The sequence below is a fragment of the Cheilinus undulatus genome, linkage group 19, assembly GCF_018320785.1.
Source record: "Cheilinus undulatus linkage group 19, ASM1832078v1, whole genome shotgun sequence".
Classification (NCBI taxonomy): domain Eukaryota; kingdom Metazoa; phylum Chordata; class Actinopteri; order Labriformes; family Labridae; genus Cheilinus; species Cheilinus undulatus.
This window is the reverse complement of record NC_054883.1, coordinates 34,233,645-34,377,823: the sequence shown is the minus strand read 5'-3', so window position 1 is coordinate 34,377,823 and position 144,179 is coordinate 34,233,645. Positions and strand designations below refer to the sequence as shown.

At 40.2% G+C, this 144,179-nt stretch overlaps 1 protein-coding gene and 6 non-coding genes across 7 annotated transcripts; 4 read left to right on the top strand and 3 right to left on the bottom strand.

Annotated features, from left to right (window-relative positions):
• The first annotated feature begins 77,666 nt into the window (after positions 1–77,666).
• Positions 77,667–121,270, top strand: LOC121527303 (cadherin-20-like). Its single transcript, XM_041814211.1, has 11 exons — positions 77,667–77,876; positions 83,648–83,942; positions 88,092–88,211; positions 92,560–92,727; positions 94,159–94,346; positions 96,225–96,478; positions 103,306–103,442; positions 106,118–106,239; positions 106,646–106,763; positions 113,213–113,464; positions 120,165–121,270. Exons 1-11 carry the CDS (start codon positions 77,667–77,669, stop codon positions 120,683–120,685), a joined length of 2,385 nt encoding a protein of 794 aa, XP_041670145.1. The 3' UTR covers positions 120,686–121,270.
• On the top strand, positions 108,886–108,957 carry trnae-uuc. Its single transcript has one exon. It is a non-coding gene; the product is annotated as a tRNA-Glu (tRNA).
• Positions 109,404–109,475, top strand: trnae-uuc. The gene has a single exon. It is a non-coding gene; the product is annotated as a tRNA-Glu (tRNA).
• On the top strand, positions 110,967–111,038 carry trnae-uuc. The gene has a single exon. It is a non-coding gene; the product is annotated as a tRNA-Glu (tRNA).
• On the bottom strand, positions 111,523–111,594 carry trnae-uuc. The gene has a single exon. It is a non-coding gene; the product is annotated as a tRNA-Glu (tRNA).
• Positions 114,843–114,914, bottom strand: trnae-uuc. The gene has a single exon. It is a non-coding gene; the product is annotated as a tRNA-Glu (tRNA).
• On the bottom strand, positions 116,729–116,800 carry trnae-uuc. The gene has a single exon. It is a non-coding gene; the product is annotated as a tRNA-Glu (tRNA).
• Positions 121,271–144,179: the final 22,909 nt, after the last annotated feature.

Genomic DNA, 144,179 nt, shown 5'->3' with positions numbered 1-144,179 from the left:
ACACAACAGCTTGGGTGAACATAAAGGTCCATAAATGTTGTTGAACTCAGGGGAAAACAGCAACATAACAAGCTTTACTTCTTCACTCCAGATGTAAAAAGTTCAATTTTTGTCTCATCAGTCCACAGAGTAGTTTCCCAAAAGTCTCTGGGATCATCAGGATGTTTTTAGTCCATTGTGAGATGAGGCTTTGTGTTGTTTTTGGTCAGCAGTGATTTTGGCCTTGAAACTCTCCCATGATGCCATTTTCACCAAGTCTCTTCCTTATTGTTGAATAATGAACACTGACCTTAACTGAGTCTAGTGAGGCCTGCAGGTCTTTAGATGTTGTCCTGGGTTCTTTTGGGACCTCCTGGATGAGCCTCTTGGAGTCATTTTTGTAGGCTGGTCATTCCTGGAAGGGTTCACTACTGTTCCAAGTTTTCCCCATTTGTGGAAAATGGCTCTCACTGTGGTTCGCTGGATTCCCAAAGCCTTAGAAATGCCTCATCTATTCTTTTGGACAGTTGTTAACTGCATCCGTCACTGGATGCAGTTAAAAAGACTAAGAACAGTTTTTAAATTATTTCAGACTAAATATTTTACCAATTTTATTGAAAATCCATGCATAAAATTAGTTAAATGTGTACAAGAAACATGGTCATTTGCTGAAATCAAAATAATCTTTTTTTTTTTTTTATATGTGTAAAATGTAAGTCTGCCCACAGGCTCCACCCACAGATTTGGCTTGGCCCCTACAAACCCAGAGAATGGCCCCTTGTGGGGCACATGGTGATGCATGTGTGTTGGATCAGTAGCATTGGTGCTAACATCCAGGCTAACAGTTACTTCATTTGGAGCTTAAAAGTATTTCTAACTATTATGGGGTTCTAATAATGGAAGTATTTATTCATGATACTTTCTAACCACTTTTCTCGCCCAGTTTGCTACTATCATTTGCTATTTACTATCATTATATTTTTGCACAATTTGTGCCATTTTTGCCCCTTTTTTGACCAGTTTTTGAAACTTCACACCATATTTGCCTTTTTTTAAACAGTTGTCATGACATTTTCCCACAGATTTTGCCCCTTTTGCCATATTTTTGCTTCTGTAAACCCATGCCCATTTCTGTCACTTGTGAACACTTTCCACCCCCTTTTTTGCCCATTTTTGCCACTTCTAAACAAATTTTTGCCACTTTCTGCCTATTATTGCCTCTCTTTACTCATTATTGCCTCTAAAACCCATTTTCACCACTTTTTTCACCCATTTGCACTATTAGTTATGCCCATTTCTGCCACTTCTTGCCTATTTTTTGTCTCGGTGAACCCATTTTTGCCAGTTTAAATTATATTTTCCCAGTGTTTAGAACAATTTATCCCCATTTCTGCCACTTTTAACCCATTTCTGCCCCTTTTTAATTTTGTTGCACCACCTTTCTTCCAATTTATGACTCTTCTTGAATGTGCATGGCTGTGTTCAACCACCTTCAGGTACAGTGGGGGTCCTTGGTCTCTGGCACCTCTAAAATGCAACTTATAATGACTTCTCCCATCTAAAATATTCACCCGCTTCATGACAAGCATCTTTAGTACTTAGCAGAGCACCCTTTTGCTTCTGTGACCTGCTGCAAATTAAATGCATAGCCAGACAACAGCTTCTGGCATCAGGAATCTTAGCCCATTCCTCATGTGCAACTGTCTCCAGTTCAGAAATATTCTCTGGTCTGCATGCTGAAACCGTCTTTGTCAAATCCCATCAGAGATTTTCTATGGGATGGCAGTTGTAGAATCTTCCTGGACTTCTTCTGCAACCAAGCCTTGTTGAAATTTGAGGTATGCTTGAGATCATTGTCCTGTTGGAAGGTCCAGTAACACCCAAGCTTCCTCCCAAATGGCACTATGTTTCCTTCTAGGATTTCCTGATACTTCAATGAATCCATCTTGCCTTCTACATGCTGCAGGTTTCCAGTGCCAGAGGATGCAAAGCAGCCCCAGAGCATCACCGAGCCTCCACCATGCTTACCGTGGGCACAGTGGTTTTTTCAGCATATGCTTCATTCTTCTTCCACTAGACATACTGCTGATCCATCGTGCCAAAAAGGTTTCATCTCTCCACAGAACAGAACCCCCAGACATATGTGGCTTGTTTATATGATTTGAGCATATTGAAGCAAACTTTTCGGAGGGTTTTGGGTCAGTAGTGGTGGACGTCATGGAGTTCTGGCATGATTAGTTGTATCAGGTGTGCTTGAAACAACACTGGTTTTACATATTTGAGCTGTTGAGAAGTCATTAGACGTTCTATTCCTTGTGATGAACTATTTCAATTCCCTTTGTTTGACTTATTCAGTGCAAACAGCTTAAAGTCTATAAATGTTCACAGTAAACCTGATTTTTAAAAATAATGTTGATCGCCATCATAACTTTACTGTTGCCACTAAAATAAACCCTTGTAAGGCACTTTTTGATATAGATAGTGAAAATGTTGATGGATCTTTCTTTACCTGTTATTTATATAAAAAGATGTAGGCAGGTAAATCTAGGGTTTCAGGGTCTCTACCAGAGGAATATGAAAAACAACGACAGTTTATAGTATAAGGTGAAGCCAGAATTGTTCCCCTCCCATTCATAAATACCAGGACCTTGAAAAAAGTCCAACACAATATGTTTTTCCTCTTTTTCAGCCCAAAACCCTTGAATGAGCAGGATAAATAAGAGCTTAGCACAAGGAAAAACACAGCTTAAGAATCATAAATTCATGCACGCAGCCACAAACAAATGTGTACAAACAGAGGAGCGCCTGCTCAGCGTGATCTGTATACAGGCGTCTGTTACCTCGCCTCAGGGTGGGCAACCCTTATTGTCATGTTGAACAAATGTGCCGTCAAAGCTGCACTTTAAAGATGGGACGTGTCACAGGGGGCACGAAAGAAACCCACTCGCCTGCAGGCAACACGGACGAACGGTCTGAGACAGAAGGGGAGGGAGGAGGAAGTAAACACAACAGGCTGCAGCAACAATCCTTGACATTTCGCTATGAGCGCTCGTCTTAACGGCTGCTGAATGCATCGTCTGAGGAGAGGAATGATAAATATCTCCACGGGTGAGGAGGGAAAGCTTGAGCCAGCCCTCCGCAGGGAAGAGTTATTGGGTTTGAGGTGAGAAGTCTGAGACATGGGGAGTCCATTTGACTTTCATCCAAACAGAGACAAATCAGACGTGGCTATGTGCTCAAGGCAAAAACTCCTGAGTCACAAAAAAGTCTTTCTGAGCATAGAGAACATCGGTAATTTAGTAGTTTTTTAAGTCTTTAGATGAAAAATCTTATTTGGTTTTGTCACATGTTAGTCATTTTTTGATCCTCAAAACAAAACAAAAGTCAAGATTGACCTAATGGAAGTCAACAGTTTAGTCCTTCACATTTCCCATGTGAGCAGGTGTCTGCATGAGGTTTGCAATATGCCTGCATAAGAGAGAAAACTATGTGCTGTATGTACAGTGGAGTCCATCCTGCAGATTACTATGGTCCTGTGCTTGAGCACAGTACACTTGTGTTCATGCTGAACCAATGACCTGGACTGTAGGGTCTTGTGTAATCTGATCCAGACCTTGGTCCATAATCTGAGACCACCCTCAGGCAAGTTTCATGTTTACTCAACAGAATGCAGGAGATGTGAAATCATGCTCAGGCACAGTATGAAACAACTATACCTACCCTGAAAACACACTAACTGGGCACAGGGCCACATTATGAAACCTCCACTTATACAATATGGGGATTTTTGCTTGTACTCAAGCATGCTCTGCAGGAAACATGAACGCAACTGTGCTCAAGTACAGAGTAGTCATGAGTGAGTGGGGTTACCAAAGCAATTCTAATCGACCCCACTCTCTTCTAGGACCATTATACCCAAACATCATGGACCCCTTTCATTCTCTGAGCTGCAGTGTAGATGTGGAAGTAGGAAGAGTGTTGTCACTGGTGTCTCAAATTAATTAAAACATTCGTAGTAGCACGGTGAACCCCATCAAATATCAGACAAAGCTGCCCATAAGGGGGGATCTGGGCTCAGGCCTGGTAATATCACAGTGGGGGTTTATTTCCCCCGTCCTCCAGTTTGGTTAGCAAACGAGCTTTTATCAACACTTGTTTTGAATTCTGGATAACTATTTTTAAATAACGAGATTCAACACAAAGTTTGGGAGTGTTTACCATGTCTGATTGGAGCGAATGAAGAGGATGGCTGTTCTGCAGCTGCAGCTAATGTAGCTGCATGCTACTGACAGCAGCAGCTGTAGTTTATGGGGGTTTTCAGCCTAAAGACTGTTAAAGGCCATGCATTTTTGTTTAATCTGATGCATTGTTTAGAAATGTGCTTGTTGGCTGGGAATTCTTTTGTTTGTTTGTTTTTTAATCAATCTGCAGCCTATATCCACCATCTTTTCTAGCAGCATTAGTGAAAACTAAACAAACATTTTGTCAGAGTCCTCAGAATTAAAGTTATATTTTTTGGTAAATTTTATGTTTATTTTTTTTTGTTTATCATATTTTCATTAACAAATATAATCATGTGCAATAACTTCCACTTAATGGTTAAGCTGCATCTAGAATAAGTAAATACAGTGTGTTCTGTGAAAAGCAAAAGAATAAAAATGGTTTAAAAAGAGTCAGAATCAGACCTCAAAGTCCTCTAAACAAAATAAAACCTCAGTTATTTGGCCATTATCTAATCCAGCACTCATATCAGCAGCATTTTTTTCCACCACCTTCCCAAATTATTATGTTTAGTCTTCCTTTCACCCCGACCGCCTCCCTACAGGTGATGTTTTCAGACAGAACACAAAAACAAAATGTGTTATTTGCACAAATTTGCGCCGGTGGGTTGTTTGTGCAGACCTTGTTTATTCGCCACAAACATCCAATGTACCGACCTCAGATCTCACCAGGAACTCTTCTTATTTTTCTCTGTTCTCTTTTGTCTCTCACCTTGAGGAAGAAGATTTTTAAAACTGTGCTATAATCCTTAAAGTTGTTTTTTTTTTTTTTTTTTTTGTAAAAACATTTTTTGTCTTTTCTAAACTCACACATACCCACAGCAATCTGCAGTCTCCCTGTCTGCACATTTTGATTTGATTTGTTTGCAATCATGTCACTCCAGAGATAGCTTTGCTCTTATTTCAAACAATACTAGATAGTAAAACTTGGGCTTTCTCACAGTTAAGTATTTATTGCTTTAAAGGAAAAATATAAAGGCAAAAGATCAATGTTTGGGGTTTTTCTTTGCAGGTATTTTGTATGACTTTTACAACAGTCTCTTGCCAAAAATGATGGGCACATTTTTAACCCTTTTTTGTACTACAGTAGTGCTTCTATATTTTTGATAAGGCCTGTTTTTAGAAAGTGTGTTTTTCTTTATTAACATATATATTTGATCATGTTTCAGTGCATTATTGTGTCAGTACTGGTCTATTTCCTTTCTTGTACTATCTTTCCTATATTTAAAGGTCTGTTTTAACCTCCTGAGACCTGAGCTGTGAAACTTTAGCATAAAGCCTAACCAGTCAGATAAAAGAATCCCCAAAAATTCCATGTCAATTCCGTAAAATTTTCAAGCAAATTCCCTGTAATTTTTCAAATGAAGTTCCCCCAAAAAGTTATGAACACATGTCCCAAAATTCCATGAAAATTGAAGAAAATTTCCCCCAACAACCAAATTCCATAAAATTTCAGTTTTTTTGACACAAAACCCCAAATTCCTACCAAAACACTCATGAATATATTTCCCACATTTCTATAAACACACCTAAATATTTCTTATGAAACCCTTCTTCCTGATTCTTAATTTTCTTAAATTCCAAACAAATAAAATAAAAATAAGTTTCCCACATTTCTCTTAAAAATACCTAAAGATTTCAAAGCAAGCTCTCTATACATTCAAACTAATTCCCCAAATCCCCATTAAATGCAACCAAATTTCAAAGAGAATTTCCCAAAATCTTCCAATGAAAGCCTCCAAAATACACAAATTCATTTCCAATTTTTACTGATATTTTCAAATTACCCAGAATGTAAAAAAAAAAATCCCCAAAATTCCAAGTCAATTCTGCAAAATTTTCAAGCAAATTCCCTATAATTTTTCAAATAAAATCCCCCCAAAAAGTAATAAACACATGACCTAGAATTTCATGAAAATTGAAGAAAAACTTCCCCTAACAACCAAACTAATTCCATAAAATTTCAGTTATTTTTATTGAAATGACACCAAACCCCAATTTCCTACCAAAACACTCATGAATACATTTCCCAAATTTCTATGAACACACCTAAAAAAATTTCTTATTTAACCCTTCTAAACATCCTCAAAAATTCCTTGGACTTTGTATATTAACATTCCTGATTCCTATTTCCCTTATTCCCAATCAAATAAAAATACAAATAAGTTTCCCACATTTCTTGTGAAAATACCTAAAAATGTCAAAGCGAGGTCCCTATACATTCACACTAAGTCCCCAAATCCCCATTAAAATGTAACTTAATTTAAAGAAAATTTCCCCAAATCTTCTAATGAAACCCTACAAAATATACAAAATCATTTCCAAATTTTTACTTGATAATATTTGCAAATTACCCAAAATAATAATAAAGAAAACCTAAAATTTCCATGAAAATGTCAATGCAAATTCTCCCAACATTCCAAGCAAACTACTTCAATGGACATTCTGAAAAATTATCTAAAAAAAATCCTCACAGCAGAAACTATAACTATATTTCAATCAGGAGAGACACACTGAATAGAAAAGAATTGTTTAATAATGAGTGACATGGAAATGAAATTAACTTGACAGAATTTCTCTGGCCCGTGGACTCTATGGGGAGCTTCTGAGATCGAGGACTGACTGGTCCGAGCGACAGCGGAATAAATCCCCCCATGGAGTCCGGATACTGGTGGTGGTAGCTTGAGGGGTTACAGATGTTTAGGACTTGATGGCTCATGATTCTGCAGACAATAAGTGATGGCAAGAGAGTGTAATAACTAGAGAGGACTAAGACTGAAAACGTGAACCCATAGTCTTCCTGACTTAACTTATGCTGCTTTGTAGCATTGTAGAAAAGCCAAAATGATGTCCTCATATGTGCATACAGGGTCTTAAGAGGTTAATTATCTAAAGGTGTCCTTTTAAAAGCATGTTTTCTGCTCCCTCTTACGTAGCTAATTATGTTTAAAGGCCTCCATAAGCATTTGTTCTAAGACGTGTTTTTATAGGTCTGTTTTGAGGTACCCAAAAGGTGCCAATTTTTTGTTTAAGCTTCCCAATCAGTAGTTAGGCTTGCATTTTAAGGGCATTATTCAGCATCCTTTTTGGGTGTGTTTGTTCTTTTCCAACATACGGGTACATTAAGGTACCCTATACTGTCATGTTAGTGGCCTTTTCCTTATCTCTCTTCTATCCAGTAGTCTGTTTATTCCAGGATTGATCAAACTTGGGAATGTCAAGGAACCACATCATGGGAAGGTCATAACCAGTTTTGAATATTTATTTCACAGGTTAACCTCTTCTTGGTCTTGATCCTTGGTGAAAGACTCAGCCATCACCCCCACCACCATCGGACTACATCGACTTTTCTTCAGCATCTTCCACCTTGTCCCCAGGTAGGACGTCTAGTTTGGCTCAAATTTACAGACTCAGAGGTTATTCAAATGTAGCTTTCTGGCATTAATAGGAATTAATATAAGGGAGCCATTACTCTGAGAAGTACTTGATAAATTTAGACTATTTTTCTTAGTGTTAGTGGCGGAGTGTCAAACTAGTAAAACCCATTTCTCACAATCATTCCATCTCCTTGAGCAGATCATCAAATCAGTCTGTAATTAAAGCAGAAATGCAACAGATTTTGATTAATTGCCTTTAATACTTAAAGAGACAGCCTTGGTTTTATTAGCTTGTTTGGCTTCAAAATAAAATATCTAACATCTGTTGCCTCTAATGAGGAACTCCTGAGAATACGAGTTGGCTGGCGGGGAGTCACAAATCTCAGCAACTGGCAGAGTACCTGTTGCTTTATTGGAGAGCCATTTTGGATTTAATAATTTAAAAATTATAGTCAGTTTTCCTTGTAAGAGGGATTTTAGCTTCACCGTGGCATCCAGATCTAGTTCTTTTTTACTAGTTGCTGCATTTGTTTGAAGAAAAGTTTGATTTCTTCCCACTTCTCCATCTTTCCGTCTCCTCCTGCTATCCGAATTTCCCCTTTACACCTCTCGTTGTCTAACACGCTGCCTCGGAGGACTTTCACGCTCCAGTAGGTGAACATGCACCTCGCTGGAGCTTCTTAAATGGGCAGATAGGTCAAACACTTACAGAGGCAGGAGTGGAGCCGACGCTGGGCTTAGACCTGGACATACAAGCAGTACAGCCAATTATTTTCCTCCTCTCTCCATGCGCGCTTCATCTTCACTTGTACATCTACGCTGATGAGTCGAACATCAAAGTGGAAGGCTCCTCTCTCTTGTTAAAAATGTGGTAAAGTCACAATGAAAGGTGTAGATGGACAGATTTCTGTGTCTCCTTATCAGTTTGATCCATTCTGACACATTTCCCGGCTGTTTCCTGAAGTGCTTTGGCACCGTCAGAGGAAACAAACTCATCCTGGCCTCGGAAAGAGCGCGTAAAAATCAATGATGTGTAGATAAGCTTGCTATCAGTCCTGACATCTGCTCGGCCTCCTCTTCATCTCTCGTCTCTATGATGAAAAACAACAAAAACACACAAGCATCAGAAACATTGTGCTCTGCGAGCAGGCGTCAGATCAGGGCAAAGGGGGAGGAGAGGGTTCGGGTAACCGAAGAAGTTGAATTTTGAAGAAGTTTGTGGGTGAAGTTGCAGTCAGAGCACTCATTTTGAATTATGATAATTTCTTTGAAATCGTGAGTCTCAGAGCAGCAGGGGGGCGAGGAGGAGCTCTGAGAGGTTTGAGGTTCAGTGATGGAAAGTTTACAGATCTAGATATTGGAGGGATCAAATAAAGGGATTGTCTATCAAGGTATTTAAGATATAAGAACAGGAAAACATGTATAAATCCACTTTATATTTTGGATTTTTTTGTAGGTCTTATGATGACTCATATGCAGACCAAAAATCATAAACCTGAGCTGAATGGTGTGCATGGGCTGAATATTTAAAGGGAAAATTCCAATAATTAGAGGCCGAAATGTTCAATTGCCAAAAGGGGGCACTGTGACAAGTAATGATTTTGATGCATGAATGTACTAGTATTCAGGCTCAACATGTGATCATCCGTATGAAGTTTGGTCATGATTGCAATAAACACTAAAAAGTTACAAGGCATTATAGGTTTATTTTCACCGCAAAAAATCTAGAAATAAAGTAGTTTAGGTGTTGGCTCCTGTCATGGCCCCGCCCTATGATGAAAACTCACAGTTCGCCCAACTTTACTTCTCCAGGTTGTCTAGTATGCGCGAAAAAATTCTGGAGTCAAGCAGAGCAAGTCCTTAAGACTAGTTCGTTGAAATATGAAACTTGTGAATTGTCCAGAAATGCCAAAAATCGGCCTTCAGCTGTTTGTATTGGGGTTACTGAACATTTTAGAAGATGGCCCCAATGTTTTTTTTTTTTTTTTCTTGTCTAATCATGATACATACATGTACCAGTTTTCATGCCTGTAGCTCTAACCCACCCCTATCTCACGTTTGGGCCTCCTGTGAGGCCCCTGCTTGATGATTTTGCACAATTCCACCAAAATACAAAAACCTCCACTTGGAGACAGTTTTCTGTAAGGTTTGGGGAGTTTTTGAGCATGTTAAAGCCCCCAAATTAGCGATACTTCCATCAGAAAAATTATGCATACAGATACAATAGGGTCATCACCGATCGGAGGTTGGTGCTCGGTCTCTAAATATGTCAAATATGCTTACATTACCAGAGGGCTGGAGGATTGTCAGCCTGGAGACTACCGTGCCAGTATTGTTTTTTTGTAAACATTGTATTTTGGGTGCCGTGTGGCTCAGTAGGTGGAGATAGGCAGAGATGTGGTTCTCGGCACACTGGGCATAGAATTGATTCCCTCTTCAGCTGTCCAGTCAAATAAAGGTAAAAAGCACCAAAAATAATCTTTACAAAAAAAAAAAGAAAGTCAGGGCTTTCAGGCTGCCAGCATGAATACTCAAAATCTGGAGAATAGAGGGCTCGTCTATTTTCTCTGCAAGCTGTGTGCATCTCTCAGCAAAAATAGGGAGGAACATTGTGGACAGTCATGTTTACCTTATTTTAGCAGTGTCAACATTGGTATTTTGGTTGCAGTGTTGTACTTGATGATGCAGATGAAGGCAACAAGCTGACATGTATCAGTCATTATTGCCTTCAAATATAGGCACGAATGCCTTCCTAAAGAGGAAGAATCCTTGACTTGAAGAAGTGCCTCTCTAAAAGGCTCCTTTTATACCAGTCATGTTACTGATCTGTTGCCAATTAACCCAGTTAGTTGATTAGAAATGCTAAAATTTCTCAGTTGTGTTATGTTGTTTATGCTTTATTATGAATGAAAAATAAAGGGTTCATGAGATTTGCAAAATCATTGCATTCTGTTTTTATGTACATTTTACAAAGCGCCCCAACTTTTTTGGAACTGAGTTTGTAGATTAGAGGAACACAAAATTTCTGCTTATTGTAGAGTTAATAAAATCCACTTTTAATGACACTTGAAATGTGATTATTGGTTTGCAAACTCAATAAACACTATCAAGAACATTAAGATTTTTACTCATTTAGTAGCTGCGCTTCTATTTTCATCCACTTTAATCTTGCACCTCCTTCATAGGTAAATAGTGCAATTATGCTGCAAGCTTTATGATTAACTCGGTATTATTTGTGTCGCTTCAAATGACTTTTGTCTCGATGATTGGTTTGGGTTTCTATGGAAAACTATCAGCTTTTTCTTGTCTGATATAGTTTATTTTCTTTGCTCGAAAGGGATTTTCACCTGTTTTCTTGTTGTATTTCTCTCTTTACATGCTATATATGTCCCTGTACCTTTAGTGGCGTGCCACTAGGGACCTCACTAGTAGAGCAGAATGACAGAAAAGTCACATCTCCTGTCAGTTATATGTCAGAAATGGATCATTGACCCCATCACAGCACTCCGATCCAGGGCTTTCTTTCTATCCCTTAGCTCTCTTTAAAGCCTTGCTTGATTTCAGACGTGCTGAGAGGGGGGTAGGACCTAATATTCCCTCCCCCGCCTCCCTCCTCCTCTTACAGAGGCTAACATGAGACATGACAGGAGGCAGGAGATGGAAGATTCGCCTCCTCGGCCGCAGAGTAAGCCTCAAATTACAGGCTAGATTAGAGGCAGCATCAGAGGCTCACATCAGGCCTCTCAGAGCTCAGAAATACCTGGCGTGAAGAGGTGCAGGTCAACATCAGAGCGCATCCTAGAGCCACGGCTGCATACGGGCCCTGTCGCCGGCAGCAGATGGTTGGTGGAATTGCACATAATGAGGAAGAGGAGCGGGCTGTGGGGTTAGAGTGAAGGATGGGAGAGCTAGGCAGCGTACTCATGTCTAATTCAGGAAGTTCACAGAAACAGTGAGGTAAGTTTGAGGGTGGGAGATGGTGTCTTTTCTCTACTGTGTGGAGGATGGAGTTATTATATGGCTGAGTGGAGGAGAGGGGGGCGGATGGAGAGACTGAATGAGGTGTGAAGATGTAATCATGCTAGGACAGCAGAGGAGGATGTGAAAAGGGGCACTGCAGTTGGACTGTTTGGACTCACAATGTTTGCTGTTTTACAACTTCTTCACACTCTGATCATTTCAAAAGTTTCCAGAATAACAAAGTCTTAAGTATCAGAGGAGCAGCGATCCTGGAGCTTCAGAGAAAGTTCCTGACAGTGCAGGGGAGAGCAGAGCTGCAACATGATTGGGCTGATTTATTTATAGTTTAAATAAACAGTATGAATAATTTGGTTATGATGTGTGGTAAAAAGCATGCAAACGAGCAATCTAGCATGGGTGCTTTAAGGGTTGTACGTGCAAGACTGCAAGAGTGCATTAAGCATGGGTTGACGTTTTTATTGTGCTCAGAAGCACCACCATGTGCACTCTTTGTGCTCAAAATGTCTGCTTACTCTCAAATCTTTAGTTGCTTGCTCATATATCCTACACTTCAGCCATTCTCCCTGTGTTCAGGTTATTCTACCTGCTTCTGAGACTGGCATTCTTCTCAGTTTTACCTGCTGCCATTATTCTCTTTGCTCACTTATGGCTGCTTCTGCTCTTGGTTTTGTGATGTCTCAACCAATAGGAAACACGTTATCTCTGCTTGCTGTCGCCGCGCCACTTAAAGCATCCCATACGGGTAGTTACCCATATCTGAAATTCTTGAAGGAGGCAAAGAGGTGGATTTAAGGCAGGTCTTGAGTCTCCTGGCAAACGGCCACAATATGCCGACCAGTCTATTCAGCAATTAACCTAACTGTGCCAATTCATGCATCACTCAGTATCATCAGACTCATGTGAACACTTAAAGTTCTGTAGTGTTTTGCATTTAAGCACAGAATGGTTTTCAGCATTGGCCGTTGCTTCTTGAAGAAAACATCCTTTGTTGCAAGCAAAACAGCTGAACATTATTGCTCTACTGCCAGGATGTAAACAAGTGAATGGAGAGCATCTTATAGAAGTTTTGATAAAAATTTGAGATTGTTTGATTTGTTTGTTTGATGCTAAACTGGCAACCAGAGCCATAACAACTTTAAACTCAGGAGTAAGGCAGTTAGCCTGCCAAGGACTGAAGGCCGGTGATGCTAGCACTGCTAACAATACAGAAATCGCGCTGATACTTTCAAAAGAGTGTCAGAATAAACTACCTTTAGGGCTGAGGTTAGGGTTAAGGTAAGGGTTAGAATACCCAAAACCGAAAGTCAAAAACCTGACCTGCAAAACCTGATTACAAAACAATAAATAAAGCTAAGTAAACAGTCTACTTACAGGAAAAAAATCTGGTCCTACATTAAAACATCCTATTGCAGCTGATGTAGCTAAGTCTAAAACTAACAAAGTTTTGTTAGCTACATGGATTATGTTTCTACATCCAAAGCTAACAAAACTATGTTAGCTACATAGGTTACATTACTAAATCTAAAGCTAACAAAGCCACATTAGCTACATACAGTGCTTAACAAATTTATTAGACCACCTGTCATATTTGTCTCAGAGACCATCCAGCATCATGAAGTGCTTTAATGCCGACTCTTTCATTTTCAGTGAGCTCTCCACATTCTACCATTTTGAACAGGAATGAGGAATTTCAAACTGAATTCACCCAAATTTGAGCCGGCTCACTGGGCTTCTCTGAGAAGTCAGAAACTAATCAAGCATAACATTCAAGCACTAAAACTCATTTTTCTGTTCAGGAATGCAAGTAAATAACTATAATTTGACATATTAATCAAGAAATCTTAATGTGCTTCACTATTCTTTTTTTTTTCAGTTTTTTTGTAAATCAGTAATGTGACAATTCATGGATAACAATAATAATTATATTTTAGCATTAAAATATCATTTGGTTTAAAGAGCTTCTACATATTGGTGTATTAACCATTGCAGAAACATAAAAATGATTTTGGTAATTACCAATGCTGTTAATTTAGGGCAGCTGTGGCATAAACCTTACTTTGGTTAGGGTTAGGGTGGTCTAATACATTTGTTAAGCGCTGTAGGTAAAGTAGCGTAGCTACAAAGTTTAATCTAAAGCTTGCAAAGCTATGTTAGCTATGTGGATATCCTAGCAACATAGCAAATGTAGCTCAATCTTAAGCTAACAAAGATATCACTATGTAGGTAAAGTAGCAGCATAGCTAAACCCACAGCAAAGAAGCTACGTTAGTTACATAGGTAGAGTAGCTACATAGCTAAATCTATAGCTACATAGATAATCTAGCTACATAGCTTACATAGATAGCTCAAAGCTTACAAAGCTATGTAAGCTATGTAGGGTTTGTATCGAAAACTAAAGCTAATATATATATATATGTATATATATATATTAGCTACGCAAGTAAAGTAGCTACGTAGCTAAATACTGCCTTTACAGTGTTAGGTTAGGCAGGCCATTGAGTCAATCTCATGCAAGCTCTCAGCTGAGAAGCACGCTATTGGCTAATTGTTTGGAAGCTGCCTTATTTAAACTGCTCTTGCCTGGCCGTGCTCTTGCAATCCTCCACCCCAGCTCCTCCTTCATTTTGCTTCTAACTCAGTCTGTTGTCATTGATGCCTGCTCTGCTCTGGGGAAGGGCAGGGGGGTCCCAGAACAGCTACACCACTTCATATCAGCGAAAGCAATAGATGCTAAATAATAACTGCTAATTAAGAAATATTTATAGCCCCAAATCATATGTGTTTCTTGATAAAGTGGCTCTGACTGAATTAAAGCTAAAGCAATCACTTTAGCTATGTAGATAGACTTGAAACTAAGCTATTGCAGCTAGATCTAAAGCTCACCAAGCTATAGCTACATAAGTGAAGTAGCAACATAGCTAAAGCAAACAAAGCCACATTAGCTACATAAGATGATGCTACATTTGCGGAAGCTTGTTACATTTTAGAAGTAATTGTGTTGATGACGGCTCACTTCAGGTTTGTTAGCATTAGCTAAAGCTAACGCAGTTTTCAGGCCTAAGATTGTGAATAAGCTGTGTGTTTCTTGAAAAGAGGTTGCTATTTTACGATCTTTTGTCTTTCATAGGAACATATACTATTGCTTCATACTCAGGAAAGTCTACCTATGAAATCATGGCTCAAATAAAATCCACTTAGGAGAAAATAAATGGGATTTGAAGTTTTGGGACCTCACTGTTGAGCTCTATTAGTCGCCTAGGAACATCTCTATTTTATAGAGAGCTGTTTCTGCTGTTTTATGTCTTTTGAGCTTGCTGTGTAGCAGATATCTCGTGCTCCTCTCCATAATAAACAGAGTATGTGTGCCTCCTTAAAGTAGAGCATGAGAGCACATTATTTTATGTATTTGAAAGGGAATGACCTTATTTTACAAACTAAAAAGCTTCTCCAGAGAGTGTTGAATCAAGTTAGCTGCTTGGCATTCAGCATCTGTTGCCTGGTTTCCCTCTAAGTTAGAGTACCATTAAACTTGTGACCTCTCAGGTTTGGACAACATGAAATGAGGGTTTTAAAGCTGATAAAAGAGAAGTTTGAATGAGACAGAGCTGGAGCAGAAATAAGAAGCAGAGAGACGATGACACCCTTGGGTCTGTGGTCGTGTCATTTTGTTCTTCTCTGCGCCAGTCCCTGTTCCCTCTGGGCTTTATTACAGCCTCAACAACTCTCTCTGCCTGGCCAGATACAAACATAATCCCTCTGTGGTTTGGTGAAGCCAGGAGCTCGGGGCGGGGAGCATGTTTAACATCTCGATTCTTCTTATTCCACCGCGGGGGGAGCGCTCTTTGGCATGATCATGCTCCAAGATCAACACGAGGTTGACGGCCATCTGGTCTACAGCGCTGAAAATCCTCACATGGCAAATACCACCCACGGCCCGGCCTCTGTCTCCCCGCAAACACAGCAACAACAGAACCGCAGCAGAGTCCAACAATCAGTCAGGCAGGCAGGCCAGAGCAGCGGCCCCCGACCGGACCGGGGAGATCAGATCAAACAAACGAGCCGGCGTGTGGAAAGGTGGCACGTCTCTTTAAACAGTGAGGTGACTGGCTTTGTTCTCCTTTTTTATTTATAGCAGCGTTTATCTCAGGGAGAAATAGACTCTGCGAAGGCCAGGAGGCTCAGTCATCCGAGGGGAGCCGAGTTTGTGAGGCAGTCAAGGCTCCAGGAGGATGGAGAGGAGGACGTGCACAGGGGTGCTATTATCCTCCTTCGCTAACATGACCCCTCCTCATCATCGTTTCTACCAGAGCTGCTCTAAATCATTTTTACTGCCATGGAAACATCTATTGTGATTGCCTGCCCTTCTATTGGCAAATGTCATTGTCATAATAATACCTGGGAGGGTTCGCTTTACTGAGATTATGAGTGCCACGCTGATGCTGCCAGGTGGGCTGCACAAAGAGCTGATGTGAGTGAAGAACATCCTCAGGGGGAGGACGACTTTTACACTGCAGTTACCACTTCCTGTGTGCATGAAAAGTTCTGTTTGAAAAGTTTGAACTGGAGTACCAACATTTAACTCTGCGTTTACAGCTGTAAAAGCACAGTGGTGCATTTTCTCAGTCAGCTTCTTACTGTACATCGGGCCTTCATGATAACTTTTAAATACATGGTTAAAAAAAGTGTAAAGCAGACAGAGATTACGTATAGTTCTTTCAGTTATAAAGTCTGATTTTTCGACATTTCCGTGCAAAAATGGTTCATTGTGTCTTAAAATGATACATCCAACACAGCCCACATACTCACGTACGTCTGTTAGGTTGGGGATGGATGTTAAAAAATGAGTCTGTGCCCACGTTGTTCGTATTTTCTCATGACTCACACAATACACAGAGATATTCCCTTACAGCGCGACACTGGACACAAACGACTTTAACCTTAAAAGCCAGATTTATTACACAGTTTCCTGTAGTATCCTAAAAGCAAGTTTCCCACCATCATCTAATTTTCTTCTCTTTTGCTGAGGCAAGGAATGAGATGACAAGGCATCCGAAATTTTCTTTGACTTTCCCCGCTCAGCAATTTTTGGCTAATTTTAAAAAAGTAGAGATAGTTGTGCATTAGTGATGTCCATATCAGTGTTTGAAATGTGCTCTGACTTGTGGCATAAAGGCAAAACTATTTGGCTTACAGCTGTCAAAGGATTGTTTATACAAAGCGGCACACTTCCAACAATTTTTTCACTTTCTAAACAAATTTTGAAAATCTGAATTTTGGGGTTTATTTAATCATGAATTTGCAAGATTTTTTTTTCTCATTTCACAAGTTGAAAATGCACAACCAAACTTTTTTGAGATTTTTTGAAATTATAGTCAAAAATAACCTTTTGTGAGGAGGAAATTCCTACCAGAGGAAGCCAATTTTGGCCTAGAACAGTGGTTCTCAACTGATTGAACCACGGGACCCACCATCAACTCCTCAACAAGAACTGCGACCCACATTTGGAGACTTTTTTTTGGTCAATCAGACATATTTGATAAAAAAAAATTATATATATAGTTCAATTAGCTTTTCTTAGAGAGTAAGGGTGGGGACCTTAGGAAAAAAGGTTGGGAACCACAGTTGTAGACTCATCTCATTTTCATTAGAATCTGTACTGCGTATAGACGTTGTAGACTGGGGCTTTGCAAAAAAAAGCCAGAGTAAAATAACTTATTACTTCACAAAAGTATAAAATGTCAAGTTTACAACTTTTAAACTCTCAAATTTGGGGATTTTGTCCTATTTAATTTATTACTTTTTCATTTAAAAAATTCATCTTTTGACTCATTTATTTAAGACTTCATATTCTTAAAATTTATGAATTTATAACCTTAAAAAACAGCATTTTTGAAACATTTACACCTTTGCAGGAGCTTCAAGTTCACATGGCATGAAGTTAAATTTTTAACAGACAGCTTTTTAGCAGACAGCTAGTACGTCATAATGTGTGATGCAATGCAATTTCAGATGCAGACAGGACTCAGTGTAAGAAATTTTGCCAGTTTGGCTCGGTGGGTAGAGCAGGCACACACTAGTTACACTCAACATTACGTGTCTGTGATGCAACAGAACAATGACACAACTGAAGTTATAACTTAACTAGTTTCAACGTAGGGTTTAGTGTGGACTATACCAGAACTTAAGGCAGAGCTTATGTATAGCTGCTGGAACAGGCTACAGCTGTTCTGCTTTCCTTACATGCTGCTATGGTAGCTGGAACATGTGCAGTGTTTGTAAGATGGATGAGCTGCAAGTAGACCAACAGGAATATTTGTAACATGAATAAATTAGGGTGCTTTTATTAAGTGCCTTTCTTCAAGTCAGTGTGGTTTTTAGTGAAAAACCCACAACACAAACATGAGGACCTTTCAGGGAACATTTTAAGACCTCAGATCTGTTTGGCCATAAAGTGAATGAACTCTCACTGAAAATAACCAGTATGTTTGGGATCCCATATTAATATCTGCTGACAGGAGCTGGCAGACTAGCAGACGTTTTGTACACATTATCTAATGACTTTATGTTTGACTTGCTTGGGTAAACTTTAGTGTCTCAGTGTTTGGAGAGAATGACACCCAACGCTCCCATTATAAAATATTCCACCATTAACCAGCTGGTGAACAGGCCCGTCATCTCTCTAAAGTTCTAATGTTTCGTGCTATTTAAAGTTCCTGTCTCTCCTTACAAACTTTGATTTAAATCATCATGTTTCAACAGGTTTTCATACCAAAAGAACTTTGAATAAAGCATTTAATAAGTGTTCATTGTAACTTCAGTTAATATGTGTGAATCCAGCTTTGACCATTTCACAGCAAAAAACACCTCATGCCCCTTGGCCACCTCCCAGGGGGTCTCAGACCCCAGGTTGGGAACCAGTGGTCTAGTAAATATGTTTATACCTTTTACTTAATTTGTTATTTCTTACGACATTTTTTGATGTTTATTTACTGTGTATTTATTCTTCTGCTGCTCTACATGTAGATAAGTAGCTGCTGTAACACTTAAATTTCCCAGTTTGGGATCATTGAAGTACATCAATCTATTTATCTATCTATCCATACAAATCTGAAGACAGAAAGAGTAAAATAATTAGAAAAAAAGTCAAAATGTGCGAAAGAAAATAATTTGTGTTTTCATTTCATATATTCACTTTTGCTTCTCACAATTATGACTCAAATTTGTGATTATGTTTCATATTTTGCGCTTTTCATTTCAAACTTAAAACAAAAATATATATTTTGACCTTTCAAACTTGTGGTTTCAAAATTGATCTCATATTTTGACCTTTTCATTTCATAAGTTTGAATTTTAACCCCATATTTTGAACTTTTATACTCACAATCTAAAATTTTAACATATATTTTGTCCCTCAACACATGAATTTTGAGTTGTATCTCACGTTTTGACCTTGTAAATTCAAAACTTCTCTTTTTAATCCTATATTTTGAACTTTTTGTATCACAATTTAAAGTTTAAACTTCTATTTTGACCTTTTAAAGTCATGGTTTTGTATTCTATCTGATATTTTGACCTTTTGAAGTCATAATTTTGACTTTTATCCCATATTTTGACTTTTTAAAATTGTTCTTTTGACTTTCATTTTATATTTTGACCTTTTCAATTCATAATTTTTTCCGTTTTTCTAATATTTTGAACTTGTAGAATTACAATTTAAAATTTAAACTCATATTTTTACCTTGTAAACTAATTATTTTGATTTTAATTTTATATTTGGACCTTTTCAATTCATAATTTTTACTGTTCTTCTAATATTTTGAACTTGTAGAATTACAATTTAAAATTTAAACTCATATTTTGACTTTGTAAACTCATGATTTTGACTGTCCATCTCATGTTTTTGCCTCTTAAAAAAATTATTTAATTTTTTTTCTTCTTTTTTGTCCTTTTAAACGTATAATCATCTCACAACCATTTATCATCCATGCTTTTTTTTTTTTTTCCTCCAAAATTCATTACTGGTGAAAATGAGATTGACGGTTTATGGTTTGTTGTCGACCCTGTTAGGCTCACAGGTTAGACCTAAATTCCATGGCTGAGTTTGACACCCTTGGTCTAGTTTGACCAGCTTTATTCTGTATCTTAGTGTACTCCGCTCTGTCACATTTCCAGAGTGAATCGTCCTCATTCAGCTAACCTGCTTTGTATTCAAATAGAGCAGAGAACAAGGCCAGAGCACATACAGAAGGTGTATAAGGTAATTACCGAGAGCTTTATTTGCTTAAGTGCATTGAGACACATGAAACAGGCAAATCAAATGAGCTGTATGCAAACCTAGGAACATCCACAGCTTGGATTCTGCAGCATGCAGGAACAACCTCCCAGCAGCTTTCTGTAAACAGAGTTTTTCCAGGAACCTATATGTCAAACATTAGCATGCAGAGCGTCTGCCTCGCTCACTGAAGAATCCTGTTGTTTGGGACCTGGGATGTGTCATCCCCAGTTAAGGATATGTCAGCTACGAGGGTGGCTTCCTGCTTTCCCATCACCCTTCAGTGCACCCAATACATCCATGTAACAGCTTTTTTAACTAACTTCTCCTCTCCCGTCTATTCTGTGGAATCAGGTTTACTCTGTTTGCACTGAGGATCCTCCCCACCTCTCTGCTTAGCTGTTCATAGATCAATCCTCTCCCCGTTTAGCTAATTGTAGTCTATTGTGAGTGGTGTGTAATTTATCCCGCAGCTGATCGATCGTATCGATGTGCAGAAGTCTCCGCGTCTCGACATGTGTTTATCACAGTGCTGCAGAGAACACATGCAGAGAGAGGCTGATGTTTGTCATGTTGATGAATGGTGAACAATGCATTCAAGTGAGGAAGAGTAGTGTCATTATGAGGTGTGCTCTGGGTTTTAATGCTTTAAAGGTACAAATATGGAGAATTTTGGCACTAAAATACCCAATACTTCAGACATGAGAGACTCAATTTGTTTATCATTTTGTAATGGAAAAAGTGTCAGAGATTCCCCAGCTGTGATTCATTGATGACATCAGTGCACGTGTTTTAGATCAGTAGAGTTGGTGCTAGCGTCCTGGCTAACAGTTCCCTCATTTTGGAGAAAAAAGGTGTATCAAGCTATTATTGGGTTATGCCGGAATGATTTATTTTATCTACTTGCCATTTTTAACCCATTTCAGCTGCTCTTCAACCAGTTTTGTCACTTCTTTTTGCCCCTTTTTGCTCAGTTTTTTGATTGTTTCTACCTTCTATCCCATTTATGCATTTTTTTTTCACTTTTTACCAATTTCTTGCCCATTATTACAATAGAGGAAAAAGGTAACATTTTTGTTACTTCTTACCCTTTTTGCACATTTTTTTTGGCCCTTCTTCCCCATATTTGCCACTTTTTTGTATCAATTTACCACTAATCTCCCATTTCTACAATATGTTTTGGGCATTTTTGCCATTTTTTGTGATTTCTATCCATTTTTACCCTTTTTATGCACTTTCTATCCTTTTTCTTCCACTTTTGTGACTTTTTCGCCCTTTTTTGTCAGGATTTGCCTTTTTTGCTTCATTTTTTCATACTTTTTGCCCATATTTTCAATGTTTTGCCCCTTTTGACCCACATTTACCAACTTCTTGCCCATTTTGGCCCATTCTGCAATAGAGGAAAAGGGGAACATTTTTGTCCATTGTCGATTCTTGCAAGTTATTTTCCACTTTTTGCTCATTTTTTGCTCCTTTCCCTCATATTTGCCATTTTAACACCCATTTTTGTATGCATTTACCATTTATCTCCCATTTCTTCCATATGTTTTTTACCATTTTGTCAATTTTTGTGATTTCTAGACATTTTCTTATCTTTTGTACTTTCTGCCCTTTCTCTCACATTTTTGCGACTTTTTTGTCTTTTTTGTCAACATTTTCCTTTCTCACTACTTTTTCATACTTTTTGCCCATATTTTCAATTTTTTGCCCCTTTTGACCTGCTTTTACCAATTTCTTGCCCATTTTTGCCCATTCTGCTAAATCATTTTGCAAGTTTAGCATATTTTAGCCATTTTAACAATTTTTTGCCCACTTCCTGCCCCTTTTTCTTCTGTTTCTGCCACTTCCTTTTATAAATCTTAACCCTTTTTTGCCACTTTTTGCCTATTTTATGACTTTTGCCATTTTTCCTACTTTTGGCCACTTTTTACACATTTTTACCACGTTCTTGCCCATGTTTGCAAGATCCTTTTGCAAGTTTTTTCACATTTGAGCCATTTTATCTTTCCCCCCAACTTCTTTGCCACTTGTTCACCCATTTTTGTAATGTATTTACCACTTTTTGCTATTTTTCGTCCATTTTTGTAATGTTCAACGCACTTTTCGCCCATTTCTGTGTCTTCTTTTTGTCCATATTTGCTTTTTGCCCCCTCCTTTATTTTGACAATCTCCTCTTTTCACACAATTTTTTGCCTCAGGAGTTGTCAGGAAACCCAATTTGTGGCCAAATATCAATGACAAAAAGTGGAAGACACAGCATGGATCTCTTCTCAATCCAAATTCCCCTCATTTAAGCAGATATTAGTGGGTTTTTCTCCCGTATTTGCCCACTCCTCATTGAGCTGACAGCTGTGTTTTGCAGCCCAGCTGATCATGTCATCAGTGCAAACCCTCTACTGTGTGTAGCTCCACCTTTATGGGACAGATAGGTAAACTTACAGGTCAGTTATGGAAACACACCAAACCAAACTGGACCGCTTGGTGGAAACCACCTATACTAAACCAGCATAGTACACTAATTTCAGCTCTCGACCTCCTGAGTGCAGAAATACTTTTGGCATTAGCTCTTTATACTCACCTCAGTTAAAGCCCTCTTTGTTAAAAACAGCTCTCCTTCTGGCTCATCCATGTTACATCTCTTCCTCTTTTACCAATCAAAATCAAGAGAAGGCGGGACTTCTGCAGCTGCTGCCCATGTCAGGACAGGATTCCTTTAAATTGTCTCCATGTTCTCTGGGTCATGTTTCCTTGAAATACAGAAACATGAGGCACATTTTTAAAACACCATTATGGATTCTACTGACAGTGGGAGTCATTTTTTTGTACATGGCAGTAAACACAGAGCCTTTAAAAAGACTATTGGGCTCTATAGTGCAGTGGATCCCAACCTAACCTGGCCTGTCCCAATGCCAGGGTTCATAATATCACAGTGATACAATGCTGTCATTATGTAAACAAGTGTGGCTTTTAAACATAAAAAACTGAGTGAGGAAATTTACACTGATGAATAAACCATCCAGCAGGTGTTTTTTGTTTGTTCTAGCTGATCGGTAGAATCTGATATTGACAACCTCAGAGCAGATGGAGCCTTAAACCCTCCTTCTGAGGTCTTTGGCATCCTGTTTGATACATACAGACTAAAAATGCCTAAAAGTTGCACTTTCAAATGTCAAGTGTAATTATATGCTGTCTTTTTATCATTAGAAATTCTGCATAATTGAGTTTTAATTGGTTGCTAGACTTAAAGAGCAATATAAAGGTGTTAAATTAGTATTTTAAAATGAAAATAATAAGTTGCAGCAGTATTTTCAGGCAGTGTTTCTAGTTTTATGCAGAAGCCAGGTTATGCAAACAACACCAGATGCAGTTCACCTTTCCTGATAAAAAAAAGCCTGGGCTTCAGAAACCTTGAAATTCTTCCCAAAGGAATTGTTTGCAAAGGGAACAGAAGGGCCAAGGACTTGTGTTTTGATAAAGATAAATAACTGAGAGAAAAAGAAAGAAGTGCAGCTGGGACACCGGCACAGCCTCAGCGCTCAGATCCAAAGAGTCCAAGTCTCCAAGTGCAGCGATGGCAGCGCTCGCGCTGGGTGACAGGCCCGATCCATTTGGCGCCGGCGAAGACACAAACACAGACTGTCTGGAGGGAGTAAGGTAGACTTCAATCAGCTAAAAGGTGATAAAACATAATTAATTCAATCACCCACTCACTCCCGCTCACTCTCTCTCCCCTAGTCTTCTCCCTTGTCCTCTGAGAGGAAAGCAAAAAACAGTGGTACATTCACGGTTTCTTTCAAAAAGCCCCCATGTTCTTTCTTTATCAAGTACACTATAACAAGGTTGCATCTGATGTGCAGGGTGGCTCACGATACAGCCCCTGCCATTAAAAACACATGGAAAAATATTCACACAATGCATGTCGAGACCCTCTTTACACCTCAGTTATTAACTGTAAGACCTGGAAAATGGTGAATCACAAGCAGTTGAGAGATAAAAGACTAGTAGAGAGAGAGGGGGAGCCATTAGTGCTTTCAGTGCCCTTACACCGTCTGATAGACCATTAACACCCAAACCAACCTGGCTCTGCGTCCGTCAGGTTCAAGTGGGCTGCGATTTCTCCATCGTTTCACGCTCCGAGTATTTAGAAAAAAGAGAGATGGAGAAACAAGCATGTGGGGGAGGAAAAGGGGAAAACATGGTGTGGGTGCAGCCTCCAAAAGGTAAATCTCATGTCAAACGGTTGTGAAATATTTGGCAGGAAATTAGTTGAAGATCACAAAAACCCAGAGGAAGAAGAACGACATCAGAGGCTTTATTTTTCCGGTTAAATTCATAAGTGAGCAGGTGAAGTGTTTGAGTGAACCTGAGTGGGAGAGTGGATGTTCACTAAGCCATACAGGCGGCGTATATATATCACTGAGAACTAGTGCACCAGCTAAAGTAGAACCCACTTCCCCGAGGCGCTCATCTCCCACAAGAGCAAGGTGTGAGGAATGAGAACAATAGCTGTTGAAGGCAGAGTCATGTTTCAGCACAATCACTGGCCGCTGTAACACCAGGCCGCTACATCCTGTCTCCCTTGACAACAGAGCCCCATGCTCGAGGGATTGGTTGGTGTCACAGGAGAAGGTTTGTCCTCTCCTGAGTTAGACTGACCGCACAGCAGAGTTGTTAGGAACTCAGAGGAAAACAACAGCCTCATCTCATGTTAACTGGACAAAAAAAGCTGCAGAAGATGACTGTACATCAGTGGACTGGTGGACTAAGAAAAGGAAGCCAAAGGGGATGATTACGCTCCCTTTAGATTGCCCTCTATGTGGGTAAAATTTAATGAAGTTCCCTCTAGATGACCCTTTAAGTGGGAACATTTGATCAAATGCCCTTTAGGCTGCATGCTAAGTGGACAGCATTTGACAAAGAACCCTCTCTTCATGCCTCAAAGATGGCAAAATATAATAAAGTGCCCTTGAGTTTGTACTCTAAAAGGACAAATTTGACAAAGTGCCCTTTGGATCACCCTCTAAGTGTAAAGAAATGTGATAAAGTGCCCTCTATATTGTTTTCTGAGGGGCAAATTTTGATAAGGTGCCCTCTAGTTTACACTGAGTGGACAAAATTGGTTCAAATGCCCTTTTTGGTTCTCCTTGTAGACCAAATTTGACAAAGTCCTTCAAAATGCCTTGTAAGTGGATACATTAAAACAAAATGTAAAACATGTGATTAAGTGCCCTCTATACTACCTTTTGAGAGGACAAAATTGGATTAAGTGCCCTTTTTAATTCACTTTGTAGACTAAATCTGACTTAGTGCCACCTAAATTGCCCTTTAAGTAGACAAAATCTGACCGGCTATAATTTTAAGTCTGCAATTTCTGATAAAGTCCCCTCCAATTTGCATTCTGAGTGGATTTAATTTGATAAAGTTCCCTATTCAGTCCCCTTAGAACACAACATCTGACAAAGAGCCCTCTAGATTACCCTCTTAGTGGACACAATGTGATAAAATGACCTTTAGATTTCCCTGTGAGTGGACAACATTTGATAAAGTACCCCCTCCATTGCCGTCTTAGTGGACAAAATATGACAAAGTGCCCTATTAGGTCCTCATTTTTATAAAGTGCACCCTAGATTTCCCTCTGAGTGGACAAAGTGATAAAATGTCTGTCATAGATCACTCTGTAAGTGGACAAAATTTGATTAAGTGTCCTTTTTGGTTGTCTTTGAGGACAAATTTTGACAAAGTGCCCTCTAGATTACCCTCTAAGGCAACAAAATATGATAAAGTGCTGTCTATATCGCCCTCTGAGGGGCCAACATTTTTTAAAATGCCCTCTTTGATAATCTGAGTGGACAAAAATGTGCCTTCTTTGGTCCCCTTAGTGGTGAAAATATTCTAAAATGTCCTTAGTCTACAATATTTGAAAAACTGCCCTCAAAATTCTCCTCAAAGTGGACGAAGATTGACAAGGTCTCTTTTTATTCCCCTCTAAGTAGACAAAATTTGACAATGTTCCCTCTCTGGTCCTCTTAAGGCTCATTTATGCTCACACTCATGAAAATACATCTATTCATTTTGAGCTTTACAACTGTCAGCACCCGCGTATTTACCTGCATCTATTATGTTGGCTAGGACATTGAAAAACGAATCCACTAGAGGTCGCCATTTCTCACAGAGCTTCTTTGATGCGGCTCCGTCCATCCCATAGAGTGAAGAAAGAACGGTCCGTCTCGTAGCTGGCTGTCTGTTGTGTCCAGCTGAGCTAAATCACTGATATGTCTGTATTTTCCAATAAGTAACTGTTGGCCGCATTGCTCAACATTGCCCCACGACTGGCGAAGGTATTGCAACATGTGGTTTGTGTCTGTAAGCGTCGAGAGAATGCAGGAAAAACAGACGAAATGAATGCAGATATGACAAAGTTTCCTTTACGGGACACAACCCACCACATGCAGTAGGCGCCCTTTTATTTTTGGCTCTGCCCCTCAAATCTCCCAAACCACTGCATCAGTGAGTGCTAATTTGAAAAGGTGCTAATGTGAGCTTTTCACCCTCAAGACTTTGATCAGATGGCTTTCATCAGCCTGATGACTTACAAAAAGTCTCTGTAGAGGACCTGTCATACACACCCCTGTTCTCTCACTGCCTTTTGATCCATTTTTAAAGCTCCACTGATCAATATTGATGCATCAAATCTTTATAAAGACTAAAGAAATGTCTAATGACTGAGGGTTTTTCCAGCTGACAAATCTAAAGAGGAAAATAGGATCCTCCAACAGGTGGATAAGTGCCTCCTCTCAGACAGTGAAAGTACAGAGGTGGGAAAAGATGAAGGCCTGTGGTGGTGTTTGAGGTAGTGTTATTAGTAGAAATTGTATTTTTTGCTGTTTATGGTGCATTTTTTATTTTGAATAACGGAACTTAAGCAATATCAGAAATTAGTCTCTAAACAGGCTATTGATATGTTGGAATATAATTGCTGTAAATGTGAAAAAGCTGAGAGTGATACTGAAAATGGAATTAGACATAGGTAGTTTCACCATTATGCTGTGGCGGGGAATCGCCTTGAGGCTTGTGCACCAAAGGCCTCAATTCATAGGCAACAGTGTGCATTGAGTGGAGGCATACCTTACAACACTTTCAGAGTCAAGTCTACACTTGTCACTTGATGGCATCTCTTTTGTCCAGGCCTTTTGACCCCTGGTGGTTGGCCTGGAGACCATTTGTTGTTTATGGGCCTTTGGATATCTACAGCATGACCAGAGGCTTGTGCCAACCCTACTACCTGCCTGGACAGTACCCTAGGCTGTGCTTCTCAACACATCCACCCCTCACTCCGCCCTAAAGGTGTAGACTTTATTTTTTCGCAACAGAATATTTTCCCATGACCCTGGTAATATGCAAGGACATCCAGAGCACGACCGGGGTCGTGTCAATCCTCCTTTCAGTCTGATGTTGTCCACAGGCAGTTACTCACCACATCTATGCTTTAGTTGGCCTCCATTTTTGGCCAAAACATGCCTAAAAGTTCTGCACAGTTCTGTATATCATCAAAGATTTTAAAGTAAATACAGTTAACAGAAGAGGGAAGAGCTTCAATCTGATACAGCTGACATTAACAGTCACCTTCTGAGGAAAGTTGCTTTCAAAATAAGTTAGTGTCCAGGCAAAGGTAGTGAGAGGTAACTTTAGATCAGTGGTTCCACACCGTAGGAACACCCCTACACATGAAGAAAAGCTAAGCCACCCCCATGATCCACTTGAAAAATTAAAAATCACTTATAATTGTTTTCATTGACAAAATCCCATCATTACAGGCCTACAAACGTGTTCTTGACAAAAGATCTATGCATAAACTGTCCATTGAGACGACGGTGTATTAGGGCCATTTTTGAAAAAATAAAGACAATCAGTTTTTTTTTTTTAAAGAAAAAACTCAGAATTCTCAAGTTTTGAGAGTCGTTAATGGAAAAGTTGCAAATGTTTCTTGTCATTTTTATTTATTTTACCGTTGTAAACTTATGATTTAAAAAATTTGACATTTTTAAGTTTCTACTTTCAAAATTTAAGACTTTTTAACCTTGGAAATTTCAACAAAATTGTAGAATTTTTGAGACTATGAAGTTGGAAATCCAGCCACTTTTTCAGCTTGGTTTCTTTTTTTCTTTTTTCTTTTTTTAAAGTTACAGTGTTATAAATTTAAGATTATAAAAAGGACATTTTTGAGTTTCTTGTGTCAAAATGTAAGACTTTTTAACCTTGGGAATTTCAGGTGTTTCTAGTATATTTCCAACTTTTTAAACTCTGAAATTCCAAGTTTGATATCTTGAGAATATATGACTTTATGATTTCAAAAGTTGTTTTTTTTTTTTTGCTTTTTTCTTTTTTTTTTTCAAAAATGTTAGCTTTTTTGGGACAACAAATTCAAATTCTCTTCATTTTTCCTCTTTAGGTCAGCCCTCATAGATTATGTTTCTAATTATGGGTTCAAAAAGTATACATATTTATACATCTTATTTTGCCAACGTCAGAGCAGGCAGGGTCCCGTGCCCTCCTGAGATCTTGATGGGGTCCAACCTGGGCCCCAGGTTGGGAACCACTGGCTCAGATGACAACAATACTAAGAGGAGCTCATTTGGGAGACACTTAATCAAAGAAAGCTGAACATCCTACAGCTTAGCCGTCTAATGGCCTACTACAAAGTAAAGATTGAGCTTTAGTCATAAAATAAGGTTTCTTTGTGGGAGTATTTTGTGAAATTCTGTCTAAAACATCAAGAGAGACAGTCTAACTTTCAGAGTACTTTGATTTATGGGTTTTCTGCTATTTTGAGCTAATGCCTTGGCATAACCCGGCATTTATTGCCTTAATAAGGCAGGATTGGCAACAAGCAGTAAATGAGCAATTAGATTAAAAAGAAAATGTGTAATTAAAAGCCAAACAGATTGACTTTATGTCACAAATGATAAATACTTAATATCAGAAAACTCAATATCATTCCAAATGAGTTTGACAGAGATTCATTTGGTCCAGAAAACTTTGTTGACTTCCTCAAGAAGACGTGCAAACTCACTTCAAATGGCTCTATTCCCAACCTGATAACATATGACTGCACCTTAGTGTAATGTACCATAGGAAGCATGCAGGACAGCACATTATAATCCCATTATGGACAAGTCATTTAGTTTCAATTGAGTTTTACAATCTTGTTTTCCTGAAACCAGGTCAAAAATATCTGCAAGTAGGGTGAAATCATTATGAATTCAATCATATCTCTGTTTTTAAGCTGCTTCACCTGATATTGGATATTCTAAACTGTAAAATAATGGACTAGAGCCAGGTTGCACAAAATCCCTGAAATGAGGTTCATGAAACAGTAAAACCATGAGATGTTGGTGTTCATAAGCCAAAATAACAGCTCTTGTGTTGTTGTTTTTTTGCAGCAGTGGGTGACTCTGCACATCAAAAGGAGCTATTGAGCAAGAAAGAAAGGGAGCATAATAGTTAGACAGACACACAATGAGACAGCAAGCAGAGGGAATCACGGTCTCACTGTGGATAATTACATTTCTACCTTTCTCTGGCAGTTGCATAGCCTTAATGCTCGTAATTAATTTCATTATTTTTGGCCCTGGCTGTTGAGTGCAGATTAGTTCTCTCTGAGTTGTGGGGATAAACACACGGTAATTGCTTATTACTCTCAGAGCCCACATTAGATTATACTAAAGCCAACGAATTAGAAAATATCCAATCACCTTTAGCTAAAATTCAAAAACCTGCTGTTGTTGTCGCTGCTTGTTTTCATTTGGACACAAACGTCTTTTACTGCTCGCTGGACGAGAAAACGGCTCATAACAATGCTGCTGCCCCCAGAGCTTTGCTGGATTAGCTCTAACTTTGTAGTTTTGAGGTGATTTTGACATTTTTCTCTATTTATGATGAGACTGTCAGTACGTTTACATGCACAGCTAAGCTAAGCATCAATCAGGTTATTTAACTGGGCTGCTAAACTTGTCCCACTATCAATATCCATTGGGTACTTCGCCCAAACAGTGCCAGTCCTGTCCCTTTCTGGGTGAAAGCATTCTGTTAAAATGAATGGAGGTAAATGGGGAAGATTGGGTTTTGGGGGATTTAGAAGCATAAAATACATAAAGCTCGAGTCAAACGGCCAGTGGGTTAAACAGAAAAATGGACCCTTTTCAGACAAATAATTGGCATTAGTGCTGCACAATTACAGTCATGATGTCAGGCTGTGCAATTACATAATCTCATGTAAGGCTGCTTTTATTTTTGCATTAATTAGTACTTGAATGGTTTATAAAGATGCCCACGGACAGATCTTTAAGTTTACAATAGTACCTCTATTACACTTATATTTATTTTAAAAAGTGAAACTGTTATTTTTTGAAAGAGATTTAGTTTTTAAAAGCAGTTCTGCAAAAACCTCAGGTGTTGTGTTATTTTATTCTACTTAGTATTTGTATAACCTGGCACGCCAGATGGATGTGTGAAATACATCCATCTGGTAAACTACTCATAGACAGCGTTTGGGAAAGAGCAGAGCCTTTGAAAAAAAAAAAACTTGGAGGGTGATTGGATGAACGTTCTGTCTGTCACATCTTTACGGGCCAATCAGAGCAACTGAACAAGAGACGTAGCCCCTACCGAGGAGTAAACTCCATATAGAACTGTATAACACAAACCACGGCAACTGTAGACATGTCAGTACACAACTTTTGTCATTTTTGAAAAGAAAACAACTCAATGCTGTTCTTTTTTCTTCTTTTAACAAAGAAATGTCATCAAGTTCTGATAAAACTGACGCTTTAGCAGCATCCACACTAATGTCTTCTGCAATAATTGCATCAGCCTCTGGTTGCAACTCCACTGTGCCGGGAGGTACTGTCATGTACTCCTCAAACCACACTGATTGGTCCTGTCACTTTCTAACTGGGCCCAATCTGTTCAGATGGGAGCTTTTCCAAAATGGATTCGCCAGTGAGAAACACTGCTATGCAAAGTTAGTATTTGTATGTTTTGAGTTGAGATTTACACTCTTCAAAACTCTCACTATTCTCTGCATTTTACTTGATAACCAAGCAAGTAGACTCAAGATACTATTTATGGTATCAACTGACTAGCAGGAATCTTAGTCAGATGAGAGTGTATCAACCAGGTGTCCGCCCTCCTTAAATTGTTGATTTTTGGTTGGTTAAGCAATGCAATAGCATGTTGGTGTCACTATTTTTTTAATCCATCACCATTAAGTCTTGTCCTCACCCAAATGGTGAACGATGCAAAATAAAAAAGCAACACAAAAATTAGTAGCCTAATTCGTCTTCTTTTAAAATTTAAAAGGTAAATACAAAATGCACATTAAACAGGTATGCATTTTATGAAGTGTGCCGTGACATCTCATTAGCCCTGCAAAGCAGAGGGATTTGCCAGATGTTTATCGTCATGCAAATCCATCGTGAAAAGCTCCAGTGCACAATGACTGAACATTGTTTGAGCCAATCAGCCTCAACTAAAGAGAGTGGGCTTTACTTGTACTCAAAGCTGTTTGCAATGGCTGCCTCCAGTGCAGTCATTAGCTGGGATGTAGCTTTAGCATAGCGTCAGTTTATGATTATTATGGGTGGTGTTTGCCGGTGTATCCAGTGGCTGCTGCCACTGCAGCCATTAACTAGGACGTAGATATAGGAAAGTGGGAGTTTAATCAAAAATCGACATTTCTTTTTAAAACAAGAGCAAAGAGGCACACTGAAAGTTTGTCTTGGCAGAGAAGACATTTTTGGACCGGCCTTGGCATCAATTTTATTCACAGAGAAGCTCAACAATCTACAGCAGCGGCAGCCTTCTATGCATACGTCATGTTGTCTTGTTGCTCTGATTGGCCCGTCATGAATGTGACAGACAGAACGTTCCTCAAATTACCTTCTGAGTATTTTTTTAAGTCCTGCCCTTTAAAATCTGGCATGTCAGGTTATTAGAAACAGGAAGGTCAGCACTTAAAATGTCCTTTTAAAACGTTTCTTAGGCTAACAGGCAACAACGGACGCGTTTCGACTCATAGGTCTTCTTTAGCGTTGTAGACAAAGACTAGGTGTTAGGTTTCAATGAGTGGTTGTGTCTTACCCAGCTAACACTAAGTCTTATTTTGAAGGATGCACCTGTACTGTTTTGAGTTACTTCCTGTATTTAAGGTGCCCTTCCGCTCTTTGTCTACAACGCTGAAGAAGACCTACAAGTCGAAACGTGTATGTTGTTGCCTGTTAGCCTAATAAACGTTTCAAAAGGACATTTTGAGTGCTGACCTTTCTGTTTCTAGTTTACCTTTTTGGTTGTGCACCTACCTTATAGTTTAGTGTTGGGAGGGTGCTCCTTTTTTTGCTTTTTTATGTCAGGTTATTGTCTCATAGCTATTAGTAAATAGTCAGTGCCAAGGTTATTTGTGTAAAATGTAAAGCTATATAGAATGGGATGTTGTAATGGAGCCTAAACAGAGCACTTAAAAACAAAACTGTAGCTGATTGGGGTGCATACATGCAAGAACTGATCCACAACTACCTTATCTGGGTTTGTTCATATGACATCAAGCCATTTTGATTTAGTATAGTTTTTGATGGACATGCACTTCAAAAGTACACTTTCAGTCTTAACACATTCATTCAATCCTGTGTGACTGCATTTAGACATAGTGACTCTCCAGGTATGACCTTCCAAATGAATAATACTACACTGAGTACATTTTAATGCTGTAAACATGTTTTCATTCAGAGAAGTATTTGAAAAGCTCTCAGCAACAAGGTTTTCTTCCATTTAATCAAAATCTACCAAGTCCTTGAGTCCTTCTTTCGAATCTGCTATTTTGGTGAAGGTTATCGCAGCATCACTGCCCTTTTTTCAGTCCACGTTACACAGTTGTGTTTGTAACCGGGGGCCAGTCACAGCCGACACAGTCTTCTCTCTCTGACTGCTGACCAGCAACAGGCGCAGGATTAAGTGCCATGCTGAAGGGGACCTCGGTGGGTTTTGTTTATGTTCAGCGCCCAGCTGAGAATTTACCAGCTGGACTCAAACCGGCAGCCCTGTGGCCACAACAATGGATTTAAAAAAGACTATTGTGACTCTGTTAACCTGAAAATAAACACAGTCACTCATTCTTTATTGATACTGCATGGATGGGTGTTTCTATCATACGGAAGAGAATTAGGGCCAAAAAAGACACAAAAAAGAGACACTTTTTTTTTTCATTACTTGTGAGGAAAAAGAATTCTGAGAAAAAGTTAGAACTCTGACTTTTTTTCTCAGAATTCTTACTTAAAAAAAAAAAAAAAAAAATCAGTGCTCCTAATCTTCTTCCATAGTATCATACTGATTAAGCATGGAAAGAATCATCTGTGAGAGGGTTTTTGCTTTGACGAATGTAAACCTGGCTCAACTGGTTGGTTGGGAGCCAAAAATGGGTCAAAGAGCCGTTTTCAGTGGGTTACATACGTGTGCCTGGAAAAAAGCACCATTATGGTCTCATCTGACCAAAGAACTTTCTCCCACTTGACCATGGAGTCTCCCACATGCCTTTTGGTGAACTCTAGTCCAGATTGTATCTGAGTTTTCTTCAACAGTGGCTTTCTCTTTGCCACTCTCCCATAAAGCTTTGACTGGTGAAGAACCCGGCCAACGGTTGTTGTCTGCAGAGTCTCTCCCATCTCAGCTGCTGAAGCTTGTAACTCCTTCAGAGTAGTCATAGGTGTCTTGGCGGCCTCTCTCACTAGTATCCTTCTTGTACGGTCACTCAGTTTGTGAGGATGGCTTGATCTAGGCAGATTCACATGTGCCATATTACTTACATTTCACGATGATGGATTTAACTGAACTCTGAGGGATGTTCAGTGCCTTGGAAATGTTTTTGTATCCATCCCCTGACTTTCACTTTTCAATAAGCTTTTCTGAGTTTCTTGGAGCGTTATTTTGCTTTTGCTCATGGTGTAATGGTAGCCAGGAATACTGATCAATCAGTGACTGGACTTTCCAGACACAGGTGTCTTCATACTACAATCACTTCGTATACATTTGCTTGACATTATGATTGCAATTACTTTGAAATCTGCTTCTTGTAATTTTTTAGTTCAAAAAAAGCATAATGATATTAACCATGATTGATTTATAAAATCAATAAAAGGATAAAACAAATAAGAAGGGGTGAACCATTTTTTTAAAGGCAGTGTATGTGGGTTTTAAATATTTGCAGAGATGGAGAAATGACTCCAATCTGTTTTTTTTTCAGTGTAATTTTTCTGGTATTTGCCACATTGAGTGAGAGAAGTACCCTTATTGTATTATACTGTGCAAAAGCAGCAGACATTTTAAGTTCTCCTGTACAGTAGCAGCTTATCCATTGTGTCATAGAGAAATCTGAGAGTCAGCTTCATTTCTACTCCTTCTGACAGCGCTCTCAGCTCTGATTTACAGTCCAGTACTGACACACATATGTAAAGGAAAGAAGAGCTGAAACCTGAGAGTACGCTCCAGGGTAGAGTTACATGAATGAGGTGTGCAGAAGTGATGTAGATAAATGTAGGTGTCATTCAAAACATGTTGAAATGGATGAGACCATGTTAAGGTTTCAGTGAAGAAAAGATCAGATTTAGATGAACACTGTGTTAGAAAAAAAGAAGGGGGGAAACCACCAAATCCAGCCAAGGGCTGCACATTTGAACCTGTAGTAACTTTATACTTTTGTTGTGTTATTGTTGAGTATCAGTGTGTGGCTCAAGGCTCAATATGTTGTTACATCTCAAAGGCAGAAACCAGCTTATCTGCCTCCACTAGAACAGAATCTACCTGAGAAGTGCAGGCTGTTGTGAATAGATCATAACTGCCGTAACAGGATCTGGACCCAGACGCCTCGTGTTCCATCAGGCAGGATGAGAATCTGAGAGAGACTGCGGGTAGGACCTCAGACAATACGTCTTTGTGTTTGGCCAGTTTTCAATGTGGATCAGTCAAACGGCAACGAAACGAGATCCAAGAGTCAGCAGAGGAGACAAAAGGAGACCGGAGGGAAAGAAAGACAAAAGGAGAGAAGGCATTGTGGTTACATACTTCTAAAAAAATGTCTGCAGATGTAGTCTTCACTTATAACTTTCACCTGCTCTGACCTTAGCATTTACACATCTTAACCCTTTAGATTTGCTTTAATCAGGCATGAGCTAACAAGATCAAAAATAGCATAAACCTGAGACACAATATTTTCATTATTTACCTTTGATTATCTCCAATCATGCAAATACAGGATGCAGGATAACCAACAAAAGATTGTGTTTCTGGCTGGATAAGCACAGATAACAAAAGATCTCCTTAAAACCGTTTGAAAAGTCTTGGGGACATTTTTTTTTAAATTTCCCAAGCATTGGTTCATTCTTCTCTGAAAACATAAAAAGCTGCACAACACCCACCAATCGGCAAAACCAAGGTTTACAGTCTCAGTTTTGATTTTATGTTCCATTTATGATATTCAGAGGTGGCAAAAGCACTCACATTGCTTTTTACTAAGTTGAAGTTCAGATACTCTGATTAAAGTCGAAGTACTGATTCAACTCCTTCACTCAAATTCAAGAGAAAAGTACAGGTTCTGAAATTTGCTTCAGCACAACTATAAAAATGTTTCTTTTTTTTTTCTTTTTTTTTTACCATGAATGATACACAGCACCTCCTCTGCTTATTCTGCAAAATAAAGAAAGTAAAATTTAATACCTTCGGTACTCTGTTTCAAACACTTGTGCTGTCCTTCACTGACAAACATGACTCACGACACTTTAGCCCATACTCTCTACCTTTACAAATCAGGTTTAGCCGTTAATATGCTGTTTAAAAACACCGATCTGACTCTGTCACGGCACACCACATAAATCACAGATGTGATACTTCAAAGGCTCTAAAAGGTATCATGACGTATTTTATTTGTCTAAGGAGATATTCGACTATTCATTTAAGTGTTGCTCATATTTTGTATCTTATTTTAATGTTTCTATCTCTTTTTTCATGTTTAATGGACCAAAGGCTGTTCCAACTATCACAGGTGTTTTTCACACCTGAGGGGGGAAAATTTAAGCTTTCTAGTAATAAATCAGGGAAATTTTTGTTCATGTATACAGTGCTTAACAAATTTATTAGACCACCTGTCATATTTGTCTCAGAGACCATGCAGCATCATGAAGTGCTTTAATGCGGACTCTTTCATTTTCAGTCAGCTCTTTACGTTTTACCATTTTGAACAGGAATGAGGAATTTCAAACTGAATTCACCTTTTTATACCCGAATTTGAGCTGGCTCACTGGGCTTCTCTGAGAAGTCAGAAATTAATCAAGCATAACATTCAAGCACTAAAACTAATTTTTCTATTCAGGAATGCAAGTAAATAACTATAATTTGACATATTAATCAAGAAATATTAATGTGCTTTACTATTTTTTCAGTTTTTTGTAAATCAGTACATTTGAAAATTCATGGATAACAATAATAATTATATTTCAGCATTAAAAATATAATTTGGTGAAAGAGTTTCTACATATTGGTGTATTAATCATTGCAGAAACATAAAAAATTATTTTGGTAATTACCAATGCTGTTAATTTCTTTACTGCTCTATGGTAAAATAACAAATGGAAAAGTCAGGAAGCAAAATTTAACCATTATTTCAAAGTTTGTTTCCTCGTATTACGGCTTTAATTCAAAAACCAAAAAAAAAACAAAATTTATGGTTTCTGGTCAAATACCAAAAATACATGAAGCTGGCCATTATCTTCAAACGCCCTTTCAAAATAAATTATCCTTTGGTACTCTTAATGACATGCATGGCTTGTTTTCATCCAGTTTGCATTGCTACCATGGAAAAATGTAGAAACAGTCACATACGACGTCAGTGAAATTAGTTTGCTTTAAAATAATGTATTATGTTTGTGATTAATTAATATATTATAAACATATTATATGTGATAAACACCCAAAATGTTCCTCATTTTTAATTTTACGGGCTGTTAGTCTCCTCAGTACAGAGGTGGTTTCAGTCTTACAGGATTCATGAGTTCAGTTTTTATAAAAGGATCTATTTTAAATGAAAATGAATGCTTAACTTTCACGTAGGGGAGCAGAAGTTATGTTGCATGAAAAGAAATGGTAGGGATGAGTATTGCAAAGAAATGAACATTTCTGATAATCTGATGTGTATTTATCGTTCACAGAGTAGAAAGGAAAGTTAAGCACTTACGCAGACAACAAACTGAAGCAACTTTGCAAGTTACTGCAAACATGGAAACAATAGAATAAAAGCATCATGGGAAAATGCAGGTAGTCTCATCACAGAAAGAAAATAATTGGGATTTTAGTTTGAAAAACACATTACAAGAGCACTGCATCCTTCATGTCAGCATGAAATGAACTGATAGAATTTACTCAGTGATGCAGACGGACCTGACTGAAAACTACAGAAAACTTTCTGCATCTTTTTGAACAGACGATCATCAGCTTCAGGCTGAGCTACGTTCATGCTTTTGTTCATCCGTTTAGGTTGAAACAAGTAGCACGCCTGTTTTGACCATGCAAGGTGCATTAAGTGCAGATATTTGTGTTCAAATATAGGAAGCAAAAGTTTTCATTAAAATAGATACTCATGTAAAATGATAGATCTACTTGAGTACAGTAACAAAGTATTGGTACTCTGTTACTTCACCTCTGATGGTTTAAAAAACTTAAAGTTCCAGAAAAGCTAATATAAGATCTGGTGGTACTCCAGCTCATAAAGTCATTTAAGCTGCAAACTGAGTGAGACAAATATGGAGCTTCATTTTGGCCCAGAAGCAGAGTTTAGCCCAGGGGTTGCTGGAGGTGGAGCTGAAGGGATCATCAGGGACAGTTTTCATGTGGTTTTTAACTCTGCGAGTAAACCCTTTCAATCAAATGTATGGGCATAAGTTTCTCAGTAACTCTTACCTTAATTTGCAGTCCACCTGTTTCTCCTGCAGCTCTCTCTCCTCTCCATGCTAATCAGAAGAGGGATTTCCCTCTAATTGCTTACAAGCTAAGGATGCTAACGAACATAGCAGTCGATCCCTTTGACTTGTGGAGAAGCCCGGTCTTTAAATGGAGGTTGACGTACTGAGGGCCCAATCACACACCCACATCAGCTTATTACTGACTCAACTCGTGGATCAAACACTCGCTCATAATTTCTGGCTGTCAGCTTCATACGCTAGTGGAAAAGTGTGCAGAGTTCAGCGTGCGCCGGTGGAGGTGCAGTGCGCCTCAGAAGCCTGACTACATTTCTTGTGAAGAAGTGGAGAAGCTCTCCCTGGAGGCAGGAGCCTAGCCCTGCCACTAAAGGTAATAGGGTCAGACAGGCACACATTAGCTGTGGATCATCCCCTTTGACACAGCCAGTGATCTGACTGGCGGCAGCAGTACAGAGCCCATACCTGTACCTGCCAGGCATCTTCGTGCTCTGCAGAGAGGGCAAGGGGAGGATGGGGAAGAAGCACCGGGTGATGGGGGAGCTTTTTTGACTCTGAGCATCCCAGGTACACTTCACGCCTCGCTGATTCTCCGTGAAGTACTACTGGCCCCAAAAGACTTCAGCATGCCCCGTGATGACATGATTGTATGGAGTCCGAGGACTGCCATGGGAAAGAAAAAGTGTCAATAAAAAACATAAAATTGGAACTTTATTGATATATATATATATATATAAAAGAAAATAATATGGTAATTAATCATTAAAAAATGTTGCAAAAAATACGGATGAAATTACTGTGATATTAAAGGAATAAAAGATGTGAAAAATTGGTGAATTTAAGTAAATACTTAAGAATAAAAACAAATTTAAAAAACAAAAAAGTTACTTAATTTAATAACAAAAATAAAATAATTCAAACATAAAATAACTGAAACATGAAGATAAAGAAATTTTAAAGCTCAAAAATATATATTAAATAAATTAACTATAACTTCTAATCTATTGTCTGCATGTTTCATTGAATATACTGATAGATATTTAGCTTTAGTTATTTAATACTGTGGTATATTTTAATTCAAGCATATAAGAAAATAGCCAGGCTGTCAAATTATTAACTTTAAATTGTTATTAAAAGCTCAATTTCAATATTCACATTCTTGTCATTTCACTGGGTATTTGCAGACACATAAAGAAACAAAATAAAGTTTCTCTTCAGCTTTCTTGCACTGTATTGAAGACACAAAAATAAATATTTAACATGTAATATCAAAACAGTTAAAAACAATACGGCTAAAAAGTGCATAAAGTATTTTATCAATAGTGCAAACAGTCTCACAATAGAGCTAGGAAAATATAAATCACATTCAGACCCAAGCTCACAGTCCAATTTTCTGTTTTCCTTCTGCCACATTTTGGTGGTAAATCAGAATCAATCAAATAACGCAACTGCAGGCTCCTAGGCAGCTGTTTCAGGATCGTAGATTCAGGACCATAGATCTAGGGCCCTTGTTTTTCCACAACAGCACCACGCAACGAAGTGGAGGAGTAGTGCAGTTAAACAAGTTAAGGCAGTTTGTGTGTGTGTCTATGTAAATTCATGTACATGTATGTTTAGCTGTGTAAGCCATATTTTTTCCACTAACAGCCCGACTACTTGCTAAGCACAGGCTAAACACAAATCTTTTAGGGTACAGACTCTCAAATTTATTTGCTATTTAATTGAACCTGTTTTAGTTTAATTGCAAGACCTCATTATGAAGGACGTAAGCATGCTCTGATTGCCGTCCATTGCTGTCATGAATAGTAGCAATAGCAGTAGTTAGCAATAGCTCCCTGGACTGGTTGCCAGTCAATCGCAGGGCTGACACATAGAGATAGACAATCAGGCACACTTACAGCGACGGCCAGTTTAGAGACACCCACTGCAAATTTGAAACTGCAAATTTAACACCCTCAGAGTTAAAATTAACACTCCACCAGGGTTTTATGGGGACCACTGATAGAGTGTTAAATTAACACTTTGTAAAGTGTTAAAATTTTAACACTAGCAATGTGTTAACAACTCTTACAGTGTACAATATTAACACTATCATAGCAAATCATCAGTGTTGATTTAACCCCTATAGGTGTTAAATTTGACACTTTTCCAGAGTTTACATAAGTCCCCTGGATTCTGAGTCAAATTGATACTTTGGAGAGAGTTAAATTATTATCTCTCATAGTGTTAATTTTTAACACCCACAGTGTTGTTTTTTACACAGTGCAAAGTACTTTATATTAGTTATTAACTGCCAGCTCACATCAGCTTGCTCAGGTAATGAGCAGTATCATATGGCAGCTACAGAGCAATAAGACAGACACAACATCTGTGTTTGCCCTGAGTTTAACATTTGCACTGTCCCTTTATCAGTTAGCCATCCATCACCACAGTCAGGATGTGACTAACTGAATAGACAGCTACACTGATGGTGCAGAAATGTCTAACATAAAAAATAACAATAATTAACCAGAAACATGAGCAAAGGAATTCCAACAGTGATCGCTGTACAACAGGCAACATCTAAACACAACTAAATACATCTAAAACACATCTAAACCCTCTGCCAAAGGCATGTTGGGAAAACTCTGCCTCTGATTTGAAATGGCAATAGGCAGGGCTTAAATCAATTAACTCTCTTCAGAGTTAAATTACCACTGCATGGATCAGCACTGTCAAATAACCAACACTGAAGGCCATATAACTCTGAATGGAGTTAAAATTACACTTTGAGTGTGAAAATCAACACTGAAATTTTTAACACAGAGAATTCAACACTCCAGTTTTTGCTGTGCCAGTTCACCTCACGAGTATGTTTTTGGTCTGTGGGAGGAAGCCAGAGTACCCAGAGAGAGCACATGCATGCACCAGGAAACCATGCAAACTCTGCAAAGAAAGGCCCTTCTGTGGTAACCTGTGCGATTTCAGGCCAACTGACAGTCAGCTCATTGTACTGTATGACTGAATCGCTTATGAAGCAAGACCATCGAGTTTGATGTATGTGCTCACAATGTATGAAAAATGAAAAAATACTCCAAAGTTGAGGATTCTGCTCGTCGTTCTGCTCCCCCTGTGGGAGTGTCTGGAGGTGTACAACCAAAATATCAAACATGACTGAAATCCATCGGACCAGTGAGGAGCAGCTGATTGGGTCATTGTTGGGTCATTGTTGGCCGTTGAACTCCTTTATACACAGCATGACAAACGACAACAACCCAACTTACCTGTGAGATGTGGAAAACAAAATTTATGTCTGAATCCGATGAAATCCACAAAGTGTACACCTGACTTTTCTCACCACGTCCACCCCTTACTGTGCCCTAAAGGTCTGGACTTTGTAACCTTTTCAACAGATTTTTCTTCCATCCATCTTCTTCTGCTTATTCTGGGCCGGGTCATGACCTTTGGGGAGAGTTGGGAGGTAGATCGACCTGTAAACTAAAAGCTTTGCCTCTCAGCTCAAAAAGCCCGCAGCACTGCTGATGCTACGCCAATCCGCCTGTCAATCTCATGCTCCCTTTTACCCTCACTCGAGGACAGGACCCCAATTTACTTGAACTCCTTCACTCAGGGTAAAGATTCACTCCCCACTCGGTGGGAGCAATCCATCGTCACCTGGTAATATGTAAGCATATCCAGAGTACTTGCGGGGTTGTGTCAATCCTCCTTCCCACCTGATGGTGCCCTGAGGTGGGCTTACTTGCCACATCTACACCTTACTTCAGCCTTAGTTTTTGGCCCAAATATGCCCAAAAGTTCTGCACAGTTCTGTAATCTTGACCGCCTTTGTTAAAAACCTTTATTCTTTGTTGTTGATTTCAATTTTTTTATTCCATTTTATGTGATTCAACATAATTTGTCTATTTGTATCCCTTTATTTTCCTTTTATCCTCTACTTTTGTCCGTTCCCTGGGTGGTCAAGACTTCAATGAGCATTCTAGTGCTTCACAAATGCACAATTTCTTTCACAAACATTTATTTTCTTATTTTTTTGGTGATTTATTCTTTTGAATGGCCCTCCTGGGTCTCTGCATAATCATAGGTTTGTATTTTTGGCAATCAAACTGAAACAGGTGAGGACAAACTCTTCAAGGCTCGCTGTTTTATCCTCCATCCAAACATTGTGTTAGAGAAGGATGAGTCCCTGATACACGGTGGTCAGACCATTTCATCTCACAGAAACAAGAACAGATCCGACTTAGAGAGCTACCTCTCCCCAAGGCCCCTCATTGGAACAAGACAAACACGCGGCCTGTAATTAAAGATGTAACAAAAGCTCTGTCAATTGTCTCTCCTCTCATCTCTGCCTGCGAGTCGGCTGGAATTATTGCACAAAGCTTAGTCTGGCGTGCTCCGTACACAAGGCTCTGAGCGAAGGTTCTGCTGTCCTCACATCCACCCGGCTAAAAAAACTCCTCCGAGAGGGAACAGCACTCCGGCGTCGGTGTCGTGCTTTTGTTTTAAGCTTCATAATATCAGTGGCGGACATAATGAAATCCTTCAAGCTCGTGGTGATTCATATTGCATGAGTGAGCAGGTTGGGATTTGGAGTCTCGCTCAAGGACACTTTGACGTTGATGGACTTATGCCGGCTGTAAGGGGAATTGAACCTGTGAGCAGATTTGAGTTTTAGCTACAAAAGAGACGGGGCTGCTCTGGAGGTGGAAATAATCTCATTGATTAAGTTAAACCTCAGTGGGCAGAGCCAAAAAGACTCTGTCTCACAGCATGTTGGGGCAAAAGACGGCGCTCAGAATCTGATATTTTGATGGATACCTCACGTATTTTCACGGTTGGTAGGAGAGCACTCGAGTTTACTTCAGCATCATCTTCTCTGTCTTTGAGTCAGTCACTTTCTAAAGTGCCAACATGGGAAATAAGGACATCTGATAGTCTCTGACGACAACTGCGCCATGTTAAATGGAGCCAGAAGTGACCAAATAAAATCATGTAGGTGGTGGATGGGCAACACTGTACATTTTTTCTGAGAGTTTGGTGGCTGCTGAAGAAGCATACTCTGCTTTTATTTTCTATTTTTTCTCATCAAAAGCATTAATTGAAACCTAAAAATATGGGCTAACGTCAGAATAGTGATGCTCTGGCTGTTTCAGGTAAAATTTATTGAAGTCATGATTAAGTAAAGAGCTTTAGGGACATTTTTCCACAGACTTTAATGAATCTGTAGGTGGTGGTTGATCAGTCTGTTAGGATTTGGAAATGGAGGTTTGCTCACTCACGTCCTGGTGCTGATCCAGTATGGCATTAGGACTTGTTGCCTTACAATAACAAAGTGTTTAACAGAAGTTTATTTCCCATGGGATTAAGAGTAAGTAAAGGCCTGTGCACTCTAAGTCACTTTATGTCTTCCTGAACTGCTGCACATTAAAAATCAGTGCAATTTTAGGTTGTTTCAATCATCTTTGCACAATGACTGAAACTTTCACCTGTCATAATCTTTTAATCTTTTGTGGGCTTTTTGCAGTCATCTTTGGACAGTTTTTCACTATGTATCATGAGGATTCTATCCAAGGGAGTTAATAAAGGCCAACATTTATCTTCCCAGCCCTGCAACAAAGAGACTGAAATGAAAAGTTGCACCCCGATCTTCAGAGTCCCTTTCTACATTCAGGAGAAAGTTAAAGACCCAGCTCTTTAGGGAACATTATCCACTTAGCTAGACTTTTCTCTGCTGTTGGTCCCAGCAAGGCTGCCCATAAGGAGGGATAAAAGGGAGATCTTCCTGGGGCCCAGCCAAACTGGGGGCCAATGGAAGTCAGGAAAATCATGGTCCATTGTAAAGTTAAGCTTTGATTAACCATATTTTATTTTTAAGCTGAATAATAATCACTCTTACAAAAGCAACAAAGATGAACCTCACTGTTCCTGTAGTACAAAGTGTAAACCCCAATTCTTACACCAAAAATTCCTTTTTTTTCTCCATGTTAACAATGTGGGCTCAGGGGAAAATTGACTAAAATATTAGGAAAGTAACATCAGACTTTGTGGCTAAGCCATAATGTGCACAAATCCAAAGATTCCATAGAAAAAGTACAAGAAAACTTAGAAAAATTTGAGGGGAAAACAATAAAATAGCTGGAGAAAGGGCAAAAATTTCTTGAAAGACACAAAAAGGGTCAAGAAAGGCAAGGTGGGGGGGGGGAGTCATGGTGAAAAGTGGGTAAAAAGTGGCAAAACTGGGTCAAAAGAGACAAAATGGGTCAAGTAAGGCAAAAGGGGACAAAGATGGGAGGGAACATGATGAAAGATGGTTGGAAAGTGGCACAAGTGTAAAAATAGGCAAAAGCAGTTCAAGAGAGGCATGAAACGGGTAGGGAATGTGGTGAAAAGTGGATAAACAGTGGTTTAACGGTGGCAAACATTGGTTAAAAGTGACAAAAATGGGTCAAGTAAGGCAAAAAAAGGGAAGAAAGGGAAGGAGCATGGTGAGAAATGGTGAAAAAGTGGCAAAAATTGGTTATAAGAGACAAGAAAGGGCAAACGTGGATGGGAAAATGGCGAATAGCTGTTGAAAATAGCCACAATTGGATAAAAGCGGAAAAATGTGTGAAAGAAAAAGTTGGAAAAATGGGCGGTAACAGAGATGAAAAGGGGTTAAAGAGTATCGGGGCAGGGGGGGGGTTCACAGAGAAACGACAACAGACATGGATTAACAGTCTGTGTGTAAAGTCTGGAAGAGCACATGGTCCATTTCCAGTGTTCCTGCAGCCAGCCTCAAGTGGACACTCAGGGTATTGCAATTTTTTGCACTTCTGCATTGGCTTCATTTTTCAGGAGGTTGCCACTTTGGCTGAACATGTAGTCTGAGGTGTGCAGGACGAAGACATTTAAGATATCAAGCAACTTCACACCAGGAAAATTGGGCACCTCCTGGAAAAAAAAAATCCCTTTTTTTTTTTAATTAAAGGGGTCGTATCCAAGGTATGTAGAAATATTCCAATGATTACTGCAATGTGCAGGTCCACCTTAAGCTTTAACTCCTAACTCTCCCTCATTACCTCCGCCAAGGAGGTTATGTGATTGGGTGGGTTTGTTCGTTTGTAAGTTTGTTTGTTAGTTTGTTAGCAACATAACTCAAAAAGTCAAGGATGGATTTTCATTAAATTTTCAGGAAATGTCAGAAATGGCATAAGGAAGAACTGATTAGATTTTGGGAGTGATCCGGATCACCATCTGGATCCAGGAATATTTAAAAAATTGTTTACTATTGGGAGATAGGGCTAATGGCGGAGGTCTGCGCTATTACCACTTATACCAGGAGATGGCTGACATGAGAAACTTCACTCCCAGCAGCATTTTTGGGTGTGTTTCTATTCAAAGTTTTGGAGTTTATAGAGTTGAAAGACGCACGCCCGGTCGAGGAGACGAGTTGGAGCATAACAGAGAGAAAAACAGTGAATTGTAGTGAGAATACTCATAATGCTGGGAGGAATAGAGGAATATTCACCCTCTGCCATGACTTTCAGTCATGTGGTTAGACCATGGGTGAAACTGTCAGTGCATGTGTTTGAACCGGCCTCACTGTGTCTCCACCCCACTGGGGAGGGAGTAATTGGCGAATTTGATTATGGGAGTGATCTGGATAACTGTCTGGATCCAGGAATGTTTTTAAAAGGATTCTTCACTATTGGGAGATAGGGCTAATGGCAGAGGTCTGCGCTCTCTGAATGCTTTTCTAGGTTTTAGTGATTCCTAACTGTTGTTCTTCATGACAGGCCCCCATCTGAATTTTGCCAACATCTGGATCATGTGACTGCAAACAGCCTAATGCAATACATGTTCTGTATTCCAGAGTATGCGCAGAAAACAGAAAAAAGATCATACATGTGTCAGACATAGATCACAATTGAGCATTAACATCTGAAGAAGGAAAGAAATGCTGACGAATCTTATTTTTAACTGTGATGCTGCACTTTATTACAGGTCTATGTGTGCTTTTGTGTTATTTAGCGACAAAATTGCTTGATCCAGAAATAGGAAAAAAATAGGTAGAAATAGGGTTATTTTCACCGAGCAATATAACTTAGCCTCAGTCTCTTTTTTGCAGCCATGAACATTGAAATACTGTGACACTTTTCTGATATTCTGCCCCTAATATTACATGTCACTCTGACTTTCTGGCTACAGCATCTCCACTAAATTTGCAGACGTCCATTCGGTAAATGTGGAGGTGTCACATTATCCCCGTTTTGTGCTGGAGGGAATGAATCCTGGTTTAATTTTCCTGCAGATAATGCCCAGATCAGTCCCAGAAGTGTCACATCTTCAAAAACTCATTCATCGCCGCAGCAGCTCTCACGACAATTAATTCTGACTGTAGAAGCTCTGGCCTTCTTTCTTCTCCTTTCGTCAATAATTTTTCCACATTCCTGGGATAGTTTTTGTCAGCTCTGTAAATGAGGTATTAAAATTCTCCTTTGCTTTCTGAGGCTGTCTATCCTGCACATAAATGGCTCTCTTTTAGAAATAACTGATAGCGACGTTCCTCAGACGCCTCCGGATCCTGCTTCACCGTGGGGTTGAGCACAGCGGCAGTCATTAGAGCAGTCAGAGAGAGATGATTTCAGATCAGTCTGTCACCAACCCCTGGGCTGGAACCTCAGCGTAGCGTTAATGGGAACATTATTAAATCAGCCGGAAAAACAGGTGCCAGATTTGAGTCTGAATCACGGAGCCTCTTAGAGCTTTTTCTCATTCTGTTCAACTGTTTTCTCTTCTATCTCTTTTCTTTTTGATGTGTCTCCATTAGTGGTGGAACAAAACAATCAGCTCATGACTATAAAATACAAGATAAGAACTTCTCCGTTCGATAGACTAAAGAAGGAGTGAAAGCACACTGTGACTGAGGGAAATGCTTTAAAAGTTTCTTCCCAGGTAAAATGTCTGCAAGAAAACTCTGTTTTGAACTTTTATAATCCTAACTTTTTGAGGTCTAAGTTCAAAATGTAAGAGCAAGCTTTTATGAGATCTGTCTTTGTAAACCTAACCATAGTCTGAAGATGTGTATGAATATAAAGGTAAAACATTTGAGTCTGAAAGGCTCATTTTAAGCACACTCTTTAAGGTAAGGGTAATACATCATGTACCAACATATTGCACTGCAGCTGTCTTGTGCTCTTTTGCACATCCATTTCTTTTTGTGGCTTTATTGATCTGCATTTACACCTGCTATACTCTGAGGGCTGGAGGGCTTTTTTGTTTTTGTGCATCCACACGCTTAGGCCATTTTTTGGAATCTACTGGCTCAACAATGCTTTGAAAGGAACCCTGCATGATCAGAAAAAAATCACCTTATTGGATAGACATTTGTATCTCTAAGATGTTTATTGAACGAAATAACTCACTACATAACTGCCTTTTAAGTAAATTTGAACTGATAAACTCACCAGGAGGCTGCCACGTTTGGTCTGCACTGAAAGTGTGATGTCATCAAGAAACAGACTGATAACATGTTCTGCTAATGTGGACATGCATACTGTAGATCAAATAATTGCTCACATCAGTGATGGGAAGTATGGACCATCATGGTCCTTTTTTTTTTTTTTGGCAAATTTTCACAATTTTTTCCCTCTTTAAATTGAGTTTTCTTAATTTTACTAAGTAATAGATGCTGTGTTATATGAAAAAATTACAATAATTCCCTCCAAAAATAACTGGAAAAAATCAGTGATTTTCAAAACACTCAAAAAGTACTAGCAGACCTACAAAAAAGCCACTTAGTTATAGTTCAAAGTCTAGTAATTGTAGATATGGTAGCAAGGATCCCATTCTTCTGGCTAGTGGTGGCTGTGGCTCTGAGGAGCATAGAGCGTTTATTTTTATGCACAAAAGGATGCAAGTCGTGATGGGCCAGAGACCAGATATTCTACACTTGTGACTTCCTTTTTGGAGCTTTCTGATCAACAGGAATCGATGCGGTTTGGCAGCGGCCAGTGCTGAAAATAAACCTGCAGTGTATCTCAAATGAAGCAGAACGGAGTGGCGCTCCAGGGATGTGCCACTGCCGGACTGGAGCACTGACTGTGGAAATGCTCTGATAGACTAGAGAGGGAGCGATGTGCTCCGAAGTACGATTCACTGGCAGATAGCGGTGCGGTCTAACCTTGCAGATGGATACGCCCTTTTCTGTGTTTCTCACTGGCGAATCCATCTTGCAAAGCTTCCCGTCTGCCCGGTTAGAAAGTGACAGGACCAATCAGCGTCGAGGGGCAGTACTTTAAGGAGCGGCAGAGTTGTGACGTAAGCAAGCAGCAACAAAAAGACATTGCAATTATGGCAGAAGAGATTAGCGTGGATGCTGCTAAAGGGCCAGTTTTATCGGAACTTGACGAAATTTCTTTATTAAAAGAAGAACAAAGAACAGCAGTGAGCTGTTTTCCTTTCAAAAACGACAAAAGTCGCGTACTGACATGTCTATAGTCACCACGGTCTGCGTTATGCAGTTCCCTTTGGAGTCTACTCCTCGGCAGCAGCTATGTCGTGTTTTGTAACATTGATCCTCCAAGTTTTTTTCAAAGGCTTTGCCCTTTCCCAAGCGCTGTCTATGGGAGGTTTACTAGATGTATGTGTCAGGTTTACCTTCCCCAGAGTGCATTAACCAACTACAAAAATCCCTTGTACGCCAGATTACCAGTCCAGCCATGTGTCCAAAACTTAAGTCTCCATCTCTGCTTTACTGTGAAAAATGCAGAAAGGCTGTTACTTCAGAGGGCTGTCAGTCATCTTGTCTGACACACATTCAATGCAACAGATAAAGGTGTTAGAGACACCACATATGTGACCAAAGCTGGTAAAAACTCCTGCAAGTCGTCCGAGGTCATTTTTGAGTTTTTTACACATTATGAAAGCGTAGATTCCAAGCTTTCTACTGGTGTATCATACACTTTAATCTGAGGATATTTCTCAAAGATATGCTCATTTGAATGTTAACTTCTAGTTCCTGTTTGTTCAGAGAAAACCAGGCTCAAAGTTTCAGGACTTCTCCTACCTTCAGGCAGGCCGGGTAATGGGCGTGAACAATAGAGCCACATTTACATAAAGTCCACCCAAACCGAGCCTCTGAATCGGACTGGTGACGCCCCTTAAAAATATTCCAATGGGAAATCTGCCTTCATCAAACTTTCACTGTCGAGTGATCCTGAAGTTTTCCCAAGTCTGTTGATAATTCTTGCTGCTTCTTCATCGTCTCTTCTACTTTTCTTCGCTGCAGGGTGCATCTTGAGGGTTGTTGATAAAGGCGATAACTAGAAACAGCTGTAGTTACGTGCCGACAGGGGTTGGAGTTTGAGCCATGCAGTGTTTGTTATTGTCCATCTCAATGGGTGAAACTGGGGACAATGGCAGGCTGAGTGGCCAATTATCACCCAGCAGTTTTGCTTTCCCCTCCCCTCAATCTCCCCACAGAAACTACGAAAAGTGGGCATTTTTAAACACAAAATTAACGCTTTTAAATATCACATTTGTGTTACTTTTTTCATCGAATGAGTAGTTTAAATGTCTGACTTGCATAAAATGAGAAAAAACGAAAAATGATCATTTTGAAGAAAACGACTCTGTATCCGTTTTTCTCAACCACCGGAATGCCGACTCGCAGGAACTTTATCAGGCTTCAGTCACATATGTAGTTAATCTACTCAGTTGTGTGGCTTTTATAGGTAAAGTTCTCTGCAGAATGTCATTTTAAAGAGAAAAAATAATAGTTAATGCATATTTACTTAAAATATTACCATCTGAAGGTTGGAGGTGCTTGCTTTTATCACTTCTGCATTCTAGCGTTCAGCTCTGTAATGCAGTTTCTCACTTTTTCAAGTCTTTTTACATTGTGCCGTAATCTATTTTAACCTTCTTTTCCCCCATCATTCATGCGGATGCTTTCACCCTCATCCATGATGTTTCACAGAACTGCTCACAAATTCCCCTTCACACACATAAAATAAACACATGCACCTTCATCTGACGGCCCCTTATAAAGTCACCAACACAGTAGTCTTCAACATAATCACTGTAAGTGCAGGAAAGAGAAAGTCCTGTTCTCTGGTAAAAGGGTTCACCATGCAGGTCTGAGGTACTCTGACCTGCAGGTAGGATGTTTTAAAGAACTCCTCCTGTGACAAAGCACAGCTTTTATGCATGTTAGACCTTCTGAGATGAACAGCTCCTTTGTAGCTTTTAGTTGCCAGGTGACAGGGAAAAAAACAGGATTTTCCCCTGCACTATTCAACTGAGGAGGCAGTTCCAGACCCTGGGAGTAAGACTCCAGGTGGACTTAATAACTATCATAATTGATTTTTTTCATGCACCGGTAGTTAAGGAGTAGTTTGCCAAGATTTGGCAACAGCTTCATCTTCAGCGCAGTACAACTGGGACTTCTTAGGAGATGATTGTAATGAGCCAAACCAAGCGTCCATTCCTCCTGTTCCTTTAGATTTATCGTATTTATGCAGCAGGGAAAAGAAACTTCTCACACATGTAGTGCTAGTTCTTCCATCCAGGTTTAGTTTGAGGTGGAGGGAAGAGTGTGGCGAACAGTGTTGTTCAAACCCCCGCTGAACTATTTCTTCCTCTGATCACTGGATCAGTGTGAAACTACAAACACAGGAACCGACAAAGGAGACATTTATCCTGCATGTGTTTGTCTGTGGTAAGACATGGCTGCCTGTGCATACACCCCCCGCATACCAAACATGTAATGGAGCACGCACACTCCCCCTAATTGTTATTCTATTGACTCAGGGAAGTGGGGGTAGAGATGGAGACGCCGCCAAACCTGCTGATAAGAGACACGTGGACATGCTACTGAGGAATGAGGCCCTTTTAACCCCAGATACTGTGTCCATTCTTTTGTTGAAGCTTGTGAAGAAACCACACCAGATGTTTACCTAACCTTTTTAATAACAAATGTTTAACATTAACCTTCACATGTTGGCAGAAGAAAAAGTACTGATTCTGCTCCAGAGTTTGGACTCTGGAATATACTTTTAAGATTGGATGCAAAAAGTTGCACTGTGATTTTTTGTTGCTGTTTCACACCAAACTTGACTGAACCACCCAGCATACTAAGTAAACTACTCATTCATTCTGTTGAATATTTATGAGTTGGCTCACAATCTTCATTCCAGTGCTCGATGCTCGAAAGGTGCTCGATGGGGTTAAGGTCAGACTTCTGTGCTTTGTGCACTGGGGTACAGGGGAATAGAACAGGGCCTTAACCAAACTTTTGCCACAAAGATGGAAGCATAGCATTGTCCAAAATCTTGGTATGTTGAAACATTAAGATTGGCCTTCACTGGAGATAAGAGGCCTAGGACAAACCCTGACAAACAGCCCCATACCATTCTCCCTCCTCCCCCAATCTTCACAGTTAGCACAATGCAGTCTGGCAGGTACCGTTTTCTCAGCATCCGCCAAACACAGACTCACAGATCTGACTGCCAAACAGAGAGGCTTGATTCGTCACTCTCCAGAACACGTTTCCACTGCTCCACAGTCCAGTGTTGGTGTGCTTTACACCGCTCCATCTGACACTTTATGTGAGACTTGCTTGCCGTGGAAACCCATTAATAAAGCTCCCGCTACATAGTATTTATGCTTACATTATTGCCAGTGGAAGTTGAGAACTCTTCAGCTATGGAATCAGCAGAGTTTTGGTGACTTTCACGCACCATGCACCGAAGCAGTCATTGACCCGGCTCTGTGATTTTACGAGACCATCAGCTTCAAGGCTGAGTTGCTGTTGTTCCTAAACGCTTCCACTTTCCAATAATATCACTTGCAGATGAATGTGGAATATCCAGCAGGGATGACATTTCACAAACATCTTCTTGCAAAGGTGGCAACCATCACAGTCCCATGCTTGAAGTCACTAAGTTCTTCAGAACTTCCCATTTAGGATCACAAATGTTTGCATACAGAGACTGCATGGTTAGGTGTTTGATTTTACACAGCTGTGGCAACCTGTCTGATTGAAACACCTGAATTCAGTAATTACAAGGTGCGGCTAAATACTTTTTTCCATATTGTGTATAATTGCCAACCATGATCGCAAAGAATTCTCTCCAAAACGCTCACCTTTAACAGAAAAAAAATACCATAAAACCTAAGACATGTTCCAGATCACATACTACTGTAATAAATCTCTAATTTTGAAAGCATAAGTACTCAAAGTGTTTACACACTGGTAGATGATTCCAAAGGACAGGTGCCTGATAACTGAAGGATCTACCACCCATATACTTTTAGAGACTGAGGGTACAATGTAACCTATCACGCCAGATGGATTTGTTTCACACATCCCCTCATACACAGCGTTTGGGAAAGGGCAGAGCCTTTGAAAAAAACTCAGAGGGTGATTGGATGAATGTTCTGTCTGTTTCATCTTTACAGGCCAATCAGAGCAACAAAACATGTGACGTGGCCGCTAGCAAGGTGCGCCCCTACCAGGGACTAAACTCCATAGGGAACTGCACAACACGAATCCTGGCAACTGTAGATATGTCAGTACACAACTTTTGTCATTTTTGAAAAGAAAACAACTCAATACTATTCTTTGTTTTTCTTCTTTCAACGAAGAAATTTCGTCAAGTTCTGAAAAACTGATGCTTTAGCAGCGCCCACGCTAATCTCTTCCGCCATAATTGCATCGGTCTCTTGTTACTGCTTGCTTACATCACGACTTTGCCGCATCAGAAAGTACTGCCCTTGATCGCTGATTGGTCCTGTCACTTTCTAACCAGGCCCAAACTGTTCAGATGGGAGCTTTGCAAGATGGATGGACGGAAGATGGCCATCGAGAAACACGGAAACGGGCATATCCATCTGCTTGCAAGGTTAGGTACAATGGGTATGCCAGCATTTTGGGGGTATGAAGCCCAAAACACATCAGTAGCTGTGGGGCAACAGCCAAAATCCCAGCCACACCTGGGCCCGCTACTTGGTGGCAGAAGCAAAAGCTCGCTCAGGTTTGCCTCCTCAGGGTAGTTGAAAGACAATAAGAGCAGTGGTATGACAATTAAGCCACTGGATACACCGACCCGTAAGATTGACTCATGTCGATGCAGGTCAACAGATGAGCGAAAACATCTTTCCCATCATGAAAAGCTTTTGATGTTGTTTCTATTCTTTATTGCATGCAGATACATGGTCAAGTGCTGGTAACACTGACGCTACACTAGGGCTTTATCCAAGCTCACCACCGCAAGCTATTGCAAACATCTAGTGTTCAGTAACTAAACCATGTCCAAGGCTACCGCCTCAAATGACGCTGATTGGTCCGAACAGTGTTCGATTCAGCACATACATTGTGGATCGGTGTTTTTCCAGATGGATTTGCCTAATGATAGAGATGGAGTCTTGCTAATTTATCTGCTTTGCAAGGTTAGCCTCATCTGAGAGAAGCATCCGACTGGCATCATGTAAAGCCACCGTAACAATGAGAGAAGCTGCGCAGGTCCAGATAAAAGCGCTCATCAGAATGACTTTGCTGGTCCACATGGATCTGGATCTAGACTGCTGTCTGCTAATCAGTGTCCTTGGGTCCAGGTCCAGTAATTCAACATGCCTGTTTACTCTCAGGTGAATTTGAGTTTAATTTCAATTTGCACCAAGTGACGGCAGCTGCACTTGCAGTAATGCAAGCTTATGTCTCAGTGTTTTATACTGGTATGGTTGTATTAAAGTGTAGTGCACTGTCTGCTTTTAGATGATAAATGAGGACTTAAAAGTGCATCACATAAAACATTACCATATTAAAACAAGTTATGCTCTGTTGTTTTTTGTGGGGTTTGAGGTTAGTGAGGTTAGGACAAACAACCTAATTTTATTCTAACAAACCTTGCTGAAAGCTGCCTCAGTGTGAGTCAAACCACTCTGGAGTGGGTTGTTATTTTTCATTTGGAGTTACATGTTTTCCTTTCTTTGGCTGCATGCATTCATGTTTGCTGCATGTAAATAATTAAGCACAAATAACACTGCAGACAGACTACATATAAAAGCATTCATTATTCAGCCAGTCCATGTTCTGCATTCATTTGTGTTTGTTGCTTATGTCAGTCATAACATATGTGGTCGCCCTTAATTCCTACTTCAAAAGTTACTTTAGTCTTTCATTTATGATTTAGCAGACAGGGTCATGGGCGGAAAGAAAGGGTTATGGGGAATGACAGAACGGGGAGGGGTAAATATCAGAGCACGGCACACTGTTTCTGAGGTTTGTGGTCCTGCTGCTCCAAGGCCCCCACGTCTCCTCGGCTCCTGTCAGCTCATCAAGGCCGAGTCCCTGCCTATCCCCGCCGGAATACCGCATCAAACAGCCCGGGGAGCCTTTTATCCCAAACAGAATGCCGCCCCTCGTCGCAGTGGCGGCGGCTCTGCAACATGCTGCACCAGCACGCTGAAGTTTAATACGCCGGAGTGAAAGTCGATACCCTGCCGAGGTGGCGTAGCTCCGACACAGGAGGAGGAAGCGGTGAAAAGGTCACTGGGAAAACGGGATCTTGAAAGACACAGCTTGTCTGAGACAAGCAGGGGGAGCCAGATGATGCCAGGCAGGCAGTTAATGTCACGGTTCACTCTTTCGACCTTGTGCCAATTCTGATGTCTCACAATTAAGGCCAAACATCTTTTTTTTCCTTCTTTTCCACCAATTACTGTAAAGGTTACCGCTCCAGCTGCCTTGCTTATCCAAATCCTTCCCTCACATGTGCAGCCCCCTCAACAAAGACACATTACTTTGTCGTCTTACTTGTTTTTTCGACCTGTAGCCAAAATCAGACATGAAAAGGCTTGACTGCGCAGCCCCAAAGACACAGAGAAGCTCTTTGTACTCAGGCTTGTTCTGCTCCATGCCATTTTTAATCTCGGGCAGAAGGAAAGAGAGCTGCTCCTCTTATCTTAGATGACATGGAGGCTTTGCTCCCCCTCACTGCCGCTCCCTCTTCATCTCGTTCTTCTGAAACATAACCCTCTTTCATGCGTTCCCCTAGTGGTGGCTGTGCTGGATGAGTTTTGTTTAGGTTATTCTGTCTGAAGGCTGGAGTTAGGAGGAGAGGGGTATTACCATCCTGGCCTGTGTTTCTCATCAAGCCTGATGCACCTAACTGTTGTCATTATTTTTAATTGCTTATTGGATGCACGGCACTATTAGGAGCTTATTTAACTTTCCATCTAAGGAGATAGGGGAGAGGAAGCAGCGTTTATAAAGTGGAGCATTTTCTGTTTTCTCTGGCTGCAGACACTAAAATGTCGCAGAGGTTGGTGCAATGATGACCAAGTGCATTTAAGACACATCAGGGGGCTGTTATGTGTTTCAGATGGGAGTAATGGGCTCTTAAAGCCAACAGGGAAAGTTTGTACTCTTCATAAATATCAAAAAAGTAATCTGTGGATGAATCAAACAAGTGGAGAAGGGAGTGACACCTTTAAAAAATAAACTCCACGATTAATGTTTCTCTGAGTGAAGTGTGAGCAACTTAATCAGTCATTATATTCAGCGCTAATAGCACTAAATATAGTCTATACTGTAGTGCTAATAGGCACCTGTAATCTTTAATGTAATACTAGTGTATAGGACGCCCTTTTAATTAGGAAAAACACTATTAATAAAGGGGAAATTTAGTGTTCCCACTATGTTGTGAAAACCACCAGCATAGATCAGATAGACAAACAGACTCAAACAAATAGTCATAATGTGCATGATCCCCTGCAGGGATGCTGGAGTGAGGGCCTGAGCAGTTGGGAAGCTGATGGCGTGTTCAGGTAACCTTGCAAAGCAGATGGATACGCCCGTTTCCGTGTTTCTCACTGGCGAATCCATCTTGCAAAGCTCCCATCTAAACCATTTGGGCCCAGTTAGAAAGTGACAGGACCAATCAGCATCAAAGGGCAGTACTTTTGGGCGCGGAGGAGTTGTGGCGTAAGCGAGCAGCAACAAGACGCCAGTGCAGATATAGCGAAAGACATTAGCGTGGATGCTGCTAGAGTATCAGTTTTATCAGAACTTGGTAAAAATACAACGAAAAATAGCAGTGAGTTGTTTTCTTTTCAAAAACAACAAAAGTCGTGTACTGACATGTCTACAGTCACCATTGTTAGCGTTATGCAGTTCTCTATGGAGTTTACTTGTCGGTAGCTCCGCACATCGGTTTGGGGCTACAACGTCACATGTTTTGTTGCTCCGATTGGCCTGTAAAGATGTGACAGAGTGTTCATACAGTCACCTTCTGAGTTTTTTTTTTTAAAGGCTCTGCCCTTTCCCAAACACTGTCAATGGAAGGTTTTCCAGATGGATGTGTTTCACACATCCATCTGGAGTGTCAGGTTAGGAATTCCCATCACTACACGAAAAGTAACTAAAGAATTAAGGATGTTGCCTTTACATGTATAGTAATAAACAGATCAAAACATTACCTTGTGGTAGCATTTTGTCTATGCAGGAATCAATTCCTGCCCCCCAAGGGGAGTTCTCTGCAGATGCATGACACCTAATAGTATAAGAGCTAACAGATTCAGACAATGGGCTCTATGCATGCATCACTTCCCCATTTGACATTAGGCCCTGCCAAACTTCTGGTCAGGAGATTGAACGCAGAAGAGAATGGTGTTTGATGGCAGATTCGTTGTGGTTTACCTGCTGTTGGCAAGAATTACCCAAGGTGACTGTCAATGATGAGTTAAAATTAGCTGTACACACCAAATATGTCCAGAAATGCTATTAACCCATCTTTGAAACATCATTTGAGCATGTTTGGATGCCATTATGATACAGACTGAACACAAACAACAATAAAAAAACAAAAAAACAATAACAAATAATAATAACACTGACAAATAAATGCAGTTAAGAATGGTTTACTTTTGGAGACCAATAACAGTAGGTTACATTTTGACTAAGCAAGTGTCAATGGATGGGAGTTGTCAGGCCACCGTGCATAGGGCCTATAAAGTCTCAGGATTGAAGGTGTTAAAATCAGATAAAAAACGTTTTTCTGAAATTGTTCCATAATTTTTTGATGCAGTTTTTGCAGATTGGTGAACCTCTGAGAGGTTGGTTAGAGACCCTGTCTCTCTAAAATGCTCCTTTTATACCCAGTCATGTCACTGACCTGTTGCCAATTGACCTAATTAGTTGTAAAATGCTCCTTCAGCTGTTTTCCATCAGTAACACTTACTTTGGCTGCCCTGTCCCTTTTTACCCACGCCGATGAAATCAGCAGGGGGTTATGTAAAGGGTTCCGTATCTTTGTTTGTTTGTTTGTATGTGTACAAGATAACTCAAGAACGTAAAGTCAGATCTTCACCAAACTTTCAGGGAATATCGGGACAGTGACAGGGAAGAATCGAATAGATTTTGGTGATGATCCGCGCACCCGTTCAGTTTTTCTCTGACTTCGAAATTTTGAACACCATAGTAATCAATGGGAGCTTGAGTTCCTCGGTGGCGCTGCTTCGGCGTGGGTCTGCCGCCTCAGACGGCCATTCTAGTTGGGAGATGTGCAGCTGCCATCAAATTCAAAATGAGCTAATATTTTTCATGAAATGGTCAAATGTCTCAGTTTCAACATCTGATATGTTGTTTATGTGCTACTGAAAGGGTTTATTGGATTTGAAAATTATTGCATTCTGCTTTTGTTTGTTTTACACCGTGCCCCAACTTTTTGGGGGAATCGGGGTTGAACATATTTGTGTTGTGCATGCCTTTTTAAAATTTTTTTCAGAGCAGTCTGCTACTGAACTCATGATTGTGTTGAAAAAGCAGCTGGCAGTATGATGGTGTGAGGCTATAATGGCAGTGGTGGGACTTTTAATTGGGAGGATTTTTGTCCTGGGTGGATTCGTAACTCCTAACATCCATGAAATCAGCTTTCCTAATGAAGACATGTCTGCTGTAACTCCTAGTCCAAGGTACTCTGAGATGACAGAACAAGTCACGGTCTTTATATCCGTGACTTGTCCACCTTAAGAGAAGGCGTGTTTGATCCGATGCGTGAAAGCGGTGTGTCCTTATAACATCCTCCATATTACCTCCAAACCAAAGTCCAGCAAACATGCAGAACACAACTGTATCCAATCTATTTCTACGGCCACTTTGCCCCTTTGTGAATGGACCTGGTGGGACTTGTTTTCCAGATGTCTACCACCATAACAGACTTTAAACACAGACACAGGCCTTATAGGTTCAATTTGTTCTGCCAATTATTATCCTGAGCCCTGCCACAGTGATGGAAGGTGCTGTTCAATGGTCCTGAATGCCACCCTCTCTACAACCCGCCCTAACAAAGAGGGAGCCCCTGCCTTTTTTTTTTTTTTTTTTTTTTAATTCGGAGGTCCAGTCAAGCATTCGCTGACAGATTGGCTGGGGCGCTAACCAGTCAGGTCTTCAAAGAGACAAAGACGACAGGGGGAGAGAGGGGGGGCTGGCGTTGAAGAAGAATGACCTGCCAAATGAGAAAGAAGACATATTGAAAGGGACAGAGAGGGAGAAAGAAAAAACATATTGAACCGATGGAGAAGTGCAACCTTTTGACCATCTGGCTCTGTGGGTGACAACAGCCTTCATCTGTATTTTTAGAGCTGTACAACACACCAAATTACTCTGTCAGGAAGATTAAGGAGAGTCAAAAGGCTGTGGAGTGGAAAAAAAAGAGCAAAGTCGTCCCAAAAGGCCATGGATAGTGGAGAAAGTTAGCTAGCCAAAGCCTGGAGCTCCATCACTTCACTTTGAGTCCAAATACAGAGATGGGAAAAAGATAATAAACTTACAGTCTGTTTGAGGCTAGGAAATAAAGTGAAAATTAAAGTCTATGGTAGAGTTTGATGTGAAGATCTGTAGTATGGTTTTAACCATGCTTAAAGAATTAAAGAATAAAGTTATAAACCACTATGAGGCATAAATACAAAGAAAATTGTGTTTATTTGACAAGCTCTGCTAATTAGTCTTAACTGCTGAAATCAAATAAAATCTACTCCTCACAAGTACCAGTGGAAACTGCTATTTTCTCTTTAATCTACTGTGATTACTGGTTGAAAAAAAAAATGTATTTATCACTCTTGGGAATATTTCAGTTTTTCATTTGTTCTGTTTTTTTAACCAGACACTGGACTGTTGAGAGCTTGCCAACTTACTAAGAGAGTTTAGTAGAAAAGTTTAAGTAAAATTTCATTTATTTCACTGCTTATTTTTCAAATAATTCTTGTTTTGTGAAATCAAGTGTTGAAAAAAGTATTTGAATGAAAATCTGAGTGAGGTAGAGGTAGAGACCGGGGACCCCCACTGTACCTGAAGGTGGTTGAACAGCCATGCACATTCAAGATTAGTCATGTGCAGACAAGGCTGCCCATAAGGAAGAATAACAGGGAAGGTTTCTGGGACCCAGCCAAACTGGGGGTCCATGGAGGTCAGCAAAACCATGCTCCATGATGAAGTTAAGCTGTGACATCCATATTTTATATCTGACCTGAATAATAACCACTCTCATCAAAGAAACAAATATCTCCATCTATTCATTTGTGTAGTAAATACCCTTCCTAGAATGAAATAACTTTCATTAAAAACATATTTAAAATGGATAAAAAAAAATGCTTCAAGTGGGTAATAATGGCAAAAAATTGTGAAAAAAGGTGTTGAAATTGGATTTTTAAAAACATAAATGGATTAAAAGTGGCAAAATTTTAATAAAAGTGGCAAAAAGAACCAAAAATTGATTAAATTAGCTAAAACGAGCACAAAAAGTGGTAAAAGTGGATTAAAAAGTGGCTGAAATGGCTTTAAAGTGCAAAAAAAATGATATAAACTGGAAAAAATATGATAACTGGTTAAAATGGGAAAAAAGTGGTGTGAGAAGTGGTTAATAGTGGCAATAATGAGGCAGAAAGTGGCAAGAATTGGTTTAGAAGTGGCAAGATCAGGCAGAAAAAAGTGATGGAAAAAGTTTAAAATGGATAAAAATGGGTTTTAAGTGGCAAAAAAAAAAAAAGTGGCTAAAATTGGCAAAATTGGTGTTAAAAAGTGATGAAAATTGGTTAACATTTGGTAAAATCGGTGTAGAGTAATAAAAGTGTAATAAAAAAATAGATTCTTAGTTTGTTTAAAGGCATCTGGAGACCCCCTCTCAGTGCCTCCAACCCCCATTGGGGTCCTGACCCCAAGGCTGAGAACCACTGTTCTAAAGAACAGTTCTGAAGCCCATAGATGGCAGTCGTCGTTGTAAATGCTGACTCAACTTTTAGTTATCCTTGCAAAACAAAAAAAAGAAAAGAGGGGCTCAGGCAGGATTTTAGCCTCCTGGAAAACGGCCACAAACCCAGCAGTCAGACCAGACATGCCACTAACCATGACTAACTTTTTGCCATACTGTCATCAAAACAAGCTAGTTGTGAAAAAAATCTCAATGTATACAATGCATGCCAGTTGATAACAGCAGAATAATGTCACTCTCCTCTCCAGAATGACATTACCACCACATGGGTGAAAAAAACACTCAGACTGAATGGTGGTGGATTAGAAAAAACAGCGGTAGCTATGCAATTACATGTTATTACATTGAATTTTGTGCTTCAGAAAAATGAAAATGGAAATTTGTGAAATGTATTTTCTTTTCAAATGTTAAAGGAATATAAAACAAGAGCTCTGTGGATTTGGATGCAAACTAGAGAGGAGTAAAGTGGTCACTTGTGAGACAGGCATTGTGTTCCTACTGACTTTAACCACTAAATTCCCCTCACTCTGTCTGAACAGTGGTGATCTGCTCATGAATCACACCAGGAGCAAATCCCTGCCTTTCTAGTCAGTCTTCCGCTGCACGCACTCTGGTCCAACGCTGGTGTGTTGGACTTCCACCCCGCTAAGCTACGCTCAGTTCATAGTGCCTTGTCTGACGGCCTTAAAGCAGTGTTAATTTTGGCAGCTATTTTTGATTTTAGTCTTAGTTTTAGTCTTTAAATGAAATGCATTTTAGTTCTAGTCAGATTTTAGTAATTTATATCTTTTTTAGTTTAAGTAGACAAAAACTCAAAACATTTTTGTCTAGTTTTAGTCCATAAAAACTCCTCACATTTTAGTCATTACTTTTAGTGCAAGCATTTATTTTGTTGCCTAAATCTGGTACCAAGTCATGATGGTGTGTTCTATGCATTCTGCTAAACCTGGGGTCCCTGCTTTCTACAGCCGAGGGACAAAAGAGATACAGATGTTTTTTGACAGATTTACCCACAGAAGAGAAATATCACAGATTTTTAATGTCTGACGGAAACTAAATTACATGTTTTTTCTAGTTTTAGTCATCTTTATGAAAACTAAACTAATTTTTTGTCAGATTTAGTCATCACAGATCTATTTTTGTTAGTCTTAGTCTAGTTTTTGTCATGGAAAAAAAGGCTGTCAATGAACTTTTGTGGTCATAGTTTTAGTCGATCAAATTAACACTGCTTTAAAGCTCCATTTTGGTCTCATCAGACCAAAGAACTTTCTCCCACTTCACCATGGAACTCCCACATGCCTTTTGGTGAACTCTAGTCCAGATTTAATTTGAGTTCCCTTCAGCAGTGGCTTTCCCTTTGCAATAGTTGTCTGCAGAGTCTCTCCCATCTCAGCTGGTGAAGCTTGGAACTCCTCCAGAGTAGTCATAGGTGTCATGGTGGCCTCTCTCACTAGTCTCCTTCTTGCAAGACCACTCAGTTTGTGAGGGTAGCCTGAAGCAAATTTTCACATATTCCTTCATTATGAATTTAACTGATCTTTTCAATAGCCTTTTCTCTGAGTTGCTTTGGGTGTTCTTTTGATTTTATGGTGTAATGGTAGCCGGGAATCCTGATTAACCACTGACTGGACCTTGCAGACACAGGTGAACAACTTTTTTAGAAAGACGCCTTTCAGCTTGTGGCCTTCAGCATGGTCATCACAAACAGACTGCAAACAAATTATACCTATGTGGGCCTAGATATCTGCTAAATAAAGCTCCCTATTGACCATTTTCCTAACCATATTGGCCAAGAGCTGCACGCAGCTTGTGGAAAAAATAGGCGAGCCCTCTATACTCTAGATTCTCTGTGCAGGAGACTGCTGTCTGAAAGCTCTGACCTGTTAACATGCAAACTGAAATCAAACTGACATAGCCAAGATGTGCACATCTCAATCCGAGATGGGTGTTGTCGATTGTGTAGTCAGTGTCAGTATTCTCTTTATCCCTCTGTACATGTGCTGATGTGTAAAATAAGTTAAACTGGAGAAGTTTCAGTGAAAACATCACCCTGTCGTTATTTTTCAGGACTGTAACCAAAACAGTTCACACTCTGAAAATGAAAGCACACAAAAACACGACCCGGAGCAGCAGCCTGAAACTCCTCCTGTTTCTGTGTAATATATTCTCATTTCTGTTTAAACATGCTTCAGTTCTTCTCCAATATGATTTCACTCCCCCTCTCCTTTTCCTCCTGAGGAGAAATATGCAACTCTGAAAACCTCTTTTTGCTGCATTAATTCCATGATTGCTTAAATGAAACACTGCTATTTTCTCGCTCGCTGCTAAACAGGGATCAGATCTGCATGACCATGACTAATCTTCTGCTGCGCTTTTTGTGCGTATTGGCGTGCACCTAATTTTTCAGGATCTTTTTGCCAATTTGGAAAACTAATTGCTTTGACTCTTACTGGGCAAGCAGCGGAATATAATGCAGTTTAAAGCTTCATCTTTTATGCCCATAAATCCCTCTACAGATCCAGCCGTGTACGACGACGCCTCATTAAAATGCATAAGGCCAGGTTCTCTCCGGCCTGAGAGGGAAGGTGGTGTTTTCCCCCCTTCATCCTTTGCGTTTTCTACATGGCTGGTCAGTGATCTAGGCGCTTGGTACTCACTGCAATTTCCACACTCCTGAGTTTTTCCCCACCATGCTGGTCACTTTATTCATTTGCAAATACCCAGAGAAGAAATGAATTGCTTTTGTGGTGCATGTGGGAGCATTTCCCTCCACTGCTCCCTATCTTCTCCTCTCATTCCTCTATGCTTTGCTTGCCCCCCTCTTTGACTTCTACCCCCCTTCTTGCTGTAATTTCACCCCCAATACCGCTGTCAATCTACCCCCCTATGACTCCCCCCTTTGCTTCCTCCTCCTTTCTCCACCTCTTGCCTTCCCATGCCAGCAGTTGTAGATGGCTGGATCCAGAGGAGGCCGTCCCACTGATTGTAAGGAGAGGGACAATTGCTCCTTTAGTCTGATTGGGTCCCCAGATAGGCCACACTAGGGATGAAGAGTGTTCAGACAGCACTAAGAGGCAGAAAGCACCAGTGACAGAGCAGAAGCAGATATAGAAGACATAAATATGTGTTTTTAATAGGGGAAACTTTACAAAGAGGACAGAAAGAGAAGGTGACTTTAGGGAAACTGATGCACTGCAGGCAGTCGCTTTCACAACTTTTACAAGGCAAATTTAGCGAGCGTGCAGGGAAAAGAAGAACAAAGAGATAAGAGACGGAGAAAAACGAGCATTTTCCACAGAAGAAGGAGGGAGAAAATGGAATAAAGTTGAAAAAGAAAAAGGTAAGGCGGGGAATTTTTTGCTTAAAAAATGATCCTTGACTTTCAGCGGTCATGTTTTGAAAAACAATCGTGAAACGCCAATGATACTTTGAAGCTGTAAACAGGGAATGGTGAGAATGATTTAAGCGTGGCTGGGGAATTGTCAGCTGGAGCTGAGTGTAGAGATGAGTCAGACACGTGGTGGGAGCACTATTCCCCTACTGTCTTGAATCAATAGTTGAATATTTTATGTGCTAATTGATCAACAGCGTTTAGGGAGACAAATATCACGTGCAAAGCTGTCAAAAGTAGGTCATGGTGATTATTCAGGACGAGGTTTGTTTGCACTTTAAGAAACTTTTGCGAGCTCCCATTCTCAGCACGTCTCCTCTGTCACTACTTCAAACAAGTCACGCTGAAGCAGAGGAATGCCTATCTGCCTTTTTACGGACCTCTCTTTGGCATTCAGACCTCGTTCCTCAGCCCGAGCCAAGGTTCTGGTTCCTCTAGATGAGGAGTGATGCAGGGTTTTTTTCTTCCTTGTAAAATCCATTAAGCTATCGCCTGTCTTATAAGCTCACCTCGACAAATAAGAAGCCAGATTGGCAGGTCCGCTCTTGTAGACTTTTCTTGCTATTATCAGTGTCAGGATGAGGTGTTGAAGGATGCTGTGAAAGATGAGCGTTGTGAGCAGGTCTCCATATTAACAACACCTTTCAGGCTTCTGTGATGCTGCCTGTAGGTTGAGATATCTTAAATGACACTTCAGCCTGGGATAATAGAGGAGAGGCTGCTCCAGCTGCAGCCACGTGGAGAGCTCAAACTGTACATACGGCTGGGCAGCATGGCCAAAACTCAGATCTGGAAATTTCTTTGCTGATTGGGGATTTCTTCTGTAAGAAACAACAAATGACTGTCAGAATTATAGACATTTAAATTATTCTGGTTAATAACAGGCCATAGTAAACCCTGTTTGATGCCAGGGCAACAAAAGCAGTAGTTAGTTAGTCAATCAATTTGCATTTGTTAATCTGTCGGACTATGTAGGGGCTTGCATTTATGTTACATCTATCTGCGTTACCTCTGGGCTGTTTTCAATTGTGTAGGGACTACTTGTGTCAGCTTGCACCCATCTGAGTTTATGTCACAGCTATTTGCACTCATGTTGCATCTTTTTGCAATGATGTTGCAGCTATTTGCCTTTGTGTTGAATCTATTTGTGTTCATGTTAAGGCTTCTTTCGTTGATTTTCGTTGACATTTGTGTGGTGCCAAGTTGCAATTGTTTAGCAGCTGTTAAAGTTTATGTCTTATCTATATGCATTTACTTTTTGGCTATTTGCACTCATGTTCCATCTTTTTGCACCAGTGTTGTAGCTATTTGATTAATGTCCTAGCTATTTGCAGTCTTTTTTGCAGTAGTTGCGCCTTTTTGCATACATGTAATGGCTGTTTGCCACATGACATGATGATTTGCATAAGTGTTATGGCTTTTTGCAATTTTTTTGCATCGTGTGGAGCTCCTTACAGTTGCGTCGCAGCTATTTGAGTTCATGCCATAGCCATTAGCATTTATGTTTGCTATTTACTCTCATGTTGCTTCTCTTTAAATGGTGTTGCAGCAATTTACCTCCTAATATGATATTTTGCATTGTGTTGTAGCTTTTTTCAATTTCGTTGCATTCATTCTCATTCATGTTACGCATTTTTGCACTGATGCTGCATCCTATGACATTTGTGTCGTGGCTCCTTGCAGTAGTGTTGCAGCTATCTGGGTTTTTGCTGTGGCTACTTGCATTCATGTTGCGTCTTTTTGCGATGGAGTTGCAGCTCTTTGCTTCCTAATGTAATGATTTGCCTTTGTGTTGAAGCTTTTTGCAATTTTGTTGCATCTATTTGCATTCATGTAGTTCAAGTCAGGATCATGGGAGCCTATCCCAACTATTATGTGCTGAGATGGGAGGTACACCCTGGACTGGTCGCCAGTCAATATTGCATTTGAGCCTCCTCAATTTTATTGATGTTATGTCAGTTTGTTGTTGCAGCTTGCAGCATTAATGTAGTAGCTCCTTTGCATATGTGATCTGGCTGTTTACATCTGTGTTGTGTTTTTTTTTTTTTTTTTGTGGCCATTTGTGTTCATGTTGCAGCCTTTTGCTTCAGGATACAGCTATTTGCATTTGTGCTGCATGTATTTTCATCGATGTTGCATTTATTTGAGGTTACTTGCTTTTGCGTTGCAGCTATTTGTATTCATGTTGCACCCTGCAGCATTTGTATCGTGGCTGCTTTGCAGGTTCCTTGTAGCTATTTACATCGATATTGTAGGTATTTGCATTTATCAGACTGTTGGACTTCCATTGTGGCAATGGGTTCATGATGCAGCTTCTTGTGATCGTGGTTTGCCACTCTGCAAGTCTGCAGAAATACAACAACTTCCTATACATCTATTATTTTTAATATTACCCTTTAACTCATTTGAAATAAATCAATATTCGTTGAAAACTCAATGCATTTCCCAGCTCTACTGTTCATCCAGCTCTCATAGACCAAAAGCCTTAAATCCAAAGGAGGAGGGCTCAATATTAATTTGAAAGGATCCATCTCTAAGATGCCGCTGTTTAATTTGTGGCTGGGTGACAGTGATTGCAAACTTTTTCCAGATGACGCTCATGCATCGTGACATCATTTCCATGCACCAGTGCCTGGGATGAATGCCAGTTTGTGTGATTTAATTTCTGCATAAATGACAAGGCTCCTTTTATGACTTCCACTGAGCAATGAATGAACTAAATGTGCGTCCAAAGAGCAAGAGGAGGAGGAGACGAAAGCAGAGGATTACCGAATAGTCCAGGAAGCTAAAAATAAGTAGCAGGAAAGCCACACAGATGTTGAAAATATGTTGTGTTGAAAAAGTGGGGAGCAGAAACAGGAGTAGGAGAGGGTTGAACAAACTTCTAAAGCCCAGGCAGCACACAAAGGCAGATATAGGGCGGAGGGAGGGACGAGTAATTAAAAGCACCTTACAGTAAAACGAGCCTCAGGGAGGGAGACGCTCGCCACAGCACAGCGGTGGTGGTGCACACAGCTGCACACGCCACGGCCGGGGGAGCTCCCCACAATTAGAGAGCAGGTTCAAAGCCTGCCCCATGCCAGCATCTCTGTCCTGCAGGGGGGGCAAGGACGGAGGAATGAGGACAAATAGAGGGTAGCACTGACATACAGCATGCAGGCCTGCTGTGCGTATACAGAGAGTTCATATTTATACCCACAAACACTCAGAGAAAACGGTGTGATGTTGAGAGAGTTTGGCTTGAAAACACACCTCACTTTTAGCCTGGCTCTGCCTTTGAAGGCTGCTGTCGCTCCTGTGAGCCGACTCAATGAACTTGGTCCTTGCTGCAGGCGCTGATGGTATAGCAATAAACATACCTGGCCGTCTTATTCCATGTTCATACTTAAACCAGGCCCTGCTTTTATAAAAGCACTAAAGGAGCACTGACTGAAATTAACTGCATTTAGTGAGAAGTCAGAATGCTTTGGGATGAATCATTAAGATTTGACAATCACAACAATAATTTAAAATCATAATTTAATGTTTTTATGGCCCTTGAGGTTTAGAACAAGCATTTTAAAAATCACTGTCTGGTATTGTCCTCACATATGTTTCTGCAAATGTTGTACGACTAATGATGAATCAGGAACTTGAATGGCTGTTCAATATAATACCCAAAGAGGTTAGAGGAAGGAGAAGTGCTTTAATGTGCTTATTCTGTCAAATGCACTAACACAGAGTCATTTTGTACATGCACTCCTAAGAAGAGAGACATGTGTTATTCAAGGTTAAATAACTTCGGAACCATAAATCCTAGCAACTTGCTTGTTTTTTCCTCCGTTGTGCCGTTCTAATGATGCTATCCACGCCTTAGTTCTTACAGAACATTTTCTAGCTAGCCTGGATCTTGGGTGACTTTCCAGAGTCTTTAAAGATTAAATCCAGACCAGCAACTCCAATATTGGACGTCCTATTAGCCATTTATAATCAAATTTTTTTATCGTTCCTGCAGTTAGTGGCTAGTGCCACTAACCAGATTCATAATGGAGAGAAAGAGACACAGAGAGGCTGTGATGTGTCCCTCAGAGTCACTGCTTTAAATAATGACTCAAATTCCCAAAAGTGCAAGGATTTTTTTTCTGCAAATATGTGAATATTTTGAAGATTTTGTGTCACAGCATGATCATTTTCATTCATCATTTTAACTTTTTGGTTTTAGAGAACAAGTTTGTGCAAAAAAGAAACCCCTTAGTCATTAATATTTACTTTGTATAAAACATACAATCTTTGAGTTTTAATTTCCATTCAGTTTTTTCGTCTTTTTTTATAGTCCCAGAACTTGTTTAAGATTCAAGTGAAATTGCTGCAGCACACATATTCTGAAAGCCCAGACTATTCTGAAAAAAGCATGATTAGAGCTTTTCTGTACACCACAGGGTTGATGTTTAACAAGCTTTTTAAGACAAAAAGTCCAGGAAAGACACAATGGTTAGAAAAATAGTGCTCAGAGGGTTAAGAATGCTTCCAGGAAGCACAGCAATCAATTGCATGGTTGAATACAGAACAAATTGGTTTAAAAAAGAGGTTTGAAATGAGCAACAGCTTTGATACACTATGCACCACCTCTTTCTTATAAAAAGAGTGGCTGGTGGGGCACAGGTGGCCGAGTGGTTAAGGCGCGCCCCATGTACACAGCCTGGGTTCGAATCCTAAGCCTGTGGCCCTTTATCACATGTCTCTCCCCGGCTCTCATCCCTGTTTCTGAATTTATCCACTATCCTCCTCTATCAAATAAAGGAACAGAAATGCCAAAAAAATAAACCTTTAAAAAGAGTGGCCGGTAAACGTGTATGTGGCAGCTAGATTTGGAATCCACCTGCTGCAGTGGCAGGTAGATGAAAAAGTTATATTCTGACCCTGTGTCAAGGCGGGAGGGGGACCCAGATGAAATTTGCCCTGGGCACCATAAAGGCTTGGGCCGGCCCTGTCGTAGAGTATAACTTTGGGTGCATCTGTGCAGAACAACCAGAAGCCATGCTTCTTAAAAGCTAGTGCAAGAGCAAGTTCTGTATGTATTTACACATATAAATGAGTGAATAAACACTCTGAAATTTACAGAAATATGATTTTTGAGGGAATATATCTGTCATGTTTGACTCTGGTCTTGAAAAATGCAATCAGATTTTGCCTTGACTCTTGAGCTGCACATTTCCTAACAGATTTCACATTAATTTGGTCTGTTAAATCTGGGCTAATTCCAAACCTTACCTACAAGTCAGTACTTTTTGCTATGTCTTACTTTTAAGAGGGCAAAATTTGTTCGAATGAGCATGAGTTCTCAAAAGCAATAATTTTTAAATCTTTATATACAGGATTTAAATCCCTTCCGATGCACTATTTGAATTACCATATAGTCAAACTTTGTGACCAGAAAAATCGCCCAGTGCATCTTTATTTGGTGTGGCATGTTTGCAGATAACCAGAGGCCATGCCCTGCTTCTTAAAAGTTGGTGCATCAGCAGAGTCTGAATTAAATTATGTGTAAATAAGTAAATAAAAAGTCAGACATTTAAAAACTATACGCTCAGTGGAGGAATGTGGGCCCGTCACGCTCCGCTTTCGACCCTGGAAGTAAAATTATATTCAGCTCTCCTCCACATTTTGCAACAGACTTATTGTGCTCGGCTTATTTAAAGACAGTTTCTCATGCTGAAGGATTCTGCTTCTTAAGAAAAAAAAAAAAAGTCAAAGTGCTTCGATGCAAGCCCTGGGTCGGAGATATGCAGCGCCTTCTTGGTGGCGTTGCTCTCCACCATGCAAAATCAATTGTGGTTAACAAATTGGCCGTGACGTTTGGCCCTGCCGGGGTGGGTGGATCCCGTTTTCATGCTTCCTCCCAGTTTTTAAGGACCTTTTCCACAGTCTGGGAGGCCTCCTTTAAGAGCGGAGGTGAGAGCAGCACAGACATGGCTACTGTGAAATTAACACTTAATAATGCTCCACATAGCACTTAAACAGGGCTGAACCATGCTAATGTACCACACACTGAGATGGCCCTCTGTAACCTCTCCCAGGAAATGGGAGTTTGGTGGAGCTGGAGGTCTGAGTGAGGGTGTTTACGATCTGTAATGTGGAACTAATGACCATTCTGGTGATTAATAAAGTAATCATTGGACAATTAAAGGTCAGAAAAAGTTGAAAAACACCCCAACACTCTCATAAAACCAGAGGTGATGCCTTTTCCCATGCACCACAAGTCACAACTATAGTTGTGGAAGTAGGAAATCCCAAAGTGGAGACAAACTCCGCTTATAGATCAGTTATACTTTACATGAGCAGAGTCAACCAGACCTATTTGCTCAGGACTTTTCTTTCTTTGAGACCTTATAGTTGCCATTTTAACCATTTAGTTTTCCCCGCATATATTACCCACTCTTCATATAGGGTGCAATTTTCCTTAACAAAAATCATATTAAGCCGTGTCAGTGTTTGCTCTTTCTGCAAACATCTCAGTGCAGATTTGTGAAATTTTCCTTCCTGAATTTGCACTCAGAAATGTTGTACACACCAACTGAAGTAAAATGCAACTTTTATCATTCTGGACCTGGAAACAAGCATTAAAAATGGGGGTAAGGAAAACAGAAAATCTACCAAAATTTCCCCAAACATCTTGTTCTTCCAGCAAAAGTGTCTGGATGAAATATTCTGAAGCAGTCCTCATCAATATTCAGCTAAATTCTTGCTCTAACCTTTCTTTTGAATATCAAAATGCAGCACCAATATTTCTGGACATGGAAATTGGTGGAGAATGGTGTGAAATCAAGCAAAAAACAGTGCAAAAAACTTTCCACCTGTCTCATGGTTCTATCTCAGAGCACCAAACTCATTCTGCTTTCAAATGGCCTTTTTGTTTGTTTTTGCTTGGGACTTTTGAACATGTAACGCTTGATACTCTTGTTGATCTGCGTCACTGAAAATATTGTACAAGGCAGACAGAAAAAAAAAAAATCAAAACAAAGCCCTTACTCTACCTTAAAGGTGTGGACCTTTTGGATTATGGTATGCAAGGACATCCAGAGCACAACCTGGGTTTTGTAAATCCTCCTTCACCATTACACACTTTACTTCAGCCTCAATTTTCTGCCCAAACTTGCTCAGTCAAAACAAAGTTCTGCACAGTTCTGTAGGTCACATATAAGCTTGAGTATTTCTTGGTTCAGCCAAGTTCACGACATGCAGTTTCTCTGCAGCTGTGCCACTCTTTTATGGTATATGGTAGCTGAGCTCTCAGTCTGCTGTGACTGTTATGAAGCAGACTGACAGCTGGTGAGTGTTTTTAGAGAATCAGCGGTTAATTTACTTAATGGTTTTTAATGGTATACTCTTTGTTTCCTTCCAATGCTTGGTTCTGGCATAACGAGGGAGAAAAGCAGTTATAAACTGGCATCAGATTCTGTCTGTCTGGTCGGTTGCTATATATTCCAGCACATGCAAAGCAGTGAAGCCAAAGCTTGTAATATAAAAAGCAAAAGGTGAATTTTCAGTCCTGTTAGGTCTTGCAGAGTGTGCAGCCAACTTTTAGATAAGAATACTCAGTTATGGCCTAACAACGGGGAAAAGTGGTTAAAAAGTGGCATCAAATCCCACCGCTCTGGTCTGTTTTTGAAGCCACAGCTTGCAATATACAACTATTGAGGTAAATTTTCAGTGCTGTAAGGTCTTGCATAGCTTGCAGCCAAATGATAAATTCTCGGTTATGGCATTAATAGGGAGAAAAGCGGTTAAAAAATGGCATTAAATCCCACTGCTTTGGTCTGTTTTTAATGTCATTCATGACAAACTAAACAGCGAAGATACAGCTTGCAATACACAATGAATGAGATCGATTTTTGATCCTGTTTAGTCTTGCAGTGTGCAGCCAACTTTTTAGATGAAAAATGAGGAATTAAAGGTGCCACATATACACCAGGTTTTACAGTAAGTCTTTAAAGTTAGTGTTAAGCTCCATCAGTTATAATACAAAGAAAAAACGTGTTTCTTTGAGTGTATTTGGACATCACAGACACATTAATGCGAACAGGTGGAGTTGTTGCTATTACGTCTTTTGCTTCAGTCCCGTGTCGGTTTGTACTGTAGCAGGTGTTTCCTGTTTGTTTCCCTCCATTAGACGGAAACATCCACCTCTCTTTCCGTGTGTAGGAGCAGTTTGATTTAGTCTGTTGTCGGATCGCAGTTAATGGAGCAGCAGGTGGACTCAGAGTAAGATGATACAACAATATGGCCCATCATTTTGTCACACCAGCTGCTCCCCCTGACAATCACTGTCTCTTCCTCTGTCACTCAATTTCCTCCTCCATCTCCACAAACACATTTCCTTTCAAGGCTTTTTCCAAACAAACATCAAAATCGCATGTTCCTACACCTGTTTTCTCCTCTTCTGTTAAACACTAACAACCTCAGATTTTATATTTTATTCAGCACAAAGACAGAGGAGAAGGTTTCATCTCGGTGGGAAAATACCTCCTCGCCTTAAGTCTGCAAATCTTTTTCATATGATTTCTCCTCCGCCCTCCACCTCGCTCTTCATCTGTCTCCCTCTTTCACAGCTTGTGTGGCAAACACCAGCTGCCTTTCTCCTTAAACAAGTGGAATGCCATAAGATTAGCTGAGGAAAGATGTGTGAAATGTTTTGCCAGCACAATTACGTAGCATGTCACCTCATTAGGTTCGACAAAATGGTGCAAAAAGCTCGGGTGCAAGCCGTGACCTTTGAGGGGTGGAGCTAAAGAGGCCAGGCCAAGAACAGGGAGCTAATTTTACTTCATAATGGCAACCAGGCAGCCTGAATGGGCAGAAAAGAGGGGAGCAGGGAGGTCAAGTGTCAGCCATCCTGCCAAGCAGCTCCCTGGCAGTGTTATACACAGCCTCCTGCTGACAATGCAGCCACGCCCCCCACCCTTCCCTGCCTTTTGTGCCTCTTCAACAATGATTAACTGAGTTTGGCGATTCAGAGAGAGTCTACAGCTGCACAATGCACTCTCTCTTACAAAACATAATGGAGTCAGCCCGTGAGTCAAACAGTCTCTCTTTCTTCCGCTGTTTTTTAAAAGTCAGCCCAAAATTTCCATCTCCCCCTGCTAACAGCCTCTTTGCTTTTCTTCTCCTTTCACGCCGCGCTCCCTTTTTGCCTTTTGACCATAAATCCGTCTATTTTACCCCCCGAGCTCGTTAATGCAGGAGGAGCGAGCAGATGCCGGGCGTCTTCCTAATACATAAAAATAAGATGCAGATGGAGGGAGGCAGCGCCGGAGCTGTGCGCCGCATTCAAAACGCTATTGATTAGATCAAATTGATGTGCAACCTTAAAAAGCATCTCCTGCAAGAAACTTGTGAGATGACCTCACAGATCTTAAAGATTCTTATGATGTGTGAATTAGGGATGGGTATGATTATTCGAACTCATTGTGGATGTCCTTACTTGAGAAATGTTTCATCTATCCAAAGCGATGCACAGATCTTTTTCAGACCATGTATAGATATTAGGATACTCACTGATACTGACTCATAGGACTGTGATGAGGCACTTAGCTCATGAGAAGAGACAAGATATGGGCTCATGAGAATGAGATGAATTTCACACTCTTTTAGGTGAATTCCTAAAATGCAAAGATTGCATGTCAATCTTGAAGTTTCAACTACTATTTGCAGTAATTCAGACAAGTCATGAAGGATCAGCTGTGATCCGTTTCTTTACCAGCTGAACACAAATTATTTTAGAGTGTCAGAGGCAATTTCTAGTTCAATTGGACTACTTCAGCAAAGCCACTGCTCTGCATTTTGTTTATTTTATTTAACATTTATTCAATCAGGTTAGTCCCATTGAGATCAAAGATCTCTTTTTTCTAAGGGAGACCTGGCCAAGAATTGCAGCAATACAGCTTCAAATATCAAACACACTCAAACTCGCACAATAAACCAGGGGTGCCCAAAGTTTTTCAACATATAGAAATATATTAGGATGGTGGGGCCACTTTCATATTCCTCGCCATGAGGATTTTAAAGTTACTAATTCTAATCCAATGTAAGTTAATACATGCTTCATGATTGAGTATGCCTAAATGGCTAGTTAGTGGCTGACAGGGCAAAAAGGCAGTCAGGATTTTGGGGAGCCAATCAGATTTCAGGGGGTCCCATTTAGCCCTGGCTACCACTGGCTCTGCCCCTGAAAAGTTATTAGTGCTGTTATTTGATAATCTATCAGGATGTTATTAATCAAGATATCTTCTTGTCAAAATGTTTGTTTATACATTTAAGGTGACATTTCAGTCTCATGAGATTATGATCTCTTGCTAAATGCCAGATAACAATATACAGTGCTTTACAAATATACTCTATATTACCAAAAGTATTCACTCACCATCCTTGACTCACATATGAACTTAAGTAACATCCCATTCTTAGTCCATAGGGTTTAGAATGACGTTGGTCCACCCTTTGCAGCTATAACATCTTCAACTCTTCTGGGAAGGCTTTCCACAAGGTTTAGGAGTGTGTTTATGGGAATTTTTGACCATTCTTCCAGAAGCGCATTTGTGAGGTCACACACTGATGTTGGATGAGAAGGCCTGGCTCTCAGTCTCCGCTCTAATTCATCCCAAAGGTGTTCTATCAGGTTGAGGTCCAGACTCTGTGCAGGCCAGTCAAGTTCATCCACACCAAACTCTCTCATCCACGTCTTTATGGACCTTGCTTTGTGCACTGGTGCACAGTCATGTTGGAACAGGAGGGGGCCATCTCCAAACTGTTCCCACAAAGTTGGGATCATGGAGTTGTCCAAAATCTCTTGGTATGCTGAAACATTCAGAGTTCCTTTCACTGGAACTAAGGGGCCAAGCCCAGCTCCTGAAAAACAACCCCACACCATAATCCCCCCTCCACCAAACTTTACACTTGGCACAATGCAGTCAGACAAGTACTGTTCTTCTGGCAACCCGCTCCGTCATTTTACGTGGCCTACCACTTCGTGGCTGAGTTGCTGTGGTTCCCAATCACTTCCATTTCGTTATAAAACCACTGACAGCTGACTGTGGAATATTTAGCAGCGAGGAAATTTCACAACTGGACTTGTTGCACAGGTGGCATCTTATCACAGTACCACGCTGGAATTCACTGAGCTCCTGAGAGCGAGCCATTCTTTCATAAATGTTTATAGAAACAGTCTGCATGCCTAGGTGCTTGATTGACACCTGTGACCATGGAAGTGATTGGAACACCTGATTTCAATTTTTTGAATGGGTGAGCAAATACTTTTGGCAATATAGTGTATGTTTAAAATGGGACTTGGGACTGGGACTTTATGTCACTTTTTTTGCAAATGAACTGAATCCCTATTGAACCATGGCACCAAACCTAAGGTACAAACCAAACCGTGACCTCAATGATCCATTACACCCCTTTAAGCGAGCAGTCTGGTACTCATTCATGAGGCAATATGAGTAGTAATGCACCCACATCAAATCCCATCCCTAGTTGGAATCCAAAAAAAGCAAAGCAGAGGGAAAAAGCATTTAGAGGAAAAACCACAGGAGCAGGCACAGGAGAAAAAAACACCTTACACTTGTAATGAGCGGTGTGCAGCGCTGACGGGAACTTGTAGAACATGGTGTGAGTAAAGCTGAGCAGGGGTGTTAACAGAAACACAACAGTCTCAGAACATCACACCCCCGGGCCTTTTACAGGAGGTGTGAAGGAGCTCACCTCTCCTCCTGACAGGAGGAGGAGGAAGGGAGAGAGAGTGCAGTTACAATTTTTTTCGGTTTTGAAATTGCCTGATTGTCCAGAGCTGGAGGGAGAGAAGCAGGAGTTGGTGGTTTCAAAGTGTGCAACTTATTTCTTTCTTCTCCTGCAGGCTGCAGAAAGTAGAGAGATCATGGCAAACCCTGGAACTATCAGAGGCCTTTATCACACATGCACTCCTGGAAATTTTTAGAAAACTTCAGGACAGGCTGCCCCTGGAATATGACTGTTTCCTTTTCTCATATACACCTTACTGTGTGGGGTTGAAGCAGTCTTGTCCAGCAGTCTTTGCTTTTATATCAATGCTGCATAACTGCAAATAATTACAGTGTCAGTCTATGAACAGCCAACTTTTTCTTGGCCTTTGTGTTCACATTCTCCCACTCAGTTGCAGTGATGTTTCTTCTGTGTTTACACATCAGCTCATCCTGATGTCACATAAAAATTTCATCAGTAAATGACAGGAAAAGGTCGGACTAAAGTCATGGTGAAAAATGTGGCTGTGTACTGTCACAGGGGCTTTATCTGTACATTTTTAGACATTTTTAAGGAGCTCAATAAGTGGTTGATATTAATATATTTAGTATCATTAAGCCTGATTTATGTCTGTTTATTGAATCCATAGAGAGCATTTATTTATAGCCACAGCTTGGTCAGCGTTTATACTTCCATACTGCCATTACACTTCCTAACCTCCAGTTGTCAAAGTGGTCCCTATGGCACTTTACGTCTTAATTTACTTATGAAGCACTGACCCAAGACTTGGTTAATTTTGTTTGAGTTAGAGCTGACGCATACTGACAGCAGTTATTTTGCTATAAAAGTAGCCTAGCGTTTCTTCATGCATGACCGGTAGTCATACACCCAGCCGTGATCCGCTGACGGCCAGCTCATCCTAATTATCCCCTCCCAGCTCCCTCAGCCAATCACAGCTTTTTCTCTCAACACAGTGGTGTATGTAAATATGATGTTCTTCCCTCTAATCCCTGCTTGCATTGATGCTGATGCAACATGCTGTTGCTGTTGGCAAAGCTTAACCTCCTCCAACCCAGCCTCCTCCTTCATAGCATAAAGCTTGTTGCACCCTTGCCACTAATAGCGGTTGACGCTTCAGTTAATGGCTGATGCCTTGCTGCCAGAGCTTTCCACAGATTAGGATGTTTGGGGTTATGCTCACGTATAACCGTTCAACTAAAGTTATGAGTGACCACATTAAGCACAATATTAGTATGCGACGTGGAGACAAAGGCTAGCAGCGCTAACTGCTAGCTTTAGCCACACTGTATTCAGATGAACTTGACTGTTTTCTCAGCATTTTCCCCACATTAGACTTAACAATTGAATTGGCCAGGTAAAACAAAAAGTTGCCTTGGAACATCACTACAAGGCACCCGGGCTGTTACATCCAAGCATGGAGGAAAATGTTGGCGAATCAGAGTCCAGACATTGCTGATGGTGTGTTCTGTGATTATAGATGTTTTGGTGATCTTGATAGTTAGTTTATTATCATGATATAAACATAGCCATCATGTTTGTTTACATCCCACACGTTAGTTATGCAGCTTCAACTCTCTGGTGTTTCCTTTCAGGGTATCCTCTAGTGACATCTGTAAATACAGGCTAGCATTTTTACAAGATTACTTGTGATGAAGCTGATGCATACATGGTCTTTAGGTGAAACAACAAGTATATCCCCAGCCTTAATGGGGCCACTCTACTGGCATTGATGCATGTGATTGATATACTAACTGTAGTCAAATACCTCATACAATTCACCAACCAAGTGTTGAGCTATTTCTTTATCAGCATTGTCCCTGACATCATAACAAGACCTATCTGTGAACCACATCTTTCCTGCTCATTTTTTTATCAAAGACATTATAGTTACATAGCCTTGACACTGTCAGCCTTTTCTTCTGTATGACTTCACCCTCTAGGGTTAGGATAATGATAAATGGCAGCATGACATGTTTTTCTTTGTACCTATTGTCCCTGTCTTCTTCTCTGCTTGTATTACCTCCTCTCCTTCTCCACGTGACCTCACCAGCAGTGTATGAGTAACCCGTGCATTCAGAACGCAGACACAGCTCATTATAACTCGACAAAAACTCAGTAGTGGAGGGCTAATATGGAGGCAGAAAAAAAAAAGATGTGGAATATGTGGGATCTGCAGGTCTCCAACTGTGCACATAGACTGCTGCTCAGTTTATGACAAAAGGATGGCGGCATCTGAAAGGACATAAATCTGAGACTCTCTTTTCTCTCTTTTCAGGACACCAGAACAGAAGAGAACCAGCATTGAAGTGTACTCCTGAAGAAAGACCTTTCAAATTCCTCTCTGTGCTTAACGATGGGAGACAGCTTGCCTTTTCCAACGGTTTCCAGCACCTTGCTCCCAGTGGCCCTTTGCATTTTGACCCTTCTGCCTCACTGCCTTCTGGGTAAACCTGCAGAGGAGGAAAACACAGCGCTCCTCAAGAGGGTGAAGAGAGGCTGGGTGTGGAACCAGTTCTTTGTCCTGGAGGAGTACACTGGACTGGAACCACTTTACATTGGAAAGGTCAGTGTCGCCTACAAGCCGTGCTTTATTTGCATTCACATGTATATGCACACATGAAGGTATGACCTGAAGAAATGCTAACGGTATATGTTTCGAACCTTGTAAGAGAGCAGCCTCTATGTGTGACCTTTCTGCTCTGCGTTAGGTACCTCAGAGTGCGTTATGCAAAGAGGTTTCAAGCCTAACTTTTCAAACAGAGCAAAGAAACGATCCAGCGCTCAGCAGCCTGGAGGTTATCTTCTGCTCCGACGGCACATGAATGCAAAAGAGAAGATCATAGGTAGGCAGAGGCAAACTTCAACGACCCATCCCAATTTAATCCCTGGATGCTCTGCGTCCACAAGACAGCCTCTCTTCTGTCCACTTTGAACCACCGCCAGACAGCAGTGATTGAGTTAATTCACTTGAACCAAGGCTTCACTCACTCGGTCCAAAGAAGTGGATGTACATCTCCAACACAACGGGCATGCTCTGAAAAGAGCAGACGAGGGAGACGCTCACAGAGGAGCACTTTGATCGGTCAGTCGCTAAAGTGAACTGAACACTTGATCAATAGTTGTAAGGACAGTCATCATCAGCAGAGAGACATGGCAATCTTGCAAACTAATGAAAATTGCTATTACCTCAGTAACAGGGTGGGATGGTGAAGCTTTCAAACCATCTGAAAAGGACAGAAAAAATGGCATGTTCTGTTCCCTGTTGGGCAGTAAATATTGTAAATGTCCATTAAATTTTACAGTAATCCCTCAAGAGGCAACTGGTTTAGAGCCGCTGAACATATGGACTTACAAATGTTAATAAATCATACTCAAGAGAAAAAATGATGGTCTGCAAAGAATTCTTATATCAAGCAGACCAATGAGAAATTTAATAAAGCAAAAAAAGGATGAACCATGGATCAGTCTAAGCAGAAAAGTCCATAAAGACATTTAAAACCTAAGGGGCATTTAATAATGTCATTGCAGCAGGGATAAATGATTTTAGACAGAGATTGATTTAACATTTCATTCTTTGGGGATTTTGGAGCAAGATAGCAAAAGACAATAAAACATTAAATGATCATAATTTAGAGCTTGGTGATGTTAGCATGGCAGCTAATTCTCTAATTAGCAATGAAGCTAAAGCATCAGTTCATTTTAATGCTGATCTGTCTTCAGCTTTAACCTGTATACAAGGCTATTCAGCAGTTTCCTGTATTTGTCATGAGTAGAAAGTAAATAAAACAAGACAACTCTGTTATAATGTTAAATAGCTTAATGTAGCATGTCCTGTACTGTACAGAAGAGCAATATAGCATTAGCTGCCTGTTTCTGACTTTTGCTGTTTGTAACAATAAGCATGTTAACACTTTAAACCCACACAAGGCTAGATGATTCATTCAGAACGTCGGTAGCTCTTTGCTTCAAATATTTAAATTAACTTTATTTGTGCTAACAGTCAGATTCTGGTGTTAGCATTAGCAGAGCAGCTAAGACTCTCACGTTAGCTAAGAAGCTTAAGGAAAGGCTCACAGCTGTGACCAGGATCAGTTCCATGTCTTCAGTTTCATCCTTTTTAAAAGGCAGCTGTTTTCTATCACTACCATGAGGTAAGTCAGCTAAACAATACACATCAGTTAACATGTCAAGTCCTGTACTAAAGAACAACGTAGCATTAGTTGCCTGCTCATGGCTCTTGCTATGTTTTATATTAATAAGTTCAAGCAAGATAACACTTAAAAAAGTATGATTTGAATTTATTATTAGGTAAAATGTCAATATATCGTTGAGATATTTGGACACACAAGTTTGTGCTAATAGTCAGTGGGATTTTGATGTTAGCTTGGTGACATTAGCAGAGCGGCTATTTCTCTCACGTTAGCTAAGAAACTAAAGGCCCTGAGCTATCAACAGGATCAGTTCTGATCATTTCTGACCTGTCCTCAGCCTTCAGCCACCAAGGTAATGTTTTGACCTGTGAGCTACAGTACATTGTCAATGTTAGACAATAGAGTTGTGCAGGAATGAGTCCTAAAACAAACACATTCGTGGATAATGTTAGCTAACCTGAGACTGTATTGCACAGAAAAACAATTTAGCATTAGCTACCTGCACAGGATTTTACGACAGTTTTTGAGCAAGATAACACTTTAAACTCCCAAAGAGAGCTATAGTTTTGGTTAACTATTTTAAAATTATTATAATTTTGACAAGTATCATTTAGTGCTAGCAGTCACTGAAACAATGGTCTTAGTTTTCTGACATTAGTAGATTAGCTGATTTCTGTTGAAGACCTGTTGGCAGAATCAGTTTTGATCTTTCTTCTTCTTCGAGGCTAACCAGCAGTTTGTCACCTTAACCATTAGTGAATAGTTAAATAAACAAGTATCGGTGAAAAATGTAGCAAATTATCATTCAGATTGTCTAGGATTTGTTTAAGTAAGACATTACTAACTTATAATAAAGGCTTGATATTTTTTGTCACTGCCTGATTCAATAATTACCTCCACCAAGGAGGCTATGTGATGGGGTGGGTTTGTTTGTTAGCAACATAACTCAAAAAGTTGTAGACAGATTTTGATAAAACTTTCAGGAAATGTCAGAAATGGCATAAGGCAGAACTGATAAGATTTTGCGACTTTTCCGGATCACTGTCTGGATCCAGAAATGTTTCTAAAGGATACCTCATTATTGAGAGACAGGACTAATGGCGGAGGTCTGCGCTCTCCGAGTGCTTTTCTAGTTATATAAAATTAATCTGTTTCTTTGGCTAAATAACGGACATGCACATCAAGGTTATAAGCTAAGCAGCTTTTCCACTAATGTTAGCAAAGTGGCTAAAGGGAAGACTGTCAAAATGATCAGTCTAGATTATTTTTTTGTCTTAAACTTCATACACAATGTACCAGCAGTTGTCATCATTATCACAGAAAATAATTTATCCACATCATAAGCTACACTTCAGCTTCAACATTAGCTAAAATTGTTTGTAGACACCATTAACAATAGTCGCCTGCTCGTGACATTTCCTGTCATTTATTCAATAACCTTATGCAGTATGTTGGGGAAAATCTCAGTTTTTACTGCTTGCAAGAGCAGCTAAGGGCTGACATTAGTAGAGCAGCTATTTTTTTCTAATGTTAGCTAGACAGCTAAAGGAAATACTTCGCTGTCAGGAGGATCAGATTAGATCATCTCTGTCTGTGTTCAGCTTTAACCTTCACACTTGATGTAACGGCAGTTTGTCATCATTTACATGAGCCGTAGGTCATCATAGAATTAATGATGCTGCTGTTGAATGATGGCTCTGTAATAATGTTATTAATTTATTCTGGGATCTAGCTCTAGAGCTGATATAAGGAAATGTGAGTTACAGTTAAGTAGTCTTCCCTCTTACTGGATTTTTACATTAAGAATGACTTAAAAAATAACATTTGCATTATCAGTGGCGCATTTCAGTTGCACTTCAATACTACCCTGTATGTTTTTCCTTAAAATTGGATGATTTTTTTTTTTAGAAATAAGTCAGTTTCATTAAGCATAATGGTGACATTTATCAGAATTACAGGCTGTGCATTAATGCAGTTTATGCATTGTTAATCAACAGTAACCTTTTCAAAACATTTGGTTGCACTGCAGGAAAATTGTTAGCTAATTTGCACTTTTATTCATTTAAATTATATGGCATTTAACTGTATGGGATTCATCCAGATTATTGTCAAACTAACACACAAGATTTCCTGGAGCCATATTTTTGGACATAATTCAAAAATTCCTGCTCCAGTTCCAGTTTCCAGGCGTTTTGGAGAACTCACAGTGGCCTGGGTCAGCTTCTAAAACACTGCAGTACTTAACCATTATCCTCTTAAATCTCCCTTTGAGAATAAGATAAATCCTCTTAATTAGTGCTAAGGAATATTTCCCCTTAGCTCGCATGGGAGTAGCAGGAAAAATGCCAGTTTCAAGGATGCTCAGACCAGATAACAGAGCCCTGAAAAAGCAGTGTATGTGCTTATGTGGTGTTCTTTAGTTTGTCGCATATTCACTGAAGACTTACCTTTTCTACTTTCCCATTTAGCATTACTTCACTGATTCTTTTCAAGCTGCCCATTCTAATTTTTCCAGGCTGAATGAAGTAAGTGATTCTGACAGGCTGGGCGACTTCCCAGGGGGGCACTCAAGGCAGAAAGGCTTCGTAGGAGACGACAAAGCAGGAGAAACATGTACTGTAGCCTCCCTCATGAGCGTTGTCCCCTTTCAGCTTTTTATTCTTAGTATGCAAAGCCGAGGAAATGTTGGAGGGTTTTCTTGAAATCGAGCAGGTAATTGATAGCCTGAGTGTCAAAGTTCCTTTTTTTCCATAGGCATGGTTGGAGAGGAGGGATAAGAGCAAGAAAGGGTGGATAAGGCGTAAGGAAAGGCATCGGTCTGAGATATATATAACCAACAATAGAGTGTTGATTAAAAAGTTTGCGTCGAGCTGAGATGCACTGAGCTTTGCAGAAGAGAGAACAGGTGGGCACGTTGTCAGAACAGATAGGAAAGCTGTGTCATCTCCTCCTCAAGGGATGATCATGGCATTTTGAAGATTGCCTCTGAACTATCACCTGAATAACAACAATGACTGCTGTGCAAGTTTGCAGAGTTGGACAACCTCAGTCTGGCCTTTAATTTCACTTCATGGCAACAGACAACCAACAGCAGTATCTTGAAGAAAGTGTTTTTCCGTCACTTGGGGAGATTTTGTTGGTTCTGTGATGTTTTCTCTGTGTTGTTGATTATATGCAAGACAAACGTCAATAGGGGCCTTTAATTTCACTCCACCAGTGTGATGGGAGTAAGTACTCATCGTACACGGAGGCCCTTCGAGCACGACGTAAGCAGTGATTGCACATCAACAGGCTGGAATTTGCACTTAGAGGCCACAAAAGGCTTCTGATTGCACCGCAGGGCCTGTGGCAACAATCGGGCTGTGAGCTGTGATTAGACGTCTACTTACAGCTACAAAATTAAAGTTAAAACCATACACCAGCCCTGTAGGTCTAGACTCAACTCATCTATTGGTTATAAAAATACTCATTTTACAATTTCCGGAAACAAAAAGCAACTCAAATTTGGAATTTAGATCCCTCAGATTTTGATCTTTCCATTATTTCCTAGAAAAGTTGTGTCTTTTTATCTATTCTGATTTTAGAGGATCTCTGCTCTTGCATTGTTCTTAAACTGGTGGAATATGACCTGAATAAATAGCCTCAGAAAAAGGTCAGTACCCTGCTCTGTATTGCAGTTGTCTTAGTTGTTTTCTTGGTTATTAACACAGATTTCCTGGAACTTCTGTTGTACATTATCAGATGTCCCTCACCCCTTCTCTTGACAATTTAGCAAAAGAAATGTTGCAAACTTTGCAAATCTGTTGAATGTGCTGAGGCCAATTGAACCTAACTGTAAGACTGTGCATAACCACTTCAGTTCTTGCACAAAAGTTGATTGTAGAAGAGAAAGGAGAAGAAAACAAAAGAGCTGGTTAGGGCATTTGACCCCAACAATAACCTTTAAACAAAATCTAAAAGCTGATCGATGTAAGGCCATGACGGTGAATGTTAGCCAGAGGCAGGAGCTACTGCTTCTGATTAAGCATGCATGGGCTGATAATGTTAAATCACATCTGGGGAGGGTCCTGTAGTGTCTTCGGTGGGCCTAGCCATACTGGTCGTTTTGCCAACGTATTCAGCTGAAAATATGCCTGAAGATCAAGTTTCTATAGTCTTTGATACCTTTGACATCTTCTTCCAGCTCCACTCAGACATGGACAAAGGTGATGGATCCATTAAATACATCCTGACTGGCGAAGGCGCAGGCTCCACCTTTACCATCGATGACAGCACCGGAGACATCCACGCCATCCAGAGGCTCGACCGGGAGGTGAAGTCCCAATACGTCCTCCGCGCCCAGGCCCGAAACCGCCTCACAGACAGGCCTCTAGAGCCGGAGTCTGAGTTCATCGTAAAGATCCAGGACATCAACGACAATGAGCCGAGGTTTCTGGATGGACCCTACCAGGCTTCTGTGCCTGAAATGTCCAAAATAGGTGAGTAAGGGGAGACGGATGAATGGAGACAGGAATGAAGCAAGTGCCTAGGCATGTTTGAGGTGTTTGTTTTTAAGGGAGCAGCTGCTGCCTGAACAACAGCAAAGTGCATAATAGTCGAGTGAAGTCATGTTGTCCTCAAAGGCTGGGCTACATCTGTTTCATTCAGTATTCATAAACCTGCACTGTGGTTACTTTGAAGTAAATGAGCATGGTTTAGTCCTCCTGCTGTGGATGGAAAAGTTAAACCAATATTTTGATTAATGTGCCAATATTTGCAGACCAGACCCGCCTCTGTCTTTCCCTTCTCTATCTCCTCAGCAGCCATTCTAGAGGTGGAAACTGGTTCTTAACTCTATATAAAAGGACAGAAACTTGTGTAAAGTAGGACTCCGGTTAGAGATAAGGCACTGATGCAACTGGCCCCCTGATGTAAGAGAGAAAAGTACAAGCTGTGAAATTTACTCACTGTATAAAAGTAAAGAGTAGACCTCAGGGGGATGTTTCTACTGGCTGTTTCTGTGAAAAGCAAGTGAATTTCATGTTATATTTGCCAGGAAATTGCAATCATTCTTTCTTAATTTAGAATTCCAAAAAATAAGATGTTGGGAAGAATGGTTATTAACTTTGCTCTAATGTGTAAATCTATTGAAGGATGCATTATTAATTGTCACTACAAATTCCTGGACATCACCTTCAAAACATGCTTGTTTTCAGGGGTCAGGTTTCCCTAAATCGTTGTTTGGCATTGAGACATTTTTGCAAATGTCCTTTACACCTGATAAGCACTGTTGGATAGAACAAGCATTTATCTTTTCTAAGGGCTTTTGGCCCAACTACCAAGGGTCAAAATAGGGCAGTGGGAATAATGTGTTAATCACAGTAAGACTAAGGTCTGAAATGAACACATTACATCGCATGTAATTGCATCACATGCTATTTTGTCATTTAAGCAGGTATCCTCTAAAGCAGAAAATCAGGGCCTGTTCAATCCAGGAGGAACACTTTATTTCTTTCAAAAGTTATGATTTTTTTTTTTTTTTTTTTTACCCAAACAGGAAGCTAAATACTCTTAGCTTAAGACAGTACAACTTACAAAGTAAAAGCAGTGCAAAGAACGGTTTGAATTGGTGAATAGACTAGTGTAACTTGGATACTTAAGCCCTATTTACACAGGATTAGTATTACCAAGGGACCTGTGGTAGTTTGTAACAATTGTGCAGTTTTAATTCTGCATGTTTGGTCCCCTTGCAAATCCACCATGTGTGTTATTTGCGAAGTAAAAACTCCAGTGCAAATTACCAACCATATTTCAGCACACACAGATGGCATCACAGGTAATACTAATCCCATGCAAATCAGCATCTCTGTAATTAAGGGTGGTACTTGTGTGCTTTTTATGGTCCGTGTGGCTGTTTCTGATCAAAAAAGAATACTGAGGGTTGAAAGTCATCTACCAAGTTTTCATCTGGACCATTATATTTCTTTTCTTTCAGTCAATTTCCTCTTATGTGGACAAAGGATTTTATTTTGCTTTACTTATTCACTTAAACTCTACTATTTAATCATACATTTTCACACTGCTGCTCTCTTCACATGCTCAGCGCTCCTGCTCTGCCTCCTACAGCTTCTCTTTACCTGTGCCTGATTTTATATCCGTATTATTTAGCCATACATTTCACACATGACCCACTACATGTATAACTACAGGAAATGTTTAACAGATGACAAGAGCAATTCATATATAACATGAGATTTTTCACTCTCTCATACATTAACATGAGTAATGTTAAAGGACTCCTTTTTCCTTCTTACTCTTTCACCTGCAGATATGCACAGGTGAAAGAGTCAACCTTGATGTGTAGTAGGATAGCCAAGGGAGATTGATCACTAGTTTATTCATGATGGACAGCTCACTACAGATTATAGAAATGTAAAAAATGATAAAAAAAACTATACTTTGGCTTAATTTATCTAATGCAACTCCAGTTAATAGTATGTATAGGATAGGCTTCATAAAGGAAACGCTACCTGCAAAATGCAATGTGCACAGCTTTGTATTTTTACATATAATTTTAAAAAATTAGAGTGTGTTTTCATTGTTGCCAACATGCATCACCTCTGTGTTCACTCATCCCATGCGGAGCACTGCAACAAATGTCAGGGGGTAATTCATGAATTACCTGAGGTCCACCTGAAATATTAATTCAGTGCAAATTGTACTTTAGATAGAGAAAGCAGCTGGCCTTGAACCTTTGAAAAGTGTATATACTGTCACATTAGCCAGTGGTTATTGGGATTCTGTCATTTTTTGTACATGCACTCCTGCATATTTCTTATTATATAACAGAGTATTTGACAGAATGAGAACTTTGATGCTGTCTCCTAGCTCTAAGTTGTTGTTTCAGATCAAACTCTTGTAGCGGCACTCCTAAATTATACAGAAGTCAACATCATGAACTACATCCATTTGACTTCATTTGATTCACAAATCATGGCACTAGGAGGAATTGCTTCATATTGTCAATACAGACTTAAAAATATGTGTTCCAGAATATACGATTGAATTCTAATCATGCCATCAAAATTCAATTTATAATCATTAACTATTAAAATTCACTGATTAATTCTGAAAAGAAAAATCTGTCTTTTAGAGCCATGGTTAAAATCATTCTTAGTATTGTAAAACCAAAGTGCAGCAAAATGATACGTGGATAAAGAAAGTGGATATTTCCCTTTACTCGCACAGAGGCTAATCAAATCAAATCTGAATTTACTTTAAAGGCAAATATTTGACTTTCAGAGCAACTTTTAAGAGCAAAACAAACACTCAGCCCCCTCCTCTCCTGGCTCCACACTCCCCTCTCCCCCTGTTAGACCAGCAAGGGCCTGTGAGACAAAGAACAGCAGACAACTGCAGATAAACATCTGAAAACTAGTTTCTGCAGTGTTGCAATTAGTTTCGAGTGAGGATATGTATCTCAAAGATGATTTGGTTATCCAGAGAAAAAACATCCTTTGGTTTGGAAAGTCTACTGTTTCTCCATCAGTTTTACTTTGGTGGCGAAATTGAGTTATTTGCACGCAGACATGGTGTCCTTGGTGATCGAGGTCATCTTTCTTCCTTCATGTATTGGCGGGGCTAATGGTCAGAGAGAGGATTTCATGTCCAAAAAAATGTGTGAAAGATGTTTGGGCCTCTGAGCATAGCATAAACAAGCTGAAGGAAGTACAGTCCCATCAGTGTGAACACAGAGCTGAAAACAACAAACCCAGAGATAGTTAGATGATTATTTTTATAACCTCAATTATTTCAACAGTTTTCCAAGCCTGGGGAAATATTTATTTTCATAATTGTAACTTTTATTGATAAAGTGTTAACTGCTAATGAAAGCTGCCATTCTGTTGCTGTATCTCATTCATGTTTTGTGCTGCTTACTTGGACAAGGATTATTCTCTGCCATCAGCTGTGCATTCTTTACTTATCATGTATTGTTATTGCTTTGATTGAGAGCCCCCTCTTGGTAGGATTAGCTTATGTGCATTTAAGGCTGGACATGAAGTGAAGTAGGCTGAAAGATCTTAAAAAGCAACAGATCATGGTATGATCTAAAGAAATTCAAGAACAGATGAGAAACAAAGTCACTGACATCTATCAGCCTGGAAAGGGTTTTTAAGGCTTTGGGACTCCAGGAAACCACAGTGAGAGCCATTATCCATAAATGGATAAAACCTGAAACAGTGGTAAACCTTCCCAGGAGTGGCCAGCCTACCAAAATGACTCTAAGAGCACATGGACAACTCATCCAGGAGGTCCCAAAAGAACCCAGAGCAACAGCTAAAGACCTGCAGGCCTTACTTGACTCAGTTAAGGTCAATGTTTATGATTCAACAATAACAAAGAGACTGGGCAAAAATGGCATCTATGGGACAGTTACAAAGCCAAAAAAATATTGATGACCTCCAGGACTTTTGGGAAATATTCTGTGGAATGATTTGAATAAAGTTGAACTTTTTGCAAGGTTGTCAGCCCGTTACATCTGGACTAAAACTAACACAGCATTTCATCAAAAGAGCATCACACCAACAGTTATTTGCTTCTTCCCTCTTCTAACCACTTATCTCATTTTGTTTCCGCTCTTTTACCAGGCACATCTGTGATCCAGCTGACAGCCACAGATGCCGATGACCCCACGTATGGCAACAGTGCTCGTGTAGTCTACAGCATCCTGGAGGGCCAGCCTTACTTCTCAGTAGACGCCAAGACTGGTACCCAGCACACATGCTGCAAAAACACCCTGTAAAACACCCAGTCTGACTGCAGAAAGCATGACTTTATCAGTTACATGAAGAGTTTGATGTCATTCAAACCTCTCCAGGAAAGTTTAAGTATTTCATGAGCTCAATATGAATATGTAATGATGCACAATAACCTGATAAAACTCTGACATTTGGGATTTGCTCACACTCATCTGACAGCTACTGTTAAATCCCCACCTTGTTTTCTCACACTGTATCACACTATAATTGCTGCCGAGTCTGATTTTAGCAGTACACGCTTTAAGCCCCTGTGTATTTCAGCCAGCTCTAAATGTGGGAAGCTCAGCATGGTTCCGGTTGTTGCTATGAGACTACCAAACACTTTTTCCTGAAACACGGCCCTCTTTTATTACAACTTGCTGAATCTCAAACTCTTTTACCAACAAAGAAGAAGTGCTAAGCCCAAAGTGTGACTTCTTTGATGAGAGTGAGGACAGAAAGGGAGAGTCAGCCCTTCTTAATGAAGTGTATGGTTTTAGAAAGCTCAGGTTTATTTTCCTCAATCATAGCCACCTATCATTGTGTGTCACTAAAGTAAATTTGATAATGATTTAGCATGTTTAAGAGAGTTAATAAACTTTGAACAATTGCATTTTTACCAGTCAGCTAAAAAATGTTACATTTATTGGGAATTTGTACATAATGCTTTTCTGATACCATTTATGTCTAAACACTTTCTATAGCACAGCAAAGGAGAGATGATTGGCCTAGTTTAGCATCAAAGATTTTGATACTCTCACATTAGAGGCCTGTGTCTAGATCCGAGTAACCTTAAGCCTAGAGTCTGGTTCCATTTAGTCATTGTGCATGCAGGCATACTATACCCAAACACTGGACTCAAGTCTGCATAAAAAAGGTCTCAGGCATGCTTCATGTGGACTTTGGCTTTGTACATGGAAGATGGGAGCACAGCTGAACTCAGGTACTGGATACTTGTCAGTCAGTAGAGTTGCAAAGGCAACTCATTTTAAAGGGATGAGTAAGAGATCAGGTGGTGGAAGTGGAGCTCATACCTGCAGCCACTGATTCCCTGTGATGCAGAAGAGTCATTGTAGCACTCAGCAGACACTGTCAGGTAGTTTGATCAGCTTCACTGTCATCCTCACAATTCCGGACGAGCCCCCATTTATGAAACGTCCTCTGTGAAAAAGGGTCATATCTGCAGAGGACAATTTTATCCTCAGAGCTGCACAGTAGATACCGAAGTAGGAAAACATCCATAGTAGCCTGCAGGAAGGACTCAATAGACCCTTTGCTCAGCCCCGCCCCCCTTAGTTGCTGTTGATTTACATGTCAAGCTTTCATACCTACCATGGAGTCTTCCACTGTATGAATGGGAACTCTCCAAAAGAAATGATATCAGATTTCTAGAAAACTGTTTGAAAATAGACATAAGCATCCAAAATATGCTTGTGAATACTACTTTAATAATATCATTTGTTAACGGAGTAGTGTGAACAGAGTTTGGAGGACTGCAGACAATTTAGCAACATAAACACAATTAAGTAGTTGTGAACCTAGCTTTAGCTGCAGAAGCTAATGTGCTAATGCACTGATCATCAACTGGAGGCCTGGGAGCCACATCAGGCCCCCCACAGCTTCCCATCCAGCCCCCAGAACATTATTATTTTCAGAAAATGTGAGGAAAATGTGTTGTGGTATTTACAGTGTCTTTTCACGTACAAAAATCTATTTAAATGAACCCCCAAATTAACTAAGATTAAAACATTTTTCTGGATCTGCTTGATGCTCACAAAAATCCACCTGTCAGCCATTATTAGTAAAGATGCATAATAAACACACACTCATCATCAGAACTGCTGGTTACAGGGTCAACCTACCAATTTCCCTGCCTGGATGTCAAAAACAAAAGATCTGTTTACTGCATGTGTCCTTCACCAATCAGGATTAGACATATTTAACTTAAACCCAGTGATGCACAACATGACAGCTCTAGAAATATGTGGCTAAAATATCTCAGTCGTCTCCTTGTGGCTGGCTGCAGTATAGGCAACAGGGGCTGAACGTGCCCCCCCCCGTTTGTTTTGTTCAAAGCAAAACAAAAAATAAATTAAAAAACCTAACTATTAAAAATCTCATGAATCAAATCTGTACATCACATTTTGATAGACTGGACATGATAAGCTTAACATAGCATTGCACGACATCTTGAAACAGAGGCAACAAGCTAGCTTCGTTTGTCCAAAGTAGGTGAGCATGTCTCCCATTTGTTCTAAGTCTCCATTATTTCATAGTTTTATCATGTTTGTTTTATCCTTACAGAGTTAATACTTTTAGTGTAGTTTTGCAGAAAGACTGAAAATATGGAAGTTAAAAACAAAACTTCTAAGGCTGACTTATTCCCGTGACACATCCAAGTTAGTTCATCACCAGACAAAAAACAAATCTTGTTTTTTTACAATGGGACAGAAGAAGCTAGCTGTTTCTCTGATTTTCCATCTTTATTCTAAACTAAACTAAGCTTCCCACCTGTCTGTGGATTAATACTTTATGTAGAGATGAGAGTGGTAGTAATGTTCTTATGTTTAGTGTACAAAATGTTGAAAACATCTTTAAAGATGTTGCTTAAGATCTGATCTTGGTTATTTATATTATAAAATGATCAAATGTGTTTCAGCTTGAAATAATCTCCAAAAATGAACAAAGATGGTAAATGTTATATGGGGGGAAAATGGTCAAAACTAGCACACACAGGGATTTCTCAGAGCTTTATTTTTAAATTCTTGATTTGGAAAGCCACTTATTTCTGCGTCTGTCTGTCCTGGTTTGGATTAGATCTCACCAACAGCCTGAAATTGGTCTTTACTTATCTATTGTTTGCCTGGTGTTTCACAAAGAAAAAGAATAGCCAGCCCCCATCAATCCCCCCACAAATGCTCCTGTTTCTGAATTTAAGACCTGCCGTCTGGTTTTAAAATTTGGAGCAGAGCCTGATAAAAGAAGAGCTGAGGACAGATTAATGCACAAAGTTTCACAATGAGATGGTAATGGGTGTGATCTCCCAAACATTTGGCCACATAGGGCCATATCTGAAAAGTAAAACTGACTATTTGCATTAAGTGAAATATGCAAAACTTGTATATAAAGATCTTGACTTTAAATATCTGGCTGCAGCAGTGCCTCCTCCTAAAGTCCATTAGTTTCCCTAAAAGCAGAGAGTGTCTGTCCATTGTTTACCACAGCTGCTACATTTCCTTGTTTGTCAGCACAGAAATCTGGTGCCAAACCTCTCAGGCTGCCTGGCCATCAGCAGCCACTCAGACAGCTGCTGATGTACATTCATCCATCACGGCAGCACAAGTGGCTCTACAGCTATCAATCAGCCGCCCTGACTCGACTCTAAGCACGGCGCTGAGGGGGTTTTATTGGAGGAAACACAATGTAAAACTTTAACACACTGATATACTCACTTTTCTTCTTACTCTGCAGTGCAATACATCTCCTGACCTTGGTTTGATTCTGCTGCTTCTGGCAAAACTGTCTGTCTCTTGTGGTCATAATGTATTGTTTATAATAGTGTGAGGATGGCATCCAGACAATAGGAAGAGGAAACGGAGGGTGCAAGTTTTGTCTTAGATTGCAAATCTTTCTTTATTCAGGCATGCAAACTCACACATTTTTATTCATTTTCCTTGAGTTTAAGGACAGTTATTTTACGTTAAACAGTGAACATAGACCCATCTTGTGTTTTAAATGGAAACACATCAAACCATCTTAACTATTTACATCATTTCAAAGTTTACCAGCAGAAATTTGGCTATTTTAACCAGGAAATGTAACCAAAAAAATGCAATGCACTGGGCCTGTTTTAAAGATTAAGAGATACACAATATGGATTAGTGCCTGTCCTCATAAATACTCTACAGAATGAATGGACACAAATTCCCACAGAAATATCCAAAACATTTACAGAAACACATTTAGAAAGTACAAAAGCCAATTGTTAAGCAAACTTACCAATGATACTCAAAAATTCACAGATTTTTAATACTTTTTCTTCACTTTAATGCCAGGTTTTATCAGCTTAAACAGGGACCAGTTCTGTATCTTACCCTATGCACATTTAGTCAGTTGCAGCTTTTCCTCAACAGAGAATAAGAAAGAGAAATGTTATTACGAAACACTCAGGCAGCCTCTTTTTTAGCCCATTGATGGGGTTGACATTCCAGGACGCCATCGCTCGGACACATGGCCCTAATCTGTGTCACCAGCTCTCTGTGTCTGACCTTTCCCTCATCTCCTGCCTCTCTCTTTGCCCTCTCTGTGTCATCCTCAGGTGTGGTCCGGGTGTCACTGGCAGACATGGACAGGGAGACCAGAGAGAACTACACTGTGGTCATCCAGGCCAAGGACATGGGTGGCCAGCTGGGGGGGCTTGCTGGCACCACCACGGTCAACATCACGCTCAGCGACATCAATGACAACCCACCCATGTTTGACCAGAGTAAGACATGGACTTTACCGCTCTCTGTCTCTTTATTCTCACAGTTTTTCATGACTTACTTTACCTCCCTGCTCGGTCTGATCCTACATCACCTCCTCTAATCCCTCCTGATACTTTTACTGATGAAAAGGATAATTTGTGTTCTACTTTAACAGCATCACTTGCCCTCTGCTGTCATAGTGAATCTCCTTTAGCTGCACTGTGATGTCTTTCTTTGTCCATTCATTTTCATTTTGCATGTTTCTTTTTGGTCATTTTGTAGTGACCAAAATTTGAAAGTTCCTCTATGGTGCCCCCAAAGTGGACACATTTTATAATGTGCACTCTTCAGTGCCTTCAAATTAGAAAAAAAAATGGACCAAGTGACCTCCCAGTGCCTTCAAAGTGGTCAAATTTTACAAAGTGCCCTCTTTGTTGCCCTGACAGTTGACAAAATTTGACAAAATACCCTCCAGATTGCCCTCTAAATTCACTGCCCTGTTCTGTAGTCCATGCTTCCAATTTTTTATTTCTTTAGTGTGCTTTAAAAATACCAGTCTATGAGGTCAAGAACCATCTAATCATGTAGTTATGGAGTTGTAACCAGGAGTTGAAGCCTTTAAATTACCCAGAATTTGGCTTGAATATCAAACACATTGCTCTGTTTGCTGTTTAACTTGTGGTCAGAGTTGTCGGTGTGTTTCAGCTACATGTGGGTCTGCAGAGCGGTGTGTCTGAAATGAAACATGGAGCAGCAGCTTACATATTCATCGTGACACCACCAGACTAACACCAGGAGAGTTCACCACGTTTGTATGTGTGACTCCACCTCAGTTCTCTCAGGCCTCCAAGCTGTTAGCCCCTCTGCCCTTCTCCCTCTGATCACGTCTGACCACCAGTCTCTGGACATTTACCCCCCTGGCCTCCCCCTCCTCCCTCCCTCCTTTGGCCACCAGTCGCCCCTCGCTGTCTCTTTGATTATCCCCGTTCCTGCTCCTCTCATTACCGTCCTCCTGGGGTCAGGGTTTGTCTAGCTGTCCGTGGTCAACTCTCCCTCACTAGACAAAGAAAAACACCCGTCACCACCCGCTCGCCTCCATCACCAGTCCCCGCACCAATTAGCGCCATCACTTCGGCAGAACTTTGATCGGTTGTGAAGAGCTTCAGGGATTCCCCTCTGTCAAGCACAATGTGCCGGCATTTCACTTTGGACTGCAGGGAGCACCACAAATTGGGCAGCTGTCACCTCTTCTTTGAGGTTAAACGGTAGATGAAATTGAAGCTGACCCATGAGACTATATGTAACCCAATTGTGAGGCGTTTATGGACCCATTTATTCTGAGCTGTCTGAGGTTTTCAGAGGAGATGGAAGAAGTTTGGCTCCCTCTAGAGGACAAAGAAAGAAAGAGAAAGGCACACCAGGATGATCACTGTCTGTGTTTATGTCTGCAGGGTTGTATCAGATGAGCATCCCCGAGACGGCCCCTGTGGGCTCAGTGGTGGGGCGGATATGGGCAAAGGACCGGGACATTGGGGTCAACGCTGAGATGAGGTACAGCATCATTGACGGTGACGGGAGGGACACGTTTGACATCAGCACCGACCCCACCAACATGTTCGGGATCATCACAGTGAAAAAGGTAGACAGCAGACAGACAGCGAACAGAAATGAGTTTACACCTGTGTTACAAGGTAGAGGAAACTGATTTATCCTATTTCCTATATCCTATTTCTCAGTCCTTAAGTCTTTATTACACATGCCTGTTTACATTACAGAAGGCTCACAGCGTTATGATTGTGTTTGTGAGCCTATAGACCTTTGCATACACATGACTATGACATCACTAACACCAGTGGATGTCAACATGCCAGTATAGACATTAGACTATACTTTTAAGTTGATAATTACAATCTATGGAGCCATGGAAGTAAAGAAAAGGTCACAAAATACAACTAGCCTACTAACACAAATGTCAGCGACTCTGTAAAATGAGCTGAGTCAACTTCAGGGTGGTGACAGATTGCCATCTAAGTGGGCCTAATCACACAAATTGCCATCTGGATTGCCTTCTGAGTGGACAAATTTGTTTAAATGCCTTCTTTAGTGTCCTTTAAAATGCAAAAAATTTGACCAAGTGCACTCTCTGGTGCCCCCAAAAGAGGACAAATTAGAAAAAAATGACCTTTTAGTGACCTGATAATGGACAAAATGTAAAAAGATAGCCTCATTGGTGGCCTGCAAATGGTGCCATCTTTAGTGCTCTCTTAATGGATGAATTTGACAAAATGGTCTACTAAGTGGGCACGTTTCACAAAAGCGACCTCTTAGGTGCCCTGAAAGTAGACATATTTGAAAAGTAGCCTCTAAGGAGGCTTTTAAAGTAGACACAAAATTTTACAAAGTGCCTTCTAAGGAACCTTCAAAGTGGAGAAATTTGAAAAAAAATCCTCTTAGGCACCCTGAAAGTGGACATTAGAGGAAAAAGTGCCCTCTTAGGAGCCTTCAAAGTGGACACATTTGATAAAGTGTCCTCCTCAGAGTCCTGAAAATGGACAAATTTGACAAAATGCCCTCTAAGGAGCCACTAAAGAAGACAAACTTGATAAAGTTCTCTATAAGTAGCCCTCAAAGCGGACACATTTTGGAACGTGCCCTTTTTGGAGCCTTCAAAGTGGACACATTTGGCAAAGTGTCCTCTTAGGCGCCCTAAAAATGGACATAGTAGGAATGAGTGCCCTTTTAGGAGCCCTGACAGTGGACAAATTTCACAAAGTGCCCCCCAGCTAGCCCCTTTAAATGGAAGAATTTGACAGATTGCCCTCTAACTGGACAACAGTTGACAAATTGCCTTCTTAGTTGCCCTCAAAGGAACTGTTAATAGACGAATTGACAAAGGGCAATCTTTTGTGCCCTCCAAGTGGATAAGATAAGACAAAGTATCCTAATTGGTGTCTTTTTAATGGATAAATTAGACAATGTGCTCTCATTCTAGCCCTCTTAGTGGACACATTTCACAAAGTGCCCTCTTTTGTGCCATTAAATGCACAAAATTTGACAAAACCACCCCCTAGATTGTCCTGTTAGTGGACAAAATTTGACAAGGTACCCTGTTTGGTGGCTTCTTTATAGACAAATTTGGCATTTTCTCTTTGTTGTACCCAGATTTTGAAAAAGAGCGATTTGTCAAATTACTCTTTGATTGCCCTTTAGGTTGTCAAACATTGACAAAGTGCCCTCCTTGGTGACCTCAAAATAGACAAAATTTTAAAGTACCTAGATTGCAAAGACAGACTTTTTCATCTTACACATTTTAACATAGCACTGCAGAAGCTTCTTTCTGAAGATCAAACTGCTACACAATCAGGTCTGTCTTAAAAGAACAATTTCTAAGAAATCAAACTGTTAGCACTTTTATATTTGCACCTTTTTGTCATTTGTATATAAACTGCTCTAAAAGTTCAGTCACCATGAAAGGCGTGACATTCGTATTGAGGCTTTTTTTTGTTTTCTCCTTCAGCCGCTGAACTTTGAGAGTAAACCCAGCTACACTCTGAAAGTGGAGGGCGCCAACACCCACGTGGACCCGGCGTTTCGACACCGTGGGCCCTTCAAGGACGTCACCATCGTACATGTGAGCGTGGAGGACGTGGATGAGCCCCCGCTGTTTGACTCGCCGGCGTACCTCATCGAGCTGCCAGAGGACGCAGAGATCGGGACGGTGGTGAAGACGGTGTCAGCGAGGGACCCGGACGCAGCCAACAACACTGTGAGGTGAGGACGATGACAAGCGCTGTCCTGACCTCATGTGGCGTCACAGTAATCCGTCCTTTACTTAGAAAACCTGCTTTCCTAAATCACATTTGGTTTCCATATAGTCTAAGTCTACCATATGGGCACTAATCAATAAAAGTCACATTTCTTTATTTTCTACAAGTTTGAAATAATTTTCTTATATTTAAAAACCTTAAAACAAAGCTATTGGTATCGTGCTAATATGAAAATCTCTACTAAAGCCTGTTTCATCTTTAAGTTGATCTAATTTAGTGAGTTGAGGGAAACAAATCTTGGTAAAAAAGCATGAGGACAAAAGTATAGGCAGTTATCATGCTTCTGTCCTTAAGCAGCTCATAAAACAAAATTTCTTTGTAAACTACATAACTGAATAGCCATTAAAATTTGGAAATACAGCACAAAGAGGCATTTTTAAAACTTTTAACTCTTAGATAAGTAGAGTTTACTTTTAAAATTTGTCATATTAATGAACATCTGCACATGCGCAAGTAAATATAGGCCTCTGATTCAATTAAAAATGGCACGTTCAATTAAAAAAGCATTCATTTCTTTGTAAAAAAGAGCTAATGTGCAGTATAAGTTGGTATTTTTTTAAACAAAATCAGTGAAAACAACACAAATACAACACATAATCACAAAAATCACATAGATTATTGTTTTAATCATCTTTTAAGGCACTTGAGCCACTTCTACTGGATTTCCCCCAATGCATGCTGGGGGAATGATATGTTATATCATTAGTATTGCACATTTAATTGCATGCATAAATCATGCTTAGAGATTTATATTTGGCTGAAATGTAAAGTCTACAGTAAGTAAGAACCTACCTTTGTGGTGTGCCTCTTTATGGTTGTAATGCAGCCTTGAAGCCAGCAGATGGCAGCATCACAACATCTCTAGCAGGTTTCATGTACCAGCGTGTGTTTGAGAGCCCTATAGTGGTTTATGTGACACTGATGAAGACGAGGAAGAGTAAAACAAACATAATAATGTTAAAAACAAACCTGACACATTTTAACATCCAGTCTGCACCCAGAGACCAGGAGCCGTGGACTTCTCTCAATTATCCTGGAGGATGTTTTTGTGCTCTGACAGAACAGATGTTTCGTGCTGGGTTTACTGTCCAGACTGCACCTCTCATAAACTAATTAGACATAAAGCCTTTAATTAGCACATTAATCATGTGAAGGAATCAATGAGTGCGCCCTGCATGGGCTTCACCACGTCCAAGCCTGTCTGTTTTTACTACCTTGATCAGGGCTGAAAGACGACCAGGAGAAATGGATGGAAATGACAAGGTGACTGCTCCTGAGTGTGATTGTTGACTCCTCTGTCTGCATGGACACTCAGCAGTTTATTCATGTGCTGAATCTCCTCATTTCTCCATTGTTTACGGTCAGTATTGAGCAGGAACTCTTATGGATCCTCATTATTTTACCATCTCTGACAGATAAAGTGTTGGATGATTATAGTTTGTCCAAAAGAAAAATCGTTGTGTAATGGCATTTTTTTGCAGAATAAGCAGGCCACATGCTTTGGACAGTACTTTTCTGCTGCATTGTGGGAATTTTTGACCTTGAAAAAGACACTTAAAGTGTTTTCTTAACCAGGGAAAACATACTTCTAGGAATGTAAGCATTCTGTTGGGAGTTTTTAACTAATTTTGAGCAAATTTAAATGTAAACCTGTTGCATATATGCAAAAAATGTGGTTGTCTGTCATAGGCCACAAGGTCATAATCTGATTTGGGGCTGACCTATAATTCCCTCAGTGCCTTGTGTCTATCTGCATAATGGGTTTGCTCTGACCAACATTGCATGTTCTTACCCACTGGGACCATCTCTGAAGCAGAGCTCAGCTCAGAGCATCTGAGTCAGGAGATTATCATTTCATGCAGTAATAAAGAAAGCAGCACCCACTGCACAGGGTGTTTGTTTGCCTGTAAGGGGTTGGTCTGCTATCATTTGTGTCCTGTTTTGGTGTAATGTTGATACAGTGATACTATACTGTACTTTATTTTAATTAATCTTCATTAATTGTTTGTTCTATTGTCCCTTTCAGCACATTTTGGTTAAGCCTTTGAAGCATCTCTCTGATGTGAAAATAAGTCAACCACTACTCCTTAATGTGTCCTTTCACTTTAAAAAAACTCACAGACAACTCAGCGGACAAGTTAGAAGTCTTATACATCTTGTGATGTCAAATCTTTACCTTTTTACTGGCTTCTTATTTACTTTTCAATCCATAACAAGTTCTTTCTTCCGTGGTTAAGTTTAGTTAAGTTTAAGTTTATATCATACTCTTCAACTATTCAAACAGCAAGTCAATTACCCATAGTTTAAGGCAGTTGAAAAATCCAAAATGACACAAAAACAGTTGTAAATGCAAAATAGTTTAATTTACAAATGTGATGAATAGAGTACGATTAATCATGATTAACTACAGAAATCCTGTAATTAATTGCAATTAAAAGTTTAATCTTTTGACAGCCCTACTTTTAACCCAATATTGTGTACTTTCGGTTGTCTTAGGGTTTAAATTTAAATTATTTACAATTTTGATTATTGACGCAGTGCAATGCACTTATCACTCTTACTGAAGGTTGGCATTGTACACCTAGATGTAAGATGGAGTAGAATTACAAGTGCAGAGATAGGATATAGTACCCTATGTCAGGGGTCATCAACTACATTTGTATAAGGGCCAACTTTGTCCCATACAGGCACTTTGGAGGCCAAACTCTCAAATAAAAGTTTATTTTTTTTGAATGGCTTAATTAACACATTTTTGTTATAATACTGTATATTCATTTTCTTTTGAATGTACGTAATTTTTACTCTAACAGTGAGATCAGTCCTTGTATCGCAGCCAGCCACAGGGGGGCGGTTGAGATATTTTACCTGATTATTTCTGGGGCTGTCATGTTTCCCATCACTGGGTTTGCTAATATGCCGTGCAGTGATATTTGAAAAACCCAAGCAGAAAAATTGAACTCCTAAAATGCCTGAAGACCAAAGGTTGACACTGCAGTTTTTATCTAGAATGGACAGATAAATACTTGTAACATGCATTATATTTGCTAGTAATGGCTGACAGGTGGATTTCTGAAATTTCTGAAAAACTGATGAAATAGAAAGTCATTCCTAATTGAAGTGTTTCAACATTTCAGGAGTTGTTTTGGGGGGGTTAATTAAAAAAAAGATATCCGATATACCACAACATATTTTTTCCTCTGCAGATGTTCTGAATTTGATAATGTTCTTGGGCCAGATAGGAAGATTTTGGGGGCCTGATGTGGCCCCCGGGCTGCCAGTTGATGATCACTGCCCTATGTTAATGACCTGCACACCATCTAATGTCATAGAGCATACTCTTTCGTAGGCAGGTTGTCACTAACTTACTAGATAACTTCACTCAGGGTGCAGGTGTGTTTAATATCAAAACCAACAATAACCCATCAGAAACAAAAGCAAAGGAATTCCAGCAGTGACCACTGTACAACAGACATCTAAACACATCTTAAAACATTTAACACATGAATACAAATAGAAACATCTAAGGCCTTGTCCACATGGAGACAAAAATGATATATTTCAGTTTCAATTTGAAAAAGTTTTCTGTAAATACGGGATTGTTTCAGGAAATATCCACATTTCCTGACATAATAAGCTTAGTAGCTTCTGCAGCACGAAAAAAACTGCAATTCACCATTGTTGTTTTGGTTCGACACACGCAAGTGGGCTATGCTATGTGTGATGTAATCGTTTTCAAGAAAAATGGAGATGAAACAGTAAGCATTTACAGAATTGTTCACTCTGGGACCCGGTTTCAAAAAGTAGCGGTGACGGCCTCCCAATGAGCCGTTTCTGTGTGGATGAAACACTGACTAAAACTTTTGCGTATACTCATGAATTCGTCTCTGTGTGAACGGGGCCTAAAACGCTAAAACTCTGCCCAAAGGGATGATGGAAAAACTCTGCCCCCCAGATTTGAGATTGTAGTGACCCAGCTTAAAAATTATCAATTGATATTGATTTTCAATTGATGGAGTTAAGACTTTGGGTGTAAAAAATCAACACTGAAATGTTTAGCCGTGAAATATACTCCACTTACACACCACTTTTGCTGTGTTCTTGCAATATAACATTACATCATTACACCAGTTAAAACAAAGAAACACCACTTTGCTTTATTTGCCATGTTAGTAACTCCAAGGTCAAGTTTGGATGTGAGAGATCTGGTGCGACCTCCAGTTTTAAGAGTCAGTTCTCTGGTTGTTGGTGACTGAATCTGTTAGTGTGATATGCTGGTTTGCTCTCCACCACTACAGTCATGTGCGAGGTCTTTCTCACTGTCATCATCTGTTAATATCTTTAAATGTTACAGGCAATCCTCTGAGACCATTTTCCTTGACTTTGATTGGTCTTTTTCCAGCTAGCCGTTGGGTAAAAATCCATGTGAGTCGATGTGTGAATGCAGCAGGTCTGGAACATTTACCGCGAGGTGCAGACTTGTGTTCATCTCAAGTGTTTATAAAATTTGTACCATTGTGTTGTAGTGATGCTAACCCAGAAACCATCACAATCTCTGGAGACACCTGCAGCTGTAAAGGACAGTCTCCTGTTTTGTGCTACGTGTGCAATAGTCCTTTAAATGTCTAGAGTTTAAGTGAAAAGTGAGAAACGTCATCTTTAAACTCTCAAAGACCCCCGTAATGAAAATTAACCGGCAACTCTCTCCTTCCTGAAGAGAGCTGGAATCAGCGCTGCCTAATCCTCCCAGCTGCTGCTAAACTCTGGCTCTGAATCAGGTGGAGATATTTTATAAAATCCTGTTTGTAGGCTGAGCGGCGTTACAGCAGACGGAGCAGAAAGCTGACGAATGATTGGAGGATGACTCAGTGAGGCCCGAATCTGCAGCCCCAGCAACATCAGATGACAGATAACAACAGCCTTCAGTGTGTCCGTCTCTCTGCTTTAACACAGGAGTGTCAGACACACAAAAACTCACATCCCACACAGCTGTTCACCTACTCTCTGACACATTCACCCTCAAACAGCAGCCCCTCCTCTGTGATATTAAGAGACCCTGTGCTGACTGTGACTGTTTCCTGCTGACACATGTTCCAAACTACATTGTTAACATACTGCTACATCACTGTGATACATGGGTTTGCTTCTATTATATAATTAACACTGCCATTTTTGTGTTTATTAGTCCTTCAAAGTCAGTTCAGCTTGTAAATATCTCCTAAATATTCACCTCCTTCAAAGTGACTGTCCTCATTCAACAGAGGTCCAGCTAGTTGGTGTTTGTAGACTCCCAATTAGCGAAATGTGGATCATCTGAGTGCAATGAATGTGTCTCAGGTGATTGTAGTATAAAGACACCTGTGTCTGGAAGGTCCAGTCACTAGTTGATCAGTATTCCTGGCTACCATTACACTGGGGAGAGGGATATCGGTGCTGACTTGCTTAGCCTTCTGGATGAAGCAATGGAAAAATGTTCTTGATAGTTTTGTGCCAACTTTTTTGTCATTGAAATATCTCAAATAGGTTTAAAAAAACATCAAAAATGATTCCTATCATGCATAGAATTTACAGATTATCTCCGTACACACAAGAAATGTGTTCATTTTCCTGTCATTGTCCAGACTGTCGTAGAAAAAAGGGGATGGGTGAATGCTACATGGGGTCAAAGTATCCAACACTGTGTCGTGAGAATCAGGTGCTCTTCAGGAAATGGACAAAAAAAAAATTTGCAAAAAAAGGGGAGCAATGACTTGCCTGTTTACTTAGCAATAAGAGTCCATAGTATAGGTGGCAGTCAGAACTGAAAGTCCGAGGCAGTCTGATGTAATAAAAGTCCTTTATTAAGCAGGGATGCAGGGATTGCTTTGATATTTATTCAGTTCCTTCAGTTCCTTACTTGAAATTACATGATTTCTCATGAAAAGTTTCACTTGATCATGAGTGACACTAGTGAAAATTGCTCCGGATAGTTTTTGTGCATACTCTTTTGTCATTAAAAAACTTTAAATAGACTCAAAACACTAGAACATGACCCTATTTTTCATTTCATTACCAGATTTTCTGCCCACAATCAAGTGATTTGCCTCGTGCTGTGATATTTGTCCAGACTGAACATTCAAGATGAATTAAGTATCATCAGTTTCTTGGGAAATTACTTGAATTTGAAAACATTTGGCCACAATTTGTGTGAAAAATATTTTTCGAAATTCAAGAAGGACAAAAAGTAATTTGTTTGGCTTCAGAAGATAATGAACGAGTATTTTGTTTCCTTTTCAGTCTTTAAAACCGGAGAAGAAACTCACAATTTTCAAAGAAACGCCAGTGAAATTCAGCTTTTGATGTTTTTAAGCCAGTTTTTAAAGACTGATGTAGACACTCGAAGCTTTAGCTCTTTTCATCCTCTTATAAAGTGATTTTATCTGATGACATGTGCTTCTTCAGGTGAGAGCAGAGCCCAGAAGATTCTGAGCCTCCTCTTTCCTGTCTGTTTGTGTGTCTAGCTGCTGTGTGTCTCTCTGAGGAGTGTTTTGGAAAGCAGCCCGCGGTGGCATCACACGAGCCAGCGCGTCGCGCTGCAGGTCTGAATGTCCCCATCGTCTTTTGGCAGAGGATGGAGATACTCTGATGAAGTCTTATCTTCCTCTTGGTGTGCCTTCAGACGCTGCCAGGCTTACGCGCCTTATCACAAACTCACAAATACACACCGCACAGACAGGATAGTGTGTACAAGATCCTAAAATCAGTTGAGGTAACAGATATTTCTTATATGTGCAGGTATTCCATCGAGAGGTCCAGTGACCCCGACAAGTTCTTCTACATCGATATCACCTCAGGGTCGCTGATGACGGTGCGTTCACTGGATCGAGAGGAGCTCGGTTGGCACAATATCACCGTCCTCGCCATGGAGATGAGTATGTCTCACACTAACAGCCTTTCCTGCACAAAATCACTTCAGAAAATCAGACAAAAAAATGTGTGAAAATAATCTCTTTTTTTCATTTATTCTCGAGCATTTGTTTTATTATTCTCAAATCTTTGGTACAGATTGGTAATGTGTTTTTCCACTCCGGGCCACATACTGAAAGTTATAAGGATGGCGGCGCTACTTTCATATACCTCACCTTTATGATACTGAAGTCAGAAAATCCAGTCTAATTTAGGTAAAGATGTGCTAAGTGATTGGATAAACCTTAATGGTTAATTAAAGGCTAACAACCAGTCAATCCTTTTTAACAATTTTAAGAAGGCCTATCAGATTTCAGGGTAGCCCTGGTTGGCCCTGGCTATCACTGGATCTGCTCATTCTCAGAATGAGAATGACGCCACATGTACCAGAGAATTTACAGTTTTGTCTCAGCTAATGTCGCATCAATAAATTGTCATGTCAAAATGTTTGTTTACAGAATAAGCACAGGAGCACTGCCTAGTGCTGGACCTAAAAAATAAACTAATCCAAATTAATTCATACCATCTCTTCACAAACTATATATTTTTTTGTTTTCTTATTGACAAACAAATACAGTTTAGTGTTACCATCCCGGACGTGCTTCCAAGGTAACACAAAACTGTCAAGCATAAGTTTCATGTTCTAGAATTTGCTGTAGACCAAGAAAGGGCCATGGGCCACATTTGGCCCCCGGGCCATAGTTTGGACACCCCTGCACTATGGGCTCATGCTTTATGATATGACATGATATGTTTAACACCAGGGGTGTTGGCTCAGCAGTGAGCAGATTTCATCTGGCCAGCAAAACTTTTTGGGAAGATGCAATGTTTTGGGAATGTTTAGGGCTGTCAGCATTAATCATGATTAATTAAAGTCCATTTATTTGGCTTTATCGCATTGATTGCATACTTTATTGTCCCTTTCAGCACACTTTAGTGAAGCCACGGCAGAGATCCTTGCAATTGCCCATGTTTACTACAAGTAGCATCTGTCTTGGATCTCTAGAGATGGGGCCTATATGGGTCTCTTAAGGGCTGATCCACTCTTGCAGTTCACATGGGCAATCACAGGTGGTGCCACCATTGACAAACGCACTTGGGACCCATACTTTAGCACACATATAACCAATGAGGGGCCCACAAGGACATGCTGGCTGGGTATAAAATTGACTATTATAATAAATAGTAGTTATGAGATGACATAGGTGATAGTTGTTATGGACTGTAACAAACCCTCTGATTGGCTGAGGATATAGGCAATAAGGCAGAGTGGATCAGCAGCATTAGAAGAGTAGAGTTAGGCAGATTTTACAATTTGCCCCAAAAATGGCTAAGGCAATTATGCTATGAGACTAATGATATAAATGTATGACACTCATCTCACACTATCAAATATTTATTACAATTTTATCTTTATACATAGAAAATACTTTATTAAAAAAATCATAAAATACATATTTTTGGCTCCATTTGATTGAGAAATCAGCAAACTGGAAATTACAACTTCACAATGCAAATATAGACTACAAAAATAGCTTCCACTCCAAAAATCCAAACTAATGTGGGGCACTTTTCAGTCAGTCTAAAAAAAATCTAAAAGCTCCTGTTAGGGGTTTTATCTGGTTATTATTATACCTTTTTATTTATACGTTTATAGTAAAGATCCACAATCAGTGATTAATCTGGTTTTATTTGTGGAGAATAAATAAAACCAGTGTTTAGGAGAAGTATCTGAAATAGAGTTAGGGGTATCCCTGTGTCCAGAAGGGGGCGTCAGATTCTGCACAAACCCAAAGTCCATCAGAGGAGCTTTAAAGTTAAAAAGAATGTGACTCAACAAAATGAGATTCAAGGAGACAAAAATCCCAGACAGTCAAACAGATGGGTGAACATATTTTCAGAAATACAGAAGCGGTGATTTTGGACACATCTCCTGCTGAGTTACATAACATGGAGCAGAGAAACCCTGCAGATTTGAGTACAGCTGGTGGCTCTGAAAGTCACCTTCAGCCTCCTCCCTCTGCTGTTTGTCTGGCCGTGTCTCTGTTTGGTTCACAAACACAATTAAATTAATGTCTAATGAAGTACGCTTTCACACAGAGGCTAATCAAAGAAGAGAGGGCAAGGAAAGAGGAGAGAGATCTAAACAACGTGGAGGAATACAAAATACATCTGATCAAATGGTCAAGTAAGGAGAAAGTCTTAGCTCATATATGTGCTTTAATACCAACTGAAGAAAGACAGCAGAGTTCAGTCTAAGTGCTCATCTCTAACCCTCACACTCTCACACATTTACATAACACTCACACAGTAACTCGGGGCTCCGACCTCCAGAGCCAAAGTCACCTCAATGATCGATCGATCATGTGATGAAACGTGAGAAAGTAGTTACCACTCTCTAATTACGTTTCCATGGCCTATTACACAGCTGGTTAAGAAATGCAAATGTGTGCTTGTTAATGGAGAATAATAGAATCGTAATGTGAGCGTGAGGAGCTCTAATGTGCCGCCGGCTCGCTCTAAATGAGCTGAAGATTAAGAGAGGCACAAACCGAGCTCAGCAGGATCCTCTGAGTCATTTATCAGAGTCCACTGATGCATCGCTCTGCCTTTGACCTCCTCTCTCTCTCTGTTCCTGCAGACGACCCTACCAAGGTGGGCAGCGTGTCGGTAGCCGTAAGGGTCCTGGATGTCAACGATAATCCTCCCTCGCTGATGCACTACCTGGAGGCTTATGTGTGTGAGAACGCCAAGGCAGGGCAGGTACGGAGGCTTGAAAATGTCTGACATGACTAAATATCAGAGTCTAGAGTGTGAAGGAGTTTACAAGTGATGAGATGTGCATTTTAAAAGTTTTTTTCTCTTGCAAAACTTCAGAGGCTACTTAGCTACTTGTAAATAAAAATGGCACATATAAATAATGATACTTCATTCAAATCTGTGATGCATTTTTAAGCACTGACATCATTTAAGGAAGTAATTGTACTAGACCTGACATATCCAGCGAAATGTAACAATACATAAAGATTTTTTAAGGATTGAATTAAAGACTTCTGTAAAAATGGAGGCAAGTGTGATATAAACATAAAAACTGTAGCTACAAATCTCATTGCATGCCAGTCAGGATTTCCTATGAGTCAGTCTAACTCAGTGTGTTGATGTCATCCAGCTGATCCAGACAGTCACAGCGGTTGATCCAGACGAGCCGCTGGGTGGACAACACTTCTACTACAGCCTGGCTCCAGAGGCGGCAAACAACCCCAACTTCACCCTGAGAGACAACCAAGGTGAATACAACATGTACTGTTAGTGTTTCTGAGCTGTCCAGCTGCTCTACAGAGAGCAGAGAAGTGGTGTTCAAAGAGCTGAGCTATAGGAAATGGAACCTTGAGAAGGCGGAAGTACACCACTGAATTATAGTAATTAAATCCAGATGTACAAGTCAACAATGCAACAAAATTGCAATGGCCCAGGTTTACTGAACCTAAAGGGCCATTTTACTTACTAGTGCTAATGTTGTCAGTGAAATCCCCATGGTTGCACTGGGAGTGCGCGTTTAATACACAGTAAGCTTCAAAATGTCAGTGTTAAATATCCGTATATAGTCTTAAAGGTTAAACATAAATTGTACTGAGTATACCAAGATACTAAGATAACAAACACAGTAACTGTTTAAAGGGGACATATTTTACCCAAGTTTATATTGGTCTCAGAGGTCCCTAAAAGATGCCTGGGAAGTTTGTTGCTAAAAAAAACACTCCAGTATAGGACTTTGGCATGTCTAAAAACCCATCTGTTTCAGCCCTTCTTAGAATGACCCGTTTCTGTGGCTTCAAATGTTGATGAGCTGTCTGACTCTGCCCCTGACCACAACCCTCTTGGGACATGGATGTGGTACTCCTGATGTCACAGACACTTTTAAGACACTCTGAAGTTTAGGACCTGACTGGGACTTGAACCATCCACTTCCCAGACCGTAATCAGCAGGGTAATCCACTGAGCTATCCAGCATCTCAGCTGGTGGCTGAGAGGGTCAATAGAGGAGGGTGGAACTTTCCTCCAAGTGGAGGAGAGCCGACGAAACCTGGGGTGGGTGCCTACTCCCTATATGAGGTCACTAGGGTTAAAATCTGAGAACGGCTTATTTCAGCACAGATTTTCTGAAAGGTGGAGAAACAGTGGGGGAGAGGGGATGGATTTTTCTGGTACTTGAGGGGATTGTGGACAGGCCAGGGACATATATTTTTGTTAGAAAAGCCTGAAAAAGTGATTTTTGCATAATGTCTCCTTTAAAACGGGTGGCAACCTCCGGTCCTGAAAAATGAAGCCAATGCAGAAGTGCAAAAAAATTGCAATTGCAAGTGTCCATTTGAGGCTGGCTGCAGGAATACCAGAAGTCCCATCTGAACACCTGTTAAAAAGCCGTTTTTTACACCAGAAATAAACTGGCTTACAGCCTGGTTCAAAAAAACCAAACATGTCTTCATGTGCTCAGACTGTATGGGGGGTGAGTTTTTTTGTAGTTTGGTTGTGACCATGATTTTAATATGGTAGCTGCCACGGATTGGCTTCAAGAGCTGTTTGAGTCTGCCTATTGTAAGCAGACGGCTGACGTCATACAGGGTTTGTCCAATTCTTTCTTCAGTTCATGGTTTAAAACAATGTTTAAAACAGAAAGCGTACCCATGAATGCCTCTATGTTCAGTCTGATGAGCATATTTTGACTTTGTATTGAAAAACTAAAGAAAGAAGTATTCACATGGACAGCCAGGTAGTCATTAAGACTTTTGTCTGCTTTAAGATCACTGCCTGTGTATGGAGAAATGCCGCCTTCAGTCTGTTTTTGAAGCCTCTCTGTTCCTGAGTGCCCTTAAGGTGCGTTTCTTTATTTGACAGCATCGCTGACATTTGTGAGAGTAGAATAACTCAGTTTTGTTACCTTAATCATCCCCTAAAACATATGGCAGCCTAATCATTACACCAGAACTTCCACCGTTCACTGCAGTGAGTGACTTGGCAGTTGCAAGTATAGAAAAAGGTTAATATATTATATATATATATATATATATATATATATATTTTTTTTTTTTTTTTTTTTTTTTTTAAACTTTTTTTCATATCAAATTCACACAAAATATTGCTAGGATTTGTAGTAACATTGGGCTGATTGGGAACAGAATTCCCATATGGTCTAGGGGTTAGGATTCCTGGATCTCTTTTATAGTTTAAATTGTGCAATGAAACTAAAGAGAAGATTTCCATCTGATTGTAGTTTGTTGATAGTATTCATCGATTACTAAAGGAAAACCTTAACACGAAAATCTTCGGTTTTCTGACATAATTGAAATGCACCAGAGAATTCGCTTTACTTTATCAATATAAACAACAATCAGGATGACAGCAGCCACCTCCCATATGGTCTAGCGGTTAGGATTCCTGGTTTTCACCCAGGCGGCCCGGGTTCAACTCCCGGTATGGGAATGAATTTACTTGTTGTTCATTATAACACATCACCTCTTGGACTCTGATACTTAGGCCCACTAAATACCATAAAATAAACATGAACACTGAACTTTCAACTTTGACTCACAGTATCTGCTGTGGAAGATAACACAATACTGAACTATGAAGACAATCAGTTGAGTGGCAAAGGCAGCGACAGACTTTATATTTGGATAGAGAAACACATAGGACTACTTTATGGACTAGACTGAGCTCTCGTCCATTTATTTGTGGGTGGGCCATGAGACGTAATTTACAATGAACTAAAATCACAGAAATGAAAAAATAAATTAAATCCTAGTTTCAATTATCATAAAATACTTTATTACATGTTATTATATATGCAAAAGGTCTAAAAATATAACTTACTTTTTTAACAGCAAATTCAAACGAGATATTGATGCTATTTCGGGAGACATGAGTAGTCCCATATGGTCTAGCGGTTAGGATTCCTGGTTTTCACCCAGGCGGCCCGGGTTCAACTCCCGGTATGGGAACATTAATCTCCCCCTTCTTTACAATGTGGTTCTCATTGACAATTGTCTTGCATTCAGTTTCAGCTCCAACAATGGGAATAATGTGACAGTAATTAAATAAATGTTGAAAAGTTCTCCAAAACTTTGAGGAAGTTTGTTAACAATATTAATCCAGTAGAAATCCGCATTGGAATTGGCAAAATTTTAGTTAATTAGCAAACTTTACGAGCTGAAGATGGAAAATATGATGTGTTCAGGTAACCTCAGTAAATTAGACGACTATATTCAATATGTCATGAAGTGTTCAAATGTAACATAAAAATGGGAAAATTTAATTTCTGATGAGAAACTTCAATAAATTCAGTGTGAATATGCATTTATATTTTAAGGGATATACAGTAGATGTGACAGGCAGAATCATAGCTTTTTAGCTCAAGCACTACTCAGTTAAGACCACTTGTAGTTTGAATATTTGCCCTTATTTTGTCTTTCTACCAAACTATAGAAAGTATCGATAGTGGTATTGATAAGAACTCAGATCTGCACTTTCAATGTGCTGTACATAGAATTAAAAGAATTAAAGTAAAACACTTGACAGTAACAACCTTTAAAAATCTAAAAACATAAAATATACTTAAAGAGGCTATATGTAACTTTTAGAAAAAATGTGTAGCTACACCACCGGCCATTAGGCAAACAACAGTATTGTGTAGCTTGTCCATGAATGAGCCTCCAGTTTATCAGCTGATACACACGCAGACCAAGGTGATTTACTGGCACCATGTATACAGAGGAGGTAAGTGAAGTAACAAAATAAAACACTACATGAGCAATGTGAGGTTAGTGTTGTTTGGATAGCATATTCATAAGAAAGCTAACATAGTTTATCATACGTATTATAGAACAGAAAGCACTACATTGTATTTCATGGTCCGAAGTCATGCCCTGCCTTTTCTACAGAAAGACGGCATTCTCTGGATCGGTATTTATCTTAAGCACGGAGTGATCCTCTCTCCATTTCTCATATGCTCCACCAATATTTACCCTCAATTTCCCCCTGCATTGGTCAAGCTCTCATCTAGCTTGATGGGCTTCAGCAGATAAAACTATCTTGGTTTTTATGTTTACGCTGAGTTTGTGTGGATGTTTGGGTTGTGCTAGCCGGTCGTTTAGTCACGGAAGCAGCCTTCTCCATTGCCGTTTCTTTCTATTCTACACACCGTAGCCAGGTATAAACAGAGCAGGGGTGTGCATACTATGTAGCACCTGACGTCACATCCGTTGAGATTTCGCGGAAAATTCGGCCCGAGTTCTTTACAGATGAATGACTCAACAGGCTTATACAGGCAAACATGGAAGAAATAAAGGGCCTTGTTCTTCACATTGGGATAAAGTGCACACCAATATATATTCAAAAATGGGAAGTGTGAAAGCAGAAATCTTAAATATAGCCCCTTTAAACTATTAAAACAAAAAAATGCTGTGGTTAATCAGGATTATATGCTCATACAGTCCCATATGGTCTAGCGGTTAGGATTCCTGGTTTTCACCCAGGCGGCCTGGGTTCAACTCCCGGTATGGGAATAGGCCATGTCTCCTTCTTTATGATGTGGTAATCACTGGCAGATGGCTTGCATTCAGGTTCAACTCCCATAATGGTGTTTGAAGGTTCCAGACAGTAATTTCATGGACAATCCTCAGTATAAAGGTAAAGGTTGAAACATATTCTCTCTTGAACCCAACATAAATCCAAAAAGCATTTTTTAATATAAATTACAGACTCTTATCAGCTTCATCTGATTCCTTTAGACTAGTACAATTAATGTCAATACACAGAGACCTCAATTCAATGGGTAAATGTGCACATGTTGACAGTCATTACTGTCTGTGTACCTGTGTCTCTTGCAGGCTTGATTCTGAGCTATGTTCATAACTGTTAGAGAGAATTGGTCATGCAATTACTGTCAGGAAGACATCATTCATTTCAGACACCATTCCCATTATTGGAGTTGAAACTGAATGCAATACAATTGTCAAAGAGAACCACATTATCAAGGGGAAAGCAGGTTTCCCATACCGGGAGTTGAACCCGGGCCGCCTGGGTGAAAACCAGGAATCCTAACCGCTAGACCATATGGGACTACCTATACCCCTCCAAATCCTATCAATATCTCCTTGGAATTTGCTGTGAAGAAAGTGAATTAAGAACATATTTTTAGACCTTTTGCATATAATAACATGTAAGAAAGTATTTTATGATTATCATAGCTCAGTTTTATCTGGATTCTTATCTCCGTTTCCTCTGTTGTACAGCATTTATAGAAGAGTTGAGAGTACAGGGTTCATGTTTGTTTTATAGTATTCAGAGTTAAGGAGTCTAAGGGTGCCTTCACACCAGAGCTGTTTGGTCCGCTTTAACCGAACTTTGGACCGTTTTCCCGGATAGTCCGGTTCGTTTCGAGTGGTGTGAACGCTCAAACGAACTGAACCTGCGGACTAAACAAGTGGACTCTGGACCGCTTGCAACAGGGGTCTCGGTCCGCTCCCTAACGAACCCTGGTGCGGTTCGTTGGTGGTGTGAACGCAAAGCAGACCTACTTGTGAACCAAAGGCAGGATGAGGCATAAACCGTTATGACATACGGATTTGTATGTGATTTAATACGCTCAAATACATGTCGGTCCCTTTCTTGGCGTCTGGGTATCCATGGCAACGCGTCGTAGTCCGTGCTGATTTATTCGTCTCGTGTAAAGGACGATATGCTGAACAGCTCACCACCTTGCCGGCTGCTCATAATGCCGAAATGCATTGCTCTTGCAAATGCAAGAGCAGAAACCACAAGACAGTGTAAATTCTGTGTTTCTTCATTGTTTATAGGGAAGAAAAGACCGGCGGAAGGAGTTTCGTCTTCTTCTACGCCTTCTTTTCTTCTTTGTCGCCGTTTGTTTGTGGCGACAGCGCCCCTAGCGGGCAGAGGTTATAGGTGTTCAGACGGTTTGGTCTGCTTGACCAAAGAGAGCAGTGTGAATGCAAACCAAACCAAAGTGCAACAATGTTGCCATTTCTGTTCCAAAACGGACCGAGTCCCCCGGACTATCAGGTGTGAAATGGGTGTGATGACAAACAAATAAGTCCCTAATCCCAGACTGCTGGGTTGAAAACCAGAAATCCTAACCGCTAGACCATATGGGTTGTACTGATAAATCTCAAAGGCAGGCGTAAATTTGCTGGTCATCTGCTCAATGGTTTTATAAAATTTAAAGTCAGAAGGTGCTGTTCATCATGAGGAAATAAGCCAATTGTCCGGGTTTAATTTAAATAAAAAAATACATACAAGGGAACAATTTGCAAGCTTTTTTCCTCAAAGATGCTTATGCAATGTAGAGCATACACCAGAGATAGCATACCGGGAGTTGAACAGGGCCACCTGGGTGAAAACCAGGGATCCTAACCACTAGACCATATGGGACCTGACAAAATGATCTGCTATTGTTGTTTAAGCCTAAGCTTTCAATATTTCCAGTGAAAAGGGAAAACTATTTTTAAGTGCTATATTTGAAGTAAATCAGTTACAACAATGATTTCTGGCACAGGCAATCTGATAACTCTATTACGATAATCACAGGGAAATGATAAATTATCACTTCACTATTTTCTATACAGTTTGTCTGTTGAAGAAGATGTCTTCATTTCAAATACTGCAGTGGTATTCAATATGACCTAAACTCACCTTTTCCTGACATTTCATCTCTTTCCAGACAACACAGCATGGATCCTGACTCGGCGGGGAGGCTGGTCCCAGCAGGACCAAACTGTCTTCTACCTGCCCATCTTCATCTCTGACGGTGAGCAGCCGGTCCAGACCAGCACGAGCACGCTGACCATCCGAGTGTGCAGCTGTGACCAGGAGGGGAACGTCCTGTCGTGTAACGCAGAGGCGTACAGTCTGCCTGCGAGCCTCAGCAGAGGAGCGCTCATCGCCATCCTCGCCTGCATCTTTGTCCTGCTAGGTGAGATATGACTCACTCTTTAAAAATATTGCTAAAACTACACGTCTAAGGCTGGGTTTGCCTCAGAGGTACCAAAGACATAAGTAGCTTCTTTATACATTAAAATACTAAAATCAAAGCCACATTTCCCTGAAAAGCACCCAAATCTCACAGCCCAGAGTGCAACTTTTTCAAATAATTAAAAAGTTCCTCCAGCTTAGTTTTTGTTTGCTCTTCCACAGAGGTTGAAATATTGTTTAGGATGAGACAAATTAATCTTTCAGGATGTGAAAAAGTCTTCAGAGTGCCATTCTGGGGAAAATAAAAAATGTAGGCACTGAAAGCTCTTACCCTGAAGCCCCTGTACTTTTTACTACCCAAAGAGCAGAGACATTTTAGAGAGTCAGTATAGTCCCTGAACCTTATTCAGCCCCGGGTTTCTGTCATGGAAACAACCCAGTACCTCCTTAAATCCCTTCTCTACAGTTTATGTGGTCAAAATACAGCTTTAGCCTTTGTTAAAGCTTGAAATGTAGTAGCAGTTTTCATCCAAGTAAAAGTCAACAAACAGAGATCATGTTCAATATATGAAGATATGAGTGGGAGAAAACCTGGTAAAAAAATACATTTTATATCATACAATAAAGTTAGTTCAAAAGTAATTACTCCATAGTAGCATTATGAATATGATGGCATAACAAGCTTTATGCTATAAAGGAGGAGGCTGGGGTGGAGGAGGTTAAGCTTTCCCAGCAGCAGCAGTGTGGTGGATCAGCATTAATGCAAGCAGGGATTAGTGAGAAGTATGTCATATTTAAATAAACCTTTGTGTTGAGAGAAAGAGCTGTGATTGGCTGTGGGAGCTGGGACATGATAATTAGAATCAGCTGGCAGTCAGCTGATCACAGCTGGTGTATGACTACTGTGTCATGCATGAACTAACGCTAAGCTTCATTTGATGCGTAGTTAGCTGGAGAGGCTATCCATCATAGCTGGCAGTTAGAGCCACAGTTTTATCCATTCCTCACACTTTTGTGTATATTTTGGTTATATTTTTTGGATCTAAAGAATAGAATGTTGAAAATGTTGTTTAGATGGTTAGGATTACCATCATTTTCATTGAAGTCCCTGTAAAGTGAAAAAATATACATATTTAGGTTTGTTGTATGACAGGCCTGAGAGGTACCAAAGCTTTGATATACCTCCGTTCAGAAAGCGCAATGTCTTCATTGTGTGTTGTGGGTGCCTTTGCAGTCTACTATTGGTGTTCTGGTTTAGAAACATATTAGAATTTGTAGATTATCACTGGTATTGTTTTAAGGAAATTGAGTTTCTGGTGTCATAACAACCGTGCATGGATCGTTGCATGACAAGGGTTAATACAAATGAGTAAGGCCTATTCCCATACCGGGAGTTGAACCCGGGCCGCCTGGGTGAAAACCAGGAATCCTAACCGCTAGACCATATGGGACACATCTGTTAGGATTGCTATTATTGTTGATTATGAAAAAAAGCTTAAGCTTTCAAAATTTTAGATGAAAAAGTCATTCCTCATATCAAGTTAAACACTGATTAATTTGAGGCCATGATGATCCCAAAGTAATTCACAGAAATTAAAAAGAAAAAAGTGAATCACGGGGGGATCTTCTCACTGTTTTGATCACACAGTTTGAAGAAATGCAGCACATTTAGCTCCATCTCAGAGAAGTAGGGGTGGGTAAAAATATTGATTAATCGATGCATAGCAATATTTACCCCCTCAATTCAATATCGATTCAGCAAATCCTCTGAATCGGCTCACCTCCTGGCCAGTGGGGGTCACTGTGCATGTGATTCGCATTGTATGGACAGAGGCCGCACTCGACCAAACAACAACCAACCATAACCATGTTATGTGAGGTTTATCACAATTTCCAAGAGGAAAGAAATATTTTTAAAGTTTACGTGCACGAATAAGTTATTATTGTGCAGATTTTTAGTTTCAGATGTTTTACTGCTAAAAAATGCGAGGTGACCTACCGCATATGTTCACATGGGCATGAAAATAATTATTAAAAATTGTCAACAGGTCATTTGTGTATTTCTACTTCTTACCGAATCAACATCAACGCATTTAAATCAATATCGAATCGATATCGAATTGAATCGCAACCTAAAGAATCGAAATCGAATTGAATCGTGAGGTTCTTAGCAATACCCAGCCCTACGGAGAAGACATGATGCTTCATCTGTGTGTTTCCGTACTTTGCGTACACAGCGAATTTTTGTGGGTTTGGTCGTATGCAAGAGAAGGTCATCAATACTTTGTTAATTTTCGATAGTGTCATTTCAAACTGTACAGTATTTCTGTCATTGAATTAATAGTTTTGAAAAGTATCAGAGCTTTAAAGTAATCCAGATTGAACATTACCAACTGTTAATGTTGGCCAATGCATTTGTGCAATTGGAGAGTAGACAGGAGATGGTGTACATTTTCTGGTATAAGTTACTGGATGACTGGGATTCTGGTTCATGAGGGTGTAACACAAAGAGAAACCTCTATTCCCTTACCGGTAGTCAATCCTGGGCCACCTGGGTGAAACCCAGGAATCCTAACCACTAGAGTCTAGTGGCTAGACCATATGGGACTTCTCAGCTGCACAAATATGTTTGCCAAATGTATTTGTGTAGTTATACAGATAGTGTGCAATCCATGGTAGAAGTTACCCAAGATTTGGTGCCTTGACTTGCCTTGGATTCTAGCATAACTAATCCTGATAGAAGACATGCAGGCTAGATAGACAGAACTACAAAGGAGAAATTCCTGTTCAAACCAAGCCACCTGGGTGAAATCAAGTATCCTAAATGCTCGACAATATTGGACCTGTGGTAAAGATGCTAGCAATGTTTTGTTGATGCATGCAGTTTAGACAGTATGCAGGAGATGCATCTTTTGGTATGAATTACCCAATATTGGTTCACTAACATGAGCAGAAATAATTAATTCATCATTACTAGTGTTAAATATCGTCCTAACACAATAAGCTCAGACAGGAAATAATGTTTATGAATAATAATAATGCAGATGACTTAAAGTAATTCATTTCTGCTGTTTTTATTGGTTGATAGTACTGAAAAGTAGCAAAAGCTATGGAATTCATCCATCTGTGCAATTAGATATCCCAAAGTGTTTTTGCAATGTAGACAATATGCAGGAGATAGCAGAAGCTACACAACACTGAGAGCGTTGAATTTGTCCCAGAGACAAGACCATGATTATATAAGACAAACAAAGCAGGGAGCTTATTCCCATACCGGGAGTTGAACCCGGGCCGCCTGGGTGAAAACCAGGAATCCTAACCGCTAGACCATATGGGACATGAGTTTGGTGACTTGTGTTTTTGAGAATAATGGAGCCAAAGTCTGGCTTATCTTTCTGAGTAGAGTCTATAGCTATGCCATAGTGGCTTATGTCCATGCGACCATTGTGTTTTTGTGTCTTGGGGTGTCTGTTAGGCCGGTTCCAGTTCCTGAACCTTAATTTGAACTGGCCGGCTCGTTCAAACCAGGAAAAAATTGGTTCTGAACCTGAAAAGTTGGTTGTCAGCTGGAACCAAAAATAGTTGGTTCTTTCTTGGGAACCGTGACATCATCAGTGGGCATATCACATTCTAGGTTGTGAAGACAAGAATAAAAAGAAAAAAAGGTCTGCTGGAGAGACACCTGGGCATTGACAGAATTCCAGGTGAAGCTGGAGAGTAGTATAAGGAAGAGGACGTTATATGCTGAACTTGTGGAAGAGATGGCGAAAGCTGGGTTCACCTGAACACCAGACCAAATAATTGATAAACTCAAGAAACTGAAGAAGGAATACTGGGACAACATGAAAGTATTGTGCAAAAGTGGACCAGGACCCGCTTTGGTTCAGCTTAAACTGGTGTGAACACGGGCTGGTTCGCCAGAAAGCACCAAGGTTGTTAGACTCCAGAGCGGAACTGGAGCCAGAACCAGAACCGTGTCTGTCTGAGAACAGCTTGAGTTGCTCTGTCCAAAGCTACCCAGTGATGCAATTTTATTCCAGTTCTTGGTCCTGCCACTGTATTTCCAGCTTAAAGGAAATGATGCCAACTGGAACCAAACGTGTTATGTATGAGCACCTGATTTAACAACAGATGTTGCACAGAAATAAAGAGAGAATTAGCTGAATCAGTGGGCAGCTGTCTCATATTTTTAGATTTTTGCAGGGATTTGACTTGCTGTACTGCTGTCTGCAGCATTTTATCTTGGTCCAGAGTACACAAAAATATACCTGTGGACTTATCAGGTAATTTTGGTGCTACAATAATCCACAAATAATACACAGATGATATCATTGCTTCAGTAGCAAAATTTTACAAAGGAATTAAAAAAGATGCATGTATGCAGCTTAAAAAGCAGCGATATTTACTCCTGAGACTGACAATCTGAGAAAAGGCAAAATTCAAAAGCATAAATAACCATCTCTCAGTTGGATATTTAATCTATCTCCCCATTCTTTTTGAAAATCTGCCCGGCCAACACAGATTACCATAATTAAGAACAACCCCCTGCTGGTAAATCAGAATTAAGACGTCTTTTCAAACAATGAGATCACAGTCAAAGATGTTTTAACTGAATTTACTGCTTCCTCTTGTTGAAGCAGAGTGACTCACCCCGCTGAGTCTTTCTGTTCAGACTCACAGGTCTGCAGGGAGAGATAAAGAGCGTCCATATCAGCCTCCAGGGAGAAGACAGGGAGATGCTACAGGGCAGCTGCTGCTAATGAATGCCAGCCAAGACACTGAAAAGAGACTCATATTTAATCCTCAGCTGGCTGCTTCTAATAATCCTGCATTATGAGCTTTTTCACGCTGAGAAAATTTACTGTTAGATGTTCAATTAGAGGACAGGAGTTTATACAGTTTAAGTCATTTTTTATTCAAAGTAACTTCTCCTTCAATATTCTACTGTGGCAAACACCCAGCAAGCAAATAAGTCCTGTATGAGGTTAATTATGCCAATACTATCTTCATTGGATTTGTATGTATTCAAATATTCTGCCCAAAGGTCAGAGAAAAATGCTGCAGAGGTTTCAGTGAAGTCTTCATGCTGCCCTGAGGCTCACCCCTGGTCAAAGTTTCACATTCTACTGCAAGCTTAAAATGCTTTCTTTGCTAAATATTTCTGTACTGATTCTGGGAAAAGGCAAAATTGGGGTCCCCATAACCTTGCAAAGCAGATGGATACACCTGTTTCCTTGTTTCTCACTGGTGAATCCATCTTGCAAAGCTCCCATCTGAACAGTTTGGGCCCGGTTAGAAAGTGACAATCAGCGACAAGGGGCAGTACTTTCAGGCACGGCCGAGTCGTGACGTTAATAAGCAGCAACAAGAGGCCGGTGCAATTATGGCGGAAGAGCTTAGCATGGATGCTGCTAAAGCACCAGTTTTATCAGAACTTGAGGACATTTCTTCGTTAAAAGAAGAACAAAGAACAGCAGTGAGTTGTTTTCTTTTCAAAAACGACAAAAGTCGAGTAATTACATGTCTATGGTCGCCATGATTGGCGTTATTCCTTGGTAGCTGTGCACGCGCGGCTCAATAGCGGCTACGTCACATGTTTTGTTGCTCTGATTTGCCCATAGAGATGTGACAGACAGAACGTTCATCCAATCACACTCCGAGTTTTTTTCAAATCCTCTGCCTTTTCCCAAACATTTCCTATTGAAGATTTCCCAGATGGATGTATTGAACAAATCCAACTGGCGTGTCAGGTTAAGGTCCCCAGGCTCTGTCCGCATAAATTTGAGGCTCCAGGGCTGAAATGTTTGGGAACAGGTGTGTAGCTAAGCATTCTGGACCCACAGAAAAAAAAGGTATAAATGGGAGAGCTTTCTGGGACCCAGCCAGATGAGGAGCCCATGGAGGTTGGGAAACTCATGGTCCATTGTAAAGTTAATCTTTGATTACCATATGTTTACCTGAATAATAACCACTCTTATCAAAGAAACAAAAAAAAATTTTTATTTGTTTAAGCTGTAGTAAAACATACCCCTTTTCGAAAAGTAAACCTTTTCTCTTAAAAACAATGATTACCTTTGTTTTAGTAATGTTAAAAACAAGGGCATATTGACTAAAACACTTGGAACCTAATGTCAGACTTTAGAGTCAAGCCATGATGTGCACAAATGTTAGGATGCCAGAGAATAAACTAGAAGGAACTTCAAAAAAAAACTTTTAAGGGAAAAAAATTAAATAATTGCAAAAAGTGACAAAAAAGTGAAAAGTGGGAAGAATGGGTTGAATGTGACACAAATTGGTTGACAAAAGTGGTTAAAAATGGTTGCACAGTGACAGAAATGTGTTAAGAAAAGAAAAAAGGGTCAAAAATGGGTGAAAAATTGGTGAAAGGCAGTTAAAAGGCAAAAATCAATGAAATGTGTCAAAAATGGGCAAAAAATTGCTTTAAAAATGGGTGGCTAAAGTAGTGAAAAGGTGTTAAAATGTAGCCAAAGTACATTAAAAGTGGCCAAATAAAGGGTCAAATGTGGAAAATGGGTGGAAATGATCATGAAAAATGGAACATGAAAAAGTGGAACAATTAAGAAAATCAAAACCCTATAATGAATGGGCACCGGGGGCCTCTGGTTTTCTCAGGGCCCAGCCAGCTCTGTGGGCAGGCCTGCATCTCTGCTGACTCTCTATGTTCTCATTTCTCCCTCCAGTGATGATCCTGCTCATGCTGTCCCTGCGCACTCACCGTAAGAAGCCCTACCTGTGTGACGAGGAGGAGAACGTCCATGAGAACATCGTGCGCTATGACGACGAAGGTGGCGGAGAAGAAGACACTGAGGCGTTCGACATCGCTGCCATGTGGAACCCACGTGAGGCTCACCATCACCTCAGCAAGATGAGACAGGACATGCTGCCGGAGATCGAGAGCCTGTCACGTTACGTGCCTCAGGCGTGCGTGATGGGCGGTGGCAGTGGGGACAGTAATGTACACGGGTACGTGCTGGCGAAGCTCCTGGAGGCTGACATGGACCCGTGTGCTCCGCCGTATGACTCCCTGCAGACCTACGCCTACGAAGGAGAGGGTTCTGTGGCTGAGTCACTCAGCTCGCTCCAGTCTGGGGCGTCAAACACGGACCATGAGTACGATTATCTCAACGACTGGGGGCCTCGCTTTAAAAAACTCGCCGAGATGTACGGCGTCCTGGAGACAAACAGTCCACCTATGTGGTAGAACAGCAGAACCTTTTTGCCTTTTAATCATGATTGATGACACAATGAAATCAAAAGACAGACAAATATCAGAGACACAAACTGTGTGCAAGGACAACAATAAAGCCAGGATGTGCTCACGCTCTCATCCATGACTGTTAGCACTTGAATTCCTGCCGAAGCCTCGATTCTCCACGGCGGTGATGGCCTGGGATGCCCGCAGCAGCAGCAGTGTGAGCTGGTTTTTAAATCTCCCCCAGAGAGGGGCTTCAGAGTGGGGCTGGATTGGCAGCCCTGCGAGGCCCAGAAAAGGAACGGCTTCAAAGCACATGTTAACTCTCCTGCCTGACCCCGCCACGGGCAGAGCCGCTCTGTTCAAAGTGACGGCTGATTTATGCCAGAAAGAAGGACTACTTTTCTTACAGAGGGAGATAAAACTCCGAAAGCTGATCCACTCCTCTGAGTCTGTGCTTTAATACGACTCAGCCACACCATGATAAAAGAGAAACGTCATTGCTGCAAACAGAGATGAGTCTTTTTTGTTCCATCTGTGGCAGGTCTTAATTTATTCCTTTGTTTCTTGTGCTGTATTTATATTTTTTGCTAAATTATTCGGGTACTTCAAACCAACACTGTACTTAAATCTGCAGCCTTGTGAGGAAATCTTTAAAAGATCACCTATATGTTGTAACATACATGATGTAACTGCCCTTGTTTATGTCGCTCTGTGTGATTTCCCATGAATCTCTGCATCACATGCACAGATAAGACGTGTAATCCCATGTGGGTTTTCCAGGTTGATATGTGTTGTATTCTTGTTTTTTGTATCATTTTTGAGCTCTTTGTATTGTAACTCTGTTTTCTCCAAAAAACATAACGCAGTTATCCATTCACGGTATGAGAAGGAAGCAAAATGGTTTGATAAGACTGGAGATTTTCCCAGCAGACGGTCAAACGTTCACGCAAATTGGAGTCGCCTTTCAACAATTTTCGGATCCACCGCGGTGCCAGCCGGTGTCGGGCGGCAAATGAGGCTTGATCTGTCCTTTCAGAGATACTGTGTTGCTTTTCTGCCGCCACACAAATGTGGCTTAATCCTCCAATCCTGTGGACTTCAGAGACTTTGATAATCTGCATCAAGTGCCAAATGTAAAAAGGACAAAAAAGAAAAAAACATGTTTTGGATGAAAAGAGAAAAAAACATAAAAACCAAAAGATAAAAAATGATTTTTCAAACAAGGAGGGATGAAAAAGGAACATTTTGATAATTTGATTGAATTTTACTTGAATTCATGTGGTCAGTCATGCTACAGTAAGTGGTATGTGAATGTAGATAATTTTTGTATTCTTGCTAATAAAAAGAAGAAAATAACAACTGTTTCTCTCTCCTTTGTCTAGTTATATTTATTAATACTGCATACAATGTGCTTCACATTCACTCAGTCAGTTTTCCTAATATTGTACCAATGCACGAATACACAAAATTTTACACTAAGAGCAGGTGTTGACACCCCCTTTGGTTTATTATTTACAAAGACCCTACATCAATGGCTGTAAGGAGCTCTAAAGGGCACTTGCATCTCGGTGCATGTCAGGGTGTCGCAATCTTTGTAGTTGGGTGTTAGTAACCCATGCAGTGTGCTGAAAGCTGAGCCCCATGCTGAAGTGCATGGGTTGTTTGTAATATCTCAGAAACCATTAGTCAGATCTCTATGAAATAAACTGTGATCATAAGCTTACCTTTATGCCTATTTATGGATGTGTTTTGCCATTGATATCCTTTCCAGAACATTTTTAATCAAAGCACAAAGCGCTGTGTTTATTCATAGCTTTGATACCACTAATCCAGATTGTTAAACCCAAAATAGTATGACTATTTATTACATTTTATGACCAGTCTTGCTAGCCGTTCTTTATTTTGACAGCAGAAGTATTCTGGAATTCTGGATTTGAACTGTTAGAAAGTTTTCACCTCTTTCCTGGCTGGGTTTATTTGGGCGGGGCCAATACGTGGGCTGGTGATTTCATCAGCCCCACAGTGGGCATGACTCCGCCCCTCTCACACTACAATATAAAATCACAGAGCAGCTCATCTCAGCACAGTCTGTTGTTAGCTGATGTAACTGCCTTCATTGAAAGTTAACAGTTAAATGCTGCTTTTCTGTTCATCATGAAGTAAATTTGACAAATCTATCAGCCACAGTGGTCTATGGATCATTGAAAGCATCATAACAGAAGTTTGAGCCAAAAAACAGATTTGTCTCTTCTTTTAAGGTCAACAAAAGGTCAACGGGCAGGCTAATAGCATGAGTGCTTTCCTCAATTCAGATTGTAGCATCTTTTTAATTTGAGAGGATCTTATTTCTCCTTAGTGGGCGTGGCTTCATCTCATTCAACAGACACACCCACACCATCCTGGAGCAGATTTTACTGCCTAATTTTTCATGATTTTGAAGCTGGATTTGACAAACTTAGAGATGTTTTATTTGACTGAAATTTGTCCTGGGGGTTTGTAACACAGTGGCCTTTCATATAACAAGCCTAAATACAGATCTATTTTCACTTTACAGGGTCTTTAACATACAACATTAGTGCCTGATCTTGTAAATGCTCTACAGAATGAACGGGCACAAATTCCCACAGAAAGGCTCCAAATCTTGTGGCAAGCCTTCCAAGAAGAGTGGATGCTGTTGTAGCTGTGAAGGGGGGGCAACTCTGTATCAAAGAGCATGTATTTGAATAGTTGAAGGTGTAATGGTCAGGCAGCTGAAAACTTTTGTCCATATAGTGTTGATTCCTGGCTGCCCTGGTCATAAAATGGAGATGATGTCAGTGATAGTGGTTAGAGTATGTGTAGTATTAGCAGTAACACCCATGTCTGATAACAAACTGATCATCCTAATTGAAATGAAATGGAGAGGACTTGAGCTCAGGAAATTGTTTTGAACACAGCTCTCATATAAAAGAAGAAGAAGAAGATGCTTCCACATTAATAAAGAGCTACTTCAGCAGTGAAGAGCATCTCCCTGGGGCACTGAAAAGATGAAGTAGCTTTTTAAATCTGTAATCACATGCTGAATTGTCCTCCAAAGTGTTATTGCACTTGAATCACTTTTCATTACCTCAAAGAACTTAACTCGCTTGACTTATTCTGTTTTGTAGCGCTGATTAAAAGTTCATCCCTCTCTCTGCACGCCGTACCTGAGCCTCCAGTCTCTGTAGCACCTCACAGACCGGTTCTGTCTGATTGCTCTCACTGTAACACTTACATGAGCAAACAAAATACTTGCCAAAGGGAATTAATCAATTATAAACAAGAGGCTTAACGTAATTGCTTTTGTCAATCAAAGAGAAGAGGGAGAAAGGAAGAGAATCACGGTGATAATCTTCCTCAGACAATGTTTTCCACAACTATGAAATCTATTTCCACTGTCACAACAAATAACAAAGACCTAATGCTGGAACCAACGGCTCCTGCTCACCTGCATGGGCAGCATTCATCAGTGAAATTACTCCGTAGATGAGCCCATAATACTCTCAGGATTTAAGTTTTCATATAAATACATTCATATCCTCTGGCAGGCTGAGCAGAACTCTTCAATTACTCTTTGGGGATTTCTGTTAAGTCTCTTTGGTTTAAAGTCCATAAGTCCACAAAGGCTCTCTAAATCTTTGTTTCTCCGTCTTGCATCATATCACACTGTTCCTCTTTGGAATATTATATCATTATTAAGCTCTATCATTGCATTTTAGGAGGATATTTCCTCAAGTGTAAGCGCAGCTCAGTCAGCATGTTTGTGCAAAATCCTGCCCTCTAGTGTTCAAAAACAAAATTCTCCTGCTTTAAAGCAACAAAATTTAACTTTCCTCCCTTGAAATGCTGATCTAATCCCACAAAACCTTCATGTAGACGTCATGTCATCCACCTCAGCTGTCTGCTTTAGCACTGTGCAACTCTGGCCGTGGCTATTTCACAAGAAGTGCGTATGACTTTATGATACTGGTTTACACACTAGCCTTCAGCTAAAAGAAGCCAGATAGATTATCCCAGTCGTGTTTGATACAAGAGCCAAGGCTTAGAGACAGAAGAGGACAGTGACGGATGAAGCTGAGAAGATAATTTTCATAACATCTACTAATGAGTGGTAAAGAACATACTTGGTGTTGTTGCTATGTATTTTTATATAATGCCAAGGCCACGTTAACCATTTGGGCAACTGAACAATTCCTCATAGCCTTGAGATATATAGAGGGCCCAAAGCAGTAAGGGATAGCTCCACTAAGATTTTACACTCCGTGCTTATAGTTTCAACTTTAGAGTGAAGGTTGTGTCCACTAATATCTCACTTTGTTGCAACTAAACCACTAAAGAGTTCGCACTGATGAGATTCGGATGCTAAAACGCCCACAGCCGAGCTCACTTAGCTGTTTTGTCACATCAGTGGCTTTGCACTTAGCTCAAGACACTCCAATGACAGAGCAAGCCAGAAATACAGAGAAAAATACAGCTGTTAGAGAGAAAATGCACGCATGTTGGCACATGTGTGACTCAGAGGCTGGAAACAAAGGAAAATGTGCTGACCATACACTGGTGCCACTGCTGTAGTTGCAATGCCACATAAAATACATTATTATCAGACAAACTAATATGTTTAGAAATCAGCTGGTCAGTTAAGGCTGAGAGAAGTCATTCTGAATAATATTGCCCTTCCTACTGCGTGAATCAATATTTCATCAATTCATTAAAGACCCTGTTAAGTGAAATCCAAAGTTTGTGTCTTAACACACTAGAAATTTTGGAATATGGTTGCTATAAACATGTGAAAACACTGAGATCTACATGTGACTGAATTCTGGATTTAGGCCGTTAGAATATGTGGGCTGGCAATGTCACGAGCCAACAGTGGGGAATGACCCCGCCCCTCTAACACTACAATATAAAATTACAGAGCAGTTCATCTCAGTACAGTCTGTTGTTAGTTGATGTCACTGACTTTATTGAAAGTTAAAAGTCCATTAAATGCTGTTTTTCTGTTCATTTTGAAGTGAATTTGCCAAATCTATCAGCCACAGTGGTCTATGGATCATAACAGAGATTACAGCCAGAAAACTGACTTTGTCTCTTCTCTGGCACAGAGCCTCTAATACTTTTTTACAAAATAATATTGCTATCTGATAGGAGACGCTGCAGAGGAAGACAAATATTTCACTAATGATTGATTTAATTTTTAACATACACTGTATTGCCAAAAGTATTCACTCACCCATCCAAATAATTGAAATCAGGTGTTCCAATCACTTCCATGGCCAAAGGTGTATGAAATCAAGCACCTAGGCATGCAGACTGTTTCTACAAACATTTGTGAAAGAATGGGTCACTCTCAGGAACTCAGTGAATTCCAGCGTGGTACTGTGATAGGATGCCACCTGTGCAACAAGTCCAGTCGGGAAATTTCCTCTCTCCTAAATATTCCACAGTCAACTGTCAGTGGTATTGGTATTATAACAAAGTGGAAGCGATTGGAAACCACAGCAACTCAGCCACGAAGTGGTAGGCCAAGTAAAATGACGGAGCGAGGTCAGCAGACGCTAAAGCGCATAGTGTGCAGAGGTCGCTAACTTTCTGCAGAGTCAGTCGCTACAGACCTCCAAACTTCATGTGGCCTTTAGATTAGCTCAAGAACAGTGCCTAGAGAGCTTCATTGAATGGGTTTCCATGGCCGAGCAGCTGCATCCAAGCCATACATCACCAAGTGCAATGCAAAGCGTCGGATGCAGTGGTGTAAGGCACACCGCCACTGGACTCCGGAGCAGTGGATACAACGGAAATACACTCCTAAACCTTGTGGAAGGCCTTCCCAGAAGAGCTGAAGCTGTTATAGCTACAAAGGGTGGACCGCCGTCATATTTAACTCTATGGATTAAGAATGGGATGTCACTGAAGTTTATCTACAAGTCAAGGCAGGTGAGCAAATACTTTTGGCAATACAGTGTATGTTCTGTTCAAAATTTGAGTTCCTACTAGTTCCACAGCACATTGTTACTGATAAAAAAAAAAGGATATGACTGACTGAGGTGGAAGGAGGAGAAAGTAGAAGCAAGATGAGTAGATAGAAACAGTGCCAGTTTATACCTGCTTTTATTTGATGTTAAATTGCTCCACTTTTAGTGAATGCTGCAGTTAGCAACCTTGTGGATTAGGCGCTGATTTGCATCTGAGTGGATCAATTTTTCGCCTCATTTTGAATATTCCTCTTTCTACTCCTCATTTACATACATGGAATTTGGACAGAGCACTTTGCTCAGCTGAGCAGTTGTGTGCATTTTAGTGTGCAGTAAGCATGCATTTCCCCTTTGCACATGCTCTGTGGATCTGACAGAATCTTTGTTGCCATTATTGCTATAAAACATGCCAAAAGCCATGCTTTTCTTTAGTGGATCTGCCCCAGAGTCTTTTGTACCTCGGTCGTCCTGGTCTAACTGTTCTCTTGTAAGGCCTGGATGCTGACTTATGACCAGGGATGCCAACTGCCCTCCTTTGTGACGATTTTCTTTTGGTGTGTTTTTGAGTATCATTGGCGAAAACCAATGGGTATCGCTGGCTGTGCTTCTGTGGGTACGTGGTGTGCTTTCCCAGGCCTGATCCTGCTCACTGCATTCCCAGGACCTGCTAGTTTGGGACAGATGTCAAGTGCATCCAGGTGCATCCTGGAGGAGTCAGCTTCAAGGTGGAGAACCGGGTCAGGCTTGGACAATGGCCATCAGGAGTCTGGAGGAGTACAGGGCCAAGTTTGACACAGCAGAGCAAAACCAGCATAAGGCCCCACACCTGATCTTACTTGATCTGTACCACTTGTTAAAGCTACTCATTAGTAGGCTCTACAATATTACAATTAAAAATAAATAACCCACTTGTAACAATCATATTTGCAATGCTACATCAAATATTAATATATTAAAACACAAAAAACTCGAGAGAAAAAGACGAGAACCCATGATGCTATGTGGATCCTTACAGAAAATCTTTGTTGAGGAAAAACTTTATATTTGCATCAAAGTTTGAGGGTTTTATTCTTTCAAAGTTATTCTGTAGGTTACCAAACTCTTCAAGCGCTCCGTCAGTCTTTCATTCACAGACACAGGCAGGATCTATGCTCGCTGTGACCTTACTCCCATCAGTCCTCTCCATAAATCTCTTGTCAGGAGCATTTGTCAGTATACAGAGCTCCTGTCCTCTCCTCTCTTTCCTCCTCGGTGCCCTTTTTTACAATTTGCCAAATCCTACAGCATAAATTAATTCCTAACAAACCCCTAAAACTCACACAGATGCCCAGTTCCATCCTCCTTCCCCTCCTCCGTCCTATTTGCCCCGTCGCCAGCCTCTCCCTGGACCCTTTCCGGGCCGGCGCGGTGCCATCCAAAATACACTGAGGGGGTAATTTGTCTTAAGCTCCAGTGCTTTTTCCAACAGATGACGGAGCTCAAACCAGAAGATAATAAGAAGGCTTCCAGCTCTAATCCTGCTGAGGGTAAACCGCAGCAGACCCACTGAATCATCCCCTAATGCCGAGTGGAAAAACACACTCCGCTCGGCTGGAAATAGAGGGGCGGAAAGCGAGGCAAACTGGCGGCCCTGAGAGACACACGAGCAGGTCCATCCCATTTGACATGTGGACTTAGAGAGCGAGACGTATATACAGACCCAAATCACTGCTGGGCTTTCTCCCCCGATCCTCTTCTTATCTCTCTGTCTTCCTACCTCTTCCTGCAGCTCTTCCAACATCTTTTTCACTCAAACGGCCTCCATCCTCTTCCTCCCTCACTTGTTTCTTTCTCTTCTTATTTGTCTTTTCGCCCTCGTCGTCCTCTCAGTCCGGCTCATGAGTGCAGTGGCGGGTTATTTCCACTTTATCTGGTTTAAGCTGCAGCAGAACATCAGCTCAGGCCGACGGGGTCTTTGCAGCTTCAGCGGAGAGCACTGCATCATCAGCGTATTACAGTAGCTCAGCTGTAGTCTATAAATAATCAGCTAATTTCTGTTGTTCTCTCCTTCATTTAGCATTTGTTTACCATTTCTTCAAATGTGTAGCCTACTGACCTCTGCATGGCCACCCCTATGATTACTCCCTGGCTCATGTTATATTATTGGAGAGGATAATGCAAGTGATGATGTACTTTAACCCACTTTAAAACATGTGGCGTGTGGGGTAGCATCATGCACACATGCATTTGCCTTCTAACTTCATGTCTACCCAAAGGCCTTCTAAGTACAAAGCACTAGTGTGTAGTGCCATATTTGGATCAGTGGCATTGGTGCTAGCATCCTGGCTAACAGTTCCCTCATTTAGAACTGAAGAGCATGGCAAGCTATTATTGGGTCAGGTGTTGAAATTATTTAATTCATGCTATGTTTAACCAAGTTAACCACTTCTTCCCATTTTGCCACTTCTTGCCAGTTTTGAAGCTTTTTGCTGCTTTTTTTGCATTTTTTCCACTTCTTTTTGCTACTTTTGACCAATTTTTGCCACTTTTTTGGATCTTTTTACCATGTTTGAGCCATTCTTGCCACTTTGTTGCCACTTTTGCTACTGTTTGGTCATTTTGTCAAATTTTTTCATCACTTTTATCACCTTTTGCCACCTTTTTGCAACTTTTAACCCTTTTTTGACACTTTTAACTCATTGTTTTGCCACTTTTGCCATTTTCACCCGTTTTTTTTTTTACTTTGTTTCACCACTTTGTGCCCAATCTGCCACAGCTTTTTTTCACTTTAACCCACTTTTGTATGATCTCCCAGTTGGCTGGGCCCCAGAAAGCTCTCCCTATTACCCCCCTTATGGGTGGCCTTGACTGTAACACTATTTAAAGAGTCTATTTTGTATCAATATGAATATGGTGTACCTTGAGATTTTGCCTTAACCTTAGGTGTGCCTTGGGCAAAAAAAAAAAAAAAACGGTTGAAAACTGCTGGTCTACATTTTGCTTTTTGCTGTAAGGCCGGCTTAGACTACACAATGTTTTGGTCATTCACAACAGCATCATGCCAGACTATGCAACCAAAGTCTTGTCCTGTCTTGGCTGACAGCCTGGCCACACTACAAGAGTGATCCTGACCGCTCACCGTATGCTGACGTCACCACTGTCTCAGCAACTGACCGCAAGTTCACAGGTTGTCGGGGGGAGGGTCAAAGAGTGTCAATCACTCTGCAACAGAAGCGCTCCAAGTGATTGTAGCAGTCTTTTGCTTGTGAAAAGGAAAATGGGAAACAATTATGGATTGGATCATTGATAACAGTTATGGATGTGTCAACAGGAGGACAATATGGATTGGCTGTCCTTCAGATAGAACTTAATGCAAGTAAAATAAAATTTACACATCAGTTCTCCAAATGGAGATAAGGGGGTTCTTGTAAGTGATGATGCAAAGATAAGGAGCAAATGCTCTCTTATTGGTATGTCAGGATTCACGTCGTGGGCGCCGGGTCAGGGTGTCAAACCAGACGACGATGTAAGAGAAATTCTGACATGCTAGTGTTGTTGACTCATTTCATGGGGCGTCTTGGACACAACATAATTATATCACACTACAAGACCGATTGTCGTCCCTGACACTCTAAATCGGGCTAGAGTTTTGATGATGAGCTGCGACGTTGCAGTCGGACTAAAATCTGTTTGATTCATGTAGTCTGAGTCAGCCTTTAAGATGGTGTAAAGTCAATCAGATCAGAGAGTGTTGAGATCAGACTGTGGATGAGATCAAGGAGGACTCCAAACGCTGTGCCAGCTCTAGACATGCCCCCAAATGGGTAGTTTAGTTGTTACGGAAAAGCAAATCCCTGCTGTGCTGGGCTGCCGTGCTGAGTTAAACCAAGGTGCCCCTTGTAATGGAAAATTCCCAAATATGGTCATATGGCCAGTGTTGTCACACAAAGAGGAAAATAATCATGCCAAACTTTTGAAAAAAGACAACGGTGCAAAAAATACATATATGCCACAGTTTTGCAAGCAAAATGTTATTGATGTGAAGCTTGCAAAAAGATTTGCAATAAAATAAAGCACATTGGGTGTGTAAGGGTCTTTAGCCTTTAGGCTACCTATAAATGCCTTTACGAGAGAGAGTGTTGCCCGGGTCAGCTAGGTCCATGTCAGGTGTTGGGGTACCAGGGCAACCAGTTGGCTACTGGAACAAGACAAAAGTGGACCAGAGCAGAGAAGATGTAACTGCCGTAAGGCCACCATATAAACAGCACCAGTGAAAAAAATGGGATAATGCCAGAGAATCCAGAGACTACTGTTACTGCTGCCTCCAATATCTAAGCTTGCAAAGAAGCAACTTGTTGTGTAGTGTTCCAGTGTAAAGTTGCCAAAACTAGAGACTGATGAGGTATAATGAACCTAATCCAAGGAACAAAGGGTCTACACCAGGGCAGCTGACCTGCGGACTCTCGCTAAAATAAGGACATTTTGGAGTTCCCACCCTGATCGCAAACAAACAACAAAGAAGAAATTGTTGGACATACTAATAGAAACCTAACAGATTTGCTTCAAAGCTGAAAATTGTTTTGCAAAAAAAAGTGACAGGAAGTAAATTTTACATTTCAAAGAAAACTTGATTTTCAGCTGGTGCCATTTTCTCTAACAGCTTTTACTGGAAACACAAAGAACAAAAAGACGCTGCAGCATCAAAGAATCCCATCGTCTCACTTACAGAACAAAATAACAGAGACACGGCGCTGTGGCGTCCTCAAACACAAGACACATACAGCAGACTGCAAGGACGGCGAGTACTCCAGAGGTAAAGACGGCATTAAAATCACGTTCCGTCTCATGTCGCACATTCAGTTAAAATGATTCAAGATGAGTGAAGATTTTTTATTCTGAAGCTCAGAATCTTTCCTCCGTCCGGCGAGATTCGTCACACTCCTGCCTGCTCCCATCGTTTCATTATTAATGCCCCGACTATAGTTGCGGGAAGTGGTCCAGGAGGTGTTAACTACAGCTGTCAGAGGCCATGGATCAGAAAGACCAGGCTGAATTAAAAGATTTACACCCACTGGTACTCAGTCTTATTTCTCTTCACCCCAAGAGAGGAAACACAATGTCTCGGTCTGCTGTGACAGGGAAAAGACGGACAGAAAGACAAACTGGATCTGATGAATTAGACTTGGCAGAAACCGTATTCGATACCAGGGACCATAACGATGAGTGTCACCTCCTACAAACAGAGAAAAACACCACGGGGGACTGGAAGGAGAGGGATATTTGTCAGATCAGAGATGGATCAGGATGGGGATACAGCGCTGGTTTTTGTCTCTGTGATTTGGTTCTTATTGAGCTGCCAATCCTGAGAATCCCAGAAGGATGATGTTTATTGTATTATAGGGGGAGGATATGTCAAAATGACTACTGTACATCTGTGGGGCGATAGATAAGCTTCTATTTGAGAGCCTTTAAAATGTGAATTTTCATTTTTGAAACATTTTCTTCATGTCTCTTGTTTCCTTTATATTCCTTCTATGCTCTGACTCTGTAAGGAAGCTGTAAAAATACAAAAGGGAGGAGGTCATTGAAAATGAACTTTAAACCAAGGAACTTTAATGCAATTCTTCCACTCTAAGATGTGTGGTTTTGTCCCCGTCCAACAGAAGATAACCCTGGAGGACACTATCACTTATTGTCCACAGGAAGACAAGGCCGCCCATAAGGGGGGAAAAAGGGAAGAGCTTTCTAAGCCCCAGCCAAACTAGGGGCCCATGGAGGTCAGCAGAATCATTGTCTATTATAAAGTTAAGCTGTGATATCCAAATTTCATTTTTTTACCTGAATAATAACCACTCTCAGCAGTATTGATGCCTTAGTATATAGTAGTATAGTGTATAGCCTCCTTCAAATTGTAAACCCCCCTCCTAAGACAGAGTTAAAATGGGTTAAGAGGCAAAAATGAGTCAGAATAGGCAAAGACTGAGTTCCTATGGGCCAAAAATGGGTCAAAATGGACAAAAATGGGTTTAAAGTGGCAAAATGGGCAGAAAAGGCAACAATAGGCTAAAAGCAGCAAAAATTGGTCTAAAAGGGGAAAAATTGGGATTAAAGAGGTTAAATGGGCAGAATAGGTGCTGAAATAGAAAAAGTGGCAAAAAATGAGTCAGAAGAGTCAAAAAATAAGTTAACAGAGGCAAAAGATAGGCTGAAAGAGTGGTCAAAACAGGGAAAAATGGGTTTAAAGTGGCAACAAAGGAGAGAAAAGGTGGGTAGTGAGGATTCAAAAGGGGCATTATGGTTCCGAAGAGGCAAAAATCATTTAAAAATGGCAAAAAGTATAGCCAAATGGATTTTAAGTGGCTAAAATTAGTTAAAAGTGGTAAAAAAAAAGAAACATAAGAATAAAAAATAAGCTAGCAGAGGCAAAAAAAAAATATAGGCAGAAAGTGGCAAAAAAAATTTCCAGATGGAAAAAAAATGAGCAGAAAAGCTGGATACATATTAAAACATGTCAAAATTGGGTGAAAAAAACACCTACCTACTTACCTACCTACCTACCTACCTACCATCAATCATATATATATATATATATATATATATATATATATATATATAGTATAGTATATACACAGTATATACAGTTTTTATATATATTTACCGTGTATACACAGTATCATGTTGCAAATGTGATTGTGGCCCGTAAGATTCAGAGACCAATGTGATCCACATCCTCCTGTCCCTTCTGAGACCCAGACCCACAGGTTGGGAGCCTCATCTTTAAATCCCAGGCATGCAGCGTCTCTCAGAGCGATCAATTAACCCTTATATATGAAGGTCAAGAGCCCATTTTAAACCATGTAAGACAGTGGATAAAAACAGACATGAATTACCATAATAATCTGCTTTAAACTAATCACAGTACCTGGAAAGGACAATCAAGGCGTGCAGCGTGTTGGCTGTGAGCCAGCAGGTTTTCATTTCACTGACAGAGATTTCTTCATAAAGGTGTGTTAATCAGTGGAATCAGCAGCTGGAGTCTCTGGTTTAAATGAAATCCTGCTCACTCTCATCACTGTGATATCACATGATTTTCCATCCTCAGAGGAAAAAAGACAAAGGACGCTGTGCTGAAGCCTCAGGATATACTTTTTAAAAAATCAAGCACCGTCTGTGCCTCCAGTCATGTGTCACCAGACTGCAGAGAAAGCATTTCATGACAGATGTGGGACTAGCATGCTCAAGTGTGTAATGCAATCAGAGAGTTTATTAAATCATGACATGGTGGTGAAATGAAGGACACAGCAAGTTCTAGGAAATTCGATTAAAATAACATTAGTTGTTATAAAAACACATAACCAGAAAATGGAAGACATGGCAGCAGATCATTTCTGTAAGTTTGGTCTTTTAAATGACTATTATGCTACTATTATTGTAATAATGAATAGCCAATGGGTTTACCAGATTGGAAGGATGGCAGCATAGCATTGTCCACTTTGTGGCTGAGTTGCTGTTGTTCCTAAATGCTTCCACTTTCTAATAATGTCACTTACAGTTAACTGGGGAATATCCAGCAGGGAGAGGTAGCATGAATATGAAATAAATTCAATGAAATGGATATAAAATCAGTCTATCTGAAAATGTAAGGTAGTCTCACAGCATTTGCTATGAGGATGGGCTCTCCGACCAATCAGAAAGCCAATAAAGGGTCAATTAGAGCTCAGCAGGATAGAAAAGAAAACAGAAGTCTGACATTTCTTTTACGGTTTTCTCAGTCACTTTGGTACATTTGTAAGATCAGAATTGAAATTCTCAAAACTACTTGTTCAATCTCCACATCATTGCGGCCCTTGTGCACATCAAAAAAGCTGTTTCTCATTTCTTTGAACAAGTTGCAAATGCTTTGGTACATCCATGCAAATGACTATGTACAATTCTCTGCTGTTTTCTACATTATCAATTGCTTCTGTCATGTTGATCAAATGTATTATAATGGGTCTCTGTTGAATAGCCTCACCCCCCACAACATTTAGGCATTCGTTCATCACATAAGTCTTTACGTGCAAAATGGTTGAACATGTTGTCATAATGTCAAGCATATTTCTATACATTTCCATTATTTTCTAAATCTGTCCTGAATTGGTAAATTGCTCCCAGGTGAATCTGGACTTTCTCTAACGAAGGGAAATGTGTGAAGCAGAGGCTGGATAAGACACTCTAAAAGATTCTTTCCACGCTGCATTGCAAGAGAAGATATTTGTTGTGTGGATGAGAATTTGAGGCCCAACAGACAGGAACATCAGGAGGTGTAGGAAGACTGCACTGTAATTCCTGCAGCACTGCATGTACAGTTTTCCCTAAGAAGACTGTCCTGTGTCCTGTTTTCTTCTTTGTGCTATGCAGTGCTGTCTTTTCCTTTCTGTATCGCAATGACAGTCTATCAACAAATTACAGTGCAAACAGTAAAAGCGTAAATGTGACTCTTGTCCAGTCTCTTGCAATCACTCTCCCACATACACTAATGTGTAACTCACAATTTACAATAATTGTCATCAAAACTTCAGCCATAGTTTACATCGGACCATCCCTCCAGAGTACACTGTTATACTGACAACATGACTAAGCAATCTGACTGTCTTATCCGTACACAATGATATACTTTTGAGAGATGAACTAAGGATTCTGAGTAAGATACTGGCTTTTGCAGGTAATCCATGGTGTTTTGCTATTTGTACAAATTGTTTTGAGAAATGCACTTACTGTTTTGCAAATGTCAAGGATGATTCGAGAAATGTACCAAAGCGACTGAGAAAAACTGTAAGAGTCCCATTTATGATTAAGATTTAGAGACATCTATGTTAGAGCCTCCTGAGGAAGCTTAACATCTGTTTCCTTCTTATAAAGACAACTGAGGGCTTGTTTTGATCTCTGCTAACGTTTCTTATCATGTTTGATTAAGAGAAGGTTAATTACATTATTAAGAGCTTATCTTGATATGAGAAAGAAGATACTTACCAACATCCCAGGGCAGATATCTGAGAGGCCTTGAGGGTAGAAGTTGGGTTGAGTGTTCCCCCTCGATGCAGAGCTTCAGAGGTCATCACTGACAAGCTCCGACATCCACATCCTCGGTTAGGGAAGATGGCAGAGCTTTGAAGGACGAGCGGCGAAGGGCACGCCTCGGGCTACGGCATCAGGAGAGATGGGAACAGAGAGCGTGGGCTGTCATAATCAGTCCTGGATTAGTTGTGAGAAAGCTCGGCTTGAGCTCGATGCATCACAGGAGCTGCCAGCGTACATCACTCATCGACACTTTTCACGGAGATCTGGCCGTGTGAGTGAGGAGCAGCTGTGACTGTGCTTCTACCTCTCGGCTAGTTATTCTACTGAAGACTTCTGACACAAGAAAGGCTCGACAGTCACAGGTATACTAAATATGTAAATGGTAGCTAATATCTACGCTTTTAAAATGATTTAATGCAGTGGGAACATATTTTGTGGCTTGGTGGAGGATTCTTTCTAGTAATTCTAATAACTTTATGTGATATGAGGGGCAAGGAACATTATTCTTTCAGCTCATCTGCAAATCTTTGACTCAGGAATGAACTAATTCAGAGGTTTTAGGCCACAGGATAAGGTCAGAGGAGGAATTCTCTTAAAATCTTGCACAAATCTCAGCTCTAACTCTGACTCATGGATGAAATGAATACATTTTAGAGTGCTTTCACTTTAGGCATGATTGTATGCAGGCCTGACCACAGAATTGGCCCCTGAGAAACCCAGAGAATGGGCCCTCCACAGTTGTGATTTACTGATGATGTCCATGTGTTACATCAGTAGCATTGGTGCTAGCATCCTGGCTAACAGCTCCCTCATTTTGGAGCTGAAAAGTGTGTCAAACAATTATTTGGTTCTGATGTTGGAATGATTTATTTGTGGTACTTTTTAGCCACTTTCACCATTTTTTCCTTGTATTACTACCACATTTTTTCAACTTTTAACCAATTTTTGCTGCTTTTTTCCCTTCTTTTCCCTTTTTGCCCCTTTTTAACCACTTTCATGTTCATCTTTTTTGCAGCGCCCCATTTTTTGCTACTTTTAACACATTTCTGCAACATATTTTGCAGTTTTTGGTACTTTTTGCTGAATTTGACCCATTTTTGCTGCTTTTTGCCATTTTTGCCACTATTCCCCTAGTTTTTTTGCCTCTTTTACCCATTTCTATCATTTTTAACCCCTTTTTTACCCATTTGTGCAACATCTTTTTATGCCTTTATGCCTTCTTTGGGTGCTTTTTGCCACTTTTTGTCCATTTCTGCATGTTGTTGCTGCATTTAACCCATTTTTGCCACTTTCTGTCCATTGCTTTCCCACTTTTTGTCAACCTCTCAAGTCACTCTTTAGCCATTTTTGTAACTTAGAGCCCATTTTGCATATATATGCCACTTTTGCCATTTTCACCAATTTATGTGTTGATTGTTTCAACTTTTTTGCCATTTTTTTTGTACTATTTTGACTTATTCTTACCACTTTTTATGCATTTTTATGTCCCTTTTCAAAATTTTTCTATTATTCACTTTATTTGAAAAATGTTGTCTTAGTTTCTTCTATTTTATTTTCTGGCTTCCTGACATTTGCACACATTATTGCCCAACTATATAGTCTGACTTGACTTTCCTAATAGTTCAGTGCGTCCATCCACATTGCTAATATTACTAATAAAACAGTAATTATGATTTAATAATTAATTGTTTTGTTGCTTCGATAAGAGTGGTTATTGTTATTCTGGTTAAAAATAAAATATTATCACAGTTAAACTTTCTAATTCACCCCAATTTTGCCAGAAAGTTCCCTCCTTTATCCTCCCTACTCAGTGGTGTTGAAGTCAGGTCTCTGTGTGGTCCAGTCAAGTTCTTCCACATCAAACTCTTTGTGCACCAGTAAATCGACCACATCAAAGATGTGCTGTACATATTTTCCCACACACTATCTGAGCCCTCTAACTCTCTACTGTAACTACAGTCCTTCATAAGGACTCTAAGCCTCACACTGACAGTGGGAGACTCTGAAGCAAAGCATCTCTCTTCACCTCTGTCCACATCTCTCAACCAAACCAACTCAGGGAGAGAGAATGTCCGTGTCCAAGTCACAGCCTCCCTGACCGAGCTCCTGTGATAAATGTGAGGAAAAAGGAGCCAGTACAAACTCCCCTGCAAGGACTGGAAGTAGCTTTGTCATTATATCGCCAATTTAAAGGTGCATTAAGCAATTTGTGACTTTAATTTCCTGCCTGGGGGAGTTATTATTACAATTATTTAACTTATTTCTTTCCACACAAATCTCCAGCGGTTGTAGAAATCTCAAGGGCACTTAAGGCGATGAATAACCTTGAAGCAAAACCAAAGCATGCTTATTTCTGTGTGGGGTTGAGGGAGGATTTGGGCAGAGAGAAAAATCGTGAGAAAGCATCTTCTCAGGTCACAGCACACGCAGAGCAGCATGATGCATATTCCCAGGATTAGACACATTTGTTTTGAGTTGAGTATGACCTCCTTTAATCCGTCACGCCGCCTCTCCAGCCTCCCTGGTGCATTCATTAAGGCCGAGAGGCGTAAACAGATCGATGGCAGCAGAACAGGTAGAAAATGGAGGCTGTAACAGGGTCAAATACAGTCTCTGTTTATGTGTAAAAACATTAAAAATAATCATAAATGCAGCTGTGATTCTGACTCTGAGGTCAAGGTCACTGCTGGAGCTGAATCAGCCACTTTAGCTGGAAATTGCACCAAGACATAAATCCCAAGTTCATAATGTTATATGTCATTCTAAAAATATGTCTAAACTTGCTTTTCCTGTGACTAGACATATTTTACATTACTAAGTCTGGATATTGTACTACCCCAATTCCAAAAAAGTTGGGGCACTGTGTAAAAAGTAAATAAATCAGAATTCAAAGATTGCCAAATTTCATAAACCCATATTTGATTCACAACAGAATGTAAAAAACATATTAGATGTTGAAACTGAGACGTTTTGCTATTTCATTGACAGTATTAGAGTTGAATTTGATGGCAGCAACACATCTCAAAAAAGTTGGGACAGGGCAGCAAAAGGGTGGAAAAGTAAGTGGTAGTAATGAGAAACTACTTGAGGAGCATCTTGCAGTTAAATAGATGAACTGCAACAGGTCAGTAACATGACTGGGCTTTAAAGGTGCAGTGTGTAATATTTAGCCCCGTAGCATTTAGCTGAACAAACTTGGTAAAATAAAGCAAAACATTTCTAAGATGGTCTATCTAAATAAGTGTTTAGTCATCTAAATTCAAAAATAGCTATTTTGAAAAAAAAAAAAACAACAACTCAGAATAAACCTTTAATTCATACATAGGTAGGGGTCCCCTCCACGGAGGCCGCCAACTTGGATTTTTCCATGTTTCCATGGTAACATAGAGGAAAAAAGGAAAAAAGGATAAATAAAGTTATTGTATTGTATTGTATTGTATTGACATTATAGATATACATTAAATTCAACTGGTTGCCACAGTTTCCAGCAGAGAATTGCAATCTAGAACCTACCTCTAGGTGTTAATATTCAGTTTTACACACTGCACCTTTAAAGGAGCATTTTAAAGAGAGCAAAAGTCTTGCAGAAGTGAAGATGGGAAGAGGTTCTGCAACAAGAACTGAATCTAAAAATTGCAGAACAATTTCATAAAAATGTTCCTCAATGTAAAGTTGCAACGACTCATAATATCTCATCAACTAAAGCCCATAATATCATCAAAAGATTCAGAGAATCTGGAGGAATCTGGATAAGTCTTTGTGTGCAATAGTCAAGGCCAATGATCAGTATTGGAGGCTGGGGATCTTTGGGCCCTCTAACAGTGCTGCACTAAAAACAGACATGATTCTGTACTAGACACCTCCAGAAATCATTGTCTGTCAACACAGTTGGCCATGTCATCCACAAATGACAGTTAAAGCTGGATCATGCAAAGAAGAAGCCATATGTGAACAGGATCCAGAAACGCTGCCATCCTCTATGAGTCAAAGCTCATTTAACATGAACAGAGGCAAACTGGAAAACTGTTCTGTGGTCACATTAATCAAAAGTTGAAATTCTTTTTGGAAACTAGAGATGCTGTGTCCTGCAGACTAAAGAGGAGAGGGACCCTTCAGCTTGTTATCCTGGCACAGTTCTAAAGCCTGCATGTATGATGCATCACCACTTTAGCACTTTAGCACTATTGCTCTTTACCATCTGCTTTATGCACAAATCGCACTTTAATTGTAATGGTCACTTTATTCCTGGTCAGTCTTACGCATTGTCACATAGCCACCGTCTGTATTGTTACTGGTCTTTGTTTACCAATGTACTGTTTATGTTGTTTGGTCTCTGTGTGTTGTCTTCTTTTATGTCCTTTTTTTTTTTTAGTTTTTCATCATGTACATGCTTGATGTATACTTTTGTAAACCATCAACCTGCCAGGGACTACAGATGCAAATTAGCCTATGGCTACAATCTGGCACATTTAAATGTTTATTAATGTTCACTGTCCCTTATCAAAAATGTATGGAGGTTTTAGAGCAACATAAGCTCCCACCCAGACGTCTCTCTCACGGAAGGCCATGACTATTTCTCATCCACATCCATCACAACAGCATTGCTTCACGGTACAAGAGTAAGGCAGAGAAGACAGAGGACTGTTGAGCAGCCAGAATCAGACATCAGACAAGAATGAGACAACATTCCTCTCCCAAAACTCCAGCCAATGGTCTCCTCACTTCCCAGACATTTACAGACTGTTGTCAAAAGGAGATAGGATGCTATACATTGGTATAAATGGTCCTGTCCCTACTTTTTTGAAATTCAAAATGAGCATCTAATAGGTTGTGTATTGTGAATAAAATATGAGTGTATGAGATTTGACAATCATCACATTCTGGTTTTGTTTAAACTTTTTTTTTTTTAAATTGGGGTTGTACATGGGATATGGTGCAATATATCAATAATTCTGTTCGACTATCGGCCAATCAGAATGTGAGCTGACACGCCCACACAGTCCTCAGAGACGGTCCAGAATGATCTGTTTGTGAACATTTTCTCCGTTATGAATGTTTATTTTCACTCAGTCTTTGTGAAACATTAATGACACATCACATTCTGATTTTCTTGTACTATTTCAAACAAATCTCCCAGAGGTTTTGAAATGGAAGAATCTCATAAATGCACATTTCCTTCTTTCCTGTGAAATAAAGCACTAACTCAAACATTTGTCCTGCTGGATTAATGGTGAGTTCTGATTACAGGGAGAGGTTTTCCAATAACCTTCATGTAATTGAGGGCTTGTTAAATTTAATTTTTAATCAAATACTAGACATGTCTGATAGTCCAGCTGTGATTCTTGTTGCTGCTTATTAAATCTTTTCATTAACTCTGTCCACTACATGCATACATACAACATCATGGTTTATCCCCGAGGCTGTTCTGCTCAACAGCAGAAGGCAGAGCTGGAAATTAATTCTGACATCCATCAAATGTCATTACAATTTATTTTTGATGGATAAATGAAGAGTTAGTATGTTTTCTCCATTAAAATGATGGATTTATCACCAACTGCGGCAAAAATAATACAATCTTTGTGATTTAAATACATCTGGTCATTCTCTTTTCTTATTTGTGAGTTAATCAGGGTTCAGGTTTGATCTAGCTCTTGCTTTTTTGTGGTTGTTCACATATCCCAGGCTGATTATTCCTGATGGGGCTCAGGATGAAAGGAATGAAGTAAGGGAACGATGCAGAAGTGGTGGAGGAAGCAAGAGAGCCTGATACTGTGACTGATTTTACCTTTAGAGCTCTGTTATAGTTCAACATATTTGGGATATCAATGAGAGCAGAGGACTAACTTCATAGAGAAGAAGCATAACCTGTAACCTGCATGGGGAGATCAAATCTTTTCTCACCTCCACAGGCAGATTTCTGTGTGATATTTTACTGAACACTGGCAACTCAGACATCATGAAGGAAATATACAAATACACATGATAAAATTCAGAGGGTGCTCTATCATGTTTGGTCAAATTAGAAAATCTTAGACGGCACTTTATCATGTTCTGTCTGAGTGAAAGGCACCTTGAAGGACACTTTATCACATTTTGACAGTTTAGGGCACTTTATAATGTTTTTTTTTTCATATTCAAATGCATCTTAGTGGGCACTTTATCATGTTTTATCAAATGAAAAGAGCTTAGAGGGCAATTTATCTTATCCTGCCAATTTGAAAGGTACCTCAGGGGTACTTTATCCTGTTTAGTCAGATGTAAAGGCATCTTGGAGGGCATTTTATCAGGATTGTCCAATGAAATCTAATATATTTTGTCCAATGAAAATGCACACTCTAGAGCACTTTACCATGAGCTGACAAATGGAGAGGTGCCCTATAAGGCACCATTTCATGTTTGTCTTCTAAAAAGGCATCAAAAAGGCACCTTACATTTTGTCCTCTAAGATAGAGTACTTTTGTGCAATCTTGAGCATATCTTGTCCAATGGAAAGACAATTTAGAGGGCACTTTATCCTGTTTTGTCCAATGGAAAAGCACCATAATGGGCACTTTATCGGAGTTAGACCACTTAGAGGGCACTATATCATTTCTGTCTATAGAAAAGGCACCGCATGGGGGACTTTATCATGTGTTGATGAATGGACAGGTGCCCTTCAAGGCACCTTATCATATTTGTCACATTTTGACCACTAAGAGAGCACTTCATATACTGTATTTCATCCAATGAAAAGGCAAATTTAGAAGGCACTTTATCCTGTTTTGTCCAATGGAAATGCACCATAATGGGCACTCTAGACCAGTGGCTCTCAACTTTGGGGTCAGGACCCCTTTGGGGTTCACCAGACACTCTGAGGGGTCACCAGATGCCTTAGAAAAACAAATATTTTTTTAAAATACATTGTAGCCACTCACCAATTTTGCCAAATGTTTACACTTTTTCGTCCTTTTTTAACACCAATTTTGCCAATTTTAGAACATTTTTGCCACCTGTTTTTGTCCATTTTAAACCCTTTCCATCACTTTTTCTTCCTGTTTTTGCCACCTCTAAACCAATTCTTGCCACTCTCTGCCTTATGTTGCGTCTGTTTAATCAATATTGCCTCTATCAATCACTTTTTACAACGTTTATTCACTTCAAAGCCATTTCAGCCACTTTTAATCTCCTCTTACCACTTTCTGTTCCCATTTTTGCCACTTTAACCCAAATATATTCTTTAGAAATCTAATTTCACCACCTTTTCCACCATTTTTTGCCATTATTAACCAATTTTAGCAATTCTTAACCCATTTTAATTATGTTTTTAACAAAAGTTATTTTCATTTAAAGATGGCTATTCGCAGCACAAATGAACAAATAAAGACATTTGTTTCTTTGAGAAGAGTGGTGATTATTTAGGTCAGATATAAAATATGGCTTTCACAGCTTCACTACACATGGTTTTGCTAACCTCCATGGGCCCCCAGTTTGGCTGGGTCCCAGAGACCTCCCCTTTTATCCCCCCTTATGGACAGCCTTGTCTGCAATATTCTTGAATATGCATGGCTGTGTTCAACCACCTCCAGGTACAGTGGGGTTCCCGGTCTCTGGCTCCTTTATTTTGGGGGTTGCGGGCTGAAAAGGTTGAGAACCACTGCTCTAGACCACTTAGAGGGCACGATATCATTTTTTGTCCAACAAAAATGCACCCCCTGTGGCAGTTTATTATGTTTGGTCAAATGTTTAGGTACCTTAGAGGGTACCTAATCACAATTTGTCCAATGGAAAAGCACCTTCGGTAACCTCATCATATTGTGGCCATTTGAAGATCACCTTAGAAGAGCTTCATCATGTTTTCCAACCAAACGTGCGTCAAAAAGGGCATTTTATCAACCTTTGCCACTGAAAGGGCACCAAAGAGGAGACTTCAACATTTTCATCTAACACAGAGGCATATAAGATGGCCCTTTGAGTCCACCATTGGGTCATTGTAAATGATGTATCAACATATCCACCTAATGTACCCAAACCATGCTGTCGTCTGCGGGGTTAGATGACACCAAGAATACTTTTCTCATCAGGGCAGACTGACCTTTAAAGTTAAAAGGAATACATTAAATCAGTGTCTTCAGATGACCATAGCTATATTAAAAAAGAACATGTGCAGTTAAAATCTTCCAGGGATCATGTGGACAGGCGGCGGCCTCATGACTTTGACAGAGGAGGACTGAGTAAAAACAGCTGGTCTGGTGTTTTCTCCACCACTGATGAATTAGACATGCTGGAGCAGGACGGTGAAGAAAAGCGAGCTGTCTCCTGCAGAGCAAGTGCAGGTGTTAGCATCCATGTGTGTTTGTGTGTTTGGGTGCATAATTTTGCTTGTCTGCCTTTATGATTGTGAGCATAAAAATGCACCGCTTGCAGGAATTGGCTCACAGGCCTGTGTGATGATGGCACAATAAAGGTTTTCTACAGTCAATACTTCAGTATAGTCT

Excerpts from the sequence above, each read along its gene's own strand:
- LOC121527303 (XM_041814211.1), top strand. The coding sequence starts at position 77,667 with ATGGGAGACAGCTTGCCTTTTCCAACGGTTTCCAGCACCTTGCTCCCA. Across the intron at positions 77,877-83,647 it reads AACCACTTTACATTGGAAAG|CTCCACTCAGACATGGACAA; the intron begins GTCAGTGTCGCC and ends ATCTTCTTCCAG. Across the intron at positions 106,240-106,645 it reads AGAACGCCAAGGCAGGGCAG|CTGATCCAGACAGTCACAGC; the intron begins GTACGGAGGCTT and ends GATGTCATCCAG.